General features: G+C 36.7%; 10 protein-coding genes and 1 pseudogene across 12 annotated transcripts in view; 5 read left to right on the top strand and 6 right to left on the bottom strand.

Annotated features, from left to right (window-relative positions):
• Nucleotides 1-10,775, top strand: part of LOC148957198 (ATPase family AAA domain-containing protein 3-A-like) — a 16,273-nt gene extending 5,498 nt beyond the window's left edge. The window contains exons 7-18 of the mRNA XM_089115663.1: nucleotides 421-513; nucleotides 1,087-1,156; nucleotides 2,427-2,494; nucleotides 2,986-3,073; nucleotides 3,479-3,535; nucleotides 3,935-4,060; nucleotides 4,432-4,556; nucleotides 4,754-4,805; nucleotides 5,512-5,582; nucleotides 6,522-6,695; nucleotides 7,233-7,341; nucleotides 10,431-10,775. Of these exons, the coding sequence (XP_088971789.1) occupies nucleotides 421-513; nucleotides 1,087-1,156; nucleotides 2,427-2,494; nucleotides 2,986-3,073; nucleotides 3,479-3,535; nucleotides 3,935-4,060; nucleotides 4,432-4,556; nucleotides 4,754-4,805; nucleotides 5,512-5,582; nucleotides 6,522-6,695; nucleotides 7,233-7,341; nucleotides 10,431-10,589 (1,192 nt within the window). The 3' untranslated portion in view covers nucleotides 10,590-10,775. The remainder of the gene's footprint in view (nucleotides 1-420; nucleotides 514-1,086; nucleotides 1,157-2,426; nucleotides 2,495-2,985; nucleotides 3,074-3,478; nucleotides 3,536-3,934; nucleotides 4,061-4,431; nucleotides 4,557-4,753; nucleotides 4,806-5,511; nucleotides 5,583-6,521; nucleotides 6,696-7,232; nucleotides 7,342-10,430) is intronic.
• A 3,387-nt stretch (nucleotides 10,776-14,162) lies between these two features.
• On the bottom strand, nucleotides 14,163-19,767 carry LOC135688016 (uncharacterized). Its single transcript, XM_065204691.2, has 3 exons — nucleotides 19,458-19,767; nucleotides 15,898-16,575; nucleotides 14,163-15,609 (listed from the first exon to the last, which is right to left on the bottom strand). The coding sequence occupies exons 1-3, from the start codon at nucleotides 19,660-19,662 to the stop codon at nucleotides 14,333-14,335; spliced, it is 2,160 nt and encodes a 719-aa protein (XP_065060763.1). The 5' UTR covers nucleotides 19,663-19,767; the 3' UTR covers nucleotides 14,163-14,332.
• Nucleotides 19,768-24,385: 4,618 nt separating this feature from the next.
• Nucleotides 24,386-30,989, top strand: LOC148957199 (carbohydrate sulfotransferase 11-like). The gene is made up of 3 exons (XM_089115664.1): nucleotides 24,386-24,746; nucleotides 25,672-25,733; nucleotides 26,057-30,989. Exons 1-3 carry the CDS (start codon nucleotides 24,611-24,613, stop codon nucleotides 26,963-26,965), a joined length of 1,107 nt encoding a protein of 368 aa, XP_088971790.1. The 5' UTR covers nucleotides 24,386-24,610; the 3' UTR covers nucleotides 26,966-30,989.
• A 9,782-nt stretch (nucleotides 30,990-40,771) lies between these two features.
• On the bottom strand, nucleotides 40,772-46,822 carry LOC148957200 (uncharacterized; annotated as a pseudogene).
• A 132-nt stretch (nucleotides 46,823-46,954) lies between these two features.
• Nucleotides 46,955-48,175, top strand: LOC148957201 (uncharacterized). Its single transcript, XM_089115777.1, has one exon. The coding sequence runs from the start codon at nucleotides 46,955-46,957 to the stop codon at nucleotides 48,173-48,175; it is 1,221 nt and encodes a 406-aa protein (XP_088971903.1).
• Nucleotides 48,176-55,609: 7,434 nt separating this feature from the next.
• Nucleotides 55,610-74,399, top strand: LOC135688376 (uncharacterized). Of its 3 annotated transcripts, none has more exons than XM_089115646.1 (4): nucleotides 55,610-55,741; nucleotides 72,336-72,715; nucleotides 73,128-73,322; nucleotides 73,706-74,399. In XM_089115646.1, exons 2-4 carry the CDS (start codon nucleotides 72,371-72,373, stop codon nucleotides 74,225-74,227), a joined length of 1,062 nt encoding a protein of 353 aa, XP_088971772.1. In that variant the 5' UTR covers nucleotides 55,610-55,741; nucleotides 72,336-72,370; the 3' UTR covers nucleotides 74,228-74,399. The 3 variants fall into 3 exon arrangements, with proteins under 3 accessions (XP_088971772.1, XP_088971770.1, XP_088971771.1); XM_089115644.1 differs by lacking the exon at nucleotides 55,610-55,741 and adding an exon at nucleotides 63,170-63,442; XM_089115645.1 differs by lacking the exon at nucleotides 55,610-55,741 and adding an exon at nucleotides 63,170-63,442 and having other exon boundaries at nucleotides 72,339-72,715.
• A 2,976-nt stretch (nucleotides 74,400-77,375) lies between these two features.
• LOC135688377 (dihydrofolate reductase-like) lies at nucleotides 77,376-83,645 on the bottom strand. The gene is made up of 6 exons (XM_065205207.2): nucleotides 83,491-83,645; nucleotides 83,178-83,227; nucleotides 80,903-81,008; nucleotides 79,916-80,036; nucleotides 79,067-79,179; nucleotides 77,376-77,954 (listed from the first exon to the last, which is right to left on the bottom strand). The coding sequence occupies exons 1-6, from the start codon at nucleotides 83,598-83,600 to the stop codon at nucleotides 77,870-77,872; spliced, it is 585 nt and encodes a 194-aa protein (XP_065061279.2). The 5' UTR covers nucleotides 83,601-83,645; the 3' UTR covers nucleotides 77,376-77,869.
• A 1,572-nt stretch (nucleotides 83,646-85,217) lies between these two features.
• LOC148957202 (uncharacterized) lies at nucleotides 85,218-96,761 on the bottom strand. Its single transcript, XM_089115643.1, has 9 exons — nucleotides 96,471-96,761; nucleotides 92,937-93,394; nucleotides 92,263-92,575; nucleotides 91,103-91,294; nucleotides 88,239-88,497; nucleotides 87,757-87,993; nucleotides 87,005-87,136; nucleotides 86,382-86,523; nucleotides 85,218-85,823 (listed from the first exon to the last, which is right to left on the bottom strand). Exons 1-9 carry the CDS (start codon nucleotides 96,612-96,614, stop codon nucleotides 85,682-85,684), a joined length of 2,019 nt encoding a protein of 672 aa, XP_088971769.1. The 5' UTR covers nucleotides 96,615-96,761; the 3' UTR covers nucleotides 85,218-85,681.
• A 3,418-nt stretch (nucleotides 96,762-100,179) lies between these two features.
• Nucleotides 100,180-107,035, bottom strand: LOC135688253 (uncharacterized). The gene is made up of 2 exons (XM_065205028.2): nucleotides 104,352-107,035; nucleotides 100,180-102,887 (listed from the first exon to the last, which is right to left on the bottom strand). Exons 1-2 carry the CDS (start codon nucleotides 104,634-104,636, stop codon nucleotides 102,195-102,197), a joined length of 978 nt encoding a protein of 325 aa, XP_065061100.2. The 5' UTR covers nucleotides 104,637-107,035; the 3' UTR covers nucleotides 100,180-102,194.
• A 1,222-nt stretch (nucleotides 107,036-108,257) lies between these two features.
• On the bottom strand, nucleotides 108,258-112,975 carry LOC135688249 (uncharacterized). The gene is made up of 2 exons (XM_065205024.2): nucleotides 111,205-112,975; nucleotides 108,258-109,940 (listed from the first exon to the last, which is right to left on the bottom strand). Exons 1-2 carry the CDS (start codon nucleotides 111,487-111,489, stop codon nucleotides 109,245-109,247), a joined length of 981 nt encoding a protein of 326 aa, XP_065061096.2. The 5' UTR covers nucleotides 111,490-112,975; the 3' UTR covers nucleotides 108,258-109,244.
• An 8,642-nt stretch (nucleotides 112,976-121,617) lies between these two features.
• Nucleotides 121,618-133,410, top strand: LOC135688183 (uncharacterized). Its single transcript, XM_065204913.2, has 8 exons — nucleotides 121,618-121,995; nucleotides 123,197-123,766; nucleotides 128,027-128,169; nucleotides 128,800-128,980; nucleotides 130,315-130,396; nucleotides 131,265-131,506; nucleotides 131,961-132,200; nucleotides 132,695-133,410. The coding sequence occupies exons 1-8, from the start codon at nucleotides 121,917-121,919 to the stop codon at nucleotides 133,243-133,245; spliced, it is 2,088 nt and encodes a 695-aa protein (XP_065060985.2). The 5' UTR covers nucleotides 121,618-121,916; the 3' UTR covers nucleotides 133,246-133,410.
• Nucleotides 133,411-138,251: the final 4,841 nt, after the last annotated feature.

Below are 138,251 nucleotides of genomic sequence, written 5' to 3' on the forward strand. Positions count from 1 at the left end.
GGATCAAAGGCTACGTATATCTCCTCGAATAACCTTGAGTAACTGAACAATATGAACTGAACCGTCCAGTCCATGCGTGATTTCCATTCAAGGAATCAAAACATGGTGTTTGTCACACGCACTGGGTCACATGAAATGCCGACAATGGTCGAACACTCAACGATAATTTCATGACATTTAGAGCGGAATTGCGTCAAAACGGGCAATAATAATTAACCGAAAACTTGAAATTAAGATTCCATGCATCGTTTTCTGCATTATATCAAAAAATAGTTTTGCGTGTCAGTTCACCTTTAAGCTTTTTACAAAACAGTAGATGTATGATATGAAGAGCTTTTTGAAGGTACATTTAAAAGCTGTGTTAGAACTGCATTTTCTTGTATGTTGGAGTTAAGTTGACTTTAAGTGTTTCCATTGCAGAGCTGCCATTGAACGTGAGAACAAAGATGTGCGATTGGAGCAGATTCGTTTGAAAGCCACAGAACAAAGAGAAACTGTTTTGCAATCAATCAAGTATGTAGCCTAAGCTTTAGTCATTTGGAAAAGAGAAGTGATTTTTGCAATAGATCTCATTATTTGCAACTGCCTATGTTTTGAGTTAAGATCTTGGAATGTGATTGTACTTTAAATTTTTTTATTTCTATTGCACAATAAAGATACCATCTTGGAATGGTATGTTAGTTTCTCATTTAAGCAATGTAGAACAGAAATAAAGACCAACTGATTCAGGCTGTCAATGTAGTATATTTTTCTATTTTAACAAGGAAATTATGATGGCTTTTCTCTGTTCAATGCATTGCTCAAAAACCAAATTATAAGCCTGTGTTTGGGTACTCATTAAAACAAGTTGAATACTGTATATAATTGATTTTTAACAACTAAATTTTATTATAAGCTTCACTGTTCAGGAATGGCTGTAAAATTTGAGCTGTTATCCTAATATGCTTTTAAACCAATATTTTACAACTTTTTTTGACATGTTATGAAAATAACTAGTAGCTTTTAAAAAGAGGCTGTTCCAAAAGGTCAACCAAAAACACATGAAAGTGTTGCAGCTAATCCTTTTTCTATCAATCCCATTTGCAGAACTGCTGGCAGTATATTGGGTGCAGGAGCATCAGCATTTCTCTCTGACTGGGACAAGATATCCACAACTGTATGAACTGCTTCTTTCTACACTTTGATAGCAAAAGTGTCACTCTTTCAAAGTGTTTTGCTTTTTATCAAATAATAAAATACCTACCACCATATATTGCTGTTGAGAATACAGCAAATCTCAGGCATTTTAAACAATAATCTCCCTCAAATTTGAATTATTCAATCGAAACATTCATTTTGATTTCATTTAATGTCTCTAAAAAGTTATTGCAACTTCCATTTTTGTCAAGTGTTTCCAGCAGAATAGAAAAACAATGAGAAGCAGAGGATTCAAAAAACTTAAACATGTGGCAAATATCAAAGTTTTATTGTGACAAAAAAGAATTTATACCAGCATGCATTGTTGACAAAGGGCAGTCAGAATCCTTCACCATCGCTTTTTGTGACCGGTCATTAATTCTTGCAGTGGAAAAGGTGGAAGACATTTTCAACTGCATGATTAAATTTTGACCCCCTTCTTTGATCTGAATTTATTACTGTAATAACTACATGTTAACAAAGAGTTTTTCTGCTCCCTACCCTTTCAGTTACAATTTATCATGAGCAAGAAAGGTACAAACTGTCATTCTGAACTTTATGAAGATTTGAAGCGACATGTAGGATGTAAAATGAATAGCGTTGACCGTAGGATTGATTTGGAGACATTACAGCATTTTTTTTAAAATGATGCAGGATAATAGAAAACCAGCCTATAGCCTTTTAAACATAACAAGTATAGAACGAGAGGACATAGAACGAGAGAAAGATAAGACAAGGAAAAGCAAGCAGCTGTACTTTCCAAGAGTATTTCCCCAACCTTACAGCTATTTTTATATTTTATACCTTTGATTTTTAAGGAACAGATTTGTTTAGGAAATGACAAGATGTCACTGAAAGAATTGTTTCATTTTCCTATCTCTGTGTTAGGAAATTTTTAACCTTCTTCCAGATTTCTTTTGCTCTTTTCTATACAAGAATTAATGACTGGCCCTCTATATAGAGTATATGTGCATCATTTTTATAAAACACTGGTAGAAAATGTAAATGGTACCAAAACAGTATAGTATGCACGGGCCCACATGCAAAGCTGAGATGGAGGCATTTCCATTTTGTCCAAAGATAAACACCTTCTCTTAATGTATCATTTGCTAAAAATAGGTTGGTTCAAAGTATATTCATCACTTATGAAAGTTTGTCTCCCTTTATTTTTGTACAATCCAACTTGCAAATAAGGAATGATTCAATTATATATTTTGTAAAATATAAAAATTGGGAATGTATTTTTGCAGGTTGCTGGACTTACTCTTTTGGCCATTGGTGTTTACACGGCCAAAAGTGGAACTGGAGTGGCATCAAGGTGAAGTTTGTTTTAATAACTTTTTTTAAAGATCTAGAAATATGTCTTCCCTAGAAAAAGGAAAATCAGCGAGTAAATGAAATCATATCCACAAGTTACTTGTGACTTGCATTTATGCAAAGATGCTATCATTACTTTATGAGGTAGCTATTAGCCAGGAGCAAAGGAAAAACAACGACCAGAATCCAGTATTGTGTAACCGCATTTTAAAATAGATTAAACTTATTATATACGAATATTTAACCCCGGCACACAGGGCTTCATCAGAGTAAATGTAGCAAACGAATGATGGATTCGGCTATTTCATGAGCATATTTGAATTTTGAATTTAATTTAAAACTCTGTTACACAACTTTGGATTCTCATAATTGTTTTTCTTTGTTCCTGACTGTCTTCTTATTATTAGATTGCAAGATTCACTGAATCCGCCGAACAACCTAACCTGCATTTCTTCCTTCTTACATATATTACTTCATTTTAATTTTTTACAGATTTATCGAGGCACGTTTAGGAAAGCCGTCTTTGGTTAGAGATACTTCAAGAATGACTCTCTTTACGGCAATGCGTCATCCAGTCAAGGTATAGAAACATGATTAACCTTTTTCATTGTATTCTTGCTCCTAGGGGCACAGCAGCATAATGGGAGTTTGAACAGGCAGAGGGTTGGATGTTGCTACAATCTCAAACAATCTAAAGCTGCAGAGTTACCAATATTTTAAAATTTAGCCCCCTTGCTGCCAATCTTGTCCTTTTGCATCCAGCAGTTTATTACTAAAGTTTTTGTGGATATATTTGAATTTTTTGTAGTTTATTAAGAGAAACCGGAAAAAATGAAGAGCTAAGAAAACTTATTTAGCATTTAACTGGTTTTTTTGGCTTCAACAGTATTTAAATGGTTTTAGCAATTTTTGCATGACTTTTTAAGAATGATCTCTTGTCAGTTATTTGACTAAGGTTGATGTTTGATTACTGTGTTTATTTCAGGCAGTTAAGAAAATGTTTGTGAAACCAGAAGATGCTCTCAAGGGAATCATCCTCAAGGTTAGGCCAGAAAAAGACTCTTTGACCAAAAATTTTATGACTTAAATAACTTTTCCTTGGCTTGATTAGTAAAATCAGGAAGATGTTTCCTTAAACAAGAGAAGGTGATCAATTCACAATTATAAAAAATTTCAACAAGCAAGTGTGATTAATTTCTTTAATTTCAAGCTTGACCAGGCTTGAGGATGCCTGAGATAACAACATTTTTGCTCTATTTTGAGTTAAGGCCTTTGTCTACAGACTAAGCATTCAAGCCATAACTAAATCACAACTTTCACAAATTGTGCATATAATATATTCATGAAAGTAGCAGACATCGCTAAACTAGAAATTTTATGCAACGAGGTTAATTTTTTAGTTAGATACTGTTGAAATTTAACCAGACATTTTCTTCTCCAGCCCACCTTGGAAGAGCGGCTTCATGAAATTGCCCTGGCAACTGCCAACACTAGGACAAATAAAGGACATTATAGAAACCTATTGTTTTATGGGCCTCCTGGCACCGGAAAAACGATGTTCGCAAAGGTCAGTGTCGAAAACGAGCCTTAGATCCCTGTTACAATAATATCTATTTACATATACACACGGGCCTTCAGTTTCCTGCAAGAGCCATGTCAAAATTCTTTAACATGATAGATTTTCTTTTGTTTACTTGTGATGATCAAGGATAGAGCTTACCCTGCGAGTCATCTTGGTTCCCATTAGCAAAGATTTATTATTCCTTGAAAACAGCCTAGGAAGTCCTTATGTCATTTTAAGGCTGCATTGGTGCTTATGCGGTTGGTCTTCTTCCCCTATTTTGCCAGTATGTTTCCTTTTGTAAAGACCATTTTAGGCCTTAAAGGCTGAATGATATTCATATGTCAGCCCCTCTGTAGAGACTTTTTCCATTGTAGAGCCTGGCTTATCATTCTGGCTTAGATTATGCAATTATGACGGGCGGAGATGTTGCACCCATGGGACGTGATGGTGTCACTGCTATGCACAAGGTATTTGACTGGGCCTCCACGAGCAGAAAAGGGTAGGTCGCCTAAGATTCTATTTGGCAAGATACGTTTTTAGCTGTAGCTATAAATGATCCTGCTGTTGTGCGTTGTCTGAAAATACTTTTGAAATGCAAGCCACCTTGAGTTGAACAATGCCCCTGAAAATCTTCTTCTCAGAACTTCAAACATGAATTACGTCATCTTGAATTTTGATAATTCATTTGATTGACAGGCTGCTGTTGTTTGTTGATGAAGCGGATGCTTTTCTTCGAAGACGTAGCACGGTATGTTTTTCATATCAGCTTGTATTATCCATAATGACATGATTCAATGTCGTTTTAGTGGTTTTTTATAGTTACTTAAGCCATGATTCAATATGATTGCGATGGTTCACATCCTAACAGGTATATACTGTGTGACTACGGGACGTTTTTACACATTTGTACCAAGTGGAAGGCTTTTTTGACTACCACATCAAGCTACAAAAACCCATTTTCATTACTGCTGGCATTTTCCCTGTATATATTCAATTAATGAGATTGTCTATTTCTGATTCTTACGTTATAGTGGAAGTTTAGAACATTAATGGAATTCAACATGCCTGAAAATAGTGTCAAAATAGATATAATTAAAGGGGTTTTTGAGGTAGAGTATTGCAAAAATATCGAGGGAATGCTTTATACGAACACAGTTTAATAGGAAGTCAGCATATCCAATGCTGTCCCCATCTTGGAAAATTCTAAGCTTTTTATAGCATTCCGGAACAAAATTTGGAATACATTCTGGCTGTGAATAAACGATGGCTTTTTTCATATGTTTGTATGTAAATATTACTCTCCCGAACTATTTCGAAAACAATAATATTATAGTGTCTTTCAATCCTCGTGTTATGGTACTAAATTGGTGTCATTTCCGGATCTGCATAGAAATACCCCCAGTAAGGGTCCAAACAATTTGCGTCGTAACTGAGATTCAACTTTTATTGTTTAGGAGCATATCAGTGAGGATCTAAGAAGCACTTTGAACGCATTTCTATATAGAACAGGCGAAGCTTCTCGAAAGTAAGTCTTGCTCAGAATGAGGTTTTTAAGGGCTTTAGATATGTTGCTTTGATGTTGATTGGATAAGGATGATAACGTAAATCTTGTTTTAGAGACCCTATTGGTTTTACAGTAAACAGAGCGTCGTGGCTATCAGACGAGTCCCAATCTTTTGGCAAAATACCTTTTTTCTATAGGTTCCCTCTTAGAAAGTTAGGTTAAGTGTCTCTCCATCCCTTGCTTTTCAGTCTCACGCCTCATAGAAACAAATTGTCATGTGTACGGTTTATCATAGATTTCAGACTTTTATTAATCAATTTCATTATGCAAAAATTCAGAACTTAGTTTAATATCAGAAGAGTGTCCAATGTTATGTTAAAATATAGCTGTCCTTTGTTCCTTTTTTGTAACAGAAAAACTAATAAAGTTTGCTCTAGCGGATCTTAAACTGTTTTGTTTTGTTGAAGTAGTTTCCTTTAAGTTTGCCCATTGTGCTTATAATCTAATCTTTTCTTGGTATTAATCTAATCTTGTTATTTCTTGTTATTAATGTGATCTTCTTATTTCTTATCAACTGCAACTTGTTATTCTGTTTATTCAAAAGGAATATTCTGTCATCTTAAAAAAACAGCAAAGTAAACAAATTTAATTTAAGAAAGGTGAAAAGCTCTGGAAACAACTGTATAAACTGCGTTTGCTACAAGTCATGGTCAAATGTTTTATGTATGTATTTCCCTGGCTTGTAAAGCAAAGAATTTTATTTCACGTTTGTCAACGTCTCAAAGCCTTTTTAATCTTTATTTTCCTTTTTTTTACTGATGTGATTGTATATTGGTTGCTTTTAAAGTATAGCTACGGTTCTATTTAAGAAAAATGTTAAAACTTTCACTATAATGGGAGTGAGACTGCTTTTATTTGGTTAATTCTAATGCTATTTCTTTATGCTATTACTTCTGAAAGGTTTATGTTGGTGTTAGCAAGTAACCAGCCTGACCAGTTTGATTGGGCCATCAATGATCGCTTAGACGAGATGGTAGAGTTCAAACTGCCTGATGCAGAGGAAAGGGAGAGACTCGTTAGAAGATACTTCGAACAATATATTTTAAATGCTGCAACCAGAGGATGGCGATCTACGTAAGTAGCACACAACTGCACCTTCAACTGCACCTTCAACTGCATATTCAACCGCAATTTGTGTAAGGACGGACTAAAGATCCAAGTGTCAGGAGTTTGAATGAGAAGACCTAACATTCACTGAGAGTCAGAGGAGTCGCAAGCTTTCTGTAATTCCAGGCATGGGAAGGAAGGCCTGAACACTGCTCGAGGGACACAGCTTAAAACTACCTACGAGGCTTGGAGGCAACAATTTCAAATCAAAAGCGCATTCCCTATTTTATTGTTTTAGTCAGATGAGCCATTTTCAGCCTTTTAGTCCTTAATCAAATGGTTGATAGGAGAAGCTGTCTTATATCCCGTGTTTCCGCCAATTACTGTCATCAACCTGTGATGTGTTTCTCTGTCACTATCCTCAACCCTTAATTAATATATTTTCATGCAAGATGGTGACTTAGTATTGAATATTAAACGTTGTTGTTGATTCATATATTTATATCGATATTTATAATTTGATTTGATGCTGACATTTTAAAAGGAAAGTGCTTGATTTCCCAGGAGAATAAAAGTGGCAGATTTTGACTTCAATGAAAAGTGTAAAGAAATAGCCTTGGACACTGAAGGTCTTTCTGGCAGAGAAATTGCAAAATTAGGAATTGCGTGGCAGGTAATTGAACTGACAATGTATTGAATTTGATTGAATTAATTTTTATGCATCAATGAACATGTATATCTCATCAACAATTGGATCATGCATCTGGTAATTGACAAATACCAAAGCTCCAAGTGCCAAAGTGCGTGACTACAGCGACGTCCCGAGAATTCAAAAAATTCCGTAATACTATGGTGTAAGGCTAAGGCTTAACTCGTGTGAGGCTTCTAATTCATCATCTAAAACCTTCAATGCCTGCCAAAAGTACTTGGAACACCCACCAATTTACGCTACATTTGATATCTTTCATTCCTTTCATGAAAAAAATTTGCTACTTCCGCCCCCTTCCCCCTCAAACAATGTTGATGATTTAGAGAAATATCATAAAAGAAGCGCAAAAGAAAGTGCTTCCTAAAATCCTAATCCGTTTGATAGTAAACCAACATTGTTCCGTGGGGGAGAGGGGGATGATTGGTTTTGACCTTGGAAATTGATGTTAGTGTTCCAAGACTTTTGGCAGGCATTGTCTGAAAATTTTCTTGAAAACAGCAATCTGCGATATCAAAACATTGTGCTACCCTAGGGTTTTCGATGGTGCTGATCTCACTACTACTAATAAAAATTCGAAATTTTCACTCTTTACCAAGTTAAAAGGGGGGGGGGGGGTTGGGACTCTGAACGATTGATATAGTAGATATCCGAGTATTGTTATTTGTTACAAAAAACATTCTACTGATTTTTTCCGTCAATATCATTTAAATCATTATTGAATACAAGTATTTTGTGCAGAATTCGATCATTGGTTTAAGAAAACTATCAATTTTCAAAGGAAAAACAGTACAGTTTAGTGCTTTTGAAAAAGTGTTTTTTTGCTGAAAAGTCCCCTTATTTATGGTTTAATTGTTGATGAAAAAGGAAAAAAATTCATGAAAATGTCTACAAACCATGCATGATATAAATAATTGCGAACAACATGCTGGTGAGAAACTGTTCAAATGGCTCAATTTTATCCACCATAACCCTCCCAAAACCATCTACGAATTTAATAAATTTGCTTAGACTATGCTCCTTCGCATTCACATGTGGCAACATGGTAGCGCTCATAGACACCCCATTCCCTATTATTTTCTATCTTCCCTTGTCCCAGTAATTGGAAAATGGTTTGTGCCAATTATAATTGTTCGTTTTCCATTGTTAAAGTATGCTAGGAATTGAAAGAACGCTCCTTTCCTAATGGGCACGTGATGTAGTATGAAATGCCTATTGCCAATGGTTACCAACGGTCTACAGCCACGGTCTACAAATTTAAAATGTTCATAAAAATCGTATTTTTCAAAGAAAGTAGACGAAACCTCGTCAGTAGGTGTGCATGGCTAGTATAAAAAATATTGTAGGTTTTCAGATCGATACAAGTTGTAAAACTGAAGAAATTCAGGAAAGTGTCAACGGTCTACACTTTCTGAGAATTGAATTTGAAGTACTCTAGATCTTATTCTCCTTTTGAGTGTAGACCGTGGGATTTTCGTCATATTTTGCCGTTTTCTTCATGGAATTCATACAAAGGTTAATTTTATCTTTGAGGAGTATTATTATACACCTTTTGGGTGAATTTGGGGGCAAACCTCCCCCTGACAAGTCAGAAAATTGCGAAGAAACAGCCACGGTCTACACAACGGTCTACAAGCGTTCATTTCTGAGGGTGAGAGTTGCCTTGCGGGGCCTTGTCCTTCACATCGACGCGCGCTACATTCGATGAAATAAGATATTTTGTTGTGGCAAATGTCACGCAAACAAATACAGCAATCAATTAACGATGAAATAATCTGCCTTGCGCTTTATGAAGATAAATTTAGCAGGTAGAGTCTAACTTAAAGGCCATTTTGGCAATGCAGTAACAGTAGGGAAGAGGGCTTTCTTTGTAGTGCTTCTGGGCCAAGCATTTAGGAGGGCAGGAAGGCGAGTGGATGTCAGTTTTATTTAAATTCCCTTACCAACCAACATGGAATAGTAGATCAATCAGTTGGGAACTCTGATGTGGGAAACACGGGGTTCCTTTCTACAATTTAGGTAAACACTCTGAAATTTGTCATTTGGGCACTGAATTGCACAACAAGGGCCTATATGAATGACAACTTGTAAATCCGTGATAAAAGGAGAGCAACTACCCGACATAATTCTCAAATACGACCTTATCTATAATTAGAAACATGAAACAGAGGAATCGATGTCACTTTTATAAAATTGCATCCTTTCCATTTTTAGATTATTTTCTAGCTGCCACTCATATTTGTCTCCTTCATCTATCCCATTATTTCTTAGACAGCCATCTGGCTACGAGCCTTTGAAAAGATTCAAAATACAATCTTGATCCTATTTATTGGAAATCGATTTTGATTTTAGCAATTTTCACCTTAATTGAAATATGGCATTTAGTTTTATGGGGGTAGCTTACCCCCACCCCCGAAAAATAACAATACCCCCATATCTCCTTATCGGTAACACGTACGATGTTGAAAATGGCAGAAATGGAATCAGCACCATCAAAAACCTATAGGAGGATATTGGTTTTGGTGGAATATCTAAAAAGCTTCAAAATGAAATTCAGACAATGCCTGCCAAAAGTACTTGGAACACCCACCAATTTACGCTACATTTGATATCTTTCATTCCTTTCATGAAAAAAATTTGCTACTTCCGCCCCCTTCCCCCTCAAACAATGTTGATGATTTAGAGAAATATCATAAAAGAAGCGCAAAAGAAAGTGCTTCCTAAAATCCTAATCCGTTTGATAGTAAACCAACATTGTTCCGTGGGGGAGAGGGGGATGATTGGTTTTGACCTTGGAAATTGATGTTAGTGTTCCAAGACTTTTGGCAGGCATTGTTGTTGTTTTTGAGTAGAGTCTTGAAAATTGAGGTTTTTAAAACTCAAAGTTGTTCACGTATCTAAATGTTGTTGTAAGGTCCCGGAGAATGGTGATGATCATGATCAAACCGCTGTCATTGCAGCTGTTATTGTTAAAACGTTTACTTCACGTCCTCTACTGAAAATTGAAACCCCGTGACTATTGGTGACAACGTTTTGATACTGTATTCTGTTTTCAGGCCAGTACATACGCTGCTGCTGATGGCACTCTAACTGAAGAAATTTTAGACGCACGTGTTAAAGAAATGATTAGCCAGCACAAACAGAAGGTGGACTGGTTGAGGGATGACAGTCAATCGAACAAATCCTATATGAATCCAGATTTGCATCTTTCGTAGAACATATGAATGAAAATAGCCATATTTATGTTTTCAATCGTTAATGAAAGTGTGTCCGGATGTTGTTAAAAAGTTACTATTTTTGCGCGGCTACCAAATAATTTTATTTTTTTTAATCGCGGTTGCAGTTTCAATTATAAAGCTTCTTTTTGATTTAGAATCAAATGGTCTAGACGAATACATTAAGGATGTTTCTCTTTGTGAGTGTCAGCCTGATAACGCTAGTGTGACAAAACGCAAGAAAAAATGATGCTTGGGGAATTGACAAATACTAAAGTGGCTTAAAACATCAGCCAATCAAAACTTGGCCAGTTAAAAAGCATGATAAAACTCACATAAAATATAAAATTTGTTAGATCTTCACACAGCACTTTGTAACTCCTTTGATGATATCAGTTGTTGTAATTAGAAGCTCAAAATGCTCATGTTTATATTTTTTTCCATTCAATTGGTCAACTAGAATTTTCCGCCATTTCCTTGCTCTTTGTCACGGTTCTTGCACTTTGAAATAAGCCCCTCCCCCCTCAAATAAGCCCCCTTCGAATAAGCTCCCACCCAAAAATTCATTTTTGCAAATATTTCCTCCGGGGGCTTATTCGAGAAATAATAACGGTATGCAGACAAAAAAGCATAGTGAACGACACCGCACTTGTTGATTTGTGGGGATATTTTAACATCTTCTCATCCACCTTTTTCTCGCTTTTCAAAGTCATATAAGTCTCGCTTTTCAATAAATATGGGCTCTGTACCTTTTGTTTCTTGTTTCGGTTCTTTAGTTTTTTCGTTAGGACCTTGCCGTTTGGATTTTTGACTCAGAACTATTGGCAATGGGTAAAGGTCTGGTTGAATTCTAGCCTGGGATTCAAGACAAAAAGCAACGCAAACTAAGAAAAACTTGGAATGTGTATATTATCCTTGATTTTTTTATTCTTGATGATGATAACATTTGCCCATGTGGCACTTTGCACGTCCTCTTACACCAAGAAAGTCGAGTGCCCCTTCCCCAGAGTAGAACCCAAAGTTAAATTACTACTAGGGGGCTAAAACGTACAACCAACAGTATGGGAGAGGGTTAGTAAAATGCGAATAAAGGGGAACAAGAGACAGGTCCAAAAATGATTATGCTCAAATGCTATGAGGTATAAATTCTGTTGTTTCCCCAAGGTTTGGCTCCCACTTTCTTACAATGCAAGTAGTTTTAAAACTTCAATAAAAGGGGTAAGAAGCCTTGGCCCCTACATTTTTAGCCTTGCCCCTCCCCCCACTTTAAAATGCCTGGCGCGGGCCCTGAGATCAGAGATATCCAGTTATTCGACAAGGAATCAGCTTGATATTGACATCGCAAGGCAAAATTTGGAATTCTTAAAGGGGAGTTTCTTTCATCTGGGGCCAAAACATGGTATGAGATTCCAAGAAACATCAGAATGAGCCCCATAATTTCCATGTTTAAAAGAAACTTGAAGGAATTCCTACAAAGTTAATAAATTCCCTAAACAAAACACGATCCCTAGGTCTGATAGGGAATTCGTGTGTAAAGATTTTTTAAATGAAATGGAAAAAAGGTTCAGGCTTAGGTCTTCAGTCTTTTCCAGTTGACGTGAGGCGAACCAAACATTGATGCTTGTGGTACTTACTAAAAAAAGGAGAATCAACTCTCAGGGGGGGTCAACTCTCAGCAGGACCAACTTTTTATTCTCAGCTCATTGTACTGTCATCAGTTCCACTCGAAGCCTACATAAATTGCATATTTATGAAAAACAAGCATTGTTGCCGAAAAACTCGATTTTTCAATTATAAACCTGAATAATTTCGGAGTACGATGTTTGGTATATCAATCCCCAGTAGGTATCAAGGTCTACCTTTAGGTAAGCATACTGGAAAAACCAGACCCTATGACCCTAGGACCCCTAGGACCATTAACTACGAAGAACCAAAAAGGACCCTTAACTACTACATGATTTAACTACTACAAATAGGCAGATATTATAGGAAGAACTAGGACGGGAAAGTCTGTATCACAGGAGGTGGTATTGAAGGCTAAGCAATTTTTAAACTTAGTTAAATCACAAACACCAGATTACGCTTTTCATGGAATCCCTCCTGAACGTCAACTCAATTACAGTCTTAGATATCCTAGTGACTATGAAGTAAAGGTTGCTAGAACCAATCGTTTTTCTAACACATACTTTAGTGACACCTTGCTTGAGTGGAATTTGCTGATGAAGAGATTAAAAATTCAGCATCCTTTTCTCAGTTAAGTCAGATTGCTCACCAAGTTGCGTTTAAAGTTTAGTGTACTGAATGAACACAACTTTGATAGTCTTACTCTATTTTGAAATTGCGGTAGTGACAAGGAAGACAACGAGCATTTTCTTCTGCACTGCCCATTGTTTGACTCAATGCGGCTAGATCTCTTTGATGAGCTCTCTGAAACTCCTGTTTCAAATGTCAATCTAGATGATAAATGTTTGTGTGACTTGCTTCTGTTCGGAGACTCTCAGGATAATGTCATTATTAATCGAATAATTCTTGAAGCAACAATTTTGTTTATCAAAAATACGAAAATATTTTCAGATTGAATTCAATCACAAAGCAGCAGCAGCAGCAGTTTCTTATTTTTTTTTCATTTTCCTTTTCTTCTGTAATATTTGTACCGGGAGTCTTGTAATGAACTACTTCCTTGCTCCACTAATAGCTTGATCTGTTTCCATATCAACGTGATGGTACTCCATCAATTATTAACAACAATAATGTGGATGGGGGGATGTGGTCCTTCTAAGACACCCGGTTAAGTTGTTGTTTATCTTTTTTGTCATTTAGATTATCTGTATATGTACTTCAATATTAATGTAAGTGCTGTCATAGTTGGAGCTCGACGACATCATGTCTTTGCGGTTACGACAGACACAGAATATTTATATGTAGTTAGTTTTGAGTTGTCTTTATTTGTGATACAGAAAAAATTTTCCCACTAGTTTGAATTCCTTAAAAAATGCTATGGAATTCGTCAAACAGGATTCAAAGCCAAACATCAAACCGATCTTTAATTTAAATTTCCTTGTTTGTGTCAGGGGCGTTGTGGCCTAAATTTCCCGGTGGGTCCCTTCCAAGTGAGTTTTATAAAACCCAGGACAAAAGCAACTGCTAAAACATTCTGAAATTTTCTGCTAGCTTCGCTCGTAGTGCACGTAAGTGCTATGTCGCGTTTGTGTTTGTATCAAGTGGGCACTACAGCATTGGATTTGTTCCACATTTTTTGCAGTTGAGTTAGAGAACTATGGTTAGAGATAAGGGGATACACCCCAACAAAAATAGCAAATGAAGCTTTGAAAATGATAAAAACTAGCATCTTTTTAATTTCTCGTATGTGCGTGGTTTCAAGGTACGTATGTACCATTTTTGGCGACCTGTGGCTTGTGATTGGAAATGTCATACAAAAGCGGGCCCCCTTATGATTATATTCTCCCGGCCCTTTGCCAGGAGCCACGACGCCCCTGGTTTGTGTAGCTAACGTTAGGGTTATAATGACAGCTATGAGTGAAGATTGATCTGAAAATTCACAAGAGGAAGATATTTAACTTATTACAATTCCTTCAAAATCCAGCCACATGGTCAAGAGAGTCTGAAAAATCAAAGGAGCAGTGATTCAATACAAAAATAACGAGTTTAGAACTATATTCTCCACAGTCAAGATTTAGCGATCGTGGATGAGAGTGTTGATTCTTTTATGACATGCATAGTTGCTAGTTGGTTTGGCTAATCGCCTCCGCATTGTCATTCGCTGGTGTAACTATGCATTCTCTGGCAACTGTTAATGCTTCGATAAAAGAATCGAGAGTGAAGACCTGTTGCCCTGCACCTGGTTGAGCTGCTGTGGCGCCAGATGCCATAAGATTCGCTATAGTTTGTGCAGCAGCATTGACTTGATTCCCGTGAACTGCTTGCGGTACAGTCACAGCTGAAGCATCAGTTCCTTCTTCACAAACTTGTGGTACTGTTGGCACAGGTTGGGCGACATTTACAACAATGCATGGGGCAGGAGTCCCTTTTGATTTCACAGTGCTTTGTGCCAAGCCTAAACTGAGCTTAACTGCCAAAACATGACAGCACACTTCTTTTGCCTGACATGTGCAATATTCGCGGGGATATAATTTAACAGCATGTATGTCATCACTAACACCTTTCACCAAAAAGGCCTGCAGCTGACTCACATGAACAACGTTTCCTGCGGCATGAATGCGCTCTGCCCGCACATTTTCATCAATCTTGTCTCCAATTCCACTAGGTTGGAACGGCAGGCGGTTGGCTTTCAGTCCAGAAACTATTGCTGCTGGGTTGTAAGTGTTTTCGTAAATGAAAACTTCATCAGAGGGGCGCAGTAAATAAAGCAGCTCTGACCGTAGGCGGTACGTTCCCAGATTACAATAGCCCTTTGTTATCTCATTTGCCAAATGAACACTGATGTGATACAGTGCAATCGCAATCGTGTCTACAGTTGGGTCCTTGATATCTTGTAAATCTCGCATAAGTATTTGAAGATCTTGATTGACAATGTCAGTTACACCAAGGTCTTTGCTGAACAGACTGTATCTCTGCAGAATCCATTGGCCTAGGCGCGTCTCGATAGCATCTTTCAACTTATTGTCATAATGCTGTCGAAACTCCGTGGTCCAGGACTCTGAGCATCGACTAAGTTTTTTTTCGTAGATATCTTTAGTTGGTGACTCCAGAAGAAGACGAAGATGGTCTGTGAACATGTTAATTTGAGAGACAGTTGCACCAGTCGAACGCAGCCAAAGGCGGGACTCAACAACAACATGCTCCCAGTCCGTGACGGCAAACAAGTTCTGAAAGACTGACTTAATGCATTCTGTGATAGTAGACTCGCGACCAGTAACAATAGGCCCTTTATATTTATTGAGAGATGGAACGCTGCTTGCCACTGTTCTGAGCAACTTTTCGTGAGCAAATGCACATTCAGAGTCGTAAATTACAGCAAAGCACGGGAAACCAGGTTTGCCTTCGAGGAACAAACAAAAACACGTCAAAAATATCATTCTTCGCATAGGAAATATACTGACTGAATTCAATTAATGACGGGCGGAGTGATAGCTATAAGATACACTTTTAGAGGAAAATGCAATGACATATTGCTAACAAAAACTTATATGAAATATATTGGTAAAGGAGACCATAGCTAATTAACAGCTCTTGGATATTAATGGCTCTTTTCGTTATTTCATTCATAATTTCTTACAATGCCCAGTTTTTTGTGATATTAAAAAGAAAACTTGGTATGAATACATACCGACAAAAGCAACATGTTCGAATAAAAATACAGCGATATTTAGTCTGCCAATTTTGAATGGTTCACAGTAAGAGAAGACAACAGGATCGACGGAAGGTAACTTCAGCAAATCCTCCAAAGCAGACGACAATTCGGGCAATCCAACGACACAGACAGTATCAGGAACGGTCTGAAGGAAATGAACGAATCCTGCAATATTCTCAACCATGTCAAGCATGTTACATAGTGACGATTTCTTCATTTTATTGCCTGCCTCTATCATCCGTTGCCTTCGCTTTAAATTCCGAATCTGGTTTTTGTTCCTCGGAGTCATGGCTGGGTTATTGCCTTCTTCAGATTTCACTTTCATCGATTCAATAATGTCACTAGGGCTTGCCAATGACTTGCGTGCGATTTCTTTGCGTACAGACGGTGCAACAGCAAAGAAAGGCTTGATCGTTTTCTTGGAGTTGCCATGAGGGAAATCTATCATGATTGACTCGTCTCCAATATAATGTACAAGAACAGGCTTAGGTGATCGTGTGTCTGCAATGAGCATATAAGCATGCCTCTGAAACTGAAAGGTTTTCCCTTCTGGAACTCGGGCCAAGAAATAGAGCTTTCGCACCAGTGGGCCTCTTCGAGGTATCTCTTTTGGGCCATTGTTTAACCATCGGTAGTGATCGCATTTCCAGTTATCTAAAACGATAGTTTTGAAAGATAAAATTGATTTATCTGCAAATATTGACTTAATAGAAATAACAATGATTCACTGTCTTCTGTTAACTCTAAGGAAATGCTATTTTACCAAGCACTTATAAACTTGTATGTTTTTATCATTTTAATCACAAATCGGGAATGGGGAACAAGGGGCAAGGGGTCCAAAAATATTCTTGATTGGCTCTAAAGAGAAATTTCAACGCTGAAGTAAATTGCTGCACTGAAAGTGTCTTTACGCATATTTTTCTACTTTATGGTATAGGGGATGCGATTTGGTCTCGAGCTTACTTGTCTCATCAGATCTTCTAAAATATACCGTATTATCATCATTTACTCTGCAGTGTTTTGGTTAATTAACAGGGGTTGCCAGATCAAAGCAAGCTTTCTTTAAGTCTGCACAGGTTGAAAGTGGCCTTGAAATAGGTGCTAAAATTATTGCAAAGAAAGAAAAAGAACATGAAACAGAGAAAACAATAAATGATGAATGAAACATCAATTCCACACGATGGTGAACTTCCAATCGTCGTAACAAAAAAGAAGCATTGCATCTCATGTAAAACGTCATCGTATGTATCAAAGTGTGCGGAAAAGATGCTACTTGGAATGAAATTTTGAAATCTAGAAAAAACTGGAGAACCCAACAGGCAAAGATGCTTTAACCGTGCTGATGGATGCAGACGTTTCTTGGCCAAAAGACGTAATTAGCATTCTGTAAATACATTTTCCATCCTTTTAAGTGGCTATTCCTATGGCAAGTGTAATTTGATGTAAAGGGAAAACAGGGACGGATTTACCAGTGGGTGTTGGGGGTGTGGGGATTGCAATACCCCCAATATATCTGTGTCCTTGGACAAATTATGCTTCAATCCAGTAAAAATCATTTTTGGAAGTCAATTGGAACAGACTGGTGCAAAAAAGCAAAAAGTTTAGTATACTAAAGATTTTTGTCTGACACTCTTCAGAGTTTAATGTCAGAACATAGATCACAAACTTTACGCTAGAAAAATTTATATAACCAGTTGTGGATTGAAATGGGCCAATCAAAAAAGTGAGCAAATGACTGTTGAGGTCGCCCAATCAGTTCTGCTTGCCTATTGAGAATGTTACCTATATAGAGTCTTAAAGGTAAAAACAAACTCCTTCTTTCAATATAAAAGTGGTTTTTTCATGTTTCGTAAATAGATCCCAAAACTGTCTTTATCAAGATTGAGTTTTATCAAGAATCCAAAATATGGCATATTTTTTAATTAACTTTAAAACCAACTACACTAGAGGCATAATTAGAGTAAACTAAAGCTGACAATGGTTACAAGCAACTTAGAACATGATAAGAAGAATAGTCGATGCCAATTATAGTCACTTTGCTTAAAGCCACACTACTGTTTACTTGCACATATAATTTTAACCTAAATATATGCAAAATTGTTCAATCAAGCTCCATTTATAGCAGTGGTGTAGGGCTACCAAAATACTAAGGGAGGGGGGGGGGGTACTTGCTCAAAATATTTCTAAAAACAAGCAAAAGCAGAAATTAGCTAATTTTTTGCATTAACATGGAGGACTAAGCCCCCCCCTCCAGCCCTCTAGCATTACAACCCTCGCTTATAGTCACACATCACTTTATATCACAGCTGGTCATGCATCATTTGATAAGACAATAATAAATAAGACTTGCAAACAGATAACAAGTTATGGACCTAGATATGAGCAAACTAATGTAATTACATCCCTACCCCTACCCAATAATTTCCTCTTCTTTTTTTCTACGAAATTGAACTTTTCCTTATAATATGTTCTTGACTGAGAAAACTGCATGAATATTTAATAGACTGAAGATGAATTGCAATTTAAGTTAAGATGGAAAATCATTTCTAGTCCAAATTATTCCAAGAACTATATACATACTGCTATGGTACAAATAAGCTCCTAGTCAGTGACACAGGGAGGGGGATGCAAAAGGGGGTAGATGCCTTCCCAATGGCAAAAGATATTATCACAAAAGGACATTTTTTAGCATTCAAAAGTTTGAACCCCCAAATATCCCAGTGGCTCAATTCGCCTTTGCCCTCAGTCTTTCCACTCTGGCTTCACTCCTGCTTCTAGTATCTTTTATAATAGACTTCTCCAAACTGCATCCTTCTCAAATAAACACCAAGGTTAAAACACAAAACAGGCCCAAATATTTCCAAACTGCATCCATGGAAAATAAAGCAGGCCCAAATATTTTGAAGGTGCTTGTTTGAATAATATATTGTTTGTTAGACAGACATTATAAGTCAGTTAATAGCACATGATCCCATTTGCCAATCAACTAATAAAATATCATATTTGCAGTGCTGTGGAAATGAAATTCAAATGGGGGGGGGGGAGTGCCCACTGCATTGGGGGAGTTCCCACTGCATTGCCTCTTGCCCCCCGGCACCCTCCTCCCCCACTTCCAAAGGCCCTGTTTTGATTCACTTTATCATGAGAAAGCTGCGCTAAACCACTACGCTGGGGGGGGGGGGGGGGGGGCTCTCAGAATAAAACATCAGGCCAGGTTTCTCTTAATGTAAGAAAGCGTGCCGTTTCCCACAATCTCCCCTCCCCCTGTGGCGCTGCCATTTGTTTCTCCAAAATTCAAATTTCTCTGTCACACATTTCTAAGAAGTCGGCAGATTCGAACAAAAAACTCAGACGTTTGTTGAAAATGTTTCCCCTTTTCTTAGAGAATGAATAACTGGAGAAGTATTGATGCATATACTAAAGTTATCGGTCAAGGTCAAAGCAAAACAAATTATGGTTTAGATAAAGGAAAACTTCTGCTCTTTCTTTTCTCGATTTCTCTTTCTATTAAAGACCTTAGAAATCAATTTGCTTACCTTGTTCTTCAATCAGCTGGGGCATAAACAAGTATACCTCGCCCCCTTTAGGCTTCATTGGGGGATATGCAATCGACCTGTACTGTTCGACATTCTCCAAAATAGATATAGCTGTTTCCAATTCCAGGGGCTTCTCTTGAAACATACAACAAGAACGGGTCAATGCCGCATAATCTCCGGAAGAAGCGATACCAACTTCATCCATTTCCACAGTATTTTGCTTTGAGACGAGTGCAGACTAAAATCTGGAACTTCAAAATAAAATGGCGGAACGTCGAGCTTGCCTTTTTGCGTATGGATTCTGAATGAAAACGAGGTTGCCCTGGATACGTCATAAAAGACATTCCTGTCTTGCCAAATTTTCTTGGGAAACAATAACTAGTTGTATACGTTTTTGTAGAAATGAATTTTGAAGAAAATCACGAGGCCTAAAATTCATTAAATCTTAAAATTGGCTTAAAATAATAGCCTGGCTCGAAGCCCTTGACAATTCGACCATTTATCCAGAAGCGAATAAGAGAAGCGTTAGAGGAGGCCTCTTCAAGTTGGTACGGTGTAAGCTTGTTTCGTTTCCAACAGTGCTTTCATGATGAAGAAAGGGCAGTAGTAAAGATTTTAAGAATAAGTTGAGCTCATATTCGTAATTTCTCATGAAATACTGAAATACTGAGATACTAAGATGCTCAGGAAATACTAAGATGTTTTTAGAATAATTTGTGTATAAAATATTAATAGCAAAACCGTTTAAAAGACATCAAAGGAAAATTTGTACGATTATATACACACTCATATACCCACACACAAACAAAAGACACATACCATCTTTTATAAAACAGGCCTGTATATGTCATCTTGATATCACAATAGCAACAGTTTATAAAATCTGTCCATTTAAAGAAAAATTTTCAAAAATATATGAACATTAATCTCTTTTTTGATAAATTTTGAAAGAGTGTTCTTATTCAGAATGAGCTTTTAGTAATGTTCTTTTGAATGAATCGTAATTTGGAGCTTTGGATTGAGTTTTGAGAGTATTCCAGACAACAGGGCTCTCGTAACCTCATGCACTGTCTGCCAAACTCTGTTGTGGGTCTAAAAACATTCTTGACATGCTGGCATCTCCGGTATTGTATTGTTTCTTATGTCCCTGGTTTTGACAGCTTTCATAGAAATTTCCAGGAAAGGTTTTACTATGTAGGCTTGCTACACGATGACTGCTACGCAAAGTCAACATAATTACGATATTTATTTCCAATTTATAGAACAAAGATATTTTCTGTTCCTATCTGAATGTAAAATTTTTTAGTCTTTTTTGATCATGTAATTGACTTCTTGATGTTAAGCGTAAGCCTGTTTTTAAGGAGCAAATTTCTGCTTTACTAAGTTCTATATTGAGCTTTTTTCGGGTCTTTCAGCAGGCTTCTCACTTTCGATCATGACTGTGTTATCTGCGTAAAGATTTATGGCATTTGTAGGATCATTTATATGTAGCAAAAACAGTAGGAGGCCCAAAGCAGATCCTTGAAGTACACCATAGAGTTCTCCTTCCAAGAAGTCTGATTTTACGTTACTCAACATAGCAAACTCTTTGTTTAAAATGTTTCAAGCCATCCGTATTTAGTCTCGTAAACGCGTAGCAGCTTAATTTATGCAGAAAAATGCTATGATCATCACAAAGATAGCATCTACATAATAGCCTTTACCACTTTTTTCATGAATCCAAGAGACATAAATTGTAGATATTGTGGTTGAGTGAGATTCTGATAAGTACACATTGAAGAGAATGCGTGAGATTCTGATAAGTACACCTTGCTCCAAAACCTTAAAGAATTTGGTTTATTGAAATGGGTTTGTAATTACCAAGGTCAATTTTTGATCGAAAAAATTCACTTGCATTTCCAGCATTCTGGAATCTCATCAGCTTTGAGTGAAAAGTTAATGGTATATGACAGGTATGGACTTAGTAATGCTGTCCCTACATCCCTGTGGATTTGCCATTTTCTTAGCCTCACATTTTGTTAATATTTGTAGCTACTGTTGCTTGAAATATGAAAGACTCGTTAATCATTTTTTCAATATTCTCTACTTTGTCATTCTTTTTGAATTTCTCAAAAAGTTTGGCCACAATCTCCTAGAAAAAGTCATTGAATGAATTAGCAATTTTCTTTGGATCTGTTTAATCTTTTTATTGATCATAACTTTTTTGCGTCAATAGTTTTCTTACTTTTTTTAAGAAATATTTCCTTGAGTTTCTTCCACATCTCTTTGTCATCCTTTGATTTTCAATGTTGGATTTGAAATGATCCTTCTTTTTTCTTCTCTGATATTGTTTTCTTGACTTTTGAGTAACTGTTAACATTTTTCAGTCTTCTTCCTCTTTAAATCTTACTGCATTAATACTTGTCCTATCTCTTTCTTTCATTAAAGTAATGAGTTCATCAGAGAACATATTGTGTACTGTCCCTCAATTCTAATCGTTCTTTTTGGTGAATGCTTCTTAGAATCTTTTAAGATGTTTCCTGTAAATATTTCAGTACACTTAATTACATGTCATGTATGGTATAGTTCATGTATGGGATAGTCTAGGGATGCTAAACTTTTCGTGAATTCCTTAGGGTTAAAGCATATTAAGATCTTGATTCAATTATCCTAGGGAGCAGGGAAGGACCAGAACACTGATCGATAGCTTCTCAGTCTCCAAAAAGCTACCTTTGGATGCTTTATAGCAACATAAAAAACATTATATGGGATTTATTTCCAAATTCTTTCTTGCCAGTTTTGATATGTCACTCTTCAAACTGATTGTGGATGGCAACTGTAGCTGTTCCATACTTTAAAAAAATAAGGAAGCATAAGATAAAGTCCTACCTTTTAACCACGAGTAAAATCTAAACGCAAGAAAGGAAGCCAAGTCTGCCTCTCGTGTCAAGTATTGCAAACTATGTGGATTTTGAAAATCTAGCGAGATAAGGTCTCCATTCTATCCGAAGTATCTTACATTTCCTTAATATGGATGTCTCCTGGCTCCGTAGCTAAATTGATATTAAATCTTTCTCGATTGAATAGCACAATTTTCCCATTGCAAGAATAACATGTTGCTGATGCTAGACCAATCATTAATATGAGAAAATAATGTGAGTAACTCGTCTTTATCGAGGCTAGATACAAATGCACATGGTTCTAACTCATTTCCAAACATGAAGGAATATTGAATTAGAAATTCTAAGGATAAACAGTAGAAGACTAAGTACAGTACCTTGAGGAGCGCTATCAATGTTCCTCCATGTTTCCATGATGAATTGAAAACGTTTATCATAGGTTTCTGTTTTTGCAACAAAAAAATCATGCGATTCTTAATCTGCATTTTGATTCTTCCGACTATAAAATTGAGGAAATTATTGGGTCCCCGAAAACGTCATAGGACCTTTTCGTTAAAACTGTACACATTTGGCTTGGTAATATAACGGAAAAAACTTTTCAAAAGTGACTTGGAAAATATTAGTACGCTATATCCACCACTTAAAAGGCTAAATTTCGATCTCACCCTTGTGATACAGCCTTATTAGTCTTGGGTTTTCTTTTTTTGTAAACTACATTGGGGCATTTCATTCAGATCGCATTAAAAATTTTGCTTATTTTATGCTGCATACGACAATGTTTTGAGTAAATGGTGGCATAGATGACCTAAGTTTTAATTTCTTTGAGACTTAGACCGTCCAAAAATCATCTAGATGGAAAGAATGTTAAAAATTTTTAAAACTTTATCATCATCAGGTACCATCTTCTATTATCAGGTACCATGACCCTCCAACTATCCCAAAATCTGAGTTTTGATTTGTTGTCATGGTCATAGATAAAACTAAAAGGGGCTAAAAGTAGAGATGGGCCCCCAGAATCACCTCTACAGTGTTTTTAAAGAGACACTATCCCTCTTTCCAGGAGTTCTTCCACCCGAAGCCGTTGACCCCTGGAGTCGTAGCTCATCCACCCTCCTTGCCTGTCTCCCGCCGAGTCAGCCGTTGGCCACCGCTCGTAGCTCTGAGCTAGGGAACCCTGCCAGGTAGTACCAATCGGGTCTATATGGTAAGAATGTTGAAATATTTTAAAACTTTATTGAGTTTTTTCTCGATTTTCGTGTGTGGATACATCAACTTCAATACGAAACCCGCGAACGATTTTGTCACATTGTTACTTTAGCATTAAGTTAGTGGAAATTTGCAACAAATTAAATCTACTCTAAATAAGACAAATGATCGTATAGCACTGCCAGGTAGGCCAATTGATTATGTCTACCAATAATTAAAGGGTCAGGCCAGTTGCAAAAGCAGCTTGGCCTTCATTGTATTCCAAGGTAATTAGCCTCACTTTCACATCATTCATGAATCACAAGCAAATGTAAAAGCAGGTCATGTGCACTGAAACCCACTGATCCACGGCCTCCTTCTGAACGGAGGTTTAATTGCTGATGAGAGTCCACGCCGGATTGCAAAAGCGTCAAACAAGCTGACTAACAAAAAGAGAATTCCCACGTATTCAGTTTTTCAATCGCAACATCTTTGCAAAAAATTTTCCCGAAATTTATACTTCAAGAAAACTTACTTTGTTATTATTTTCATTGAAAGAGTTGAACACAAATTAAAACGAAATAAATTTGTGAGCTGGAGCAGCAACTGATCTATAATAAATATCTGTGAAATTTTTGGGATTGTTAGAAAGATCACTTCATTTTGAAAGGATAACAAGCTTTTCTACTTTTAATTACAAGCTTACTTGGGATAATTCCACATGTGATGAACCCCCGTCGATACAAAAAATTTCAGAATCACGGGAATTAATAAATCCAAACAAGTCTATCAACTTAAACTTGAATCATATCTGGAATTAAAAGAAAACAGAGAATGACCTGCGATTGGCTGAAAAAGCAGAAAGAACAATCAAAGGTGACATTATGGACTATCAATTGTTTCAAGCCAGTGAGCAGTCAGCTAAGCGGATAAACCTCTGACCCAGTCCAATTAGGTGCACTTTAGCAATTAAGCCGAGGCTAATATGAGTTTGCTGCAGAAGACGCAAGAAACCTCTTAATAATGTAGGGTATGGTGTGGAACAGGATACAACGTATTTTAGGCCTTGTTATAAAGGCTTGATATGCAATGGAATGTCATGAAATGCAAATCAAGACAGTAACTATGCGTGCTCTGGCAATCAGGGTTGTTTCCTTGCTAGGCCTGATCTGTCTCATTTCATGGGAAGTATGGAAGGCTGGAGACATGTTCAGTACACTGAAAGGTTTGTTGTTTCTTATGTTGTTTCATGTGTTGTTTACGCTGTTTATTGCAAGAGTTTTTGCTGAAAGCAAATGGGGGGTGACAAGTGAAGTAAGCTCTCAACTTGGGTTGCATCCATTAATATTCTGTAAAACTATTGTATTATTTCTTTAGTCTCTGGGGAGATTTGATTAGCTTTCTACTTGGAAGCGCAAAAACTTGGCAATTTCTGTCAATAATTTCTTTTCTTTTGATGGTTACAAAATTGTGACTTGGGGAAGTGCAAAAATAGTGAAAAAATCGTGAAGAGGTTATTCTTGTGTGCAGGATTTCGAGTAGATTAGGGACCGCTTCAATATGCCTTTTTACAAGGATTTTCTGAAAGAATTATTAATCTTGCTACAAAGATTTTATGAAAGGATTAATATTGTAAGAATGATCAAGTTTTCACTGCATTGGAAATTGCATATAAAATTGAAAAAGCTTTCTAAATTTTGATGCCAAAGAAAGTCAAATTTCCAAGTAAATTATCGTTACAGAGCAAAGAGAAATAAAATTTCTAAACAAACTAATTAGCATTGTTTATTTAAAATTTGCTCTTTGTCATCGCAAGTATTTCAGACGTGGAACACACTTAAAGATTTATGGAAACTTTTTTATATAAATAAAGATCAATTTTCATGGGATGTATAGTAATGCTGATAATTAAGTCACATTTGCTAGTAATTTGCTAGTCAATGAAAAGTGACGCTTGGCAACTGAGCTATTCGTCTTTTTACTGAAGCAAAAATTTCCTTCGATATAAACTGATACCAAAATACTCATTTCGTTAGTTTTGTCTAGAGCCAGAAGCAACTTAAAATAAGTTAATGAAAGAAACGCTGTCTCTTCCTACAAATTATGCTAGAAATATTTAACGATAATGTTTCATTTTTTTACATGAGAAGATCAATTCGCTGGTGGAGATATTGAAAAGCAATTCATGAAGGTTTCTTTGGAACTGGTGGAGGTACATTTTCAAACTTTTGTCTATAATGCGTTAAAACATCCGTTTTTTTAAAGCATGATGAGGTGATGTCTGAAATTTTAATAACAGCTAGTAAAGATAGCTAGTAAAATAAAGTCTAAAAACGGCAGATTAAATCATTTCAAAGTTTCCAAACAAGCAAAGGAGCCGAACAAAGTTTCAGCTGCTATTTGCACCAACTGCCTGTCGAATATAAACGGTAACCGTGAAATGCAACAGCAAGATATTGTAGCCATGAATAATCTGTGTCAGCAGTGTTTTGAATCTTTAAGTTTTTTCTACATCATGTTTTTGCCTATGCCTAGAACGAGCTTCCAGCATTCTCTCAAGCTGCGGACATCGAAAATGCAATGATGCAGAGAGCAAGAAAACAGAACCTTGTCAAGCATTGCCACAAGCGGAACCGGACAGAAATATACCCTGCAGGACAGAATCAAATCACCGGATTAAACCGAGCAGCATTCCGGAATATACTAGTGAGCGACAAAAATCAGCTTCTCTACTGCATGGTCCCAAAAGTGGCTTGTTCAAACTGGCGGAGAGTTCTGCTGGTTCTCGAAGGCTACATTCAAGATCCACAGGCATTGGATTCTACTGACGTTCATAACAATACATTTGGACTACTAAGACCGTTATCTGACTATTCTTCGGATGAGATAATATTCCGTTTGTCTACTTACTACAAATTCATGTTTGTTCGCAATCCAATAGAAAGACTTACTTCAGCATTTCGTAGCAAATTTGTCGAGAGTCGGGTCGCCTTTTTCCGGGAGGTATTCGGTAAATACATTTTGGAACGGTACAGGCCTGATACGCCAACTGACCAGGCTACTAAGGGCGATGGGGTAACCTTTCGAGATTTTGTACAATACGTTGTCGATTCGCCTCCAGAGCACCCAGATTACGTGAACGCGCACTGGGAGCGGTACGACAGGCTGTGTCTGCCTTGTCTGATTTACTACGATTACATCGGAAAATTCGAAACGATGGACGACGACGCCGATTATCTTCTCCGACTAATCGATGCAAAGTCGAAGGTGTCTTTACCAAGACTCAAATCGAACTACCGAGTACCGACAAAGGCTTTAAGCAATTTCTACTTTCGCAGTTTGAGCAGCGATTTACAAGAAAAGCTAGTGAAAACATATAAACATGACTTTGAGATGTTTGGCTACAAAAAGCCAACAATTACTCATGACAAAAAAAGGAAGTGACGAACAAGGAATGAAGTGATGAACAATCGTTAAACTGTATTACTGCAGTGCCAAGGTTTGTCATTGCAATATGAGCTTGAGCAAAGGACATTGAAACATTTCTCGACGAGAAACACAAGATGGATCTCCAGCCGGTCATTTATCGGTCATCCAATCTGCAAAAAGTCAAGAAAGGAGAAAATCTTTTCCCGTCTGTCAAACCGAGTAAATTCTATAAATCTTTAAAGACCCTCGCAGAGGCAAGAAACTTCCAATAGGTTTTTTCGCGAGAAACAAAGTTTAGGACCATTCCATCAAAAAAGGTGCTTCAAATAAGGTTGTTATTTATCATTTCAAACTCAACATTATTTGCACGATATTCTTATCAATGACAGAATAACAAGTACTGTGCTTTTGATCTAAATGAACAAATGCAATGCAATTTTGGACCATATAGTCGTGTTATTTACACAGCTTTGTGTAAACCACTGCTCCTGACGTCACAAGGCCACACAGGCATGCACATTTCTTCCTGAAACCACCAGATAGGATCAAAGTTACCTTTATTTGCAATAAAAGCACCCTACCAGTAGTTGACCTCTCCTCTTCTGCCAAATCCTGCAACTCCAGTTTATGACTCAATCCAATGGAATAAGCCTGGTGATCATAAGTTTGTTTTTAATCTTTTGAACAGTATGTACATTATATTAACTACAATGTTTGCATTTAAACAATACAATTGAATTACGAGGAAAGGAAAATGTGAAGCAGCGAGCTCGTACTTTGGCGATTTGCACTATATATCAGTCCAGTTCAGTTCAGTCCAGTTTAGTTCATTTCATTTGCCTTCATATGAAGGAGATCTAAGATTTCAGAGTTTGAATAGTTGCTTTCCGATACTGGAAATGGCGAAAAACTTTCCATCAGTTTGAGCCAAATTGCTTGAAGGAACAGCCGCCGGGCTAGGCCAAAGACAGTATGCGGTTTACAATGTACTTGCTCGCCAGATCAACATTGCCTGCAATGTATCGTTGTATTCATTTTAAAGTTGCAGTGTTTGCTATCAGAGTTACTTTTCAGACCCTTCAAAACTTCGAGGAAGCAAGCAATTCACGGCAAACGTGCGCCGAACATGAACACGACACTGGTTTGTCAGGTTTTTTATTTAATGTTCTCGAAACTTCAGAAGCATCAGAATAGAGCTGTTAGGATCATCAAGAATAGCAGTTTTAATGATTCAGAATCTAGGCCGGAAACAGTCAATGACATGGTGAAACACGATAGCAGGACGATTGTATAAAAATCTTTAAACAATCCACATCCTCCCTCCCCCATAAAATTAGAGATATTTTTACAAGAAGTTCTCAAAGTGCAGTTTGGCAGCTACGTACTACAAACACTGATTTAAAGTTTCCAAAGCAGAACATATTCAATGCGCAGAATTTATTTAACTTTGCAATGTTTTTATATTAATAAATTTCATATTAATGAATTAATAAACTTTGCAATGAAAATAAGTTTATCTTACTGCACGCAGCAAAGCCACTTTTAAAAGTACAAATGAAAACGAACTGTCGCATGATTTCCAAGTCTGTGGCCCGATAATCTGGGTCTCATTGGTATTAAAAAGTACCTTAAAGGTACTTGGGCATAATAGCATGTTCTTCGGTAAAGGCTAGCCTGAATAAAATCTATTTTGTTTTCTTTAAAGGATCAAGTCTGTTCTCAATAATTTGTTTGCATAAGGCCGCTGATCCGGAACTGTCCGGAATCTTGGTTTGTTCAAAAGTTTTGCAAGGAAAATTGAGAAAAAACTAAGAAATGCTTATTGAGATGAGATTTCCTGCTGTTAAATAAAAGTAATTTACTGATATAAGCACATGTTGCATAACTATAGTCTTTAAATTACTTTTCTCATTGAAGAACGAAATATTTTTTCCTTAAGTTCTTTCCAATTCACTGTGTGGCCCATCAATCTCAGTATCATGAGTATCATCATTAAAAAGAGGCTGAGTCTCTTTGCTGATTCTGATTTCGCCCCTTTTTCATTTCTTGTTTTTTCACTGCTGCTTGTGAAGGCGTTTCAAAATTGGTTTAAGACAAAGATATTAAGATATGATCATCATGAAGGAGTAAGATTATGATGAAAATTAAAACCTTCCAAAAATAAGGTTGTGCCTGTGGGGGTCTCAAAATGAGAGGAAAAAATTACACTTTTACGATTTGATCTAAAAAGCCTCAACTGTTTAGCAGCAAATTAAATATTGCTTAGAAACATATGTAACACCTGTTATTAAATATTGCAAGAGATATGTAACACCAACATAATAGTTTAATTCTTTAAAAACTTTTTCCCAACATACGCTCTTGATTGCTGAAGAAAATTGAGAATTTTTCTCCTGATCAAACAGAGAGGCTTCTATGAGTAACACCAACCCCCACACTTTTTAGCGAGGGGGAATTCAATCTTGCACATGGCATACGAGAATTCTATAGATTTACCGACATAAAAATATAATTTCAACCAATGGTGTACGAGATTTTCATAGAGTGATTTGCCCCTAGTTTTTCAGCCTAAATTCACCCCCATACAAGATCAATTGTGCATAAAAATAGAACCAAATGAACTTTTAGTGATTAACGTTATATTTGATTTTAATTTTTTGCTAAGATTTTACGAGAATATCAAAGGGTCCTTTTGCAAGAGTAGATGGCGCGCTTTGCCATATTTTCATAAAGGTTTTGATCTTGTACAAACTGACATTGCCCTCCAATTGCTTTACCAAATCTCTTTGCCAAAAACTTTATGAAATATACAGCCTCTCAAATACCACATGTTTTATGCAAGAAACTGCAAGAGCTGAGATTTTGACGATCCACATAAGGATATACACAAAGAAGAAAACATAAAAGGTTTCAATTGCTTAAAAGACACTTTATTGCGACAGGACACCAGGAAAGTGGAAATTATGCAAAACCTATTTCATGACATTATGAAAACCACCAACAACTTTGGGGATAAAAAAAACAATGAAAAAAAGGCACGTTTCACCCACGGTTGAAGAGAATACTCAAAAAATGAAAAAAAATGCTGCCGTTATATTTTTGCGGCTCTGGTACCCAGGGTACTTCTAAAATTGGGTTTCTAGCATCTAAGAAATTTAAAGGCTTTTTAATATTCTCATGAATCTTTCAAATTCTTGACTGATATCACCATCTTCTTTCAGTCTCTGTTTCTTTCAACAGGGTCGCCAGAGCACATTTTTGAGTGGGGGAGGGGGAGGCTCTGGAAAAGTGGGGGAGGGCTCCTTACATTGTTTGCCATGATTATCTTTGAAGCCACAACCTTGATATCATACTTTAGGGAAAAAGTTGAAGGGGATGGGGGCTACAACTAAGAAGTTGCATTACTCGATTTAAAACAAAACGGACGATAAAAGCTGGAAATTTAACAATAAAAGCTTTGCTTAATGTTTTTCTCTCATTTTAAAACTGTTTCTTCAAAGCTATAAGTCGGGGCTAGAAGGGTTGTTTCCAGTGGCGGCTCGTGACTTTCACAGTTGGGAGGGCAGACCATCAATATTGCGATAATCGATAGAAAGGTCGAGTTTGCAAATTTTTCACTGTATTCATGGTTCGATGTTGATCGTCATGGAGCGCAGAAGAAAAAGCATATATAGATGTGGTTGTTGTTTAGCGATGATGTCATTTTATGGGCAAAATTTTTCTTGCCCCGAATTCCTCCAAATAAGCCAATCACAGGCCGCGCTTCGCAATGCTCGAGGTCGAAAATTAGCTTGTGCGCATGTCGGCTAGGGGCAAAAAAAACTTTGCCCGTAAAATGACATCATCGCTCAAGGCACTAGCGGGCCAGAAGCGAGGCTAAGGACGAGACGGGATAGCAAGGAGCTTTTTCTAGAAGAGATACAAACTTATATAATTAACCACAGTAAGACTATCTTTAAAATTAAATATGAATATCATAGATTTCCTTTGAATCTTTTTGAGGGGGCATTGCCCCAGATGCCCATTAGGAAGAGCCGCCACTGGTTGTTTCCAGGGCCGCTGAGAGTGGGGCGAGGAAGGTAAATTGTGACAGGTCCAGGGGTCCTCATAAAACAGTAATGAATTCTGTTTTAAAATGGAATTAATTAAAAGGAGCAAAATCATCTCTAAAAACAGTAAAATGTTTCTATCGATTGCAAAATAGCTAACGAATTCACGCTTACCGAAAGGGCATGGTCGAGAAAGTTCTCTGCTCGATTCGCCCGCAGGTAGCCTCATCTTTTTACTTTACCCCTGGGCCTCCAAAACCTTTCGGCAGCCCTGATTGTTTCGCATATATATTTTTTGAAGCAATTATTTGATTAAGATGTGCTCTTACACTTGCACTGTACTTATGCATTTGCAGTAGTGCAGTTATTTCACCAAAACATCACGACGATAGAAAGAGAATATTCCGTTTCTATTTACCAACACATTGCATTATGTCTATGAGTATAGGTAGCAATATGCTCGTCAGTGGTGAGGGACGTCGTGGGGCCGGGTGGGGCAATTCCCCTAGCACTGAGTAAAGCCCCGTAGAGCGATATACTAAGTTGGTGAATCTGATCGATATTTTAAAGCTTCAAAGCCAAGAGAAAATAAAAGAATCGAGAGGTAAGGAGGAAACATTCTTTTCCTGGGGGCGTCACTTAATGGGGTAGGCAGGCTGCCTTATTGTTTTGTGCGCCAAACTTTTATTGTTTTGCTGTCGTTTCTGAGACCAAACAACTGTCGTCAGAGAAAACAACGTCTTTCCAGTGGGGGTGCTTCCCATTGCCAAACAGCGTTTTCCCACAGTACCCTGGCTCCCCTATTTCGATAGCAAACAAATCGCTTGCGCTTTCTGGCATAGTTTCTGATACCGCAAGAACACGTTTTTCACTTGGAATGATTTTGTGGGGGAAGGTGGCTTTTACTTTATTTGAAAGATGGAGAATCTGATAGACAGGGAATTTTGCATAACATTCAAGCAAACTGGGTAACCGAAGTTTTTAAAACTTAAAGCATAAGAGTGAAGGCCACTGATCATTTTAAGCCCTGGGAACATTCTGGCGAATGACAGGAAGTTGCGTTTTCGGAAGGATGAAAAATGCACGGTCAGCAGAATTTCAACTTTTGAATTTTTCAAATCTGATGATACTATCGGAAAGAACATGCAAAACTGAGCAAAAGATTTAAAAAGAGCAATGTGATCTGACCTTTAAGCAAAAAGTTATGGCTGTGGAAACTTTTCGTTTTGTCAAACAACTTGCTTTCTCGAGTTTCCTGATAGTGCAGACGGATAGCAGTAGAATTGTGCATGTTATGATAATAGCATGAAGTTTGGTACAAGTACACAATCCGATATGCTGAATAAGATGAAGTTCATATCAAAATTCAAAAAAGCCCCCAAAAGCTATTTTTGGACTGGGGTACTTGTACCTAGTCCTCTTTCTGGTATAGCACTACAACCTTCTTAACATTGCAAGTTATAAAGCTAAAACTTTTTTCTGGCGTTATTTGACGTGCTGGATAAAATGGGATGCTAAAAAGATTTAAAAATTTCACAAAATCAATTTTTAAACTTTGGTTCTTGTACCCAGTCCTGCTACATGAAGTATCTTGGTTAAAAATCTGTCTCGTTGTGGATTGGTTAACGAGAACAATAGCTGGAACGATAGCCTAAACACAATTCCAGCGCTCCGCCATATTTTTTTACAATGCGATAATTTAAAGGGGTACTGGAAACAATAAAAAATACCTTTGTTCTTATAATCTAATCAACGTCGTGACAGATTGCCTTTAAGGCGCGCAAGTTCAAATATTTGTTTGAAACGCATGCGCCCTCCAAGAAAGCAATGAATTCTGAGAAGGAAAATAAATTGAATATAATTATGCATTGAGTTCGGAACATGACAAATTCGACGCTCGAAACCGTGCCGTGTTGGAGCAAAGATGGAGTCGTGCAGCTCGGCAAGCTCTGCCGATCCAAAATAGTCTGCCGCTCCTAAGTCAATCTGCCGTACCATATTGATTCAGACGTCGCGCCCTGCATGTACTTAATTCTAGAGTTTGGTTCGGCACATGAGAAGCGCGACGTTTGAACCAGGCCTGAGTTGCTTTGCCGAGTGACAAACATTTCTCTTTCCTCGAGCGTGAAATTTTTTTGGCCACTCACATCTTTGAAGTTTGTTTGCAGTGCCAGTTTTTTCTAGTATTTTACAAATTCTTATTACCATTTCACGGTTACAGCCAACAACTGCTGTAATTTTTCGATATGACAGTCCGATTCTTCGTATATTTATCACAGACACTCATTTTGTTTTAGGTATTTTTTTTTATTTAAAATGTATTGTTTACGAAAATTTTATTAGTTTAGTTCAAGTTATTCAAATGGCGTCAGCATGATTTTAAAGTTTCCCTCCGAAATTAAAACATGATTTAAGTAACTGGACGAGAGAAAATTGAAATTGAATGACAAGGTTTGTATGGCTTAGTCCTTAAGTAGATGCCATTTTGATAGATAGATAGATAGATAGATAGATAGATAGATAGATAGATAGATAGATAGATAGATAGATAGATAGATAGATAGATAGATAGATAGATAGATAGATAGATAGATAGATAGATAGATAGATAGATAGATAGATAGATAGATAGATAGATAGATAGATAGATAGATAGATAGATAGATAGATAGATAGATAGATAGATAGATAGATAGATAGATAGATAGATAGATAGATAGATAGATAGATAGATAGATAGATAGATAGATAGATAGATAGATAGATAGATAGATAGATAGATAGATAGATAGATAGATAGATAGATAGATAGATAGATAGATAGATAGATAGATAGATAGATAGATAGATAGATAGATAGATAGATAGATAGATAGATAGATAGATAGATAGATAGATAGATAGATAGATAGATAAATAGATAGATAGATAGATAGATAGATACAAATGGAACAACTTTATACTCAACTCAACTGAAAATATTTTTTAAACAATTTTAGGCTGATGGACTTTGGGCAAGCTATCGAGCCATGTATCCAATTACATATCTAACTAAATACAACGAAAATAATTACATTTGGAAATGCAGTGATTCTAAACTAAATTGTATAATTACGATAAAGGGGGAATATTATGTAGCAGGTTTCTTAATGAGGGGTTTTCTCAATAGCTAAATCAATCTAGTAGCAAGCACACCCTTTCAAATGTGTAAAAACAAAGCAGGTTTTTATAAAGTGTTATCAATTGATGTTTCCAGGAAAGACTTCCGTCGAAAAGAACACGGAGAAATTTGACAAATTTTTTTGATATGTAGATTAAACAATAGGGAGAGGTCAACACAATCAAAATTGACCAATCTCCAGCTTGTGACGTTTGCTACATGGGTATTCCCTCATATCGAGTTTTAACAAATCAGTGAAGACCTTGTAAAACTTCAGCACTACTGATTTTTTGTGGACCGTTGGTGGCAGGTCGGTCGGGTTCCATAAAAGATTTAGCTAAAATAATCGAGGAGAGAAACCCCCTGCTCTTAAAAGCATACTGTTTCATCTTACTATCTTATATTGGAAAATATTGAGATTGCCATTGATAAAAAGTTTGGCGCCAAAGGTGATTGGAGCAATCAAATTAATGAACTTAAATTGTTTAAGATCTTAAATTAGGAGACATAACTCCACTATTCAAAAGTGACAAAACTACAGAAAAACGAAACTATCGACCTATCACAGTTCTATCCGCATTATCAAAGGCAGTGGCGGCTCGTGACTTTCACAGTTGGGAGGGCAGACCATCAATATTACGATAATCGATAGAAAGGTCGAATTTGCAAATTTTTCACTGTATTCATGGTTCGATGTTGATCGTCATGGAGCGCAGAAGAAAAAGCATATATAGATGTGGTTGCTGTTTAGCGATGATGTCATTTTATGGGCAAAATTTTTCTTGCTCCGAATCCCTCCAAATAAGCCAATCACAGGCCACGTTTCGCAATGCTCGAGGTCAAAAATTAGCTTGTGCGCATGTCGGCTAGGGGCAAAAAAACTTTGCCCGTAAAATGACATCATCGCTCAAGGCACTAGCGGGCCAGAAGCGAGGCTAAGGATGAGACGGGATGGCAAGGAGCTTTTTCTAGAAGAGATACAAACTTATATAATTAACCACAGTAAGACTATCTTCAAAATTAAATATGAATATCATAGATTTCCTTTGAATCTTTTTGAGGGGGCATTGCCCCAGATGCCTATTAGCAAGAGCCGCCACTGATCAAAGGTGAACGGCTTCTATATGCTCAGATGGTTGACTTCGCGGATACGTTCTTTGTTCCCTACTTATGTGGTTTTCGGAAAGGTTTCAACACACAGCATGCGCTGTTGAGATTAATGGATATTTGTAGGAATTCCCTAGATAAAAAAGGGGTGGTTGGTGCTTTGCTAATGGATCTCTCAAAAGCGTTTGATTGCATAGACCATGAGCTATTAATTGCGAAATTAAATGCCTATGGTTTTTGTAAAGATGCTCAATTATTGATTTATAATTACCTGTCCGGTAGAAGACAAAGGGTAAAATTAAATGGCTCATTCAGCACTTGGCGAGAAACCTTTGCAGGTGTACCACAAGGATCAGTCCTTGGGCCTCTTCTATTTAATTTATATATTAATGATTTATTCTTAATGGTAACTGATACTGCAGTATGTAACTTTGCTGATGATACTACGATTTTCGCAGCTGACTGTCAATTAGATAAAGTTTTAGAACGGCTAGAAACTGATGCTCTTATTTTATCAAAATGGTTTCCGAAAAACTTTATGAAATTGAATGCAGGGAAATGTCATCTTCTTACTTTTGGAACAAATCAAGATGACATTAAGATCAAAATCAGTGAGGCCATTGTTGAAGAAAGCTCTGAAGAAAAACTACTAGGGGTGATAATAGATAAAAATCTTAAATTCAAAAGTCACTTCTCAAATTTATGTAAAAGAGCCAGCCAAAAACTGCATGCTCTTGCTAGAGTTTCGCCATTTATGGGATCTGATAAACTGCGTCTCCTAATGAACAGCTTCATAAAAGCTCAGTTTAGCTACTGCCCCCTAATTTGGATGTTCCATGACAGATCATTTGTTCATTATTGTAATTAAATTAGGGTTTTACTTCGTATTTATTTTTAACTTAATTTGTAACGTTTTATGCACGGCCCCCTGAAAAGCAATCTATCGATTGACGGGGTTACCGTGCTTAAAGAAATTAAAATGAAATGAAAGGAATGAAAGATGTCTGAATGCTAAAGTAAATAAAATCCACGAAAGAGCACTCAGAATTGTTTATAAAGACAGTCATGCTGACTACGAAGCATTGCTGACTTTGGATAATGCAGTATCAATTCACCAACACAATTTACAGTACTTGATGATAGAAATATACAAAACCAAACATAACCTAAACCCTAGTTTCATGAGTGAGATTTTTGAAACAAGAAATGTATATTATGATTTGCGAACTAAAAATAATCTTTGCATTCCAAAAGCCAGGACAACTTCTTATGGTATAGAAACTGTGAGATATTTAGGTCAAAAACAGTGGCAAACACTACCTCACCGTATAAGAGAGTCCCAATCATTGGCAACATTTAAAAAAGAATTAAGAGCACACCCTATAGAATGCGACTGTAGATTGTGTAAAATATTTATTGCTGGGTTAGGTTTTATTTAGAACATTATACCATAAACATTTTTAATATTGTAACGTTGCATAAAAATTTTAGCCATATACCATATCAGTCGTTGCATAAACCTTTTTAATATTGTATCATATATTTATTTAATACTAATTCTTTATAGATAGTTGGCCTTAATTAGCTTCTTTATAGCTATCAGACGTTCATTTAGTACGCCAACTTTAAACAAGTTATTTATTATTATTATTATCATTATTATTATTATTATTATTATTATTATTATTATTATTATTATCGCTAATTGTTATTATTATTATTATCAATTATTGCTAAACTGTTTTACAAGATGGTGCCAATGGGCAAATATGATCATCCGCGTAGACAAGTGCATCACCTTTGAAATTAAAAAGTTTGCAACTAAATCTGCACAGTTTCAGCCTAAACTCTTCATTAACAACGATCCTGTCCCTTTTGTGAAACATGGCGAATCTTTCAAATACCTGGGTCGTTTCTTCAATTATGATATGAAGAACCAGGAACACAAGGATCACTTGACCTCTTCTCTCCGTGAGATGCTCAAAGTTATCGATTCCTTGAAAATTCACCCGCGGAACAAAATTCTACTGTTTAATCAATACATCCTTTCAAAGCTCTCTTGGGATCTCACAGTTGCTAATCTCTCCAAAACGTGGGTTTGCGAAAACTTAGATCAGCTTGTCACAAAATTCGTTCGACAGTGGCTCGAGCTTCCAATATCTTCGACATTGAGTGGCATAGTTCTTTCTCGTAAACACTTTGGTCTTGAGCTTCTGCTTCCTTCCGTAAAGTTTCAACAGTGCCAGACTGTTCTTCGAAACTCACTCAAATCTTCGCCCAACGAAAACATCAAATCCCTATGGATGAACACCAATTATGGACCTAATATACAGTTCGACGCATACAAGAACACTAAGGCGGTACTGAAATGTGTAAGGGATGAACACACTGAAAAACTCAAAACTCAGTTAACATCTCAAGGCTTCATCATTTCATTCCTGCTTGAGCATTCATATACAAAGTTAACCTCACTCTGGTCTGCAGCTCAAAGTAAACTTCCAAAAAACATCTTCAACTTTACGATAAGATATCTCAACAACACACTAGCCACAAGGAACAACCTCTGCTTATCGAAAATTAGCTCTTCTCCAGATTGCTCATTCTGCCTTCAGCCTGAATCACTTCTTCATGTCGTAGCTGGATGTAACAAATACCTTGAGCAAGGGCGTTTTACTTGGAGGCACGACTCTGCCCTGCACTTCATTGCATCATCATTTCAATGTATCCGAGATGTATTCATTTATGCTGACATTCCCGCTTATTTATCACCATGTATCATAACTGGCGATTCGTTCCGTCCCGACATGCTAATTAAAACTGCTTCTAACTGTCTGTATGTCATCGAATTAACTGTTGGGTTCGAGACTAACCTGGACAATAACGCTTCGCGTAAAGCTGAGAAGTACCGTTCCCTTCTAAAGGAACTACGCCCTAAGTTCAAAAAAGTAAACTTTGTTAATCTATCTATCAGCTGTCTCGGTATCTTTGGTAACTCCTGTGATTCTTTCATCGATATGTGTGATGAACTAAAACTTGACTACCAACACCGTAAATTTATAATTAAAAAACTGTCAGCAATAATTATACGCACATCCTATTATATATTCTGTATGCGCAATAAGACTTGGACAAACCCTGAACTGCTCTCCTTCTAAAGATTCTTTGCACTCATATGATTTATTTAAATGTTATAACTTTTGTAAAATTAGTAAACTTGTCACCAGGCTAGCCGATGGTAACTACCTGTAAAGTGAGGTTACTGTTGTAAGTAGAAGAATATAAAATAAAAAATGTTTTCATTATTATTATTTGATTGAAAACTGCAACAAAGACCTGTCTACAAAATACCAGGACCACTCAATTAAAAGCTTGAAAAAACAATTAAAGGCTTTTAAATATTCTAAAGCCCCCATTCTTGAAATTAAATACGTATCTGGACTTATTCGAAAGAAGCTCAAGACAAACATTCTACAAACAAATACTTCTGACACAATTGATCATGATAAATACATCGCTAAAAATTTCTGGAGTTACGTCAAACGCTTTTTTCAAAGTAAGTCATCACTTCTGCCATCATTTTCTGCTACACGGTGCACCGAGTACTTTAGTGATACTTTTTCTGCCCTTTATCCAAATAAACGATTCACTATTCCTTCTTGGATACCTTCTTTCGATGAACCATCCTATCCATTTGACACACAACCTCCATCATATCAAGTGATAACTTCTATTATACGTCGCATGAAATCCTCCACTTCTCCCTGTCCCCTTGATAAGATATCCATAATTTGTTTCAAACGTTGCCCTTACCTACGATCTTTCCTCACCAAAATTATTCATAGCATTTGGGTATCTGGCAGTGTTCCATCCGAATGGAAAAAAGCATCAACGATATTGTTCCACAAAAAAGACAATACAGATGATCCTTCTAACTTCAGACCAATAACCTTAGAATCTGTTCCCTTGAAAATCTTCACCTCCTGCCTACGTAACTCTGTTTTCAACTTTCTGAAACAAAATGGTTTCATTGAAAGCTAAATTCAAAAAGGCTTCACTCCCAAGATATCAGGTACTTTAGAACACACGGCACTTATGGGTCATATGATAAATAAAGCTCGCACAAAACAGCGCTCTTTGGTTGTTACCCTGCTTGATCTAAAAAATGCTTTCGGCGAGGTCCACCATAATTTGATTCCCACTATTCTTTCGTACCATCATATACCATCTCATATTCAGGCTCTGGTCTCCAGCTTATATTCGGGCTTCAAGACCTCTATCCTCACAGATACATTCCAAACCCCTGCCATTCCCGTTTGTCGTGGTGTTCTTCAAGGTGACTGCCTCAGCCCTCTTATCTTTAATCTATGCTTCAATACGTATATTCAATACATAAAAGCAGAAAAATATAAACAGCTTGGCTTCTCTCCCCACGACGAAAACGATCGCATGTTCCAGCCAGTGCATTGGTTCCAATTTGCTGACGATGCTGCGGTTGTTACTAGTGGTGAAAAGGAGAACCAGCTCCTGTTAAACTGCTTTACAAGATGGTGTCAGTGGGCAAACTTTGTAATAAGGGTTGATAAATGTGTCACCTTTGGCATTAAGAAATACTCAACAAAATCTCTTCAGTTCCAGCCAAAGCTTTTCGTTAACAACCAAAGCGTGCCTGTTGTTCAAAATGGAGAATCTTTCAAATACCTTGGCCGCTTCTTTGACTTCGAAATGACCAATGGCAGTCATAAAGAAAAACTGCTATCAATGTTTCCCAGCCTTCTGAAAGAAATTGATGACTTGCCTCTGCATCCCAAAAATAAACTTCTATTGTACCACAGATATGTATTGTCCAAAGTTTCTTGACACTTCACTGTTGCAGACCTATCGAAGACCTGGGTCATTGAGAACCTCGATAATCTTGTCTCTAAATACATTCGCCAGTGGCTTGATCTTCCCATTAGTGCTACTTTAACTAGTATAGTTCTTTCTAAAAATCAATTTGGTCTCGATCTTCAGCTACCTTCTGTCAAATTCACTCAATGCCAAACTGTTTCACGCAATGCCCTCCAAACTTCTCCTAACACAAACATTCAAGCTTTATGGAAAAACACCAGTAGTGGGATGAATCTGCAATACGACATTTACCGTAACACCAAAGATGTACTGAAAGCAGTAAAATCAGACAGTAGAGAGCGCTTGGCACACCAATTACTATCCCAGGGTGCTATTATTTCATTTCTGTTGGACCACTCTCTTAAAAAGCTCAATGGTCTTTGGTCTGTTGTGCAGAGCAACCTACCCACGAACATCTTCAACTTCACCATCAAGTACCTGAACAATACTCTCCCTACGCGCAAAAATCTAAGCCTTTGGAACCTAAGCCAATCATCTGATTGCGAATTCTGCCTTTCTTCCCGAAACTTTACTCCATGTCGTTGCAGGCTGCAAAGTTTATCTCGAACAAGGTCGTTATATCTGGCGTCATAATTCTGCTCTAAATTTTCTTGCCACCTCTTTGAAAGCAATAGAGGGATCCTCTCTTTTTGCCGATATACCTGGCTTCTCCTCACCATCCATCATAACTGGAGACAATCTGCGCCCAGATCTACTTCTGCGTACAAAGGAAAACATTCTTTATGTTTTGGAACTAACGATAGGATTTGAAAGTAACCTTAGCTGCAATGCAGAAAGGAAACGTTTAAAATATGCTCGCCTTGTCTCAGATCTAAGACCAAGGTTCAAATCTGTCATATTTGTAAATCTCTCCATCAGCTCTCTTGGCATCTTTGGCGACTCATGCAGCTCATTCCTTGAAATGTGTGACTCTCTTTCCATCGATGATCAACACAAACGATATCTCATTTCTAAGCTTTCTACGATATCCATTCGTACCACCTATTACATTTTTTGCTGTAGGAACAAAACATGGACTAACCCAGAGCTACTCCCCTTTTGACGTTTTTTTTTTCTTTTCTCTTTACTACGATTGTAATAGTCTTATTTTGTAAAAACAGGCTAGCCAGTTACAAATTACCTTGTAATAGTGAGATTTGTAATTGTAGTTTTAACTGGAATTCAAAATGAAAAGTTTCCATTATTATTATTATGCTGATGTACACAGTTCTGATGTTATAACTGGCTTGTTCTTGATGTTTCTTGAAATCGGATCAATACCCATGATCTTAGATCTCGAGAACTTTTCTCAACACTCTTGCAGTTCCTAAAAGTACAGATTTTTGTATTAGTTTTATCTGCGTCTTGACTCCAATTTCCTTGATGTAGTTGCTCAAATTTCGTGTTACTGTTCCAAGGGCTCTCCAATCCAGGCAAGACAATAGGAATAACTTTTGCTTTCACTTTCCATAATCTTTCCACTTCTCTCTTTAATTCGTCATACTTTTCTATTTTCTCTATCTCTTTTTCAGCTATTCTCACATCTCCCGGGACTGCAACATCAATGATGTAACACTTCCTTTCTTTCTTATTGACAACCACTATGTCAGGTCTCCTTGCATGGATTTCATTGTCTGTTTGAATATTGACATCCCAGAGAATCTTTACATTTGTTGTTTCTACCACTCCATCTGGTTGATGTTCGTACCATTTATTTCCACAATCTATGTCATACAGGCGACAGACATCCCAATGGAGGGCTTTCGCTACACAGTCATGTCTACGTTTATACTCTCTCTGTGCCAGTTTTGGGCATTCACTGACAATGTGGCTTATTGTTTCCTCTTTCTGATTACACATTCTACATTTCGAGTCCCTCTGCGTCTTATCGATGTTTGCTTTAATTGCATTTGTTCGCAATGACTGGGTCTGCGCCGCCATTATCAGTCCTTCAGTCTCCTTTTTCAATTCCCCGTCCCGGAGCCATCCCCATGACTCTGGGTCATTTATTTCTTTTGTCTGCCTGAAAAACTGTCCATGTAACGCCTTTTCTTCTAGCTCTGATCGCCTCTCTTCTCTTCTTCGCTTCTTGAAATCTTTCTCTGACACTCTTTCTCCTGCCTCGCATCTCACTGATGACAATATCCTCTCTTTGCTATCCTGAACATAGTTTTCAAGCCCCAAAATTGCGAGCTGAACACAATCCTCAATTTCTACAAGTCCTCGTCCTCCTTCTTTACGGGGTAGGTAGAGTCTTGCTACACTATCTCTTGGATGCAGTGATCTGTACATATTCATCATTTTACGAGTACCCCGATCTATTTCTTTCAGCTCATCCTTTCTCCAGTCAACGAAATGTGCCGTGTATCTCATCATTGAAACAGCCCAAGTGTTTATGGCAGTTATCATATTGCCTCCATTAAGCTTAGATTTCAGTATCTTTTTCACTCTTCTCTTATATTCTTTCTTTAGACTTTCTTTCATCTTTTCACCTAATACTTGATCAGCTTCCATAACTCCAAGGTATTTATAACCATTTTCCTCGTGTATAGACCTAATGGTTTCCTTATTTGGTAAGTCAATGCCATTAGACTCGACTACTTTCCCTCGCTTCATAACCAACACTGCACATTTTTCTACTCCAAATTCCATACCTATATCATTACTAACAACTTTGACAGACTGTATCAATGCATCTAGTCCACTTTCATTCTTCGCATAAAGTTTGATGTCATCATGAACATTAAATGATTTATCTGCTCTCCATTTGAACTGAACTTATAGGACGCTTTCATTTTACGCAGTACTAACGTTAGTGGTATCATAGCAATCACAAACATTAATGGTGATAAACTGTCTCCTTGGAAAATTCCTCTGGCAAATTTTACCTCACCAATCGCCTTCCCACAAGATGTCAACATGGTGCTCCATTCCTTCATACTGTTGGTCAGCAAATTTTTTACATTCTCTGCAGCTCCAAACATGTTCAAACATTCCTTCAACCATGAATGTGGGATTAGATCATAAGCTTTTCTATAATCCAGCCAGCCCATTGCAATATTCTTCTTTCTTTGCTTCACTTCCTTCATGATTTTCTTGTCAATATACAATTGGTCTAAGCACCCCCTACATCCTTTCCTCGATCCCTTTTGTTCTTCTGGTAATACATTCTTAGCCTCCATAAAAGAATAAATCTCACCTGCCAATATTCCTGTCAACAATTTCCAGCACATAGCGAGACACGTTATTGGACGATAATTACTAGGCACCCTTCCTTTTTGTGGATCTTTGACTATCAAAACTGTTCTTCCTTTAGTCATCCATTTTGGTACATTTCCTTTCCTCAAGCACTCGTTGAGCTGCAATGTAATTCTCCCATGCAGATTAGTAAATCTTTTCAACCAGAAGCCCTGAACTAAGTCAGGTCCTGGTGATTTCCAATTTGGCATTTTATTAACAACCTTTTCTACCTTTTCCCTGGTAATCACAACATCATTTTGCCTGTCAATTTTAATTTCCTCCTTCAAGTCCTGCAGCCATTCTGCGTTTTCATTGTGCCGTGTTGGTTTGCTCCATATATCCTTCCAAAATTCCATAGTTTCTTCCTTTTCAGGTCGTACTTCATTTCTCTCTCCGCCATTCAATTCATCATAGAACCGACTTTGGTTTTCCCGAAACAGTCGATTCTGTCTAAATTGATCTATTCTAGCTTGATATCTTGTAATTTTTCCTGATTTAGCTGTAATCCTTTGTTTTAGTTCTTCACTTACTGTTATGAGACCCTTTTCTTTTAACCAATACTTTCTCTGTAACTGTTCCTGAAATCTTGTCTTAATTGTCTTCCCTTTTCTTAACTCTTCAACTCGGCTTAAATCTTTCCTCAAGTATTTTACTTGCTTCTGCAACCTTCTTTTCCACATAGGTTCTCCTTGCCTCTTCTTTCTAGTGATCTTTACACCTAATCTCTCAGTTGTAACAACTGATGCTGCATATAACAAATCATTGGTCGCGGTGATATTTTCGCTTCTTATTTTACCCAGCAAGCTATTCATCTTTTCAACTTCTATTTTGACAGAACTTTTATTTAGACCTCTCAGAGCAGGTAGCTTTGTCCTTTCAGGTTGGTGTAGTACTTCAAAAAGCCTCTCAGCAATCGCTACTTCCTCGTCTGAAAATTCCTCATCGTCAAAATTTCTAGCATCACTTTCAGCTGCTCCTGTCTCATTATTCTGCTGTACATTATCATCATATTCTATTTGTATTTCTTCGCGTCTGTTGTTAGCATCGCTTTCCACACTTTCACCCTGGCTTTCATCGTCACCTCTGTTGCCTTCAATTGTTTTCTGTCTCTTGATCTCCTCCATCTCTAACTCTGTTATCCAACCCTTCAGTCTTATTTGCCTAACTTGGTCTAGCAGTCTTTGCTCTGATACCTGAGCAAGATTTCTACTTCTCCAAATATTTACCATACGTTTCCGGTAACCCCTCTTATTTGGCTCGCTCGCGACATAGCACTCCATCACTGTTCTGTTATCTTCTCTTGTCCACTGATTTCTAGTTCTACTCCTCACAGTTGATTCCGCAGTAGCATGATATCGACCGAGGCTGGCCTGCGTAGCACCACCACCCCTGCCGGACGCGACAGCTTCACCTGTGGATCCACTCCCGTTGACGTCGTTCTCTATGTTATTTTCAGAATTAATCATCATTTTCTTTTGAAGATGAGGTTGTGGTTTTGCATCACCAACAAAGCAGTATTTTTATCGTGACACCATCACTAGGTGGGTCGCCGACCAGGGCTGAAGAGTCCCCCCTACCCATGAGACAGACTAGCCCCCGCCGGACGCCAACCCGGTATTTCACGGCCTCGGGGAGAGCTAACAGGTAGTATACCTTGCTCAAGGGTGACCTGGAGGTAGTAGTGGCAAAGGGTAACCTCATTCTCCCACGTCAAAACTCCACTACCGGATGTAGTTTTTTGTCATACCCAGGACAAATTATTATTATTATTATTATTATTATTATCATTATTATTATTATTATTATTATTATTATTATTATTATTATTATTATTATTATTATATTATTATTATTATTATTATTATTATTTTCTCAACTGCAATGCTGCCAGAAAGTCAGGGAAATATGCCACCCTCGTATCTGACTTAAAACGTCAGTTTAAGTCAGTCTCGTTTGTCAATCTTTCCATCAGTTCACTTGGTATTTTTGGCGACTCCTGCAGCTCATTCATCGACATGTGTGACTCTTTGTCCATTGATCATCAACAGAAACGCTACCTCATCTCCAAACTTACAAGCATCTCCATTCGCACCACATACTATATATTCTGCTGTAGAAACAAAACTTGGACTAATCCAGAGCTACACCCCTTTTAACAATTTTTTTTTTCTCATTACTACGATGTAATAGTTTTTATTTTGTAAACACAGGCTAGCCAGTTACAAATTACCTTGTAATAGTGAGATTTGTAATTGTAGTTTTAACAGGAATTCAAAATGAAAAGTTTCCATTATTATTATTATTATTATTATTATTATTATTATTATTATTATTATTATTATCTGAAAGTCATTGAAATCTTCACCAAACGATAACATTCGCTCTTTATGGAAAAATACCAGCAGTAGCACAAATATACAATATGATATATATAGGAACACGAAAGAAGCATTAAAGGCTGTCCAGCAAGAACATAAAGATCGTCTGCAAAACATTCTAACTTCCCAAGGATCTTTATTGTCACATCTTTTTAACCAGGATCTTCCACAAATAAACAAACTTTGGTCCAAGGTGCAAAGTAGCATGCCTCAGAATATTTTCAATTTCACCATAAGGTACCTGAACAATACCCTTGCTACACAGAAAAACTTGAAAAAGTGGAACTTGAGCCAGACTTCTGATTGTTCTTTCTGTTTTCTGCCAGAAACCCTCCTTCACGTTGTTGCTGGCTGCAAAACATACTTGGAACAAGGCCGATACACCTGGCGTCATAACTCTATCTTAATTTTTCTAGCTACGTCTCTTAAAGCTGTTAATGAATCTACCATCTACGCTGATATACCTGGCTATCTTTCACCATCAATCATAACTGGAGAAAACCTTCGCCCAGATCTTCTCTTGAAGACTAACAACAATTACCTATACATCTTAGAGCTTACTGTTGGTTTTGAATCCAATCTTGACACAAATGCAACAAGAAAACACAGCAAGTATGCTCCTCTCCTATCTGACTTACAGCGAAAGTTCAAATGTGTCTCTTTTGTGAATCTTTCTATGAGCTCTCTTGGCATCTTTGGCAATTCCTGCATCTCTTTCTTCAAAATGTGTGACTCTCTCTCCATCGATCAACAACAAAAACGGTATCTCATCTCTAAACTTTCCAACATTGCCATTCGTACTACGTACTACATATTTTGTTGCAAAAATAAACCATGGACAAATCCGGAATTACATCCGTTTTAATTTTGGTTGTTTTATTTTTCCCAGTTTTTCCTTTTACCTTACGATTGTTATAGTTTTTTCTTGTAAAACCAGGCTAGCCAATTGCAAATTACCTTGTAATAGTGAGATTTGTAATTGTAGTTTAAGTTGAATTGAAAATGAAATGTTTCCATTATTATTATTATTATTATTATTATTATTATTATTATTATTTCTACGCTGATATACCTGGCTATCTTTCACCATCAATCATAACTGGAGAAAACCTTCGCCCAGATCTTCTCTTGAAGACTAACAACAATTACCTATACAAGGTTTACAGAGGAGCAGTTGGAACTCATGGAAAAGTCCTTGGTGAAGGCAGTTCGAAATATGTACGATTTGTATGAAACAACAACACAGCTCATCAAATTCTTACCACGCGAGCACGGAGGGATTGGAGTTAAGCGTGTGTCAGATGTGTATAGGTCAACAAGGGTTGCATTTCTCATTAAGATGTTGAATCATCCCCAATTACAGTTCAAGAACATTGCACGTCAATCCCTTAATTTGGATATGGAAAAACGGAAAGTTGCTTCAACAGATAATGATATGAACTTCCTTGGGTTTGAGATTAGTGAAGACGGCTACCTGAATAGTCGTACCAAATTTGGGTGTCAATCAGATTGGCCAGATCTTCTGAGATATGCTAGAAAGCTAGATGTTTCCATTGAGTTCAGGCAAGGAAAGGCTGGAGTAATTATTAATGGTGAATTTTTTGATGAAGGTGCTCCACTTCAGAAGTTGCTATTCAAACAGACAGTTAATCGAGATTTGCAAAAAGCAAAGCAATTGTCAGTTCAAGGCCCCTTTCTCTGCATGACTGATGTTCAGTTGAAATCCTCCCATTCAATTTTTTACAACTGGAAAGTAAGTGATTTACTGGTGAAGTTTGCAATAAAAGCACGGTTGAGTCTACTTCCAACAAACTTCACAAAGCATGTATGGAATCGTGATAATGACCCTTCTTGCCCCTTTTGCCATCAGCACACGGAAAGTGTCGCACATCTGATGAATGGATGTAGAGAGTTTCACAACTTTTATAGTCGACGTCACAATCGAATTGCTGACAAAATATTTGAGGTGATCTCAGGAAGTATAAGTGGTTTCCAGTTTCATGCAAACAAACTTGCAGAATCAATAATAACGGAATATGGTGATGAATTACAGCGTATTACGCATCGTAAACCTGACATCATTATCATTGACAATCAGTCACGTAAATGCATTATCTTAGAGGTGACTGTCTGCTACGATCTGTATTTTGAGCAAGCACTGAACACCAAAGAGAAACGGTATCAGCCGCTGTGCAGTCTGCTGCAGTCGTTAGGTTGGGAGGTGGATTTGAAAGTGCTTTGCTTTGGCTCACTTGGTTGCATCAAAAAGGATGTTTGGACTGTTATGAGATCATTGTCAGTAGATAAGTTGATTGTAAAGAGCACATTACAGTGGTGCTCGGTATCAAATTTGATAATGGCCAACTATATATGGAGACACAGGGTTAAGAAGTTATTCATGTGAATCTATTTTCTCTCGGCCCTTGCGTATGATCAGATACAATAAGTTCTATATTACATTTTCACATTGAATGACTTCTAAATCTTGTGTCTCACAGTTTATATGAAGTGATTATGTATGTGGTGGATAACACAAGCCTAGTAGACATACCTTTTATGTTAACTGAGCTTTTAGCTCGGACACTAGGGCAAATACGAATATTATTATTATTATTATTATTATTATTATTATTATTATTATTATTATTATTATTATTATTATTATTATTATTATTTCTACGCTGATATACCTGGCTATCTTTCACCATCAATCATAACTGGAGAAAACCTTCGCCCAGATCTTCTCTTGAAGACTAACAACAATTACCTATACATCTTAGAGCTTACTGTTGGTTTTGAATCCAATCTTGACACAAATGCAACAAGAAAACACAGCAAGTATGCTCCTCTCCTATCTGACTTACAGCGAAAGTTCAAATGTGTCTCTTTTGTGAATCTTTCTATGAGCTCTCTTGGCATCTTTGGCAATTCCTGCATCTCTTTCTTCAAAATGTGTGACTCTCTCTCCATCGATCAACAACAAAAACGGTATCTCATCTCTAAACTTTCCAACATTGCCATCCGTACTACGTACTACATATTTTGTTGCAAGAATAAACCATGGACAAATCCGGAATTACATCCGTTTTAATTTTGGTTGTTTTATTTTTCTCAGTTTTTCATTTTACTATACGATTGTTATAGTTTTTTCTTGTAAAACCAGGCTAGCCAATTGCAAATTACCTTGTAATAGTGAGATTTGTAATTGTAGTTTAAGTTGAATTGAAAATGAAATGTTTCCATTATTATTATTATTATTATTATTATGGCCGCCACACATGGCGCTGCAGAAAAAGATTGCCCCAGAGTGCTGGACCAAACAACACGATTAATATCACACCAGAGTCTGACAAAAATGCCCTCCAGACGTCGGGTATAGTTAAATGTGTCTGTGGGAAAGAATGTTCGGGTGCTAAAGGACTGAAAATGCACCAAAGACGATGCAGAGTAATTGAAGGCCTAGAGGATCAACCGTTGGATTTTGAAAATTCAAATATTGGCGCCAACCAATCACTGATCAGCCATACGGAAGTGACAACGGATACACTTTGTGATTATGAAATCAAACCTGGTGTACGTCTGCCTAAGACTGATGATCAATGGAATACTGCTAACAATTATTTTAAATCTATCTTTATTAACACTAAAATTGAGAAAGTCTCTCTTGATTCCACGATTAAATTCATGAACGATTCAATTTACAATTATTTTAAACATTCATACGGAACCGTCAACGGAACTCGTGATAATGATCTACTTAACAAATATAAGGACTGCTCCAAACAATCACTCAAGAAAGAATTAAAACGTCTGAAATTGTCAAGTGCTCCACCTACTGAAATTAAATTTGTATCCCGCCTTCTTCGATCAAAACTCAGCCAGGATCGTAACATATGCAGCTCTGCAACAACATCCCAAGATTACGATAAGCTCATCTCGAAGAACCTCTGGAGTTTCGTAAAAAATGTTATCGAAAAACAATCTGCCGTTCTGCCATCATTCTCTGTTAACCGTTGTACACAATTTTTCGTTAAAATGTTTTCAGCAGTCTTCCCAGACCGGCAATTTGTCATACCTCCATGGATTCCTTCTCTTTCTCAACCTTCAGTTCCATTTGATACACAACCCCCGTCTTATGAAAAAGTGACAAAAGTTATTCGCAAAATGAAGTCAGCAGGATCTCCATGCCCTTTGGACAAGATTTCTATTATTTGTTTCAAGAGATGCCCTTACCTCCGGTCATTTCTGACTGAAATAATACGTGTTGTGTGGACCGCGGGCCACGTTCCTAGCGAATGGAAAAAAGCTTGTACAGTTTTAGTCTATAAAAAAGGCAGCATTGATGATCCGGCAAACTTTCGACCTATTACCCTCGAGTCTGTACCGCTAAAAATATTTACCTCTTGCCTGCGTGATGCTCTGTTTTCCTTTCTCAAACAAAATAATTTCATTGAACACGAGATCCAGAAAGGGTTCACTCCTAACATCTCTGGAGTGCTGGAACATACTTCACTGATGGCCCATATTATCAATAAAGCACGCATAAAGCAACGCTCTGTGGTTGTCACTCTTTTGGATTTAAAGAACGCATTTGGAGAGGTCCATCATAACTTAATCATTAAAGCTATGGACTATCATCACATCCCTGCTCACTTTCAAGATCTCGTGTCTAATCTTTATACTGATTTCCACACTTCAATTATAACAGATAATTTCAGGTCTCCGGCCATTCCAGTCAAAAGAGGAGTACTGCAAGGGGACTGCCTCAGCCCTCTCATTTTCAATTTATGTTTCAACACCTTTATTCAGCTGGTAAAACAAGACAAATATAAACAACTTGGATTTTCTCCTCATGACGGCAATGATCGCTTGTTTAACCCGGTTCACTGGTTTCAATTCGCTGATGATGCTGCAGTTGTCACAAGTGATGAACGCGAAAATCAATTATTGCTAAACTGTTTTACAAGATGGTGCCAATGGGCAAATATGATCATCCGCGTAGACAAGTGCATCACCTTTGGAATTAAAAAGTTTGCAACTAAATCTGCACAGTTTCAGCCTAAACTCTTCATTAACAACGATCCTGTCCCTTTTGTGAAACATGGCGAATCTTTCAAATACCTGGGTCGTTTCTTCAATTATGATATGAAGAACCAGGAACACAAGGATCACTTGACCTCTTCTCTCCGTGAGATGCTCAAAGTTATCGATTCCTTGAAAATTCACCCGCGGAACAAAATTCTACTGTTTAATCAATACATCCTTTCAAAGCTCTCTTGGGATCTCACAGTTGCTAATCTCTCCAAAACGTGGGTTTGCGAAAACTTAGATCAGCTTGTCACAAAATTCGTTCGACAGTGGCTCGAGCTTCCAATATCTTCGACATTGAGTGGCATAGTTCTTTCTCGTAAACACTTTGGTCTTGAGCTTCTGCTTCCTTCCGTAAAGTTTCAACAGTGCCAGACTGTTCTTCGAAACTCACTCAAATCTTCGCCCAACGAAAACATCAAATCCCTATGGATGAACACCAATTATGGACCTAATATACAGTTCGACGCATACAAGAACACTAAGGCGGTACTGAAATGTGTAAGGGATGAACACACTGAAAAACTCAAAACTCAGTTAACATCTCAAGGCTTCATCATTTCATTCCTGCTTGAGCATTCATATACAAAGTTAACCTCACTCTGGTCTGCAGCTCAAAGTAAACTTCCAAAAAACATCTTCAACTTTACGATAAGATATCTCAACAACACACTAGCCACAAGGAACAACCTCTGCTTATGGAAAATTAGCTCTTCTCCAGATTGCTCATTTTGCCTTCAGCCTGAATCACTTCTTCATGTCGTAGCTGGATGTAACAAATACCTTGAGCAAGGGCGTTTTACTTGGAGGCACGACTCTGCCCTGCACTTCATTGCATCATCATTTCAATGTATCCGAGATGTATTCATTTATGCTGACATTCCCGCTTATTTATCACCATGTATCATAACTGGCGATTCGCTCCGTCCCGACATGCTAATTAAAACTGCTTCTAACTGTCTGTATGTCATCGAATTAACTGTTGGGTTCGAGACTAACCTGGACAATAACGCTTCGCGTAAAGCTGAGAAGTACCGTTCCCTTCTAAAGGAACTACGCCCTAAGTTCAAAAAAGTAAACTTTGTTAATCTATCTATCAGCTGTCTCGGTATCTTTGGTAACTCCTGTGATTCTTTCATCGATATGTGTGATGAACTAAAACTTGACTACCAACACCGTAATTTTATAATTAAAAAACTGTCAGCAATAATTATACGCACATCCTATTATATATTCTGTATGCGCAATAAGACTTGGACAAACCCTGAACTGCTCTCCTTCTAAAGATTCTTTGCACTCATATGATTTATTTAAATGTTATAACTTTTGTAAAATTAGTAAACTTGTCACCAGGCTAGCCGATAGTAACTACCTGTAAAGTGAGGTTACTGTTGTAAGTAGAAGAATATAAAATAAAAAATGTTTTCATTATTATTATTATTATTATTATTATTATTATTATTATTATTATTATTATTATTATTATTATTATTATTATTATTATTATTATTATTATTATTATTATATGGTCAATTACTCAGTCATCTGCCTGCTCTTTCTGTTTCCAATCAGAATCATTACAGCACATAGTCTCTAGCTGCAAGAATTATCTTGAACATGGTAGGTATACCTGGAGACATGATTCTGTACTTCTATATTTGGCTAAAATCCTTTCAACACCTAGAAACAGCTCACTTTACGCCGACCTGCCTTCATTTCTATCACCTTCTTTAATCACAGGCGACTCCTATCGACCAGATCTTGTCTTCGTAACTGAAGATCGAATCCTTTACATGCTAGAGCTTACTGTTACTGATCCTGATAATCCTGAACTTCTTCAATTCTAACGATCTCTGCTACTGACGACTTCTAAAACAAACAATGTCGAACACACTTTTTCCTTCTTTTTTTTGTTAATTTCTTTTGTTTGTGCTTGTAATAGTCTTTTTCTTTGTAAACCCAGGCTAGCCAATTGCAAATTACCTTTGTAATAGTGAAATTTGTAATTGTAGTTTTAATTGAATTGAAAATGAAAAGTTTCCATTATTATTATTATTTTATTGTCAAAATTGTTTCTGTTGCTTTTTGTTGTGTCCACTATACTGCTGGCTAATGCCTAGGCAGACTATTTTTGTTGTTCTATTTTCTTTCATAAAAAGTTTTAACAATCTCGCAGTTTTGGCTGAGTACCATTTTTGGCATTGTTCGATTACTAATTCTTGCTTCAACAAAAGTTGACTTGAAGTTCTTTTTGCTTTTGTAATGTTGGAACGAGCGTACCAGCTTTATTCTTGGAACTTTGCTTATGTTAATGTGATGTGCCACCTTAATTTTTGAGATCTTTTAGGTATCCTCTACAGACTTGAAGCCCCTTCCACCACATTTCTGTGGCAAATAGAGCATTGCTATTGCCACTGGACCCCCCAAAAATTTGGAACAAGATGATTTTTTTAGAAATTACCATCATTTTCCTTGAAAGAAAGAAATCCCTAGTAGCTGGGTTAGAACCAAACTACGTTTTTCTGTGTTATTGCAAAACACCTAAGTCATGGTGTCAAGTGTAAGTTGACTTTTACTGATGGCCGTTAATTTTGTAAGCAGAGTTAGTTTTTATCATTTTTACAAGATTAAAGTTGTTGCTGTTTTTTACCGTTTTCTACTTGAAAACAGATTATGAAATAAAAAGAGAGCAAACTGATATTTTATTTAACCTATTTACTAACATATTTACGTATATTTCTATTATTTGTCTATAATTTGCTTTTATTTAGTAAATCATTTTCTGTATCATTACAATGTATTCATTTTTTATGTGTAAACATGGCCTACTTAAAGCACTCAAAATAAAGCATTTCTGTTCAGGAAGTAAATTTCTACCAATCAATACAACAGCGTCCCATATTTCCCTACCCTGGGTACCAGACTCACTATATTAGTGAGTCTGGTACCCAGGGTAAGATTTCCCCAACGTATGTCACTAAAGTTTAAGCAAGACTCTTCCCCTCCACAATTTCACCCAGTAAACAATAATCTGTGTTCTTCTGAGAAACGTCGAATTTTCTATCCTGGGTGATCTAGAATTTTGTTAATTTTAGTCTGGGGATGCTTTTTTAGCCTTTCTAGAAGGTATAATTTCAAAAATTTCTTGGGGTTGTCTCTGAAAAATGTTATCTATCCAATCATACACACAAAAGTCAATGTACTAAGGAATATCTGTAAATACCATCTATAGTGCAGAAGTCTTGAGAAATCCAAAATATTGATTTTTGTTTTTAAAGTCATTTGACCCATCAACTGTTTCCATACACACATACCATAATTCGCTTGTGGTGCCATGACTCACTCCATGCTTAATATTCATTCTCTCTGCTGACCCCCCCCCCCCCCCAATTCACATGACAGATTTACGGCCCTGTTGTTAATAGTTTAAGGCAACGAAAAAGTTCGTACGATTCTTCGCGTTGCTTGTTGTTATCAGCTAATATAAAAACATCAAACATCTAGGCAGTTAGAGCGCCGTGCTAACTTCGCACAATTTAATTTTTCAATCCTTGGAAAAGATCAGTTGCAGCCTTGAAGGGAATATTTTCCCATTTACAAGCATACAAGCATTGTCATCATGAGCAATTCACATTGCCTTAATTGAAATATCTAAGCATTGCAAAGTGCCGATTTTGAGATATCATCGTAGTTTCAGTTCTTAATGAGTTGTGTTTGCATCCCGGGGTTTGCATTTGCCTTGGAACGCTGTGCTATCTTAGCACAATTTGTTTTGCACTGTGTATGACAAAAATGTTATGGCTAGTGGATGTAATTTTGGAACTATTTATCTCTCACCTTGTAAATTTCTTTAACATTGTTCACAGAGTATTATTTTATTTCTGTTTACTGGCACTGACAGTTTCATCTTCGCCTCCCAGATTTTACTGGGCACAAGGACCGAGATATAGGGGGCCGGGGGGCCCTGGCCCCCCAAATATTTTAGAACCATAAGTAATCAGTACCATAATTAAGTACCATAAAAAGTTGGCAGAATTATCATATGCACATTTCAAACGGAATTAATTCCCATGAATACTGCAAAAGTTCCAATTATCGAGGTCCCACTTACCGGTTGCAGCGTCGTCTGGATACCTATATTTTTATAATAAACCACTTATAAACTCCAATACTAAGAACAGATCATTTTTGATAATTTTTGTCGTAGATCTTTTAGTCTAAGAAATCTAATGGTATATCTTTATTTAAGATCTGATATTTCTTAGAAACTCTCAGTACAGTTGGTTTACAGATAAGGAATCCAGTTGTTGCTGCCTTAGTTCGTCACATTTAAAATATTGATCTTAAAATGTGTGATCATTTAACTTCTTTAGAATAAACATTTTTTCAGTAATAAAATTATTCTCGCAACCAAAATTAATTTGGTTTAGCACTGCTGGTGACAGCTATTTTTATATATATTCAGCAGGGATCCCCCCAGGACCGTCAAATTTGCCGAAAAAAATCATTTATTTGCCGACAGGTTTGAAAATTTGCCGAACAGGCATCCCTTGATCGCAAACACTCTACGCTTTTGAAATTTGATCTTTTCAAGGGTGTCCACACCCCTCACGCCCCCTTTCATGCCGGTCCTGCTGGTCCCCCCAAACAAAAAGTTGTATCTCGGTCCTTGACGTGTCAGATATTGAAGAAGCTGCAAATATGCACATAAGCCCGCGATACTATGACCAGCGGCAGACACTTTTCCTATCTGTTCCAAGTAAGCAGGTTTTGTTTGACTTCAAATTTGGCGGGTGGCACGATATTTCTGTCTTGCCCTTCACACTAAAGACTACTCAAATGGAGTAGACCTGGTGGAGACAGACATGAAGAATCCGGAGAGGTATCATGTTTTGCACCTATTGTTACATTCAATCCAGTATAACTAGAAAAAAGATTGTTAGGTTATTTATTGATGTTTTGTGAAGTTTCTTCAAATTCTATCCACATCTGAAAAAGTTATTCGAGTACAACTGGATGTTTTTACCTGTTTATAAGGCTTCAGTATGGGGGTCAATTTCGGAACTTTACCCCAGAAAGTCACAGATTCAAAAGACCTCCAGAAACATGTGTAGTAGGTTATTTAATGATGTTTTGTGAAGTTTCCTCAAATTCTATCCACATCTGAAAAAGTTATTCGAGTACAACTGGATGTTTTTACCTGTTTATAAGGCTTCAGTATGGGGGTCAATTTCGGAACTTTACCCCAGAAAGTCAGAGATTCAAAAGACCTCCAGAAACATGTGTAGTAGGTTATTTAATGATGTTTTGTGAAGTTTCTTCAAATTCTATCCACATCTGAAAAGTTATTCGAGTACAAATACGATAAGATGTTTGTTTGAAACCATACAAATAACAAGCTCAGCTTGTCAGAAAACTAAGAAAAAATGGTGTAATACCAACCGCAGCCCTGCTGTACCGGGCGCTGTCCCACAGTCTTGTGCCGAACGAAACCTGGGAGCCAGTATGCTATTGAAGTACTGTACCCGCATTAAAGGGGCGTGTTTCAGCATAGGCATTCTATACTGTTTATTCTCTTTCATACAGAGTGTTATATATGTACACAAACATATCAATATATCTATACATATATATACACATCTGTATGATATATTTTGTGATTATGAGTCCTTGCTAGCTCCTCAGCTAATCCACCAGGCAGAGCATTTCGGGGCTTATGATCAGTATGCTCTTTTACACCTGGGTGCCCCCTCACCCCTGCGTCCAGGGATGATGCCAGCAAAGGTGTGTTAATATGTTGTAGCAGTGTATATAAAATATGTATATTGTAGCCATAGAGGCATGTATCATCCTTTGAATGTAGAAGTATGTTGCATATATAGACAAATGGTTATAAAATTGGGATATCTTGTTTATGCAGATAAATCGCGAATAGAAAAAGCATTGGAGTCTGGTGTGACATAATAGTAATGTTGATGGTGTGGTATCGAGGCATCTTACAATGTCATATGATGCTCAAAATTTAGTATGAGTTAACCAATCTCCAAGGTTGTTGTGCCTTTGTAAGGCGAGAATGGGGGTTTTTGACCATATGTTTTGTAATTCTTTATCCTTTGTTATAATATTCCAGTGTTTTTTGAGAATTTCACGGATGTGAATGGTGCGGTTGTCATAGGGTATAATGAAGGGTAAAACAGAGCCTTTCGGTGTGGAGAAACTGCCGTCATTTATTTGTTTAGATTCAAGTAGCTGCGATTGCGATAGTCTAATGACCTTATTGAACTGTTCATTTATATCATTGATCTGATATCCCCTTATGATGAGGTTGTTTTTTAATTCTTGTAATTTTGAATATAGCTCTTCGTCACTTGTGATAACCCTTCTGTAACGTAAGGCCTGGCTGTAAATGATTCCAGTTTTACAACTCCATGGGTGGAAGGAATCACCGTGTAAGAGATTGCAAGTGTCTGTTGGTTTTTGGTAGAGTGAGGTGGTAATTCCCCCCTCTTTGTGTAAGTTTATTGTTGTATCCAAGAAGTGTATATTTGAATTGGAATAATTTGCTTCAAACTTTATTGTTTTGTGGACGGTGTTGGTGTATTGTATAAAATTTTGTAGGTCCTCAAGGGTGTGTGGCCAAATGAAAATTATATCGTCGATGAATCTTTTCCAAAACATTGGAGTACGCCCCATTGGGGCATTTTGTAAAATATGTTGTTCTATAGTTGTCATAAATATGTTGGCATAGTTGGGAGCGAAGGGGCTCCCCATTGCAGTGCCCTGAATTTGTTGATAAAATCTACCATTAAAGGCCCCCTTTTCAATTTATCTGCGTGGCCTACCTTACCTGCCCCCCTGTCTAAGTCTACAAGTTGTCACTGTTCTTAATGCTTCAAATCGATGAGAGCTATCCTATTATCAATGTTTTTGATGAAAAATTGCTATATTTTGGACAAGAATCGAAAATAATGAGCCCACGCAGAAAAATTGGAAATGTGAAGTTTCAATTTATCTGCGTGGCCTACCTTACCTGCCCCCCTGTCTAAGTCTACAAGTTGTCACTGTTCTTAATGCTTCAAATCGATGAGAGCTTTCCTATTATCAATGTTTTTGATAAAAAGTTGCTATATTTTCGACAAGAATCGAAAATAATGAGCCCACGCAGAAGAATTCGAAATGTGAAGTTTCAATTTATCTGCGTGGCCTACCTTATCTGCCCCCTGTCTAAGTCTACAAGTTGTCACTGTTCTTGATGCTTCAAATCGATGAGAACTATCGTATTATCAACGTTTTTGGTAAAAAATTGCTACATTTTGGACAAGAATCGAAAATAATGAGCCCACGCAGAAAAATTGGAAATGTGAAGTTTCAATTTATCTGCGTGGCCTACCTTACCTGCCCCTCTGTCTAAGTCTACAAGTTGTCACTGTTCTTAATGCTTCAAATCGATGAGAGCTATCCTATTATCAATGTTTTTGATAAAAAGTTGCTACATTTTCGACAAGAATCGAAAATAATGAGCCCACGCAGAAAAATTGGAAATGTGAAGTTTCAATTTATCTGCGTGGCCTACCTTACCTGCCCCCCTGTCTAAGTCTACAAGTTGTCACTGTTCTTGATGCTTCAAATCGATGAGAACTATTATATTATCAACGTTTTTGATGAAAAATTGCTATATTTTGGACAAGAATCGAAAATAATGAGCCCACGCAGAAAAATTGGAAATCTGAAGTTTCAATTTTTCTGCGTGGCCTATCTTATCTGTAGTGATTGGGGCTCTTTAATTTCAGTAGGCAGCTTTTGCCATATTTATTGGTCAATAAATCTAATGGTCTCAGTACCATGTGTTGTTGCACTTCTCTGTACCTCTCTGTACCAGTGCTGTTCTTCCACTGGGAAAAATAACGTTGCTGTTTGCTCGAAATTCATATTTTATATGCCGGATTCAGGTTATTGACAGTTTTATGTATCCCAGCCAAGAATAGCTGTAAATCTATCTGGTGAAGAGACACTGATTCTGTTTTATTAAATAAGGACTCTTTCTGTTATAGTAAGTAATTGATCAAAATTGTAAGTGCTATCTTTGCATATGATTCGAAGAGCACATTCATGAATCTTGTTTACCGTAAAAGCTCTATTAAGCCCCCTCTCTATTTAGCCCCCCTTTCTAATAAACCAATCTTTTAGGCAGAAATTTGAAATAAGCCCCCACTCTCTGTTAAGCCCCCCCCCCAATTTTTATACAAGAAAGACTACAGAGTAAAGTGCAATGATTTAGTGATAGCTTATGATGTATTTCGTCGTAATATTGCCAATTTTTTAATTTCATGTGTTTGAGAGTGATATTGATTCTTTTAAAGCAATACCAGATGATGATGTTTTGCAGCAAGATATTGCTGATTTGATTATTTATTCAGACGAAGATGAGGAAAGACTCAAAATTTCATTGAATTCCACGATTTAACGATTAGATTTCTGCCACTGTTCTGTTATACATTTTCGTTTTTAGACATAAACCAGAAAGCTACAGAAAAATAAAAATCATTATTGTATCCTTGATCTTGTTTTTTTATATTAGCCCCCCTCCCTCTCCAATAAGCCCCACTCTCTATTAAGCCCCCCTCTAGGACCCCGAAAATTAAATAAGCCCCCGGGGGCTTAATAGAGCTTTTACGGTATTTCATTATTTGAATTACTACCATAGAACATCTACAGAAGTAATCAATAACTAAAATTAGACATTATGAGGGAGTTCATTGCTAGAACTAGTTGAGGTGCAACCATTAATGTTGATATGCGATTTACAGCAAGAAGTTTTTGACTGGCCTTTTTGCAGAGGTTTGCAGGGATTGGAAGCTTAACATTTTGTCGAAGGTTATTCTAAGAAGTGTCTCTTTGGTACTCTCTTTTATCAGATTTATACAGAGACCCCTTTATCTTTTTTCCGAATATTAGAAGATGTCATTTTTCTTCGTTCATTTTCATGTAACTATCCTCAAACCATTGTGATAACAAGCAAGCGTTTCTTTCGAGTGATTCTAATATTACGTGCAGATCGGATCCACAAAGAAAGATAGTAGTATCATCCACATAATTACATAGAAAGTAGAAAGTAGGACAAAGAACTACAAAGTATATGGTTGCAAATCCCTATTCTAAGCGTAGAAAGGTGTAAAGGTTTTCGAGATTGGGATTGGTTAACTCACATTGTATTCTTTGTTGTACCTTTTAGTGCAAACCGTCTCCATTCCACACCCTTACTATACATCATGGGCACATGCTCTGCACTTTGTTTCCCCATTTTTGCTGCTATATGCATAACCAAAAATTACACTTGAAATGCTTAGGTGCCTTACGAACTGAGAAAAGAGAGCAGGGAATGACTTTTTGAAGCCATGTTCTAAAATTTCTCCATGCAATCTGCTTTTAGAAAGATCAAAACAACCAACTCGCAACCAGGGCCACCAAGTAGGGAAACAGGGGAAATCGCCTTTGAGGGTTTCGGGGGCCTCAAAAAGTAAAACATTTCATTTCCAAAATGCAGTAAATCAAATACTAATTACAAAAGAAGCGATAAAAAAAGGTACGCCAAAAAAGAACAACGTTTTAAACGATGGCAAGAAAATGACTGCAATAAATGTTCGGAAATGTATTTTAAGACAATCGAAAGCGCGTGGTAGCAAAAATTTAGCAAAAATCTTTCCCTCTATCCCCAGGGCTTCTAGCTCCTTTCGGCGGCACAGCTCACAACAATTCCAAAACATATCTATGAAATTATTGCTCTATATCAGGGCTTGTAAAAACAATCTTTTCAATATCTTTGGCATTTTATAGAAACTTTGCTAGGATGCCCCTTAATGCAGGCGTCCACCACTCTAGTGATGGTTTCTTCGTCCTTGTATGCACAAAAAGATATGAAACAATACACTTTTATAAGAATACCTAATTTTTTGATGAGCTTCAATATTCTTTAATTTTTTTATTATGAGCCTAAGATTATTCTTAAATTAATTTTAAGCGAAATAAGGTATAACCGGATTGCATTATAGTTTTAAGGACTTCAAGACCAGATACGTCTTTACAAGACATAAATACGTCTATTTCAAGACAGCGTGAAACACAGACTTGTTTTGCTTTCCAAAAGACTCAAAAAAACAAAAAATTAATTTTTGGTGAAGTTTGAGCCTTGTGCTCTTCTTAGATTATTCTTAAATTTCAGAGATTTTTAGCCTCAATGTTCTTATAGACTTTATTCTTATAACAAAAAGTGTATACACCATATCTGTACTGAGACCTGTTCCTGCTCTTTTTCATTACTATAATGACAAACATGATCCAAGCTGTATCACTGCGTAAGACTGTGTGGTGGTGCCAAGTGCAATAAGGCTGCGTTTGACATTACGCTGATGTAAAGTGGCCCACTAAGACTAAAAACAGTTTTAATCATTGCACAAAACCGTCTCAATGCTGCTACCCTGGGTGCCAAAGCCACAAAATTTGAGCGCTTAACTAGAGACCCATTTTAAGGAACGTCCTCCGCTTATACACTCGTATCTTCTAATTTCCGCGCTCGAACTTATGTTGCTCTGGTACCAGTGTACAATACTGCACAAAGTGGTAATTACTACACCTTAATATTACCATTTTTTAATGATAGTTGGAAGGTAATTTTTTTGAGCAACTTCTACCTAGTAGTATTTTTTTAATTTTATTATGTAAATCTTTAAATTGGCCCTTCCCTCTTTTGGTAGTTTGTTAATTATAGTAAGAGCAAATTGAAGAGAAGGGCTTAAACAAGGGTGGGAAAAAAAGAATCATCTGAAAATTGAAATAAATTAGCCCATTATCAAAGGCTCTTTTAGTTTTTCAATTCACTATGAGAATTGAACATTTCTAAAAAATCGATGTTTACATCAATGTCAAAAGCATTTTGGAATTTCTTTTTATTTATTTACCTTCATTTCTCCAAATATGTTCAATTTATCATGGATAAGAATCCGCATAATACGATTAGGGGCTTACTCAATGGCAGGGGCCATCGCGACCACGCCTTTAAGCTTAGCTTGCATTTATTTATTTATTTTAAACCTTTAACATTTTCAGGCGTAATTTTGTTTCTTTTAACAAATCCTGATTTAAATTGAAATTTATTACTTAATAAGACACCAGTCTTTAGTTTAGCTTAGGATACATTTCAGAATTTTTCTTACAGTAATTTTCTTGCAATTTTTTAAAAAAATTACCTTTGCATTTGTTATGTTTGTTGATTCCTTTCTTAAAAAAGAATTACATTATGAAACATTACAAACAGGGACGTCGGAGAATGGGGCGTGAGGGTCAACCGCCCCTGTTGCCTTTTGATAGGAGGGGCAAGAGGGGCCAGCGTGCCCATTTGATTAAAGTACCCTTGAAACCGCCCCATTGTAAAAATCAGAGAGATTCCGTTGAAATTCTGATTGCAGTGCTCAATTCATGACGACATTTCTCAAAACTTGTAAAATAAATCCTTATGCCAAAGTTAGCCAAATTTTAAGATACGAACAGAAGATTGAAATAAAATGTCAGTTAGTAGTTAGTAGGAGGAATGAGTAGAAGCTGAAAATTATTTTCAAAGGCCCTTTACTCAAGCTTGTCCCCTTGCTCTTAAGTCGTTCCACTTCCAGTGTCCATGATAACAGACCTTGAGAACCTGTGACAAAACTGCTCCTGCTCCCTCTGCAGCCATTTTAGAAGTCGGAATCAAATTTGAGGACCTTAGAGATGCCTTTTATAAATTTCTTGAAATAAAATTATAATTTAGAAAAAGTGTATATCAGCATTTTTCTCCGTGAGGTCTTATACTTAATTACTCTCCCTAAGAAATCAAATCAAATCATAGTATTTACAACGCACAAAGAGATGTTATTTTCCAAAATATTGATTTCCAAAATTATTTTATCTCGTTAGTTTATTTTACTAATTTGTGGCCGAATGTATGTGCTATCAATCTTGGACTAAAATGTTGTATCTTTCTTTTCTTTCTCGATTAAAAACCTTTGGGGGATTGAAAAAAAATTTAATCCAGGGCGAGAGCTTTTTTGAAGAGAACCTCTGTTGTAAGATTTTATGACATTATGCAAGGTACAGGCGCCAAAATAGCTTTCGCATGGGCTGCATGCAGAGCGGCCTCTGTTATGCAAATTAGATGATCCAGACGCAAAAAAAGATTTGGAGTGGGCCCACGCAGATTTGGTTGCCACGCAGATTTTAGTATCACACCGGTGTTCGAACCTTCGTGTTAGGTGTAAGATATTCGAAAAGTGTTTCATCAATACGGTAGTTGTGGAGGAGATGTGTTAAAAAAGTTGTAATCTCGGCGGATGTTTCGATTGTATGATCTACTGGATGTTCTTTGTAAAAGTTTGCATCATCAAGTTGTTTTGTGGCCTCGCGTAAATACATGTCTTTAGGCCATAGTACAATTTTGCCTCCTTTGTCGGCTTTTTTTATTGAAATATTGTCTATTTGTTTTAGGCTTAGAGTGCTGTGTCGATTTTGATCTGTTTCTCTGAAAATATTCCAGGAAATTGAAAAATATTTGCAGGTGAGCATGGCCTAATAATATACCTATATGTTTTGTTTTGAGTTTTTATTTTATATTGGGTTTTTTCTTTAGAAAAAGAGTTTTTGCTTCGAATGTTCGTGAAGTTTCTCGAATGTCTATTTTTGGGCCTAAGTGTGGTCACTGTCAAAACCAATATGCTTTCTGAAAAAGGAGAGACTTTCCTCCGCAAGGTTGATTCCAAAAGTTTCCCAATTTGAGAAGCTTTCTTCCTGCGCAACTTTCTTCCCGTAAAGTGATATGACCCCAGGGAACATTCGATCATGTATGGAAGGTCATTATTAGCTAGAAATGTATCAATGGTGACTCTAGACAACTAACTTAAAACATTAGCTCCTTGATCTCTACATACAGTTTCAAATTATTCCTCTAGGACGTAGAACAGATTTATCTTTGTGCGAAATTTGAAATAGAATTTCTGTACAGTGTATGTTGGTCATAGTGGGGCCCTTTGGCCTGCGCGCAGACTTCATTTTGATGCTTAGTTGTGAAGCCAGCATGTATGCTAGGGGCCTTGGCTGTGACTGCAGTTTCCGGTTTATGAAAATTATCTTCTCCACTCCAACTTTTGCAGAAAGGGCCCGTAATTTTCTTTACTTTGCATGTCTAAGGGCCCGGTGGGGATCGCCACTTTGCCACCCGGGTCAGATCGCGCCTGGCCTTTAGCACGAGAGAGTTTGAACGATCATCAATTATTCTCGTTAGGTTTTCATAAATTTCAACTGTGACTGGTGCTGTCATCAACAACCGATAATATCTATTTGAAAATGGCAAAATCCTCTGTCTTTCTTCTGAAAATTTGCCAGTTTTCAAGAGGTTGATGACAAAACTTCCATTTTCACACCGAACCCCCCCCCCCCCCCCCCGTAGCGACGGCCCTGCAATGGCGTTGGTTAATTGGCTGTCTGACTTGTAAATGAAGAAAAATATGTTTCTATGTTAGAAGACAACTTTTTTGCCAGTGTAGAGCTGATGTCTGGAATTGCTCATAAGCAATTTATCTTCTAGTAGTAAACATTAAGGCAGTCTTTATTTCTTTTGAATATTAGCAGTCATTCTCTTCATTGTTTTCATTTTTCATTTCATTTCATTTTTCATTCATTATCAATCAATCCTAAATACAATTCATACACAAAACTCTACAACTAAGATACATTACAACACTAAGAACTAAAAACTGACAATACTAAAAACAAATGAAAAACTACTTTACATGATTGAATTTAAGATTATTCATTGTGGTGGGCTTCTTCTAAGTCTTTCAAGTCTGAAAGTAAACCTTGATTGAACACCTTTGAAAATCTTATAAAAACTTATGTGTAAATTCACAGTTACAGTCATTTTCTATGCCAATCTAATATCTAAAATGTTGGTGTAGCAATTTTTGTTAAAACCAGTCTAATTCCTCGGCCAGATCTTGGCAAAGATAGTGTACTGATTTTAAGTCAGTTTGGTATGACGTTTTGGGTTGCATGGACTGTCATCCAAGCTCATCTATTGATACTTTTTGAGTATATACAGGAAACTTTTTCCAATTCAGCTGTTTTCAGTAGACAGGTTTTTATCCTTGGATGCTTCAACATTGACCTCACTAGTTCTAATAGACACACTCCAACCAGTGGCGGACTGGCTCAGAATTTTTAACTGGCCACAAATAACTGGAGGGACCCAGGTGGGTGTGTTCTGAAATTAGCATTTCATCATAATCAATCAATTTCTAAGCAACATAACATATATGTAGCACTAATAGCGAAGTTGAGCTGTTGACTACAAATGGGCGCTGAGTAAACTAATTGAAATTTAACATTCTCAAAAAAAAAGTTCAAAGTTATAAGAAAACTAACCTCAGATGCATAAAGGATAGTAAGTTTAAATTACAGAATACCTGAGGTGTGAGGAAGCCTCATCTTTACTGAAACTTAAACTAAAGATGGCAGACCTAAAAATAGCAAACTAGAAAGAAAGGTACACTGATTTGCTTGCTTTGTAGAAGTTTTGGCTCACATGCGGAATACATTGAACGTCTATTGGACTGTACAAATTTCTATCAAAAATTCAAAATGGAAAAACTTGCTTAGCAACAAATAAAGCCAAAGCAAATCATTTCTATATTCGAAAATTTGACATCTTAATCATGATATTATAGCTAAATCATAGCAAAAAGGCTCCCTTGAATTTTTGTGTAATCATCCACTAAATTGGTTTGCTGTCTGTATTTTAGACTTAATACGTGCTTACAAATTATATTTTTCACAAAACTTTTAGGTTTATCATCTCGAAGACCATTTCAATCAAATGCTACCAAAAGTTGCATTTCTTTAATTTGCATCCCAAGAAACCAGTCCCCTTTTTGCATCAACTTTGCCTTCCTTTCTGAAAACCACTTGTGACTCAAAGTTTATTCGTCCATTATGTGCAATTTGGCTAATTCTTGCCATTTTATTGACATCTTTTTTATATCAATTTTTTCATTCCATGAGGCAATACCTTACCCGTTTGTGTTTTATAACAAGCAATTTTTTGGTAAACGAATCTTTAAGACTATGCAGCAACCCACGTTGAAGAATCATTTGCATCGCATTATCTTTTAATGCTATGGCTTGAGTAAAAGAAAAAGTTAATGCCAAGTTTGTTACTGAATCACTCCTTACTTTTTTGCTAACTGGCAAAAATTTAAGTGAACTCCACAATTAATGCCGGGTAGATTAACTGAACCTGGGCCTATGAAAAATAAAAAATTTCAGAAAATTCCATCATATTGAAAATTCCAAATCTCTATTATCCTCTCATAACCTAAAAAAGTCATTGTTTTTTAGCTTCGACCCTATTTATTTTATAACCACATGCTATGACGTTTTATTCAACCTCAATTCTGATGTAATCAATTATATTTATTATTCGTGATGAGACATCTAAAGGCCCCACATTCCTAAAATGAGGCCCTTTTACTGCAAAGATGGGGCCCTTTTTGCCAGATTTTAAAAAGGGCCCACCAGCCCATTGGCCAGTGGCTGGTGGGCCAGTGGGCCAGTCCACCACTGACTCCAACTACAAATTATGTTAATTTCCTTTTCTCTAAGCAATTTTTTCCACATATCATTCATCAAAAGAGGTATCCAAAAATTCCTAAACTTCGATTAGAACAATTTTTCTAACATTACTGATAATCAGGGGTGGCTTGGTGTGTAAATAGGTAGGTAGTCAATTTTTTTAGCCACACCCTTTCTCAAAAGAGAAACGCCCAAATTTTGCCTATGACATCACCACACTAACCACTCTTGACACCTGGCCCCAAAGTCTCTATGAGGTTGGTACCTATGGAATTGAATATAAAGCGACCTGTATGGTTTTGCCTCCTTGAGATTTTGGTAATATGTTGCTTCTCTATGTTAAAAATCTATGACAGAATTTTGTCATGACAAGATTCTGAAAAGTTCTTGACAAAGTTTATCTGCCAAAAATTTATCTGACAAAATTTGTTGTTGTTAATGCAATTGAAGGTCAGATGGCAACCTGTTTTCACTTGATTGTGATGCGTCAAGTGCAGCATTCTTCAAACTATCCTCTGCTACATGATCATAAGCATTCATTAATTGACTTTGCATCTTTAAAAGCATTTTCAGTTAGCCCTTTCATGTCCATTTAACCAGTGGCAGGTAGGGCAGCTTCAAGTATCCTTCAGTATTCTGGTCAAAACAGTGAAGTTTTTTTCATGACAGTTTATGTTGTAATAGTTGGCCCCAGGTGCATAGATTGCAGCTCCTTTTCACATTGATTTTGATTTTGATTTTGATTTTGATTTTGATTTGATTTGATTTGATTTGATTTGATTTGATTTGATTTGGTTTGATTTGATTTGATTGATTTGATTTGATTTGATTTGATTCAAATTCTACTACATTTCTAAAAAGCTAGTTAGTTACATAAACTATAAACAAATCAACTAAAGAACGCAGCAACAACAATAACATTTAAAAGACAAAATGAAGCAGAATTCCGACGTTGCTAAAACGAGGAACAAGCGGAACAACCTAGTAACAGGCGGAACAACCCAGTAACAACCCAGTAACAAGCGGAACAACCCAGGAACAAGCAGAACAACCCAGTAACAAGCGGAAATGTGAATTAATTGTTTAGTAAATACCACATGGGGGCGTTTATAATCCAACTCTCTGAAGTTCGTGTGGGCTAGAACTATCAAGAGGCCGTCAATCATGTCTTCATCAGTTTCGGAGGCTTTGTGATTTTGCCAACGGACAGAGAGAATCTATCGACCCCGGATCGGGACGAAAAATAAATAGTAAAGCATGCCTAAAGGGGTATGGGGAATGCTCCCCCAGAAATTTTTTGAAAATGGTGGCTGCTCTGGTGGCTATTTTGGTTGCTAAAATAGCTATGCTGGGTAAACTGCTCTGGCGGCAGTGGCTAAGATAGAGGGAATCAGAGGGGGGCAACAAAACCCTGTAGAGCTAGACCGAGGGGCAATTCACTCTTGAAAATTGCGTACAAGATTTTACCAAAACAAAAGGATTTCTAGGGATTTTCAGGTAAAGCAATAGGATTTTTATAAAAGGTGTACAAGATTTTCTTGGAGTGATTTGCCCGTCGAGCTAGACTCCTATTTTGTCGGAAAACCTCTGGTCTTCTGGAAATTTTCTATGTTTATCTACTTGCCATGTTTTATAGGAAAGAATTTAAAGTTAAATGAAAATAAGAATATCTGAATATGTCAAAATATTTATTTATTTCAGTTCTGATGTCGTTATATTTTGTGTACTTAGATATGATTGTATTTAGAGTGTATTATGGCTCTTCAACTAATTTTATTTAGATAAATGAATTTTTTTATGATGATGATGGAAACGCCAAACATCGGTTGCGTGTTTGTCACCCTACCATCAAAATTTCACGATATTGCGCCATTAAATCGCCTGGGGAGAAAAATGACATTGATGTGCCTACAAGAAAAATCATGCCCTGTCGTGGGATAAAAGTCGGAAAATCCAGGAACCAGGACACTGATGGTTTGCCTATAATCATTTTTACTGAGGCGGAAAGTTAACCTCTTCTTTAATCCAAATTATAAGTTGTAAGAGGCTGCCCATTGTATTCCTTCCCATGCAGTACATTGTTATAAAGGAAACATACTACAGTAAGACAATTATTGGTGGGGCTTCAGAAACCCCCCCCCCAGCCCCCCGGCTCCGACGGGCCTGAAAAATGTGATTGCAACAGGGCTACATGTACAGATTTGCAACAGTGTGTCTGTTGTGATCGAATGTATACGCATGCTTTACTATTTATTTTTCGTCCCGATCCGGGGTCGATAGATTCTCTCTGTCCGTTGGCAAAATCACAAAGCCTCCGAAACAGACGAAGACATGATTGACGGCCTCTTGATAGTTCTAGCCCACACGAACTTCAGAGAGTTGGATTATAAACGCCCCCATGTGGTATTTACTAAACAATAATTCACATTTCCGCTTGTTTCTGGGTTGTTCTGCTTGTTCCTTGGTTGTTCCGCTTGTTACTGGATTGTTACTGGGTTGTTCCGCTTGTTCCTCGTTTTAGCAACGTCGAGCAGAATTCTTAAGGAGGAGCCTTCAAAGTAGGTTAACTAACAAGATGAAGGCCCCCCTTTTGTTTCAGCGATCTATATGTTCATCTATAATTATGTCTCGTTGAATTAAATTAAATTACTTTATGGACTAAACAAGAAATTTTGCAAAGCTCACTGACTTTCAAATAGATTCCACATTAGATTGTAATTGCCTTGTATCTAGTCTTTATGGCTTGTATGGCCTCCTCTCTCCTAGACTCCAAAATGGCAAGGTAATTGCTGCCTGACTTGACTATATATATTTGCCTGAGATGTTTTGTTGTGCGGATCTCAAATGACCGATTGTGCGGATCTCAAAATTTTGGTACTAGATTATTAGAAGCCCATCACACAAATGCCAATGGAACTCCAACCTAGTTAATGATATTCATTCAGTTTTGTTTTATTTATTTGAATTTTCTCACTGAACCTTAAATATTAATTTCTGAAAGTAAATATGAATATGGTCACATGACTTAATTCCTAAAATTAAGTAAAATATACTTGTCAAGGCCAGCAGTAAAATGTTTTTGCCCCCTTCATTTTCTTCATAAGAAATCAATGGAAAGCTTTGGCATCAAGGGGCATCACAGAGCACAAAATGAAGGCTCTATCTCATGATATTGACCTAACAAATGTTCAAAGTATTTAAAGTGTCGTGTTTTTTAATTATTTTGTGAGAAATGTAAAAGCTCTAAAATCCAAGAAAAATAATGTAATCAGTGATTACCTTGAGTACAGCCCCCCCCCCCAATGATGCCACTGCTGATAATGATATGCTAATATTCTGACTCAAATATCAGATCATTTTCCTCAATTTATTATTGTTAAACAAGGGGGTATACCTTATAAGAATTTATCGTTTTACCCACATGATTTCTCTAAGCTCAACAAAAGATTTCCCTTAGGGCATTTCAAGCTTTGTTACCACACATAACCAATGTTATTTTCTCTAAAGGGAATCTTCTGGCATCCGGCAATCTTTCCTACCTGCTAGCCAATGGTTCATTAAATTTCCCTAGCCCAGGCTAATCAGATTGATAAAAATAGCTGTTTATTTTATATTTGATGAATATTTCTGTCAACACATTAAAAAAGCTGCAGTCCTTATGGTGCTTATGTTTTTAAATTTGTCCTTTTTTGCAATTTAAATGCCATGAGGACATTCAAATTCATGGAAAGCATTGTCCTCTCTTGAAGGCAAGCTACAAGCTATGGGCTGCCTCATAAGATGCACTTAAAGGTGTCTATTCTAGGTAAAAAGCATTCTAAACATTCTAAAACTTTGATTTTAAAGATACTATACTGATAAGAAGAATTTGTTTCTTTTTACGAGTAACGTATCTTGTATTTCCTAATAAGAGATATTCTCTTTAAATAATGAGAGCCTATTAGCATTTAACAAGACCGTTAACATCGACATTGTTAACAAGACCAAAGAACATTTGGATGAGATGTCAAGTTAATTAGAGCATAGAACTTTTTGTCCTAAGATGCACCAACTATAGACAGGGAACTATTGTTGCAAAACAATGATTGGCACGTTATTTATTATTTTATCTTCTATGGTCTACAGAATTTTTTTCGGAAACAAATCATTATAAAAAACTATATTTAGGAACTACTACTATTTTTCTTGTATTGAGTGATTAACTGAAATTTACAGCTTCTATGGCGTCATAAAATGGTAAATTAACAGAAAGTCAAGCCCTATTTCTTTGTCATAAAATTTTGACACATTTTTAAAATGTATTGTAAATAGAATCTTCATACCAATGTAGTAATGAACCCTTTCGGATGGACAAGAAACATGCACAATTGCTTTAATTATCTATTTGCTATAACACTATTTACTGTCTTAAATAGCTTTAATTATCAAAGTTCTAACATTACGCAGCATTGTTATCACTTTTTAAAAGCTAGAAAGAGAAATGGTGTTGTATGTGAATTTCAGTCGTAATGCTGTAGATAACTGGAGGTCCTTGCTTAATGACATCACGGTTCTCAATCTCATCTCTAGTCAAAAAACCAAAACTTTTCATTCACTTTCCGCATCTGGTTGTCCAACTCCTTACTTCACTATCTCTATGATATTGTAGCTTATTTTATACATGAATGCCACATTTTTTCGTTTCTTTTCTTTTCCTTTTTGTTCCAGGCTCCTCCAGCTAGTCAATTTCAAGTGGGCTAGACCCATATCTTACAACTGGGCTTTGACTCACCATAACTCTACTTGGTGGTTGTCCTCTGAATCCAAACTGGTCGCATTAGTATCTATCACTATCACTTCATTTATCAACAACAGTCCATATTTTATTTGGACATGCTTTTCCATTGAATTCAACAAATAAAAAATGACTCTTATGATGGGCTTGAAGAATGGTTTCGATAGCAAAGTCAGAAGTATTTCCCTCTTTTCTTTCAATACATGCCAACTTGATGGAGTTCCTTTAACACTGTTATCTCTCTATTGGACAATTTTTGCGCGGGTTTCTTCTGAATGATAGCCTTATAAATATATGAATGATACCTTTTAAAAACGACAAAGGCTAGCGTAGAAGTTCTAGCTAGGTCCTTTTCATTTTCCTTGCCTCTTCTACTGAAGATCTTTGGTTTAGTGCCGCTTTTCTTCTGCAAGTTAATCCTTTCCCTTTCATAAAACATCTGATTGGGCTTACTGTACACTTTTTTATAAGAATGTGTAATTTTTTGCTGAGCCTCAATATTCTTAATTTTTTTCATTTTGAGCCTAAGATTTTTCTTAAAATATTCTTAAACGACACAAGATGAAACTGAGTCGCATTATACTGTTAAAGACTCCAAGGCCGGAAAAGTTCATTTCAAAACATGTAACGTGAAACTTCCATTTGTTTTGCTTTTGAAAAATAACTCAAATCAGCAAAAAAATTAAATTTTTGATGGAGCTAGAGCCTTGCATTATTCATAAATTATTCTTAAATTTCAGCGATTTTGAGCCTTAATATTCTTATATAAAAGTGCATCGTCGCACATAGCTTAATCTTCTAATAAATGGTTTTTGAAATCTCCAAATCTGAAACTTTAAGTTATGATGATAATCTTCCATCATTAGTATCCATAAATTCAGAACCTTGGCAAGCAAGGCAATTTCGCTTGAGTATTATTCCAATTTTCTAACCATCGAAATCAACAGATTTTCGTTTTTCTTCATTGGCAACAAGAAAGGAAAAGCCCGTTGCTTTGCATTTTCCTTTGTCGATTTGAAAATTCGTTTGTCATCATGTTCATTTTTTTCAGAAGCATCATCAGTGACTACCAATAATTGTGCAATAATGGCCAGTCTGACATCTTCACACCTCCAACAAGCTCAAAAATACATTGCCGCCGGCGGAGCAGGAAAAAATCCTATTTCTTTGGTGATGGAATTGGGTCAACTGTTGAATATATCGCCAGTTTTCAATAGCTATGAGCCACCAGACCTCTCTTCCATTCACAAACATGTATTTGTTTGTGAGGTGAGGTTTGCAAATTTAAAAGTAAAATGCCAAGGATTAAATAAAAAGCAAGTGAAAACAGATGTCGCTCGGAAGCTGATAGAACGGATTACAATGGAGGCTGATAGGGAAACTGCTCCTGTTGAGCGACAGACACCAGTAAGGACAGGTGCAGGTGCACAGGTTTGTAAAGATAGTATACAGTCTAACTGCCCATATGAAGATAAAATAACTCAGTTAAAATTTATCCAAGATTATAAAATTCTTTAAAATGCTCACGATTAGTCTCGCCAAAACGTAGATTAGTTCGCTAGCCCGCTAAGAACACCCAGAGCCATCACGAGTAATGAAGAGAAATGATGGAAATTCAATGCTGTTTTATTTCTTATTTTCCTTTCTTCCTTGCCTTTCTCAATAATTGAACACGTGATTGAATGAATAATGATACTTTGTGCAATTTTAGGCTATATTTTTGCTTGATTTTCAGAGGGATGTGTTTGTGCTATTTATGCTTTTCGTCTCTCTAGTTCAGCTTTACCAAACTTATGTAAATGCTCGTATTCTCTTCACATATGTAAATGTTGAATTTTTCCAGAGACGTGGAATTTTATGGGAGAGAGAGGTGAATTCACATCCAGTCGAGACTTCACTGCCTGAAACTGCAAAACCTATTGCCAACTGGGTTGGGAGATTACAGGAATACCTTGTTAAAGATGAAAGAGGACTACCAGACTATAAATTTGAAGAGAGCAATGATAAAATTCGAAACTTGTACAGTGCTACTGTGAAGGTAGGTTTTTATTTGCTCAACAGTCAGCTGTAACCTGACTGAGGACATCAAGGATATTCTTTATGCTGGGTCAAACTTTTGCGGGGGGATTTTTAGCCTCAAGTTAGGAGTATGGAGCATAGGCTAGGGGATCTTTAGCATAGCATCTCTTTTCCAAGGTCTTCCCTTCCCTCCATGCGAGATATAGAATTTTTTCATCGATTTTCTCTGTGAATTTCGAAAATTCGAATAGGTGCCCACCCTATAACAAGGGGGCGCTTATTCGACAGGGGCGCTTATAAAATTATTTTCTTAAACGAGAGGCGCTTATTTGAGAGGGGCACTTATTCGAACGATTACGGTATGTGTTTAGCGTCACTGTTGTGATTCACGTTTTCCGACAGATCCCGGGCGTACGTGGGGCTTACCAAGCCACTGCCTACAACAAAGCAGATGCAAAACAACTTGCAGCCAAGAAGATGTTTAACGCCATTAGCAAATCAGGTTCAGAAGGCACCCAGGCTGCGCAAGCATCCCAAGACCGCCTCAGTGTGCGGACATTGCGCAGCTACCTGAAAAACCATACGGAGGAGAAGCCGGCTAATGCTGACAGTGGACAAGATGACTCCTTTGAGACATTCGTTGATGCGTTCAGCAAAATTGACTTCGAAGAGGGGAATCCAGAAAAGACGATTCAAACCTCAATTGAAGTTCTCAAAAGACTTTCAACACTTGAGAAATTCGATATCGAGTATCATGATGTTCCAACCACCAGAAATTCATATTTGTGTCTATTGGAAGCAAAAATTGGCCAAAGTCTTGTTTGTCACGGAATTGGGGAAAACCGGCCCCAGGCGATGGAGAAGGCCGCGGAAAGTATGCTGGAATTAGTGCGCTTCTTCAAACACTTTAAGAAAGAGAGATGAATGGAGTTGAGATGTTGGTGAAAGATTGTGTGTTTGTCTTGCGGTGTAGAGGCTGAAAAAGAATATGACAGGACAGACTTTTTATTTTGAAAATTGTAAGCAGATTGTTGGTAAGAATCGATTGCTCTTCCATATTGAACGGCAGTTAAAAACTTATTGAGGCTGGCTTCAATATTTCATTTCTTTTTTTCATTTCTAAATATTTATACAGGTTTACAGATGTCAGTAATAAAAAAGTAACTGTTTTACAAATCGACCTGTGCAAAAACAGAAAAGCCTAAATTAAAGAGAATTACAATGTAAAATAAGTTAAATTTAAAAGAGCATAACATAACTAAATATAAAAATAAAATGTACCTCTCATATGGATTTTTTGAAGGTAACAAGGGACGGTGCCAATTTAGTTTCCTTATTCAGCTCATTCCATAATTTTGCTCCTCGATAAGAAAATGCTTTTTGGCCTTGGCATGTTCTTAAAAGAGGTATCTGCAAGTTTGTTTCAGTAGAGCGAAGATTGCGAGCACTGCTCTCTGAGCATTTACTGAAAAGTTCCCCTAAATATTGAGGAGCAAGCGAGTTCAATGCCTTATAGGTCAGCGTTGCTGTTTTTTTATGAGATCTCTGATTGAGGGCCAGCCAAGATTTTGGAGCAGAGGGGCAGCAGGAGCATCATAAGGACTATTTGTATTTTTTCCTAACAGCTCTTTTCTGAATTTTTTGGATTTGGATTTGGTTTCACTACAACAACCCCAAACTGAGAAACATAAGAACCAAGATAAAAATCTTCCTTTCTTTCCAAGAAAAGTTCAGCATTTTTTGTTTCAATCTTTCAAACCTTCATGGAGCTTCACTTTAAATAATACCTTTGACGTTTGCATCGTGCATTAAAAGATTGGCTGCGTAGACGTGATGGCGTTGCAAAAAAGACGTCGATGGGTTATTGTTAATATTTTTCTCCCAAAATTATTTCAAATTTGCAGAAAAACACGAAAAGGAACTTCAATTTCTAACCGTTTCTCCGCATGCAAGATTAAAGAACGTTTGGGCTCTTTTGGCCTGACGCTGATGATGTGTGTAGAGTTGAGCATTGTATCCCTAGACACGTTTGTAAGCCTATGATGTATCAGTGCTTTGATGTGGGAGATGTAGTGATGTCTCCATACCTCGAAGTCCTGTGTCGTTGCATTGTTTTGGCAAGTGGCATGGTGTCGACTTGATGTACCAATCAAATTCGCATTGGTGGTACCGATCATGAATAGCTTTTTGACAGTCAGGGTCCAAATGGCTTGTTGAATTAGCAAGGCTAGCTATTTATTTTTGGCTGGATACGAAAACTGTTTATGAAACTTATGTACCAAGCTACCGCTACCGTGGGCTGGTTGTCCTGATTGATGAAAAAATCAAATGCGAATGTTTCGACTGGGAGAGTTTAACAGAACTGTAGTGGCCAGATGATGTTGTATGTTGTATTCAATTTTACAAAAACACAACCACCAAGTTGACATCGTTTGGAGCATGGTATGCTTTGGCACCCTTTAAAATTACGAAAAAACTACAGCGAAATTCTAACCACTATACAAAAGTTTCAGTTTCTCGTGCCCCTTATAGTATCTTATTAATGTGCTGTTATTAGAGACTTTTCAATCATACATTAATAATCCAAAGTTATATACACTGTCACTTGTATGGGAAATTTAAACAATTGCACACTTTGGTATGGTCTTTATTAACATAGATTCATTTACTATGCATTTAATGTTTTAAAAGTAGATTAAAATCTTATTAAAGAAAGATGATACAGAAATTTGAATAACTTAAGTTTATATTAAATTTCAGCGTTGATTCCAAAATTTATTCAATTTTGGTTATTGGGAAATTTTTTATCACCATACAAATTTATTCAATGCATCTTTATATTCCTGTATGAATATAGAGAAGCAAAGAACTACCCTTGCCCATGGTTTGCTGTTTTGGGAATCATCACATGGAGGAAGACGTGTGGCGGACCTGCGAAGGCCTAGATTGATCAATTGGGGGAACCATATCCAAAGGAAAGAGCCGAAAGGATGATGGATGATCGAGAAGGGTGGAGAAGATTCATCATCCTTAGCAAGGTTAACCCCGACAAGCTTTCTATATTTTTGATGATTTGAGGGGGATGCTTTGTCGAGGGGGTGTATTTGAGAGAGTGGGGGCTTTTTACAGCAACTACGGCAGGGCCGGGCAACCTGCAGCCAGCCCTCGGGCCACGGCCAGCCCTTCAGGAGATTTCCAGTAGCCCTAGTTCTTTCAGTAGTTAATATGCAAAATATGTCTTACAAAAAGATAACTGGCTAACTATATTTTCAGTGTACATGACGTATTTCGTAACTCTAGCATTGAAACATCGAAGTTCATTCCCAAGGAAGAATCAAGACCCCCAGAAAAATATATTGTAAAAGCAGCTATTCTCGCAGCTGAAGTTCTTCAAGAATAGAGTTCAAACATACACAGTGCCAGACGGTTTTTAGCAGTTTTAAACATGATTTTTGCAAGCATACTGGCAAAATTCAATAACAGTCTTAAAACTAACACTCAAACTTTTTGAATAGAATTGTTTAGGATTCCATTTCTTATAAACCGCTAAACCGCTACCCAAGAAGGGTTTGCTTTTTAAACTAAATTTAGTAGAAATGCAAGCCAGAATAAGTCAAGTTGTCATTACAGCACACATGGGGAAACTTAATTTAGATCTTTTAAAAATCAAACAAGAATATTACTGGGATTGATATGATTTTCCTAGAAACAAGATTTTCTCCTTTATTTCCTAAAAACTGGTTTGTTGTTGGCAATTTGTTGGTCTGTTGTTAGCAAAAATAACATAAGACCACTTTTATATACTTACTTGGAACACCTATCAGGTTGGTATTTTATATCATTTTTTCAATCTACCTTAAGACTATTATTCTGCTACCCATTCCCTTAAAACCATATTGACAGTTTAGGCAAATATAAAAAACGCTACATGACAAACCAACATCGTGCTAAGGAGGAGAGGAAGTCATTTATCCTTGACAACTAATGGCAGTGTTGCAAGACTTTTGACAGTAATTGCAGTTGATCGGTAGTTATTCACGAAAATAGTATGAAAGCAGAAATAACGATTACATAATAACGTTATTTTGCATCTGATGATGACGTATAAAATTTCAAAAAGGAATTATTTTTATAAACTGTGTTATCTGCTTTAAGTCATTTGCATACTCACAATTACCTGACAAAAAACTTTTCGGACATCGAAATTAACCGAAAAAAAGTTCTAAAATGTTTCCACTTATTGTGTTCCAACCCCGTCAAAGCTGCATTCATATATTAAAAATTGACGCCGTTACCAATGCAGCTGAAGATGGTTCTTATTCTTGTGCTGTTAAAGAAATGTGAAATTCTTAGTTTCATCTTAAGGAAATAATATAAATTTAATAGTAGCAAGTCAACATATCCAGGCTTGCTGATATAGGGCCAACCAAATTGGCACAAAATGTTTGATTTTAGCTCAAATTTCTCCTGTATCAACCCTTCTTATTTTTACTATTCCTTTCTTCTTTTTAACTATGGAAGATTCTTCACAACCAATTCCACATTCTATGTCCAGTTGAAAAATTATCAGGGCTTTAAATCACGCTGATAAACACAGAACTGATAGCTGATGTCATTCTCCTCTTGTAACTCTTCAGGAACATCAGGAATGCTGAAAAATAATGAAGAGCTTACAAAAATATGACATTAAATGCTTAAATTTAACCAGAAAAGTTTTGGAGGCGTAAACAACAAATTAATATAGTCAACATTATTATCATTTGCCTGGTCTGTGATATATTAAAAGAAAAAGAAAATGCCCTCAGTCATAATGACTGATTTTCGGGGGCCGTATCAAAAAAATTACAAAATAAAAATCTAATTGAACTTTTAAGAAGGCGCGAGATTATTAATAAATTTATATATAATGTCTTTTAACTTGCCAAGGTGACACACTTGACAAAAAATAGCCGCCGTTGCGCAGACTTTCTCCTATTTGATTGCGGTGTGATCTGAATGCTATGGTTTGCTTTGCCAAGAAAATTATGATGTCAATCAGTCAATGAGCAACTTTTCTTTTCTCCAAGGAATCTTGTTGTCTCTTTGATATACCCTCTATCTTTTCTGAGCCCATATGGATTTGGCTATTATCGTGTGAGGACTCTTGACATAACACGTTTTTGACCGTAACAACACAACAAATATCGGCGAAAAGACTTTTGGTATCTTCCTTTCCAAAACGCATGGAAAAGTGGCAGAAAACCTTCCAATGAATAAGGGAGCAATTTCCTTTGGACCATTTCCCGGCTTTTTGTGCGATTGTGAAAAGGGTTTTTTTGATCCCCGCCATTTTAGGAGGGGGTCATATTTGAAGGTCTCGGTGCATACAGCAGATCAGTTAGTTGGAAACTAATTCTGAGTAGTCTTCTTTTAAAAAAACCAAATTACTTTCAATACTTCTAATAAAAGATCCAGTACTGCTTAATACAATCTCACTCTGATAAACTATCCACACGAGTTTCACTTGTTGTAAAATATGTAAAGCCTGATTCCTGTCCAATATTCTTTCATCTTTTTTGATTTGATGGCACTCCCAAAATCTTATTCATTCCTTTGTAGCTGTACTGTATTTACGAATGATCGCATTTGTGTAGAAGAATATCGCTACCTGAAGAACAAATACCTCGCTTTGGAGCGCTATTAACCTCTCTCGCAGTCCCTTTCGAGCGCATGCCTGCCTGCACAGTCGCATGCTGTCGCACCACCTTCAATAGATTTACCCACCTTACTTTCTTGTATACTTCTTCATCAAACTGAGGGAAAAATATATCACATCCATAATCCCCTTGAACATGAGTAAGGTAAATGCGATCACATTGTGGGGACTTGATAGCTTCCTATGTGGAAAAGCGAAGAAGGTATGAAAGTTAAGGGGCACGGCAAGGTTACTCAATGAGAAAAATTAACAAAAGAACATGGTAGAAGGGGGGGGGGGTATTATTAAAAATTGTTTATATATATATTTGAAATTGTTCACATTGCAGTGAAAAAACTACGCAATGTAAGACCCATCGCAAGCCGTTATTTTGATGTTACTTGACAAGTTGGGTATATGCAGTCCTTTTATATGGACACATTACCTTTAACATTTGTCACGTCATCGTCGGCCCTCACACGTTTGTTTTTTTTTTTCAATATTTTATGCACTAAATGCAACATTTCAATTGGAATTTAAGAAGAATTGATAAATGTGCTGCAGTAAGATTTTCCAAGAAAATTAACCCTTGATATTTCAGCATATGGGTCAAACACCAAAGTTTCTCCCAAATCGTTTTCACTATGGCTTGACACGCCATTTTGTTCATAAAAACCGAACAATTGAATTGGAACAATCTATACAATACTCAGTTGTTAGAGGTAACACAAAATTTGCACATCATTTTTCTAATATGTTGACGTTTCTGTTTGTAAAGCTTTCTCCAAACATAAGATTTCTAAAAACTTATGTGACTTAAAGGGGAAGGGAGTACAATTTGCAAAAAATTGACAAGAAAATAAGAGAGAGGAAGGGGACACAAAACTGGTATAGCCCGAAGAATGTAGACAGTTATAATTTTTTCAAAGTCTTTATACCTCATAGACGCTTGATCCACCAACAACAAAAACCTCCTCAACATCTATTCTGTTTGAAATTTGCTGCAAGGCACTATCAAGGGTCTTTTCCACTATTACACCATCAGGTACATCTTTTGAGCTTCAAATATAAACAAAAAAGTGCTGAACTTCATAAAAATTGAACCATTTTATAGTGATTCTTAATTTTCAAAAGTCTGTTATTTATGGGATGTTTTTCTGTTTCATACTTGCTGCTGGTAACTAATCAACAAGGACCATGGTGCAAAAAACAACACTTATGGCTGACATCTGTATCCTTAAAAACTAGAGTTTTGAAGTTAAAAAATTATCATGCAAGATTCAGGCAGTACCATTTCAATTGTGAAACTAGCTAATCATTCTAGGTTGGTCCACATTTTTAATGCTCTTTTGGCTAACAAAAAATTAAGAAATATCATTCATGTATATTGTAATTATTGGCTTCTGTTAGCTTTCAGGAAGGAAATGCCTTATTACAGACCATACTAAATATATTGTATCAACATTCAATAAGTTCAAAACAATAAATAAAAATGTCAGATCCGCAAAAGGAAGTGAAATATTTTTCAGTAGTCTGGCAAAATTCACTTGACCTTTGTGTAAGTGGTCTAGGTCTAAATGGTCCAAATTCAATGCACTTGAATAAAGAAACAAGTGCAAATTTTCAAAACTGCAAGCAGACATTAAAATGGGATTGTAAAATATTTTCCTCTGTCAGCTCAACTTTTAAAATAAACTTATAAAAAACTTAGTATTACTTGAATCACTGAGAACTTATAACCTTGCTTCATGATATGGCTGACATTCAATTAAATCAACATGTTACTTGTCAGATTATAAAAACATAGTTTATAGACGTATCATGTGTCAGTGCTTTGTGTGCCATTTTAAACAGAGGTGGTAAGGCAATGAGTCTATATTTTACTAAAAATTATACATTTCAGTTAAATTTGCTATTTAACATACCACAGTGTTTTGCTTAAAACTACATTTAATCTGTTTGGCAATGGCCTGTATTTCTTTGGTATGGATTCCCATGTCTTCCTTCCAAGGATAACAGCATTCTTCTTTCCTAGTAAAACGCAAAAGTGGAGTAAATAAAGAACAAATGCAACACGAACACTGCATAGGCAGATACTGGGATGAACAAAAAGATACTGGATAGAAAGATACTTGGGGGTGCATCAAACACAAAAGTGCAATCATTCCTCATAAGTATGCCGGTCTGCACAGTATTGTAGTTCGAAATGATAAATTCTATGTATCTTATGTGTTCATTCTAGCCACATTCACTTTATTCAAACATTTTTATTCAGTTGCTCCAACTTTTCTGTCAAAAATATGTCAGAGGCCAGATGTGCGACCCATTTTCTTATGGCATAATTTGTATTAAGGTTTTATGAAGATTAGTTTATCGTCATTATTTTCTTCATTCTTTATCAAATTAGGTTATCTAGCATTAAAGATTAGAGACAGTGCCTACTCGTTTATCACTATAAAAGACTTTTTGAGATTTGTGGGAACAACAACGGAACTAGCAGAATTAGCAGCATTTAGGAATGAACAGGCAAGGAACACCATGGCAACTGATGAAGTAAATAGAGAGAAGACAATTCTCCAGGATATCAGGGACACAGTCAGTAGTTTTTTCACTCTTGACTTTTGGAAACCAAATAAAATTGTGTCTTTTTAACGAGAATAATTAAACTTCCATAATAAAATATTTTACAAAAAGGCCCCATTTTGTTGCAAAAAGAGGGCTCTGACAGGACATGATCATTCCAGCATGATTTCTTTTAGATATCTTACATTTTATACTTATCTTTGAAGTTAACACTAGGTACTACTAGGCTGATTGACCCATGGTTCTTTGGTTCTTTCATTAGATTCAGGCTCATTCCCTGGTTATTCCACTAGTTCTCTCTTCATTCTGTGGTCCTTCTGCTAGTTCCGGGGTCATTCCTTGGTCATTCCACTAGTTTTATGCACAATCCGCTAGTTCCTTGTTTCAGCAACGTTTGTTTTTAATTGAAGGTAATATGTCCTACTAAAGCAAGCAACTCTGTGTTGGTTTTCAGAAACATGTGATGTTCATGTCATTGCCCCAGCCATTACGGTCGTTTTGTTTCATCTACACTGCTGCAAGGCTAGCTTTTCATGTAAACTGTTCTGCATTGCAAGAATACTTACTAATTGCAAGCCATTATTTTGATGTCACTTGACAAGTTGGGAAGGAATCCTTGTTGATGGAAGTGAAATAGTAGTTTTACAAAGGGGAAGTCTTACTGGAAATCTAAGCAAAGGTTACAAGCTGATTGAGTTGTGGCATCTTATTGGTGTGTCAGCCACAAAGCAATGTGCATTGCTTTATTCTTTATAATATTTTTGTGCCTCATTGTTTAAGGGATAATGTGTGGTAAAATTTTAAGTACCTTTGAACACTTTTCATTTCACAATTTGGAAATACACTAATATGAAAATTAAATGTTCAGGAAAATAATTGATGCATTTTAAGTAGGCTTTAAAAATATTGTGTTCATTATGTACCTATAAAATTTACAGATAACAACATCATTTCCATAAAGCAGCAGGGGTGCCTACCCTGGAGGGGCTGCAGGGGCAGCTGCCCCTCCTGCCCTCTTCCAGGAGGGGCAGAGGGGGCAAGCAGTGCCTTGAAATAGTAACTCCTAACAAAAGATTATAGAATCTCGTAGATAATTGATGACTACTTTAGCCACTCTGATTATGTTTTACTGTCGGTCTTTGATAATGGAAAATTCTTCTTCAGAAGACAATAATAAACTTTAAAAACCAACTGTGTCTTATAAAATTCCACTGACTTCTTTGCCACTGATTTTCATAAAACTAAAGACTGTATAATGACAAGGCAATATAATAGCCACTTGCATGGAGAAATTTGTCAACATTATACCTACGTTAAGAGTCTTTTATTGCCAAAATCCTAGCTATATGGTTGGAACAAATCCATGCCAATATTTCATTTTGCACTACCACATCCCCCTCCCCCTCACAAATAATTGATGTTTAGTGGAAAAAGCTCTACTGCTTGCCCTCAGTACCAGCATTGCCCCTCCTGCCTTAATGTTGTGCAGGCGCCCCTGTATAGCAGTATATGTGATTACGAAAGCTAAATGAAAATGGTGCCAGTCAATTTAGCTTTCATTATCAGACTAACAAAGAAACCTAAAGACTGGTCAGTTCAAAGCTCAAAGTAACGTGCCTGCATCCTTGACTGAAGAAGTGATTCTTGTGAAGTAAGCCATTTCATTCCTGGGTTGAAGAAGGCAATTCTTAAGAAAAACATACGTTAACTCACAAATCACTTGTTTGTCAGTAAATAAATGAGTACGTAATGAGCTTCTTTCGAAGTAGCTGACTAAGTTTGCTTACATTCAAAAGGCGCTAAAAAAGGCCTTAAGGGCAGGGGGACAGAGGAAGAAGGGTCAAGGACATTGTTAGCAATCTTGCTCAATTGTGTTAGAAATCTTATAAATAACTGCTTTCTAAAAATACATGAATGACTACTATTTTACTTCAGCCTCCAAGGTAAGGAGTTATTTTTGCCAATCCCTCTCTTAGCATCCATGGCCGCAATACATTTTGTGAATTTTAGGTTTCCGTTGGTTGCCATCTTGGTCATCATTACCGCCAAAATAGACCACCTCGTATTGAATTTTTGAAATCCCAAGTGGTGATGGTTGTTGAGTTGAGTTGTTCTTCCGTTGCGGGGGTAGAGGCTAAAATTTACATACCGTAAAATCATCGAATCGCCCCCCTTGAAAAAGGCCTCTCAAATAAGTCCCACCCTAGAACTACAAATTTTCAGTAAGGCCTCATCGAATAAACCTTCACTGCTACCGTAAATTTTCGAATTGGACCCCCCTATTTGATGATTTTTGCCATCTGTGGTTGCCTTTAGCGTTTTATTGAATTGCCACAAAAAATCATATTTTTGATAGTAATTAATTTAATGATCATAAAGAAATTCCTACTAAAATAAACGAGGTATTTGAATAATGTCTTCTTAATGTCTATAATAATTGTATAAGCCCCCTCGTATAAGCCCCCCTCGAATAAGCCCCCCTCGAATAAGCCCCAATCCAAAAATGTCAAGAATAAACAAGCTCCCAGGGGGCTTATTCGAGGATTTACGGTACACAGATTTGTAATACTTGAAGGCATTATACCAAATGTCTTCAAAGTCGCAGGCACTAGAAAAGTCGCAGGCACTAGAAATATTATCAAGCTTTGACTTCACACACCTTTGGCAAAAAGTTAAAAATCTTTGGTTTTAAGTACAGCTACAAACAGTGGCTTACACTTGGGGAGGGGGGAGGCGAATACAGAGCCAGGAATGTGCCAAACTAGCGATTTCTATCGCCAGCGACATTTCTCATTTGGAAAATGCAAACAGAAGCGAGCAAAAATATTGGAAGCCTTGATTATACTTCGAAGAAGAAGAGGAAGAAGAAATAGGTCTTGGATTGGGCGAAGAATAGAATATCGCTGCAAACTTCATCCTTGCAAATTTCTCTTGCGCAACTGGCATGCTTTGCGGTAGCTGTTTTTTCGCGCAAAGAAATGGACTGCATTTGGTATTTTCATTGATCAGTCAAGAAGCATCTGGGTGGAATCATTTCATGCTTACTGATTGGCAAATGTTGATTGACACATGGCTTAAAACACTTTAGGTTTTGCCGATTGCCTCTAACGGGGTCTATTGTAGGTTGCAGCTACACGGTCTCAACCCTGTTTCTACATGCGACCTACGGACTCAACAACGGATTTTCTGCGCATTGCCGCTTCATCATGAAGTACGTCTTTTGGTGCCAATGGCAGCGGTTTACGGTTTTCAGGATGCGGATGCGTTTTCAAAAAAAGCAAGAAATCATTAAATGTTGAATGAGATTTGGACCAGCGAGCGCAACAGCTTGTTCTGTGAAAAAGAGTGAGAACCATACGAACTTGTAATAAAGATACTTCTAGCAATGATTCCTTTTTCTAAGAAACAATTAGTTGGCTTTTGTGTCACATCATTTTTCAATCGCGATTGCGTCTTTTCACCTTATTTCATTGCAGAGTACGGAGTTTGGCTGATTTTTTACATGTTTTTTCAGCTTTTGGACCCTTTTATAATAGGCCCCCTCTAACAAAATTTTGACCGCAGGAAGGTTATGGACATTTCTGGACTCTGCAATAGCAGTATCAGTAAACAGCAATTGCAAGAAAAAGAGAATGAAAACATATAAAAAGTCAAATGTCCAAAACAGCAAATATTTCAGCTCCCATCCTACAAATTGCCATTATAAATAACTCAACTACATGGTATTCTTACTTCATTAAAAAGGTGTAAAATCCGCTGCCGATGTTTATAAAAAATAAGAGAGGTGTTGCAGGAAAGAATAAAAACATAAAGGGATTCTAAAAAGGTCTGAAGGAGAAGCAAGGGGTTCTAAAAAGGTCTGAAGGAGAAGCAAGTTTTAAACTTAAACCTAATGCATTCTTGGTGTTATCTTAAAGTGACCAGCTGTTGAAGAAGGTTTTCGATCTACTTTATCACTGCCAGCGACTTTAAAATTCAACCCATATAGGGTGAAGAAAGCAACTTTCTAAAACATGGAAAAACACAAGAACAACACTCTAGCTCAAATGTGTTGACAAAGTTTCTACAAAATGTTTCATTCATCGAGATTATTCTCCGCTGCTTCAGACTCCAAACTCAACTTACAACAAAGTTGGGAACTTCTCGCTCATTTTTGCCAAGAGCTCCGCATCTTTGCTTTTCATCTCATTGTACAAATCTGCAACACGCTTTGCATTTCCAAAGTCTTTTTTCTTAATCTCCTCCATTTTAGACACGATGTACCTAAAAAAAGATAAAGACAATATGAGAGTACTTCTGTAGTATGTGCCAAAGAACAAAAGGAAGTTCAATTCTGTTAAATCGTACCCCGGACAAAACGGACTTTCTCTAAAACAGATTGATATAAATTACTATTGGATTTCCTTATTCAAGCGTAAAGTCGTGCCCTGGAAAAGTCAGATATTCTCTAAGTCGGATCATTATTTTTCTTAACCCCCTTAATGGGATTAAACTGCAATTTAAAAACCTAAGGGAATTTATATTTGAACCTCTACAGTGGAATGATAATGGAAATTAGAAATTAGTGACTTTAATGAAAACGCATTAAAATGCAATCTCTGTATTCTAAATCTAGTGGCAATTCTTCGTCCTAGCGTTTTATTCTTTGTAAAACAATGCCCACCAAGCATTAACAAGTGAGTTCACGTTTTTAACAACGTCGAAATACATCTTCAAAAGACCGCTAAATGAAGATGCCATCTGCCAATAAATTTCATAGCATTATCAATGCAAAGTAGCATCATGGCATCACTCTCAATATGCTAGACATATAATTCTCACTGGACATCAGGCTGGTTTTCTTCCTCTTCTTCATTTGGCTCGTCAGTTTGCGCATCAGCCGGGGGCCTCTGCCTTTGCACTAACTCTGATACATCTTCAGGTGCTTCCCCTTCTTCCTCTGGCTCCTCTTCTTCTTCCTCGCCTAAAAAAGAGGAAAATGGTCTTAACCCAAATAGATAATGTTCGTTTACCTGTCAAGCTGCATTTGTATCATATATTAGCTAAATGACGCTGTACAAATGGAACTTGTTGCCAGTAGCTCCTCGGTTCTCTGGCTGAATCGAGCATTCAATGTCTTAACAGCCATCGTAGAAGAACACAATTCTCCATATCTTTTTCACTCTGCATCCTTTCTACTCTGTATCTTACAGAGTAGATCTGTAACTGTTACTTTATTGAGTCAAATGCCTTCCACTTTCGTGTCATAAAACCATCAGGTAAGATTAATCAATTTGTTTGGCTCACACCTTTGCAAAGAAACTTCCATAACACAAGATTTTAAGAAAGTTACAGCATATTTGCATAGCATAAACTAGGCAAAGCAGATTTATAAAGGGGCAAAAAAGAAAATTTAGGAATTGGTTTTACTGCAATTGAACATTGATGAGACATTGTAAACAAACCTTCTGTCTCCTCATTCTCACCCTCTTCACCCTCGCTATCAATGTCAACCTTATCTGTATATTCAACACCATCTTCACCACCTTCATTCTCAACTGGCTGCTTTGTATCTGCATTTTCAGTCTTATATTTAGCTGAAAGAAGCACAAATGAAAATCACATAAATCACATCTTCTTTCTTAACTTCGATAACTAACCACATTTTTCGGCAGTGTATGTAGCATATTAACACATAAAATAAAAAGGTGTAAGAGACGCCAAGGTAACAAATATGTACTCGTGAGAAGTAATGAAACCGTGATATTTTGAACCATACCGAGGGATATGGAAAGTCTTCCACCGACACAAAGTTTTGGAGCAGTGAACCAATCCTAGCAAATTCTCTTAAAAGGTATCGTACTTTTAAGACATGTGATATAATTCTTATGGTACCGTTTTTCATATGTCACGTAAGTGTCAAGATTCGTGGCGGAATTCTTAGGATGCGTAGCAGAATTTTTATGTATATGTTACTGAATCCTTTTGATACGTAGCATCTTTATTACTATACGTGACGTGATTCTTAGAAAATGCAACACAATTGTATGCTATGTATCAACATACTCAAGATACCTATCTGAATTCCTACGATATGTAACATAGTCCTTGCAATATGTAAATAATATCTTATGATTCACATTTAAATCTAACGGTAAGCTTTTACATCTCTTTTTATAAAAATCACGATAAATGAATTAAAATTACACAAACTTACGTGTTTTCCTTTGATCCCTCACTTTCTTCATCTGTTGCATATATTGTAATTCGTCTCCTGAGCGTGATAATGTTTCCAGCGTCGCAATGGCACCCGAATGCGATTGGAAATGCCTTAGTTCCTCTTCAAGATTCTTGTAGCGTCCATAGTACTCATTTTCTTGCAATTTTGTGACAAACGTCAGCCGAGCTCCAGTGAAATTCAGACTTGGAGGTCGAGCAGAATGTGGTATTTGGCCTGCGATTGTAACAAAACTTTCTCATGTTTTTTCATGATTGACTGGCAACACTGACATAATTCATGATGAAAGAGAAATTAATTAGTTCATGAAAGATCAGCGTTTCTCAGATACAAAGCCAAAGTGTTTTTCATATTTGCCCAGAGACTGGCGTATTTGGTAAGATGAATATAGCTTAAATATATCAACAGACCTAGCACTAAACACAAGAAATTTTTTATAACGGTTTAAAAAATTCAATTACCTTGGAAAATAACAGATCTTCCATATCTTGGCCTAACCTCTGCAACAATTTCTGTATCATCACTATTCCTTTCAAAAAACGCTGTTTCTCCATAATAATTCTGCGTCCAGTTTGGATTCAGGTATACGAGGAATGTCCATTCCTTCTCCTTGTCATGCCCGGTGTCCAGATGTATCCTAGTATGGTCTGCATTGCGTACCAGATTTGTTGACACATCATATGGGAACCATTCTGAAGAACCAGATGCATACTTTGCGACCTGTCACAAATAAAGCTCGATCAAACGAAATCTAATCACGTTAATATAGAACAGAGTAAACCTCTTTGGTACTCCTTGGGCTTTTGTTTTTGGCACAAATCGCACGGATGTGGAGCTTGTGTTCATTTTAGTAATGCTCGAGTAAGCATTACATTGCGTCCTAGGCCAAAGCAACAAACCTACAAGTAAGTTATAGCCTCGAGGATATGAACTTCATGTTGGAAAAGTTTATTCCTCACATTTTGCAAGGCAACCTGAAATTGGATGTTGGAAAGTAAAGTGTTTTGCAAACCTGCCTACCCAACCCATTTCTAGGTATTTCCGGGTTTTTATTGGCGTGATAATTTTCTATTTCCTTTCTTCGTGCATTAGTTAATGACCGAATGGCGTGCGAATTTTACACAAGCAAGGTTTTGCTAGTCGGCAGAAAAAGGCCAATGCTTTTTCTTCTCAAACCCTCAAAAACGGTTTGAGTTTAGTTTAAGGCCACCTTTGCGATTTGCGCTTACCCTTATTTGCTCATGCTTTTGTACTTTTACATGGAACAAAAATTAAGCAAGAACATTTCACACTCAGGGGTTTCCATGCTTTATAATTCTACAAGAATGTCCCTAACATGATGGGGCCAACCAAGAAGAGGCTCTAAGGAATTCCATATGAAGCTCGAGGCAATGAAACTCTTGTTTCTGTATAATAACTGACAGATGAAGTTTCCAAAAGCAATCTTCTCTACTTAGGCATTGACCTTTCATGCCATACGTAGCTGAATCTAATAAATATGTTTATGCCTTGCTCACAAAAATTTTTAACAAAATTAATACTATGTCCATATACTGTTTCCATGCCCTTTTTGATGCTTTGCATGCAGTGGCGGACACTTGGAGGGGACGAGGGGGCGGGGCGACCGCCAATACTTTAGAGGACAATGGTCTTTTGTTCTAAAACTATGGGAAATGTGACGTCATCTTATTAAAATAAAAGGCTTGCTCCCCCTCCAATATTTGATCAAGTGTCCGCCCCTGTTTGCATGTACGCTGTGTACACGAAGCCCCTTTTATCGAAATATTATTGGCTTTTTTTGAAGGCGTTTCTTATCAATAGCATCATTGACTTTCCCATTATTTCCTTTTTAAAGCAAAGCGTTATTTTATAGACAAAGTATTATGATATTTAGCCATAAAAAACAAGCGAAACACGATTCAGAACCCTTAACATTTGCATTGTGCTAATGGGATAAATGTTGCTTAAGAAATCAGTTGCATTCATTTTCTTTTTTTTTATTAAACAATATTTATACACCAAACCTCTTAGGCAACCTCTAATCTGATAAAGTTTTCAATTTTAATTCTTAAGAAAATGACTAACAAATAACTGAAATAATAGTTGATCTTCCACGAGGTTGTGTTCTAATTTGTTGGTTCATTCCCCGCTCAACGGCCTTCTTTCGCCTATTGTTTAAATCAGTGGTGGGCAACGTTTTTGGAGAGTGGGCCGGAACCTTCAAAAATTTTCATTAGTGGGCCAAAGGTACAAGAAAAATAAAAAGGACAGTTGTAATAAAATGATAATAATAACAATGAGAGTTTTCATTTAAATTCAACAACACTACAATTACAAACCTCTCCATTGCATAGATAGTTTGCAGCAGGCTTACCTTGGTTTAGAAGATAAGACTAAACAAAACTATCATAAGTGCAAAAAAGAAAACTGAAAAACAGCAAATATGAAAAAGTATGTGGGTGTGGAGAAATCGTCCTGGGAAGGCAATACAGAACTACTGACCAATCAATGTTTAGCATCGGCTTTTTAACTCAGGCCATTTCCTTTGATAAATGAAAACACAAATTTATTCAGTATGGGCTCCAATGCACTATCAACAGAAACATGGCAAAAACGTGATTCCTGGTTAAATATTATGAGTGCTACCACCAATATTGGTTCTTGCTGCATTTGTCAACATTTACCTAGTCCCTCAAAGATTCTGCTGCACTGTCTTTAAGCAGGATGAATTTGTGACAACGTATAGTGAAAAAATCTTTCCATGATCCTAGGTTTGATGAAGAAAATCTCATTTTGATTCTATATATCTCATTCAATATTTGTCACCCTTTGGAAAATCCTCCTAGCCAACCAAAAAATATAGTATGGTTTGATCATCTTTTGGGCCACAAAAATCATCCTTCTCAGCCGGATTCTGGCCAGCCAGCCATAGGTTGCCAGCCCCTGGTTTAAATGAAGCAGAAGGAGATGTCTCTCTTTTACTAATAGGGATAATGTTCCAAGTTTTTATGGCTGAGTAGCTTGTTCTGGCATACTCAAGTCTAACCTTGCATAGATGAATGTTATTTTCATTTTTGGTGCGGTAGTTGTAAATTTGTAATAAAGTGTTTCAAGGCAGGAACAATGGATAATTTTTAACGTCATAACTAGGTTATCATAGTGTATAACATCAATTTGAAATTTTTTTAGAAAGCCAATTACAAATTCACTCATCCTTATACCTTGCATTTTCTTACAAATTTGTAGAGTTCAGGATGATAGAAACAATTTGCAAAATGTAAATACTTTTGCCAAATTCACCCTTTACAAAAAACAAACACCTTACCGCATGAATGATCTTCCAGTATGGGCTTTTCAAGTACAATGGCATATCGAGGCCAGCTATCCACTGCACATTGTCACTCTCCTCATCAATGCTGTCATCGTAAAAGTATGTTCCATACTTCAACACATGAGCCCGCATATGGTCAAGCAAGTCTTTTGGAAACAGATTATCAAAAACAAATATTTTCTCGCCCTATGACAAAATTCAAATTTATGGCAACTTTAAGGAATTGAAAATGAAGCATGATTCATAAAAAGATGATGAAAAACCTTGTTAAATACCCTCTTGAAATTACTAAGCTCATATGTTATATACTGCTAACACACTATGTTTGATTGGGAGAAATTCTCTTGCTAAAGAAACGCAATGACAGATACTGAAAGACACTGTATTTCTACATTTGTGTACCAGTGTACCTCAAAAGAAACTAAGCATGAAAGGATTAGCTATCAAAATGGTGTGAGTGCAAACTTTCGATCAAGATAAAGGTCAATATCATTTTAATTCTAGACTTACCAGTTTCAAATTATATATTATTTGAATTTGAATCACATAACTGAAAAATGGATCATGGAATACCTCCAAATGTGGAAAACTGAGGTTTCGCCTCTGTTCATATTTTTACCAATCAACCAATCAAAATTAATAGTGATTAATTAGCAAACTTCAAATTTTTCATTAACCGAATCTCACCAAATTATAAACCTTTTTTACTTCTATGGGTGCCGCAAAGTGTTCTTTTGGGTCAAGTATGAGCTGTTGAGAGGCTTCAGAGACCCTGGGGCAAAACTGAAAGACAAGGCCCCTGCAAGCAAAGTTCTGCTAAAATTCATTAATATTTTTGCAATTTTTTAAAATGTTTTACTATTTTTAGTGATAATTTGCTTACTATTAGTTAGTTCTATATTGAAAAGAAATTCATTCCTTTTTTAGGCCTCCTAGATCTTGAGGCCCTGGGTAATTTCCTCCTCCCCCCTCTCCTTGATAGCCCTGGTCACAGTAAACAAATAAAAGATTCTAAAATAGATTTTTTATAACATCACATGGCCACTTTGCCTTAGCTTGTTTGAAGAGATTTATTGATTGTTTATTTTCTTTATTGTATATAGATCAGAAACTGTTTACAAGAGGATTCATTTTCACCATAAAATAATAAATACCTTTAAAGTTGAATAATTTGCAAATAGATGCTTTGAAACATCTGGAACCAATGGTTTATCGTCTGTTTCCTCATAATCAGGAAGATACCATGTCTTCTTTGCCTCTAAACGATCATTCCAAAAAGCTGTCCATTTTTCATGTTCATTGAGCATCTTTTGTTTTGACTTTGAATATGTGATGTGGAGCAAAATCTGTCCTTGTTTGAAGGAGACACTTGGGGGCCTTGTCAAGCGCAGAATCGAGCTGTCCCATATTACAACACGACCTGGCCTGGGAGTAACACCATGCATTATTTCCCGATCATCGTCAAAGCTGAAAAAAGAACCAGAAAAATCAATGTTTTGGGATTCAATGTTTAAACATTTTCAAATCGGTAGTACAACATCAATCAAAAGAAGCAAAATACTAAAAAAGCTAAATCAGAATTGACATTTTGTTGTTGTTCATCTTTGTCAATGTATGAAATTGGCAATCATCTAACATCCACTAGCAGGGCCAACTAGTCTTGGCCACAGACTACTCAAACACAGCTTCCCAAAGACTGTTTGTCAAAACATCATAACTCCGCCATCTACTAGTCTGCTGAAATAGTCAATAATCATAGTCTTGATGGTTTGCAAAGTTTTATACATTGCAAAACCAGTAAGTTATTAAAACATTAAATTTAGCTTACAAGTACAACTCTCCATAGTAATTCTTCCTCCATTTGGAGTTTAGATAAAACAGCACTGAGAATTCCCCAGTCTCTGCAGAATCCGCAACAACTTTTGTATGATCACCTCTTCGTACAACTTTTCCAGTCACTTTACATGGGTACCATTCTTCTTTTACACCATTTAAATCATTGATTGCTTTGACCAAGGTCTTTGAAACAAGCATTTTCTCAAACTCTGCTGGATCTCTGTAGTTTACCCATGGAACATTATCATTGGTTCGCTGGACATTTACATGGTCTGGGTCATAGTTATTGAATAACCAAGAATCTTGACCTAGTGAAGTTAAGTATGACCTCAACATTAATATAATACTTCCTTTGAAAAGTTTATCATAAACTGCCATTGGCTTTTTGTCTTTTGAATGGTACAGAAAGGTTCTTTTCTCGGTTGTGTTTATTTGTTCAGCTATTTTGTCCTGCACAAGAAAAGAAGCGAAATCAGAGAACTAATTAAATTTCACATGAATAACATGAACATCTCTAGAGCAGAGAGTTAAACCAGTTAACAAAGAAAGCAAATAATGTTTCAGGTGAACATATTGTGATGCACTTTATATAATTAAGTTAGCAGTAGTTCAGCTTCGTTACCTTTTGGCTATACAATTCATTAAAAAGACAACATCTACAACAACAAAAAATTAGAAAAATAAAGGCAATATTAGAAAATTGTTAATAGATTATTCCCACCTGTCACGTGACTAACTTATTGCCACCATGATGGATCACAACCTATTGTTGGATACACATAGCAACAGGTTATTTATGCCATATGGATTTTGAAACAGACTATTAACTACATCGATTTCAAAACATTGTATATCTAGAATCGTTTGCATATGTACCTAACCAACTTGTTGGCTTTGCCTTCTTGTATTGGGAACAAATTTAAAAAAAATTAAGTACTGTCTTCTAACAGCCTTTCAGATTTGGCACTTTGATGCCTAGGAAGAGTAGCTAGGCTTCAGTTAGATCAATCACAATGGTTAAAATCTGTCCAATAACTGAATGCATACTGAATGTGACAACAGATTTAGAAGAGACAAGAAGTCTTTTTTGTCTCTGGATAAAAACTCAAAAGTTGATTCGCAAAAAAAGTCAGGGCCCCTAAAGGCTATTTTTCAACTTGGGTAGGGACTGGATTGAGGGTGTTCCAGTTCTTGTGAACCTATTTACCGCTGACATTTTTTGCAGTTGGCAACATCTGCTTATACACAAAAAACATTCAAAAATCAATCATTTTTTAAACAAAATAGTCCAAAACAAATACAAACTTCCTACATATAACAATAAATTTAAAGAAAGAGGGGGATTCACAACCTTTTTTACTAGAAATCAGAAGACACCTTTTATTTTGCTGTATTTTTTGCATTTGTTACTGCTAAGCATCTGAAGGAAGCTTTTGGGACACTAAGTTACTGTGCTTTTCGAGCAGAGTCCTGGTCCTTCCCCTCAATCTGACCACACCTTTTAATCCCTATTCATAGACTTGCTCACTCTACTCTGCTTCTAATAAATCTTTCTGTGTCAACTCTTGCGGTACTATAATATCACTATGGCATAATAATGTGGAGATTGGCTAACTCACTCTAAATTCAGAGTCATACATTCTAGTGCAACGGGTCTTAATGAACGACTCGGACGACCATCCACTTCGCAAAACATATTATATCAAACTCAAATGTTGTGTTATCCATGCACAATATAACCAAAAAGTATATTTTTTCATAAAAAGAATTATTACAACTGCATATCTATACCATGTTAATAAGAATGTATAAACTTGCATTGGAATATTCAACTGCTTATGCTACGCAGCGCTACGATATATTGATTAATTTTGGCTGGCATCATCCCCTAGGCGCTGGAGAGATGGGGCACCCAGGTATAAAGGCGCATACTGATTACAAGCCCCAAAACGCACTACCTGGTGAATGGCTGATGGGCTAGCAAAGAATCCATTTTCAAAACACAATATGTGTATATAAATGCACACCAAAAATCCTCTATGGCATGAGATTGTGTGAAATGCCCAGTGGAATTAGACTGATGCCTTATTCTTTGATAAACTGTGCCTGTCTCTCATGTATGGAATTTTTACACACATTTCAAAGTACCGTTGTTCTAAAAGCCATTTTAATCTTTTAGCCAAGCCTAAAAATAGCATTTGGGGGCATTTTGGTATGTTCTGTATCCTGTCTTTTTTTAGCTTGTCAAACTGTATATCTTTACCAAGATTGATACTTCTCAATTTTTACCATCGTTACCATCAATCTTTACCATCACAATTTGAAAGATTCACCAATATTTTGGTTCTTACAGCCCCTAATGTCCGCGTCTATTCAAGTCATCCTTAGTCTTGAAAGCCTTCTACACTTTTTCATAAAGAAAATGCAGGCATTCTTATCAAAAAATAGGTAGTTGGCAATATCAATATATGTCACTGAAAAATAGTTCTCTATGTTTGCATTCCACTTTTTCTTAAGCATTGCATATTGGTCTATACCATCAACTAAAGTTTTTCCCCCTCGTATCTGAGTCTCTCCTGAGGTTCCAGGGAAGTAACAACATCTTTCAAGCTTGTCATTTCACTGTGGCCTAAACATAGTTTGCAATTAGCAGTACTGTTTGCATGCAGAGGAGAGGTACTTAAAAAAGGGGAGCTAGATACATATGCAAACGATTCAAGAAATGTTTTCGAAATTGACATAGATAGCCGTCTGTTTCAAAACCTGTATGGTATAAATAACCCATTGCTGTGTGTATCCAAGAAATGGTTGTGATCCATCATGGCAGCAATAGATTTTTCATGTGACAGGTGGAAATAATCTATACTTAACATGGCGAGAAATCATTAAAATACACAAAAACTACAATAAAATAGATAGAATGCATGTAGAGGGAATAACTCAGAGGGGGGGGGGGAGGGGGGTTGTGATTTCTGTTCTCTTCTGGTTGAGATCCAAAGCCCCAACAAAAAAACCTTTCATTGATACAGTTTATGTGCCTAGAATTGGCATGGCTATGTAAACTGGAGGCAATGAGGGACTTGCCGAGTATGGGTGATGGAGGTTGCATCACAAACATTTACTTTTTAGCTTCTCATTTTCTTAAAAAAATTGTAAAAATTGGGGTTTCCATCAGTTTCTATACAACTGAAGCGAGTGGAACAAAAATCTTATCATCATCCTAAGCCTTCCCTCTGAAATCCATCTGACTCAGATCTGTTCAGGTTCACTCTTAGTTCACAAAAGTATAAACAATGTAAAATGAAGTTTTTAATATAAACATTACAAGAAAGAAGCTCAATTCAACAAACAAATACAAAGTAGAGGAGCAAGCTAGTATTGTACAAAGGGAATTATTCTAACTAACTAAAAAGCCTCAAACATAATTTATTTGTCCATGAGCCCAAACTTCAGATCTCGTCAAGGCAGATAAAAAATTGTGCACATACATACACAATTGAATAAAATAATTCGCATAAAAACTTACTTTCACAGCAATTTCATCAACCTTTTGACCAAATGTAGTTTGCTGCTGTTGGCCTATACCGACATCGAACTCACTTTGAGTCGAAACTAAACATGCAGCATAGCACAATGTGCAGAGCATTAGTAACGTTTTCCTCTCTAACATGATAGCTATCAAAATCTAACTGACTTGACGTTTGAAATAACTTAGTGTTCTATTGCAAATGTCCCTCACATTAGAATGAAAGAGGAATTTCTTCCGGTCTCTGTTATCAAGGAACAAGCAATGTCCTATATCGGTAATCTTTCGTTCGAAAGGTTCCAAGTAAAGCCCAATACGAGGTTACACAACCAGAAAGCAGAGGATACAGTTCGTAAAATTCCGTCGCAATGAAATTCGTATCGGAGGGGGGGGGGGGGAGGGGGGCTGCCGCTGCCCTTTGTATTCCTTCTCACTTATTACACTGTTATAAAGGAAATATATTACAGTTTGACAATTATTAGGAGGGGAGGGGGGGGGGGCTCTCACAGTTCCGACGGGACTGCTTGACTGTTGTGATGACGATAAGATTGTGTGCATTAAGTACGGTCCATGTTAGGTTTTGTCTGTGGGCCAAACCAAATATTGAAAAAGCGTTGAGAAAAGTGGGGGGTCTAAAAAGTGGGGGGGGGCTAAAACCGTATGAAAAGAGGCTTTTCTGGTAGTTTGATACTTAATATTTGGCATTTTTTGCTAAAGCCCCCCAGCCCTCCTGCTCCGCGGTGCCTGATATGGGTCGGGTATGTGCACCCATAGTTCCAATTTCCAATTTTAATGGTACAAACAGGAAGGACGGTTTGTGCTATCATGCAAACTGACGGCAACTTATGTACTGTCCGGTATCTAAAATCTAAAAAAAATCAAATAATCTAAAAAGGCGCAATTACTTAACAGCCACTGCAAAAAAGTAGAATCTAAATTATTATATCTAAAGCTACAGATCTTACTGCACCAAAAGTCCTTGTTGGATATAATCGGTAAACAAACTAATTTTAAAACATATCCTAGCAGCATAACTTTTTCTAGCATTACAACTGGCAGCATCATAAGGTCACTTAATCCTAATAAGGCACATGGCTGGGATGAAATATCTGTCAGAATGATAAAATTAAGTGATGCTGCATTAGTCATCCCACTTAAAATAATATTCAAGAATTGCTTGAGGCGTGGTTTATTTCCTGAAATTTGGAAGTATGCAAACGTAGTGCCAGTTCATAAGAAACATGAAAAAATGTCAAGGGGAACTACCGTCCAATTTCTCTATTACCAATCTTTGGCAAAATATTAGAAAAGCTTATGTACAACTCTTTATACAAGCATCTTGTTACAAATGAATTACTTAACCCAAATCAGTCTGGTTTTCGTCCCGGGGACTCTACTGTCAATCAATTAATTTCCATCACGCATACGATCTTCAATGCGTTTGACTGTAATCCTCCTCTTGATGTTCGCTCTGTGTATCTTGGTATTTCCAAAGCATTTGACAGAGTGTGGCATGATGGCTTGATTTATAAACTAAAACGATGTGGCTTCCTCAAGGATCGAAAACAGCGAACTGTTCTGAATGGGCAGAGTTCAAGTTGGGGAGATATTTCAGCAGGAGTACCTCAGGGCTCTATCTCAGGACCCTTGTTTTTCCTTGTGTATATAAACGATCTAACTACAAACTTAAAGTGTAATGCTAAGCTTTTTGCTGATGATACTTCATTATTTACCGTAGTAGAGGACTCAAATGCAGCTGCCAACGACATGAACCATGACTTAGAATTGATAAGTCAGTGGGCCTATAACTGGAAGATGTCATTTAACCAGATCCACACAAACAAGCTGTGGAATTGGTATTCTCTAAAAAAATTGAAATTCAACATACAGTGATTCGTTTTAATAACATACCAGTAACGAAAGTTGAAGAACACAAACATTTAGGAGTTGTCCTAGACTCAAAGCTTACTTTTTCCGCTCATATTAAATCAGCTATCGCTAAAACAAGAAAAGGCATTGGCCTGCTGAGATATCTCTCCAAGTATCTACCCAGACATGCTCTTAACGAATTATTCAAGCTCTATGTGCGACCCCATCTCGATTACGGGGATGTTATCTACCATATTCCGGCTAGAGTGTGTGAATTTAGCGGAAATACAATATTACCAAATTTTATGGAAAAGTTAGAGTCCGTTCAGTATTCTGCAGCCCTAGCCGTTACAGCGGCATGGAGGGGAACTTCACGGGGAAATTTGTACGCTGAGCTAGGTTGGGAGTCATCAAGTTCCCGAAGATGGAGTAGACGCCTTACATTGTTTTATAAAATAATAAATAACATGTCCCCTGCATATACAACAGATCCTATCCCGCAACTTCAACAGTCGCAATATGCTCTTCGCGAACAGGATGTAGTTGGGCGAATTAGAGCAAGGACAGAGAGATTTCAATCTAGTTTCTATCCCAGTTGTCTGTCTGATTGGAATGATCTATGTCCAGAGATCAGATTCGCACCAACCATCGCGATTTTTTAAGAAAAAGCTATTGTCCATTATCCACCCCCCCTGCTAAGTCTGTCTTTGGGATCCATGAACCATCGGACTATCCTGTCTTACTCAACTTAGGGTTGGACTAAGCAAGTTGAATTTTCACAAGTTCAAGTACAATTCAGGGGCGGATCCAGGATTTTTGGTGACTATAGCTCAAATCTTTTGGGATCGGGACCACGCCCTTCTTGCTTGTGGGACACGCCCACTATATGGGCAAATGATATAACCATGTGTGTTTATAGTTGCTTCGTATTAATAAATATTCCTTCGAACATCCTTTTTCTATTTCCAGGGACGCCAGAGAAGGGGGTGTGGGGGTACAACCACCCCTGTTGCCCTTTGACAGAAGGTGCAAGGGTTGTTTTTAATAAAGTTGCCTTGAAACTGGCCAATTGTAATAATCAGAGAGATTCATATAAAATTCTGAACTTCTCAAAACATGTAAAATAGTTCTATATGCCGAAAGTTAGCAGAAGATCGAAATGAAATTGCAGTTACGTATGAATCAAAAGCCTTTCTACTCAAGCCTGCCCCCCCCCCCCCCCCCTTTCGCCGCTTGGTCGTTCCGCCGCCCCTGTCTATTCCCTAGTAGGTCCTTGCCTTTGAAGCTACATTACAGGGGACCCAGGATGTGAAAACGAGCTATAGTCCACTGTTGCTTTACAGGGGACAGAGAGTGGAGAAGTAACGTGGATACTCATATTCTATTGGTTAAAAGGCCATTTTCAAACCTGACTATAGCTTCACTATAGCTCGCGCCAAAAATTATAGTACGGGTTTCATTGTCTTCGATGCCTTTTCCAGAGCAAATCCCCAGACCGACTATAGCTCGGAATATCCACTGTAGCTCAATTCTGGTTGGTTACTGTCAACAAAGAACGAAACTTCTGATTCGTCTAAGTTTTAATATCAGACCATTCTGCGCTCAGTGTTTTATATCTTATCTGGAGAGGCATTGTGATGACACATTGCCAGCATTGCATGTTTGTTAATCGCATTTGATAACTTATACCGCTGCTTTCAAATGTTGATAGTAAACACTTGTGGGCATAAACACATTTTTAGGGACTGCAAGGAAACTTTGTATTTCGAAAATCAAACACTGAGAATTTGACTATAGCTCGAGCTACAGTTGCTATAGTCTGGATCCGCTCCTGCAATTTTAGAGTTACCATCCATCCAATGTGCCCTACGAACGACGGTATTGAGAACACGGAACACTTTTTGTTGCTTTGCCTTTCCTTTGAGATTCAACGCCGAAATCTTCTCGCACGAGTTTTTGCATTACTGCGACCACTTGGATATGTTAATATTCCAAACGAGCTCTTAACACATCTTTTATTATATGGTGACAAAGACTTCCCAAATGATCTTAACAAAAATATTCTTGAATTGACTCTAAGATTCATCCATGAAACTGGTCGACTTCATTAGGATCGCATCATAGTTTGTTATACCTAAAATGTAAAAAAAATACGTTATCGTAAAGCATCTTGTTTGTAAAGTTCCGTCTAGTAGATGTAAATTTAATTTAATTATTATATTCTTCTGTGTATTTTTATGTAATGGGTGGATCGGGGGAGAGGTGCTGCATGCTTGGGAAGTCGTGGTGGGGCCACACACTCGATAATAATCCCTCAAGTGAGGCCTGGGACACAATTTTTATAGCATTGTTTAAATTCGCATCCAATTATGGGTGTCGGTTGGTGGCTCTCAGGTGCGGCTTTGCGGGCGGGTGGTGCCTCTTCCTGATTCACCTGGTAGTTTTTACTCTTTATATGTTTATTTGCCACGGGGTTGTCATGGTCTATTGCTCCCTGTGGTATCAACATCCTTGTAGTGTTTGTCAAGTAATTAGTAGGTAGCGTAATAGGTAATTTGTCTTGTAAATTTTTAGTGGAATATAAAAAAAACATTTTTCCTGTAAAACTGGTAATTGTAAAGTCAGATATTTTTAAAGGCAGTTTTTCGCAATTTTACAAAACAAATAAAGGTCAAAGATTTGGCTTACGCTCTTTATTCTCCAATGTCTTCACTCAGACTCTCAATCGAATACTATTACACTCTCTCTCGTTAGATGATCACCAATGAACAGCTCATCTCCTAGATGCTGATAGAAGCAGAGATTTAACAGAACTGGAGTGAAGCCTTCAGCTTGCGTTATACACAACAATTTGCTTGATTTGAAGTTTGCTTATGGATTACTGTTATTTTGGCTCAGTTAATAAAGTTATGAACTGAGACCAAATTACAGAGGTTTGATGGGGCCAGAGCTTGTGCTCATCTGGTCATATCTCAGCCAATTCTTAATGCCTTTAACTGATTTTGCAGATTTAGAGGTATTTCATGATGCTCTTTCAAGTTATGGGAAAAAATTTCAAAATTTATAAAATATATTTTTGTGACGTCATCACTTAACAACTCTATTGCCATATCGAATTCAATGTTTTAGCAATAAGAACAATAGAACAGAAACAATAGGTAGCCAAATAACTACTGGCTATTGTACAAATCTCTTGCAAATATGGTATCATTTCCGAGTTCCAGATGCTGTTTTGACAGGGTTCCACCCGTGTTTCAAACAAAAATACCATTGTTTCAATTCATTCTCTTCCGAGGCACAAAACGTTCATTTCCGAGTTCTAGAATTGACTGCTGTCGTCCTCCATAGCGTCTGGAAAATCGTTTCAAGATCACGACAGAGAAGATGGAACGAAAAGGGCGAACAAATTACATCAAACTGGCAATTTTAAGGTTTTGAAGAGACTGCGATAAAAATCAGAATTTTGAGGTTTCAATTTTTTAGTTTAAATATTACTTGTTTCAGGCAACACTATTTTTATCTACATGTTGGAAAACTGACTGAGTTCTGTGCACCAAGGAACTCACTCTGGATCCACCTCTGAGTATAGTAGTTCATAAATAGCTAGATGCTCATACAATTATATTTCTGAAAAGATCCGAAAAAAGAAGAAGTTGGTGAATCATTACAGAGAAAGTGTAACCCAGTCACACAGCAACACTTTAAATGTCACAAAAAGTCAAGAGCTTTTCCTTCAAGAAGGAATCACCACTTTGCCTGAAGGCAGTAACGCAAGGCTGGAATAAATTCTACAAAGCAAATATTCTTCGTTGCAATGATCTCGAGGTTTTTTGTGATCGAGGTTTTTGTGATTTCTTAACGTATGCCTAGAGTTGTACCAATGACAGAAATTGTTGTGTTTGCCCACCCTGCACTTTCGCCATAGAATCCACAACCTCCGAAGTGCATTTCAGTGAACAGAAAAAAGTTTGATGGTATTTTTGTTTGTGTCTCTTGAAGTGTCTTTATCCAGCGAGCCCCAAAACTTGCTACCTTGCTTCTCAGTGATACTTGCCTACGTTTGGAAAAGAATGCAAAGTAATTATTGGGATTTTTGTCACAATTCTGAAAGTACAACGGAATGCCATTTGAGATGAATCCTTGATTATCGTTATTTCTGGCAAAAGATGCTGGTAAGGTACCAACAAAAATGTAGGCACTCATTGCATCGTTAGTTGGTTTGGTGTAGTTAACATAATTGCTATACTGGACGGAGAGTCCCCCTGTATCATTGTATTGCTGAATCACTGTATAAGGTTGTGAGCCATTCAACTTCAAAATGCGCAGAAGAACATCTTGGTTGTCAGTCAGTAGGAAGTCGATATCTGATTGGTTGATTCTTGACACACTGTCATTTGAAAGAAATGTGTATCCACCACCATTTGTATCCATGTCGCAGTACACCTGGTGGATTCCGCTTGGCAACTGGATGTCGTAGAGTCCACTTGTGCGGCCAATTTGTTTCAGCGATTTGCAGGATGACATCTCAGTTTTAATTGGCTGCTTGGTCTGCAAAAACAATGAATTCAGATTTGAAAAAGCAAAATCATTATGACAATATGTGAAAATACTAAATACATTTAAAATATTGCTGCTTTTCGGTTCAAACCTACAATGTATACTTGAATGATGGACGTGGTCAGAAACTCTCCTGGAAAAGCTTTTTTCCTTACAAAAATGGTTGAGTTGACTATGGAATTTAAAATAAAGCCTTAAATCTTATAAGAAAGGTGCTAAGTGAATAAAAAACAGCAGAAACGTTCTTAAATTCCATCATTCTTTGATGCAAGGATTCACTGTAACAAATAATTGTCCGTGTTCCGAAATCGGAAGCGGAATTCCAACTTCTTCATTTTATTTGACCTTTCCAGCATACAAAAGGAGGTTCAAAAATCACAGCGTAGCATAATATAACCCGCATAAATGTGCGTTTATGATTAATAAAGTTAATAAATAGAAGTAAAAGATATTGAAACGAAAAAAATAAGGAAGTGTTTATCGATGTCAATTCTTTGTTCTAACTATAATATCAAATCATCGAGTTTCTAAGGAGAAAAAATCTTCATTACAAGCCATAAGAGCATGATTATAACTTGGTTTTTGATGTTGTGATGTGATGTTGTGATGTTTACTAAAACCTTTTCTATCTTTTAGATTTTTGAATTTTTACACGGGCAATCTTGTTCATAGGTTTCTTCTTATTCTTCGAAATCTATGGCCTAGTTATTTCTATGCATCATAAATTTTTATTCGCACTAAAGCAACCAAGCTAATTTCAGCTGAAGAATAAATACCAACCACCTACTTGCGAAAAGATCTACTTTTTGCGTTATGACATTCAAAACTCTTCAGATTAAACCTATGTCGGGTAAAGGATGTTTACTCTCTGAAGAGTTTCGAACCAAAAGTATTTCATTATGCTATGCTTCCACTATTTCGTGGCATCTCTAAGCTTTTTCTTCCAGTGAAGATACTGGGTAGGATCTGCCCCTGATCAAAATACAAAGTATTTTATTTACTTGTATCCAATCCAGATCAAAACACTAAATGAAGTAATTAAAAACTGCATCTATTATCGTTAGCGAGTACGGCCTCTTAACACTAAATCCTTGATAAAACAAGATCTTCTTTGATTCCTTTTTTCGTTTTACTTCGCAACAGACTTTGATTGGTGGATCAAGTTCGAAAATGTTTCTCTCACAGAGAACATGCAAGTTTTGCTCATGAAGATCAAAGGCTAAAATCTAGAACTTCAAGCACTTTATAAACCTGCTAACCTGAAATCTAACTATTTGAAGCAGAGATTTTTTCAAAAAGACAACGAAAAGCAATATCAAATTCAGTTTTAACAATATTTCTGTCTTTTAGCTTGTTGGCTTATTCACCATTGGCTTACAACCAAATACAAAGTGACTACGACTTTAAACTTCTTTCAGTGATAATGGTATGATTTTAAAAGGCAATTTTACTTACTTTTTTAATTGCAACCTTCTCCCAAACGACGACTTCTTCTTCTTTCAAGTTTTCGATCTCCGTTTTATCCTTTGCCATCTTATATTCCTTTGTAGTTCTGTATCTTATCACATGAGCGCAAGTTTCATCCATGCTGCATATATGGAAAATTGTAGAACATCCAGCCTCAAGAAGAATGTCGCTTTCCTCTCCGATGATCACTGTGTACCTCGATGCAAACATTTCGATTGCAAGGCAGAAGTTTGCCAATGCCTGCAGTAAAAACATCGAATAAATAAGTTGCATCTCGTTTTTCCTTTTTAAATTTCTTCTGCTATACAGTAATCACTTGCATAGGAAAAGATTAACTTTCCGCCTTGTTTTTGTGCCTCTGCGAGACAGGGCTGCATGAACACATTAAAAGAAACATGAGGATCGTTCCGAGAGTTCACGACTAGCTGTTCTTGCTTGCTGTTTACATTTGGCGAGGTCAAACTTAGAATACACCAGCAAACTGTGATAAATATATATTGTTTCATTTTTTGACACCATCTTAACACCTGATCATCAAACAGCACATTTCATCAAAACTCAATGTCCGTTTCAATTGATAAGTAGAAAGTAATCCTTCAGTATTTTTTTCTTTGATATAGCACCTGGAAGAAATCGTGAAAACTGAATTGGCAACTCCGTTCTCCCTTCCAATTTCTTTTGTATTCATTCTATCCAAATTCGGCTCAAAAATAACGCGAGAGTAGGAATAGCATGTTTGATTGGTTCCTTTGTTTTAACCAATCAGCAAACGCCAATCTTTCACCTAGTTGAAGAGTCCGAGAGAGAAGACGAGAACTCTTTCTGTCTACCCAAGTTGGAATCCTTTGTTTTAAAATAGGTGACCTTGCTTGTCCGATGATCTTCAATTGTAGTCACTAAATCTTTTAGCGCACTTTTGATTTTTAAGTAAATGTTGACTCATAGCCGAATCACAGTATATCAAGGCATTCTGTTTTTACAAAAACGTTATGCACAGAACGTACAACGTTTCAAAAACGTCATCTCAGTCACCGCAATAATAATATATGGTAATTTAAAGATCAGCCATTTTGGCTAAAAGTTGGAAGCTCCTTCAACTAACAGGTACTTCAACTGTGACTTTCAGTATAATTACTTTTCAATATAGTTTCTTGTATGTTTCATATTATAAATAGTCAAAGTTTAAAAAAACGCAGCAAAATTTTTCTTATGTGGATCTAGCAAAAATAGTCTTCAGCAAAGTCTATTATTTTTCTAATATAGACTTCAACAAAGTAAAATCTAAACTTCAACATTAGTCTTTACCTTCACTGTGAGAAACTCTATCGATTAAATGTTCACAAGTCTTTTCACATTTCGCCGAACATTTTAAAGAACTGGTCTTGCCTAAAGGTATTGAAGAAATTTTCTTTCGAGGAAATTTAGCAAAACCATCCTCCCCACCCCCCACCCCTTGTAACAACCCTGAGCGGCAAAGGAAAAACTGTGGAGAAATACCAATATTATGAATTTTTGACAGGAGTCACAAAAATAGAAAAGTGAAAATTTTAACCTTGTTGGAATTTGTAATGTTCTGAGTGGGGAATAAAGATTTGCCGGGGAAACAAATTTTCTTGCCAAGTCTTTATTTTACCTTGGCGAGAAAGCGTTGCATCTGGATCGCTACTGGGAGGATGTGTGATATAGATTGCATGTATATTTTTAGACTAGAAGATGGAAGGATAATAGCGTAAATTTTTTGCGTTTGCCACTTTTGACTCAAACTCCAGTAAACGGAGCAACTTGACTAGACATTAGCTCACTAAAGTAGCCCAATCAATGCTCATATCTTATCACAAACACCCTATTTGGGCACAGCATTCAAGGCAAATAGAGCCATATTTGTATCGGATTTAGGAGACTTTGACGCCCTTACATCGTGGTACTGAGACAAGCTATCTCCATCTGCCTCACTCAAAGCTGCTTTTTCAGCTTCCCAAAAACAGCCAGTTTTCTTAAGAAATTGAGAAATCTCAGTCAGTGACGCAAAATGCGGTGAAAAGACTTGAAAAGACTTTCAGGTGACGCCTTTCTGCAGTCATATCTCAGCCTATCTCAATCTGAAATCTTCCTTTTCCTGCCATTCATGTACAGCCATGCTTCCTTTCTTTTTGTTTCTATTTCATTCAATCTGACTTGATATTTCCGTTCCAATAATCCATCTTCCTTGTCCCAGTGTCTTTGCTTAGTTTTAAATGGCGACTGACTTCTTTCCACATCTGCAGAGAAGTTGTTCTTTAGGTTTCATCAGACCTCACTGATTTTGATAGGACTTCATGGCATGCTTAAAAAAAATTTGCAATTTAGTCGACGTCAGCATTTTGTTGATGACATCATAATTTCTTTCATTCGTTGTTTCGATCTGTAGATCGTGCAAAGAGAAAATTTGATGCGCATTCCACGCTTTGAGTTGAAAAATTGCATATTTATCTTGCTGAAATTGCGTAATTTTACATCATTAACGTTTTTCTTCTTTCAATCCCTTCCTTTCCCGTTAATATTTATCAATACATAAAGGATAAACTTCTAAGTTTGAAGATGGCACGAAATGGTGAAAGCAAAGCATATTGAAGCAGTTTTTATCCGACCCTTTTCGGGGCATAAACACCGGATAATGACCGAAAGTAAGCAGAAAATTATTATCCAGGTGTGGATCAAAACGAAGAAAGGTGCTCCAGTATGCTATGCCTCCTCTATTTCGTGCCATCTTCAAATTTTGCGGTACCAAAAACATACTTAAAGTATAAAAGAACAAAAAGTGGTAACACCGAGAATGAAACAATGGCATGCATAAAAGACAAGCACAGTTTGCCAGAAAACTAAGAAAATATGATGTTATACAAACCTCAGCCTGGTTTCACTGGGCGCTGTCACAATTGGCTGATTAGAAGATCAAGAATTCTGCTTGTTGTTAGAGTAATGTGCCAAAACACAGGGACGGGTGTTTGTGTAGGTATACTTTACTGTTTTATCTAATAAAATTTGTAATTCTTTCTAATTATGATATAATTTTTAACTATATTTATATTTTAGTTTTGTTTTTAGCTCTGATATCTTCTTTTTCTCTTCAGTAAATGATAATATGCGTTCCATTGACCACAGTGTCAAAATATTAACAACTTTATTTGATATATTAAATCTTTTATTTTGAAATATTTTATTGCTTTGACAGAGTTAAGCAACTTAAAAAGTAAAAGGGACATGATTTCTAAAACACCATCATGATTTATGACGCTATTTTTTCCTTTTTTGAGTGGTCATTGACGGTCACACCATAACCTCACCGAGTTCGACTCCAGGCCCAAGGCCAGAGAGGGGCTAGAGCTGCTAAGCGCCTCAAAGGTCGAGAAATAGCCCCCTAACTAGAATCTAGCCCCATGCATAAGTTTGTTCAAATGGTGTTAACCGCTGTTCTCTTAGCGTTCATTGTGGCCTCCTACGTCTCCCTTCAAAAAGCGAAATATTTTCAATAAACAATATAGAACCTTGTATGATGTTTTCATAGAACATTGGAATGTTTTTGTGGCCGGCTGCTCACCTCACCAGTCATCATTATGCCCTTGAAAAGCACTATGCTTTGCTGAAATGCACTGAAAATTCCCGCGCTTCACTCCAAAAATTGTGACTGTATATGAGAGATAAAATGTAATTCTATATTTTCATATCCTTGATAAAATGAGATATTGCTGTAATTTCTGCAAAATAATGTAGTTGAAAATATAGAAGGCAGCATTCATTTCCAGTATTATAATATTATAATCACATCTTAGATAATAATCCCTCATAACTTTATAGAATCGATAGATCTTTCATCTGTTGTTGTTGTGGTTCTTCTGTTGAAGTTCATTCTTTACTGCAAAACTTTGTTTCATTTATTGTTCTTTTCCATTTTATTTTTCTTTCATTCAGAAGTAAAACGGTTGATTAGGCACCGCCCTAAAAAGTTTTTTCTAAGACTTTGCAAGACCCTTCCTTTTCAACGTATATATTAGAATTGATAAAACCATGGAACCTAGTAATAAAAGAAAACTTGAAAATATTTGCCTTGATTTTCTCCCTTCAAAATCAAATTAAAATGCAATTTCTGGCCATCCCTAGAATAACGTATTGCTAATATTTTTCTTGTTGCCAACCATGGTGGAGCCCTTTATTAAAAAAATATACAATCATCACAATTTGACCAATCCTAAAAACAGCACAATAGGGACAAACAAATTTTTTGAATTTAACTTTAAAAAACAGCCCAAAGTTACAAGATATTGTATAAACTGTTTTTTGGGTTAATTTACTATGCTTCAGTTTGTGGCTTTTAGCCTCCCCTTGCCAGAAAGTTGCTCCCGGTCTCTTGCCTGTGCGACACGATGTATGTTGCAGATTGAGCCAAACCCTTCAGCGTCCACCCAGCACCATGTCCTTCCAATTCATCATTGGCCTTCCTTTCTTTTCTATCATTAACCTTTTCAAAACTTATGTCGTAAAAATAAGAACACTGAATAAATTTCATGAATATATAATTTTACAATAAAATAATAGGCCTGCTTAACTAATCTCTTATTTAGCCTGGATCATTTTGAGTTCTGAATTTCTTTCAGTGCAGCTTTTTAACGCAAGCTACAAACACAACTGTATATCTTGAATAGTATAGTAGTTCATAGATAGCTAGATGCTCAAACAATTCTATTTCTGATTTGATCTCGAAAGAGAAAAGATGTTAAATAATTACAGAGGATATATTACACAATCACATTGCACAGCAACACCTCAATTTCTGAAAAATGACAAAGAATTCTCCTGAAACCCAGTAACACAAGGCAAAGTTCTTGAAAACTTTTGTGTGCCTTTTTAACGTAGGCCTAGAGCAGTACCTATGGCAGGAGCGCTTGTGTCTGCCCACATGACACTTTCACTGTACAATCCACAACCTCCGTAGTGCATTTCAGTGAACAGAAAAAAGTTTGGTGGAATTTTCGCTAGTGAGTGTTGACGTGCTGTCTCTCTCCAACGAACCCCTAAACTTCCTACCCTGCTTCTCAGTGATACTTGCCTACGTTTGGAAAAGAATGCAAAGTAATTGTTGGGATTTTTGTCACAATTCTGAAAGTACAACGGAATGCCATTTGAGATGAATCCTTGATTATCGTTATTTCTGGCAAAAGATGCTGGTAAGGTACCAACAAAAATGTAGGCACTCATTGCATCGTTAGTTGGTTTGGTGTAATTAACATAATTGCTATACTGGACGGAGAGTCCCCCTGTATCTTTGTATTGCTGTATCACTGTATAAGGTTGTGAGCCATCCGGCTTTAAAATGCGCAGAAGCACATCGTGGTTGTTAGTCAACAGAAAGTCAACATCTGATTGACTGATTCTTGACACACTGTTATTTGAAAGAAATGTGTATCCACCACCATTTGTATCCATGTCGCAGTACACCTGATGGATTCCGCTTGGCAACTGGATGTCGTAGAGTCCACTTGTTCGGCCAATTTGTTTCAGCGATTTGCAGGATGACATCTCAGTTTTAATTGTGTTCCTGGCCTGCAACAACAAAGAATATATGTTGTATTAAAGGGGTAAGACTATAATTCATTTTGAAAAGAAGATAGAGGCGACGTAGATGCTGCATTACTGTTCCAAATTCTATCTACACCTATCCTCGTCTATCTACATAAACATGAAAAAGCCACTATTGTGTAGACAGAAGGGGTTCGTTTTCACCTAGAAACTCCATTGGAACGTTCTCAATAGAGCCGTACTGATTTGGGAAGGGCTTTGAAAAAATCAAACATTTAGTAAACTAAAGCTTTTCCTCTGACACTCTTCAGAGTTTAAAATGTCAGAACATAGATCGAAAACTCTACGCTAAGAAATATATATACCCCGTTGTGGATCGAAATAGGCCAATCAGATACACTTAGAAGCTTTTATCGACGTCAATTCTTTTTACTAAATAGGGCATCAAATTTTTGAGTTTCCTAGGGAAATAAATCTTGACATCATGCTAAGAGTACAGTACATATCTGTAAGCCGAACAAACTGAGCAGTCAAAAACATTTGTTATATCTTTATAGAAGAGTAATGCTTAACTTTTAAAATTTCGAATCATTGAACGGATAACTCTGTTTATATATTTCTTGCTTTATAATTTAATTCGTTTGTCTACGGATTAGGGAAACTATCTTTCAAGACTATCTGTCATTTCTAGTCGTGCTAGAGCAACCTAGATAATTTTAGCTGAAGAGTCGTCACCAATCGCTAATGCAGAAAGGTCTACTTTTTGGTTGTGCCCTAATGCTCTCATAACATCTTTTTGAGGCGTAATCCATTTGTCTTTGGTCATCTAGTTAAGAAGCTGGGTAGAACCAAAACGCAAAAATATTTATTTACTTGCATCCAAGCTTGATCACAACGCTAAATGAAGGAGTTAAAGGCTAATCCTTGATAAATCAATATTGTCTTTGATCTATGTCTCGTTCTACTTGTGGTCGCAACAAACTTTGATTGGTGGATCAAGTTCCAAAAATATTTTTTCCTTGAGAACATGCAAGTTTTGCTCATGAAGAGATCAAAAGCTAAAATCTAGAACATCAAGCACTGCATAAACCTACTAACCTGAAATGGACTATTTGAAGAAGATATCCTTTCATAAAGAGAACGACTAGAAACATTAAATTCAGTTGAATCAATATTTTGTTGTCAATATTTCATATCTTCATCAGGCCATTGTCTTACAAGCAAATTGACTACGATTTTAGCCTTATTTCGACGATAATGATATGATCTCAAAAGAATGTTAACTTACTTGCTGAACTGCAACCTTCTCCCAAACGACAATTTCTTTTTCTTTTATGTTCTTCAATTCCGTTTTACCCTTTATCATTTCATATTCCCTCGTGCTTGCGTATCTTACCACATGAGTACATGTTGCATCCATGCTGCATCTATGGAAAATTCTAGAACATCCAGCTTCAAGCAAATTGTGACTTTCTTGTCCGATGATCACGTCATACTTCGATGCAAACATTTCGATTGCAAAGCAGAAGTTTGCCAATGCCTGCAGTAAAAACATCAAATTGATTAGAGGCATCTCGATTTTACTTTTCAAAAGACTTCTGCTCTACATTAATCACTTGCATATGAAACGACTACCTTGCTACGTGAGACGGGGGCTACATGAGCATATTGAAAGGAACATGAATAATTTTTCATAAAGCATTTAGGCTTATTGTTTGCATAAAATCAAACAGATTTCCAATGACAGGAAAATAAAGAATGTGATGAACGATGCAGCTAGGTTGTTACAAATATGTATGTATGTATAATTCGCCACACTAAAAGTATTTACAAGTTATAAAAGTTAAAAGAGTATAATACAATAATTTACATTAAAAACAAAAAGATAAACACCCCTAATTTAAGTGACAGGATGCCATTAAAAGGTCTAGCTGACCTTATTTCCATAATGGTCTCCTTAAAGGTGCTGATTTATAAGGGAAAAGAAAAGACGGGAAAAGAGATGAGACAGGAATTTTTTACTGGCGTTAGTTAGAAACCGGTCCTTGGTAGTTGACATATATGCCATCTTCTTTTTTACTATGTTTTGAAAAAATTATCTTTGATCTTATGTTTGAAGGTGTTGATATTAGATGTTGATTTTAATGCTGATGGAAATTTTTTCCATATTTTGGGCCCTAGGTAGTACAAACATACATACATACATACATCTTATATGCATACATACATTGTTTATTTGTTTAAGCAGGTTTAAAATTTGGGCGGCAAACAATGCCGATGTAGACCTGCCATCTAAAACGGAAAATATCTACGAAATTAAAGTAAACCTAATACAATCTTTAACTAATCAAATCTTTTAGATTAAAACCACCTAAAATGTAAATTTTTTGAATTGCCTACAATAAAGAATATTAAAGTATATATAAAGTATATCCGAAATAATGTCCCAAGTTAATGCAGCTCTATGTTTGAATGTCCCTTCTTCCAATTTCAGTTCTCGGTCGGTTTAGTTTAATTTTCGATGAGTTTCTAAATGAATACTTAACGGTTTCTTTTAATACCATAGATTGGGACGCTTGTCCAGTTTTGCTTTTCCGACATGGTAGGTTTAGTTCAAATCTTGATTTTCGTGTAGTCCGGTCCTGAGCGGATGAAATACCTCGACACTGGACGCTGGGGGCGTTCCTTTGAAAAAATCATGACGTTGAAACAAACGCATTGGTCTATCCTGTTCTTTGTTGGGAGCGAATTTATAGCCTTGAATTCCGTAACCCCAATATATGCTGTGTTTTTTAAGATTGAGATAAAAACGAATGCATTTGTTTCGTGCTGCCTGGATTTTATTGGACAGCCTTTTATTCAGCCCGGGATACCAGGACGAGCTGGCATAATCAAAATGAGGTTGAAAAAAGCAATTAAAAGCAACCTCCCAAGGGGCTTACCCTGCTTCCTGTACAGAAACTCTAGCTTGCTACTTATTTGCCGCCACCCTAGTTGCCATTGATGCCCCAGAAAGAGTTTCATTCAGAACACATATTAAATATGTGACCGTTGAGTGTTGCTTGATTTTTATATTTCCCCTAATGACGTCCAACTTGTTAAGAATCTTGCGACTTATAAGAATGGATTTCGTTTTGTCTTCTCCAAAATGAATGATGAGTTTGATTTCTATAAACCAATCACAGAGTGAATTGATTTTTATTCAAGTTGCTCTCAATTTGCTCAATGTTTTTGTCTCTAGAAGCTAAACAAGAATAATCTGCATATAGAAGCAGGTCACAAACGACTGCTCGTGCCATGTCATTTACTTAAAGAAGGAAGATGAGAGGACCAAGAATAGGCCCTTCAGGGACCTCGCATGGCAGATCGACATGCTTTAAGTACTCCTTTTCAGCGTTGACTGTAAATGATCGATCCTGAAGGTAAGGTTAAAACCACAAGATGGCAGCCAAGGTATACCAGTTTATCCAGGAAAATACTATGGTCAGTTGTGTCAAATGCTTTTTGAAGGTCAATCAAGATCATGCCTGTAAACATCCCCGTTTCGAACCCTTGGAGGATCTTGTCATTCGGGTAAGATAGGCAGGTATCAGTTGAGTGATGAGCACGAAATGCCAGACTGGTATTTATATAGTATGTTCTTGTCTACGATGAAGTTTTGTATTTGACAATGAATGATTTTTTTCAATAATTTTTTAGAGTTGCGGAAGTAAAAAATTCGACGATAGTTTGCGGGGTTCAAGTATAAAAATTACCGTGAATGCAAAGTTCACGTCTGGCTATTTCTGCTGGCTTTTTACATTTAGAGAGGTCAAATCTTGAACACACCATCCAACTATGATATATATATATTGTCTTATTTTTTGACACCATCGTAACACTTGATTATCCAAAACAACACATTAGAGAAAAATTCAACGTCGGCTTTCGATGATAATAAGAAATTAATCTTTCTCTTCAGTTTTATTTTCTTTAATTTAGCATCAGGAGAAAATCGTTCAAACCAATAGCAACTTTGTTCTTCTTTACTGTGTTTAATAGTGCTATTTTATCATATTGGAGGTTTAGGCTGATATTTTAAGTATTGAGAACTTGTGAGGTTTGTAGTGAATTGTCATAGGTAAATTTTGGAGCATCTTTTGACAAACAGTTGACGATATGTGTATGGCTTTAATTAGGCAAGATTCAAGTCACTCGGAAAGAAAAATTGATTTCTTTATCTTTGTAATTGTATTTGTAAGGAAAACTGCCGTTAAATTTGCATTTATAAGATGATTTACCCTTATTTAATACAAATATTTGTTAAACAAATTTGCGTCGAAAATAAATGAATAAAAACACCTGTCATGAACTGATTTAAATCATCATTTCCTGCTGTTTATCTTTTAATAGTATTAGTTAGGTCTGCACAATCTCACCACTCTGTATTGAGGCCCTAAAAGGGGGGTTGACATCATTTCATAACGAAATCTTGCCATTATTTCATATTTCAAAATTAACAAATAAAATATTTCAAAATTATCAAAAGGCCCATCCTCCTCCCAATTAAGGAATCGGATTTATTAATTCTTTGATACCAACTAAACTGAAGTACATGCTTGCTACTCACTCTATCTATGAATAGCTTGGTTGGGTTCTCGAAACACTCGAAAGACACTCTTTCTACTTTGGCTTAAAACACTTATATATACGATAAAAACCCGCATGTAAGAACCAATTTTTTCAGAGTTTGGCCAAAACAGGTTCTTGTATCATGGGGTACTTACTGACAGTTTAGGCTTAATAGTTCTTAGTTGGGTTCTTAATTCTACAGAGTATATACTTATTTTGCTTATCATAAAATAACATTAAATCTGGTCTGTTCTTCATTCTGAATAACTATTAGTGTACCAATGTTGCCAAAAGCCCATCAATAATTGATCAGTGATACAGTTCTGTATATGAAATAGTGGCAATAATTGTCTTATAACAACAGTTCAAATTTAACATTGTGCATTTCAAGTTTTTTCAACTTATTATTTTCGAGTTTTAAGTTAATTCAATTTGATATATGACATTCTAAGAATGGCCAGAAAATGCATATGAAATATTTATAGCATCGATAAGAAAGAACTTTTTTTGAAATCAATGACTCATTGGTTGGATTTTGAATTGACAGACTTTCTATTGTGTTAACAAAACAGAAATTTTCTTTCCATAGTTTGTGTATATTTTCATGCATATAAAGTTTGCAATGCTTTTAAATCTGTCAGTTTTTCTCTTTTTCTTTTCTGGTTTAATCGTCAATAGCTGACCTGTGGTGAAGTAACAATTCGAGGAGGGAGGGGGCAAATGTTTGTGGGCCATTAATTTTGTGCTTAAAGGTGCACACTGTACGTTACGCCACTGAATCTTTCTTAGATTATGTTTCTGGCTTCTCTAGAGTATTTATTTTCATGATTTATTTTGCCGCCAATCATGGGAATGGCCTTAAAACTTTAACTATCTTAGAATTTTGGCCCCTCTAATTTCAAATACGTCTCGCTGGTCATGAAGGCCATTACTACTCCATGTTTAGGGAAAGGAATATTGTTTTTCTCGTCATTTCTCAGAGTTTTGAGTTCGAAAAATATCTAAACAACTCAATACTCGTTGTTTTGTGTGGCTTCTGCGATCAAATTAATAACCCTCACATATAATTTAATAAAACACTCTGTTATTTCACTATTTTGATATTTCATTCAGGGAATCAATATTATTTCATATTTCAAAGCTAAAAACCTAAATATCTATGTTTTTTCTCCAAAAATCGCAAGTATTTCATATTTCAAATACCCCTAATAGGGCCTCTGTATTGTGCTACTCTCATCCTAGTGATATATGCGATGTTCTGCAGATCATCTATTCGTCCCTTTTTAGGACTTCCGCATCCTCTTTCCATAGAAATCAGCATCCATTCAGTCCACTTTCCTGTTTCCATGCTTACAACATGGCTTGCCTATTTGACACTTATATTTTCCTGAGTTTACTACAACGTCAACAGCTTTGGTGTTTTATCTTAAACTTTTATTTGTCCACTTGTTCATGCATCTCTGTGCCACTGCGAATTTATGCTTACTGCACGCTTGAAGGTAAAGTACTCAATATCATCCCTTTTTCTCACTTGTGTTTGCTGCAGTTTAGATTTTTGATACTTTCACAACATCTTTCTAGCCTTTGATCACCTGCAAATGCTTTTCATTGTCCATGCCAGAAAGCCGAACTTCATGATGCCAGCAAAAGTAATCTGTGTTTTGAATCATATCTTGATTAGGAGAAAGCATATTTACGTTGCCTTTACTTATAAAGAAGTATGATTTTTAGACGTGTACCAAAAGACTCAGGACCTAGCCCCTTCTACTTCACAGTCAGTTTTGGCTTTAGCAACCGTTTTCAAACATTCGTTCACGCAACTGAAATACAGATTAGAGGTAATCTCCATCAAACTGGGAATGGTACATCTTAAATTAAATCTAAAAACCAAGAAAATGAACCTTTATTCAAAGATTAAATTTAAGAAATGCATACTGATAAAGATGTATGTCTTTTCGAGAAAAGACTTCAGGGCTGCTCTGTGGCCACACTCCTCCTTTCAAGCAATTTTTCAGTTCTGTTGGCCGTCTAAAATTGATTTGACCGAAAAGAATACTTTTGCCGATGTGTGGGTGCAAGTGGACAACATCGAAAGACCCCGAAGCAAAAAAGAATATTAGAGCTAACTGGAAATAAAATCAAGTAAATCAAGTTAAGTAACTCTAACATACAAAACAATTTATGATTACATTTTTACTCCACATAACTAGCCAAAATTTAGCTGCTTTAGAATATTTGTTTGGCTAGAGGAATTTTGCTTCGAGTTTGGCCGCGAAAAATTCAGATATCTCGCAACCACAGTGTCGCAACCCTTTCTTGTTGTGTCCCATAACATGCATCAGTTTTAGTCTCATGATATGGTTACTAAACAAACCAGGAGCGAAAATTTACCGAATGTTTCACTTGAAATGATAGCATCGCAATATCTACCTCCTTTTCATTCCATGATAAAATCCAATAACCTTTGCAATAGTCTCGAATAAATTGACGGTGAAAGCAAGAAAGCTGTTATTTTGGTTCCTTGTGATTTGACCCAGAGTTTGCTACGAGCTGCCCACACACGAATACGGCCAGGCACGTAAATAATAGGGGGGCGTGGGGGGCGTAACGCCCCCCCAAAGTTTGGAAAATCCAGTTACAGTTGGAAAACGTAACGGTTGACTTGGAATTTTTTTCTTAAGACCAAACTTGTGAATTTTATATTTTAAGAAGTTTTTTTATTTTAAATATAAAAATTCTAAACATTAAAATTCACAGGCTGAAGCTGACCCATCCAATCGTTTTCTATTGTGAATCCCGTCTCCACTGGATCCAAATTGCACACTTGCCCCGTTTTCTTTTTCTTTCTTTCTGACGGGAGTTGAATCAAATTACGAACAGGCAAGGTGAACTTACGGATAAGAAACTTGAAACTTACAGTTTGGAATAATAATACCCGCATTGATCAGAAAATATTAGAGTGGGAATTTTTTTAGAAACTACGAGTAGTTAATTCAATAAAAGATTAAGAATCTTTCAGTACTAAAAATTCTCAACGCTTCTTATAAAAAACGAGTTTATGCTAAACTCCCCTGTTATTTGTTAATGTCCTTGAGTCCTTATCATAAATTCCTATGACAAAACTGCTGTGGAGCAAGAACACATTGCAAAAACTGCAGTAGAAGTATTTGATCAAAGAAGAGTATTTCATCTTTCGAATCAGGCATATGCACAAGTTTGTTCTCAAATCATCATTTCAATTGTAAAGAATGAAAAGGCATTTGGCCCTCTGAAAAGTTTAAAGGCCCAAATTCTTGGTGCTTCTATATCGTGAAAAAATGTATTTTAGATAAAATTGATCAATTGATCTGAAAGAATACTACTAATCATTAAGTATATCTAATACTGGTTTTGCTTAAATGTTGCTTTACTTCTTACAGTATGTTTAATGTTTGTTTCATGTTAATCAAAATTTAGAGATTTAGGCTTTTATGCTTTAGGCTAATTATTGAGTAAAGATTTGGTAATTATAAAGAAAATAGAACTATGGTGTTTGGGCTATTTACAAATATCAATTTGGTAGGTACAACAGATCTACTGGTCGAATAAAAAATTTATCACTTAAAGTTGGAATTTTCATACTTCCACGCCCCCCCAAAATTAGCAACTTGTTTTCGTCCCTGAATACGGCACATAAGAATGTTAGTTATGATTCTTTCATCTTATCTCAGCTGATTTGAAAATATTATGGGTAACTTTGAGCGCAGCAACTCTCTTGGCAAGGTTCTACAAAGCAGCGCAAAATCGTTACTAAAACAAAGTTGAAGAGCTTGGACAGTCTAGATTTCATCTCAGCCACGCAGCTACTGCAACACTGGCAGAGGAATGGTCAGCCATTTTAATTAGAAATTGTAATATGTCTACTTACAAGATCTTTTGATATAAAAATTTGGACTTGAATTGCTGGACTTTTACTTTCTTATTATAACAGTAAGGTTCAAAAACTGACTCTTTGCTGTGATTTACTAACTCTTTTGTTTCAGTGTTGCTTCTTTCCAAACTTGATGACCGGAAAAAGATTTAAAAGGGTTTACTGTTATTTTGATTAAAATAAAATTTTGCTTGTTGCAATGACATCTTTTAGAAAATTTAATCTTGTTTTTTATTTCCCATTTTTTCCTAAATTAACAGTCAAATTTAGGGGCCCAGTAAGATTTTTTTCATACCAATCTGGCAATAAATAGACTTATGGAAATAAATGGTAAAATCAAGTACGCACAGCAACTGTGAGGTGGGCGACATTTTCGTCGCCATGGTCATAGGTCACATTATATGTTGCTTGATAAAGATTATTCTTTTCATTTGTATCATCAAGTCTTTTCAAAGGGGCAACATGAATTTTTTTCGAAAAGATATGAAAACCCCAGCAACGACTCTGCTAGGCATTGAAAATACGGTAGGGGAGTTTCTACTCTGGGTGCGATGACCCAGTGAAAAAGTGGATCGAGCCTCCCTTTCACCGACCCTGTCTTTGAGGCTCTGGTACCCAGGGTCAGTGTCCAGGGTAGAAAATTCCGCATGTTCCGAATAAATTTTCGACTGGGATCACAAAAGTTCAAAAATTGGAAATTTTAACATTGATGGCATTTGTAAATGTTCTGTGGGAAATTTTTTTACGTATTCCCAATAAATGACGAAAAATCTCGGGAGTAACAAAAAATATGTCAAAAAATATTAACCAGAGAGGAATTTTTTTTAAGTCAAAGCTGGCGGGGAACCAAATTCTCTTACCGGTTCAAAATTTATCTTGGCGAGGAAACGTTTCAACGGGGTCGTTACTGGGAGGATGTGTGATATAGTTTGCATTGTATATTTCTAGATAAGATGGAAGGATGATAGGGCGAATTTTCTTGCGCTGCCACTGTCGATTCAAACTCAAATAAACGGAGCAATTTGGCTAGACAGTTGCTCACTAAAACAGTCCCATCGTTGCTGATATCTAATCACACACACCCTATAGGGCACAGCACTCAGGGCAAATAGAGACATATTTGTATTAGGTTTAGGGGATTTTTACGCCCTTACATCGTGGTACTGAGACAAGCTGTCTCCATCTGCCTCACTTAAAGCTGCTCTTTCAGCATGACAGGAATGGCTGTTTTTTCACTTACTTCAGTTTCACTTTTACTCATTTTGTTCCGTCAATGCTCAGTCACCTTTTACTTCCATATCTACAAACCATTTCATTTCATTTTTCATTTTAATTTCTTCAAGCACGGTAACCCCATCAATCGATAGATTGCTTTTCAGGGGGCCGTGCATAAAACGTTACAAATTAAGTTAAAAATTAATACGAAGTAAAACCCTAATTTAATTACAATAATGAACAAATGAATAAATAATTAGATAAACTATTTTTTTTAAAGCTTCTTTAAATGCTTTCAATGAGGATGCCTGCTTGACTTCACAACCCAAGAGGTTCCAAACTCCAGCACCACGATATGAGAAAGCTCGCTGACCATTACTTGTTCTCATTAGTGGGACTTGAAGATCAGTTGCGGTGTTTCTCAAATTTTTTCTACTGCATGTCGAATTTTTAATGAACATTTCTGACAGGTAATCAGGAGCAAGGTCATTTATCGATTTGTAAACCATGCAAGCTGTCTCGGTTTTTATCATATCTGCTACAGTAGGCCAATTCAAACTTTTAATCAAAGCACTAGCAGATGAATCATAACTGCTGTTGGTCACAAAACTTGACCTTATCAGCCACTTCAACTTCAGAGCCACCAATAGAAAATAATGGTGGTTCAACTGATTTTGTCGAAATCTTCTTAAGGTTAGGCCGAGATCCAAAGACCATCGCCTGTGTCTTCAGGACATTCAACGAGAACTTACTGCCTTGGAGCCATTCCCTTAAAGAATCAAGTTCTTTGTTAAGCTTCACGTTCAGATCGCTGACGTTCCTTGCAGAAAAGGAGATACTGGTATCATCAGCATACATAGTCACCTGGCAGTTGTCCAGACAAAACGGAAGGTCATTGATAAAGAGTATGAAAAGAAGAGGCCCAAGACAAGATCCTTGTGGAACACGACAGTGTATTTCTTCTATTCGTGACGAAACACCATTGACCTTGCATAACTGCCGTCTGTCTTGGAGATATGATGTAAACCATGCATGCTCGATACCAGAAATCCCATATTACTGCATCTTTTTTAGCAGGATATCATGATCAACAGTATCAAACGCTTTCTTTAGGTCTATGAACACCAATGCAGTGTATTTCCCAGTATCCATGTTCTTATACCAATCGTTAGTGCAGGACAGGAGACTTGTTACAAAAGAGTACAGGCGTCTAAAACCGGATTGTTTAGAAAACAAGTGTTTGTTTGTATCCAAGTACTTAAAGAGTTGGTTGAAGATCATTTTTTCAAAAATTCTCGAAAGAACAGGGAGAACAGATATAGGTCTGATGCGGTGCAAGAATTAATGCTTTGCAACCTTGGCAAGCATTATGCAAGCAAGCAAGCAGTGTTGGTTGCAATGATGCGGTGCAACTTTTGCAAGAATTAATGCTTTTTACTTTCAAAGTACTGTAGTATTCCCGTAAATTGACAAAAAATGTGAATATTTTCTCTCAGGAAACAGTAACCCACGATATTTGTAAAATTTAGCTAAGATTTCCTTAGGATATCTACATGAAGGGGGCATGGGCGGGGCAGGGGGCCATGCCCCCCACCTTTTTGCAAAACAATGCAGCTTTTTTCAAAAACCCTTTGTTACGCGTGTTAAATTTTCCTTTGCCCCCCACCCCATCCCCACTTTTCAACCTGTGTCGAAGCCCATGGTCCCGTGTAAACGGAAGGCCTAACCGTGCTCATTTTAGCACGGTTCCAAATGGAACCGGTCAATTTCAGCATTTCCAGAAAAAGGGGGCACTTTCAGCATTTCCAGAAAAAGAGAAGGCTCTGGACCCCCTTGGCCCTCTTGACCCCTGGAACCCCTGGACCCTCTGATCCCTGAAACAGTCTGCCATCCTGGTCTGACTTTTATACTTCTAACGGAAAAAAATTCGCGGGAAAAGAAGTGGTTTGGAAACAAACATCTGCCTCTCTCGACGATGAGATAGATGCTGAAACTGTGGGGTTTTAGCAGCTGTCTTTTCTACAAACAATTAAAATCTAGCCAATGAATTTCTTTTTTTTTATCAACAAATCATGCTCGTCGAAGGATAACTGCAATTTGGGCCTTCCTGTTTACGATACCAATTTATGCACCCATTCATCATCATGTTTCGTTGAATTCTGTTTGCAATTTCTGTGAAATGAGCAAAGAACGATGTGAGAAAAAGTTTGAATTATCCAAGGAGGTGCCATAATCGAACTGAGGACTAGGCCTCAGTTCTAAAGATGAAAGTTAGGCAAATGGACAATACAACAATGATTCTGACTGCCAGCTTGCTATCAGTTGGATCAATATTTGTCGCAGGTATGTTTTTGGTTACGTTTAGGTACATTTGTAATCTAATCCCATTCTTAACCGGAAAAAACTGATCATGTCGTCGTAGAGATGGTATCTTTTTAAATATGTGAGATAATTGTGCATAGACTGAAAGCCGTTGAGACAAGTGCTGGCATTATCAAAAGAACTCTACAAAAATAGATAATTTGATCCCTGTATTGTCGGTACTATCAATTTTTTTTGGCTGTTTACATCACGACAATGTTGATCCAATAAAAGACCAACTTCTACTGTTATTCTCCTTGGATTATCCCTAAAAATTTTAACCAAAGTATCAGTTTCCACATTTGTATTTTTGAAATATTTGCATTGTTTTCCCCAGGAAAATTTCCTGGGACAGTGGTTACTTCCAGATTCATCATTTTCTTAACAATTTTTTTCTCCTAGCTTTATTCTGTATGTTTTTTAACACTTCTAGAATCAAGATTTTTCGAAATGTCCTCATTAAGAAAGCTTTTGCTGTTTGCAGGTTTGTACATTCCAATTGCATGTGCAAACCATCCTGCAAAGACAATTCAACGCCCCACCCCAAAAATCATTAATCATGATCATTGAAAAATTAAAAAGTCTCAGTTGAGCATAAATTAACACAGATTTAAGGATGTTCTAAACAATGTGTTCACAGTTTTAAGCTTAGCATGCATAAATGATATTTTGTGGATAAAATATATTCCAAGCAGTGTAAGGCTTGTTATATTGTCAAAATTACAGATGTCAATAATGTTTGCATCTATTGGGATTTTTTTGGTCTTATATAAGGATGGTAAATATATGAGATAAATTTCCAATTCTATGTATAACTAAAGAACACAATAAATGTTTTAAATGAGCAAATCTACCTTAAAAAGAAGTAAATATCTTTCACAACCCTTCCCCTTTTTAGTAACGATCCCCAGTCTATGCATGTCTCAGAACATATCACTACCTCTTCTTGTAATTATGACCCTGAATCAATGGATTTTGCCTGTCTTCACCTCCTCAAGTATTCAAACCCCTATCTGCAACTTTGAATTGCCCCAAATGAAATTGAAACGAAAGATAAAAGTCAAACGGAAAATATAGCAAGCTTCTGTGCATTTGAATAATTTTTTAAAAATTTTAATTCTGCACATGTCATTATTAAGTCTTAATTGAACAAATCTTTGACTTTATTTAATTTTCCAAACAGCTCAAACAGCAGAAAGGAATGATGCAGCTAATCCTGGTAGCTCTTTGAAGGTTCTGCCATTCAACATTGGGGGAAGAGACTTTTACCATAATTATATAAGGAAGGAGCTGCCGGTCCTGTTCACTGGAGGAAACTTCAAATCAAATGAAGCTTCTTTGGATCTATTAGAGTTGCAGAAACAGCTAAGTGGAGAAAAATTCTCTGGTTTTGTTTATATGAACTCTGGAACAAGCCGAAGAAACACATCTTTTACACTAAAAGACTGGGTTGAGGAATCAAGTTCAAAACAAATGACAGCTGATCTTGACATTAGCAAGTCAAAGTTGCTAGAAGATATTTATTTGCCTGTAATGCTACATTGCAAAGAATATAGAATTGAATACAACAAACTTAGGTTATCAATAACAAGTGAAGATTTTGATAGCCAGCCAAAGCAATATTCAGATGAAATGTTATATATTTCACTTGGACCTAGAACCAAGGCTAGATTGTTTGATAGCAGACACACATCTCAGCTAAAAGAAGAAGGATTTCCCAAGTTAGAATATCAAGATGTCATACTGGAGAGAGGTTTGTTTTGACTAATTTGTATTTTTATTTCTTCTATTTTTGATGTTTTGCAGCTTAAAATCAGTCAACAATCAGATTTACTAAAGACCAATTTTTTCAAGGGAATTTAACTGAAAGTGTTATTAATGCCCTAATCATGTCATTTATCCCCAACTTTGTTCGCATAAATCATGCTGCCACTCATTGCTTGCTGGTGCAGCAAAAGATGTATTTTATATTCAAAGTGGTATTCAGACCCATTATTGATCAACTGCTGACCAGCTTTCAAAACTTGACCACTATCTGAGGATTTGCCACATCCTAAGACACCGTTGTTTTCAAATTGTGTTGCAAAATGCTGTTCTTCATTATTCAGATCTAGGTTTATAACGGAGTAGCTTGCTGAGTTATATTTGCTATGTTTCCTCATAAATCCAGAAAAAGACCTTATTTAACAGCAAGATCTTGTCTGTAAAATGCTTTTCATACCAGTAGCCATGCTTCCTTTGCGTGAATTGATCAAGATAAATATGTATTTTGAAGGCAGGAATCATGCTTTACACTCTCTTATCATGTTTCACCATTGTCTATACTTCATGACATTATCAACTGAAATTTAATAAATAGACATATAGGACAGAAACATAAATCAGAAAGGTTAAAATTTTTTAGAATGTGTTTTTTAAAATTTGTCATTGTAATACAATTTTGAAGGTCTTGTTTTCAAATTTTATATTGTTTTAAATTGCACACACAACAACATTCACATGTAAAAGCTTGATCATGCATAAAGTCAAATATTTAGTAGGTTAAATATATTACATGGGCCCTGGAATTCACGGTTAAATTAAGAAGGTTGCTTTATAACTCAAACAAGGTATTTCCGTTTGGCTAAGGAAATGTAACGTTTTTAATGTCTTAACTTCCATTTATGATCATTTTTACCTCCTTCTGACGAATTAACCAAAAATTTAAGCTCATGTTTTGCTATTCTGCAAAATGTTAAATTATTTGATTTTCAAGAATTTGCTGGTAATTTAGAAAATTGCTTTTCTGTGTTTGCATGACAAATCTAAACAAGAGCTGTATCCCTTTACACCACAATGCTATATAAGATATTACACAAGCCAACAATGTTTTTCAACACCTTTTGAGGTGAAATGCTTTGCAGTCTATACTAGAAACCTTGATAATTACGTTCCACTTGAGGAGACATGTTGAGTTCATCTCTTGTTGTGATTTGAAATTTTCAAAATCACAAGGGCTTGCATGGTCACCAGAGTTGAATTTCAGGATGTGTTGAACTCAACACGGTTTTAATTTCTCATGTAAACGAGGACAAAATTTCACAGGGAAATGTCATGCAATAATCTGCACGAAGCAGCATTTGCAGCTGTAGAAAGAATTCTGTACAAGTAGATACTAGAGAATTTGTTTGTCTGGAAGAAAGATCAACAGAAGAGGTCCTTGGAGCGGAAATAAAGGCAGTCCCAGAGAGTATTGCAATATCTCTTTCCAAATCAGGTCTTAAACTACATCACCGGAAGAATAAATTGGCCGTTCATGCCGATCTAACCCATGATGCCACTACACAAATCGCAACATCTAACCCTTATAAAATCACAAAAACCTTAATACAACTCAAAGGACACAAATGACTAAGAAACGTAGAATTCAGGGCAGGGAATGGACAGGAAAAGCTCCCTTCCCCCACCCAAAGACCCAAGCTCAAGGCCTACCTCAGGTACTTATGTTATAAGGCAGTAAGAGATAATTATGAAACCTTACCCCGCAAAATGCTGCAAAATGAAACCCCTAAATTGCCGTTAACAATTAAGGATTGAGACATCCTCCTTGCAGTTTACAAACAGGAAGAAGGAGGGGCTGGGGAAGATATCAGGGTGGCTTTTTTCAGACCCGAAGCACTTAAATCGGTTGTGACAAAACGTGATCTACGCCATTGGCGTACCTTTTGGCGTAGGGTTGGCCTACTTGTTGACGTAGAGGTTGGCCTACCAGTTGGCGTAGTAATGATCAATTTGGCGTAGGCTTGTTGCACCTCCGCGTTTAAACTGGAAATCCCAAAAATAGAAAAATCGCTTTACATATGCGTGCAAACTTGTTGGAAAACGGATCAAGAGTATTTTTGCAACTAATTTTGCCAGTTTGCCTTCAAAATAATTTTAATGACGATACAAGATACATACATCATTACCATTCAGAATAAAATGCTGTGACCGAACTGACTGATAGTTTCTCTTGCCAAGATATTATCTGTGTTGGTTTAGGAAATATTTCTACTTTTTACTTTTTCTTTACTTAATTACTATACTGTAAGTCATCGAATTATGCCCCTGGGTGTTTGCTAATTCGAGACATTTTTGGATGAGGGTTTATTCAAGAGGGTCATTGCACATGCGCCTTATCATTTGAAGCCCTGACAGGAAGTTTAAGAATTGTGGGGTCGCAGATGCTATGCGAATACTGCTTTTAATGCGCATGTGCTATGACCCCGCAACACTGAACAAAGGACTTATAGTTTCGTCTCCTGAACAAGTGGAGGGTTTAAATGAGGGCAGGGGATAATAAAAATGTTCTGAACGTCATCATATAAATAGCTCTTTTTAAAAACATTTTGGCTTTTTTCAAGCTCACTTTGAGCCCCTTCCCTCTCCCCCCATTTCCACGGTCCCTGGAAGGGAAACACTCTGCAAGTCAATATTGACAAAAAACGCTCATGCCAAAAGACAACCTAAAAGCACAAACTCAACTATACCCAATGGCATCAAACGCAGCATAAAGGCTTTATGCAAGAATGAAAGCATGAACCTCAAAACCTAAACATTAATAATACAAATCAGCTAAAGTAGGAGCCTTCAATGAAATTAAATACTACGACACCCCTCGTGAAATTGACTCTGATAACATTCAATTTGATCACCATTTATTTCAGTCTAGTATGAACCTTACACACGTAACCTTATTAAAAACCCGGTTGATTAGCAGGGATCCACTTTGTGTTTACCAACCTAAGTCCTACTTACACTTTGATTTAAAGGCTGTCGTCGTTTTAATTCACTTTCAAAGCAAGACTGCAAATTTCTTTGTTTAATAGATGTTATCCATTTATCATCCGCACATTTTCAATTGGAGTTTCACTTCTTCTATTGGAGTTTAAATTTGTATTTTCTCTCAAATTATAAGTTAAGTTATTTACCCTCAAGCGTATCTGGGAATAGAGCAATAGCGTAAAAAGATAGAATGTATTTTGTTTAGGCGATTTGTTTGACAGGCTGTGATCGTTCCTGAAGATCTGATTCATAGCCGTCAATTTCACACAGAACTTTGTTGTAGGTATATACTATTCGAAATGGAATTTTTTAACCGCATTTCGGTATGGGTTTTTACCGAATTTTTCCGCATTTAGAGCAATAAGCAACTTTTTTAAGGTGTCATAATTTAGTGTTGCAAAGTTTTAGGCTGTGTTCACCTTGTTCGGAACCCCTGTAGCGTTGTGGTATACTATAGTAAACCTAAGTCAACAAGATGTGGAATAGGAAAAAATGGTATACCCCAGCTTCATCCTATCTTTTTATCTTCCCTCCTTCCTCTTCTTCTTCTTCTCTTTCTTTTCCTTTCTTCCATCTCCTCTTTGGTCTTTCTTCTTTTTTGTTGTTCCTCCTCTTCATCCTATTCCTCTTGCCCTTCTTTGCATCTTCTTTTTCTCCCAATGCTTTTCTCCTCCTTCTTCCTCTCCTTCTTCTTCTTCTTCTTCTTCTCTTTCTTTTCCTTTCTTCCATCTCCTCTTTGATCTTTCTTCTTTTTTGTTGTTCCACCTCTTCATCCTATTCCTCTTGCCCTCCTTTGCATCTTCTTTTTCTCCCTATGCTCTTCTCCTTCTTCTTCCTCTAGTTATTTTATATATCCGTTTCCTATTGTTCTTCATCGTAAAATTTGTCTTCTTGTGAACTTGCTCCTCCTTTTTCTCGCCTTATTGTTTTTCCTGTTCCCCTTTTTTCTACCACTTCCCTTTCTTCTTCTCTTGCTTCCTCTTCTTCTTCTCAAATTATTTCCTCTGCCTGCTATTCTTCTTTCCCCTGCCTCAATTTCTTCTCATCTAACTTTTTCCTTTATGAAATTCACTCTCGAACTTCTTCTCTTTTCTTCTTCTTCGTCCTCTTCTCTTTTTCCTGTCCTTCTTCCTTCTCTTCTTTTCGACTTCATCACCTTTCCTTCTTATTTACAAGTTCATTGACTAGCTTATTCTGACTAACTTTTCAGGCAACATATTGTACGTGCCAAAATATTGGTGGAGTCAAGTTCAGGCAACCACAAACCACAGCTTCGGAGTGAAAATCTTTTTCAACATGGCTTTCAATAAGAGAAAGAACGAAAAGCATGAAATTAGTAAAAACGTTATCGAGGTGAGGTGATGCTTTTGTGAACTTTTCTAGGACACACAAGTTTGAAGTTTGACTTTTCAAAGCATTTGTCATATCAAATCGGTTAGCAAATGACATTTTTGGTAGTTATTCGATGAATTTGATGATAACAGATAGTTCTAGAATATGATAACATTTAAACAAGGCTCTGGTACCGCAAATTTTGAAAAATAGAACGGAAGAGCGGTAACATATTCTATCATACAGTAGTTTTCACCCGATACTCGTTAGAGTATAAACGTCGGATATTGTTCAAAGGTAGGCAGAAAATTTGAATCCAGATGCGGATGGACTGTAATGGAAGACGAAGAATAACGCTCTTACGCGCTACTTTTAAATGGTTAGAATTGACCATTCTTGTGATGCGCTGTATCAACTTGAATTGCAAAGCCTATCGCATTTTTGAAATACCACATGATTATATTAATTAAGTAGTATTACAGTCTATCATATTGTTGAGAACCATATTGTTGAGTACATTGTCATTATTGCCAATCTTTGTAGAAGTTGGTGTATGAGTGCAGAGTTCTGTTAATGCTTGTTTGCTAAATAATATGGGTAAAGAGTATACTTAGTCCAGAGATTGATTGAATATTACTGAACATTCAATAGGCAATTCAGCTGCATAAGATGGAACTAAAGGAACAACCAGGAGACAAAATTTGCTCGTCTCTTAACCAAGCTTTAAGACAAGTGTTAAAAATCAACGAATCAGACCCGAAGACATTGCAGCTGCGCATTCCCAGGAGGCCCCAGAGACCTGATGACGTCACACTCGCCAGTGGTTACAAAAGTAAGGTTTTATATTTTGCAAACAATCTTTTGGTGGTAGAAAACTTAAAAATGGCTTTGAAAAACTATAATTATACGAAAAACTAAAACTATAATGGCGACATGTTTCGGATTATTGGCAAAGCCCGATTATCGTTCCATCTAGCAATTTTGAAATCTATCTACATAAACACGAGAAAACCGCTTTTGTGTAGAAAGAAGGGGTTCGTTTTCATCTCGAGACTCCATTGGTAACATTTTCGATAGCAAGCGGCACTGATTGGGCAATCTCAACAGTCACGTGCTCGCGTTTTTTGATTGGCCCATTTCGATCCACAATTGGGTATTATTTTTCTTAGAGTTTTCGTTCTATGTTCTGACGTTTTATACTCTGATAAGTGTTAGACGAAAAGCTTAGGTATGACTCAAAATGTTTGCTTTTTTCAAAGCCTTTTTTAAATTTTGCTTTTATGCATTGATTTTTCAAGAATTCATTTCTAATACTTTCAAAGGGGTTTGCCCATAAGCAGGTCTCAAAAGACCCTCTGTTAAAAACAAAAAATTACAATCTAAAAGCCCTTAATTAAAAACGTGTTAATCAGTTCAAAATGTAAAATCCTTTTTAAGTTTTTCTTATGATAAGTCAAACGTCACAATCAAAAGAAAGGAATCTCTGTTTCTAATAAGTTCTCAATATTATGTATAGTGGATGCATGCATTGTCTAGACTAAGAGACTACTCCATAGTTTTGCCCAACTATATGAAAAACATATCTGGCCATTATTTCACATAACTCGTGACGATAGCTCAATCAATCGAATTGTCTTGCTGATTGATTTTAAATTTAAAGTTAATTCCATTGGGTCAAGAATAACTATTGGAAGTGAACGAACTTAGTCCCTATCTTGCTGGTCGTAGCTCATCCTTATGAAGTACAAGGACATCTCTAATTTTTTGTGTTCAGACTTAAGTTTAACAGGTAACTGGAGGAGTAAAGACGATGCCTGTTTTGAGAGGCTTAACGGAAGCTTTGACACAGTTTACTCTGAGTGTATTTTCCAAAGTTTTTTATTTTTGGTTGAAAATATGCATTTTACATGATCAACTGTTGCATTTCATTTCCCGTGACGTAAGAGGACTGATAACTTTAGCTATAAGAATGGCAGCTTCTCTCTTTGAGTCGAAAACAGCAGCTCTTAGTCCAAGCATCAATAATTAACAATAATCCTCCACTTACGTTTACGTACTTTGTCGAAAACCCACTCACTGCTCTGAAATTTAAGTGCCAAAAGTAAGTTTTATCAGTGTTTCTTCTTCATCAGAAAGATAACTAGGCTGTTTATTCTTTTATTACAGTGCCAGTGTTGGGGCTTGGTACCGCCCTTTTGAATGAAAAAACAACAGAAATAGTGAAGCAATCATTAGACTTGGGCTACAGGTAAGCATGCAAATGTAGAGATGACCTGTCTCTACATTTGCAAAAAGGAACCTTCTGGTTCTCAACACACGCCTCCCAATTAACTCATTTTAGTATTGCTAGAAATTTATGTCATTTATTGCTTGAATTTCTCGTGTGTTCTCCAAGCTGCGTAAGCTGTTTATGATATCGGTTAAATTACTGATGTGAGCAGAATTCAGGAAACATGTGAGCCGGTGGAATATTATTCAACGATGTAGTAGTTTTGAGGAAGGCCAATGCACACCTTGACAAGAGTATATAAAGTGAGACGCTTTAACTTTCATTTTCCTGACAAAGCGAAAAGACCAAGACATAGATGATTTTACTAAAATCCTAGTACTAAAAAAAGCATTTATTCAAAAGATACAAGGAAAATTTCAAGGAAGGTCAATAGGACAAAATTTTATAGGAAGGAAAGTTGTGGCGTTTTCTGAACTCTGGCCAGGGCCATCGAGAGGCAGCTCGGGCCCATGGGTGATTCACAAAACTGAACCCCCTTAAGAAAATTTCCTGTGGCCACGCCCTTTAGGGTTTTTTACAAGAATGTGCAAAAACATTTTACATGAATCAAGGACATGTGGACATTTCTCTGCGATAAATTTACAAGCGTTGATTCCATATAAGTAGCTGAAATAATAGCTTTTTTACATTGTAAATAGATCTTGTTACTTTATTACGGGCCCTATCGGGGCACCAAACCCGGACCTTTTGCCCCTCCTAACCCACCCTCTCGACGCCCCTGGCTCTGGCTATTGGTATTTACCTATTTTAAGCGGAATGGTGTTGCAGTGTTGTTCGCTTTTCGCTACTGGTTCCCCCATTTTATTCTGCATTTGGTTCTTCTCAGATTGTTTGATACTGCCCAAGGATATCCAGGTTCAGAAGCTGGCATAGCTCAAGCCATTTCAGAAAGCTCTGTGCCTCGCTCTGAGTTATTCATCGTCACTAAACTACACCCTCGTTACCTTGGCTACGAAAGTACACTGAAAGCTATTGACATGTCGCTGCGAAGGCTGAACATAGACTACGTCGATTTGTTCCTTATACATAGCAAAGAATGTGATGATTTTTTGCTGAAATGCTCAGATGGTGAGTTCATTGATCTCAGATCATCTGTATGGTGCAGCTCATCTTGCCCGAACAAGATGGCTGTAACGCGAGACAGCTGTAGCATATGGTGGCATACGATCCACTTTAGCTGCTACTGTGCATGGTTGTGGGGTTGTAAGGGGGTAAGGCTGCTAGAGCTTTTTAAAAGCACCACAAGATTCAAGGAAGATGATAATTGCAGAAATTGAAATTTCAATGTAAAGACGTTTCACGACACAATTAAAAAGAAACGATCTGAAAAGAGTTTGCCCCATCGCAATTTTTGTTGCTGCTTTTCTTTCTAAGACTGATACTTCTTGTCACTGTTATTTCAGTTCTTATTACCTATTTCTTATAGATGCGATATGCAATAGATATGGCAATTGCCCTTTACCTCACATTAAGTTGGGGATGTTATCGTACCCACTTTCTCAAAAACATTGCACTTTTTTAGGAGAGCCTATCGGGACTTGGCAAGAGTCATGGGTGGCTATGGAGGATGCGCAGAGGCAGGGCAAAATACGCAGCCTCGGAGTCAGCAATTTCAATGTACCAGATTTAAAGGCTTTGCGAAAAATTGCTAAGCTTCCCGTTTCTGTTGTCCAAAACTGGTTTGATCCAATTCATCAGGACACAGTGGTGAGGAAATTTTGCAAGCAACAAAATATACGCTATATGGGATATTCAACACTTGGTAAGCTTGTTATAATTACTGCATCAGTTCTTTTCAATGACATTCTAAACACGTTAACTGCTTGCACCTCAAGTGACAACCTACGGTAAACTCTTTAGATAACGATCCTTTCGGGCTCCTTGGCTTTTCGGACTTAACATCACAAGTGTGTATCATATTTGATCTTGATGTTTATATTATACCCTGGTTTATTCTTAAAATGGTTAATTTAGAAGCTCTTTATCTCTTTTTATCAGATTGGTATTTCATTTGCGTCTTAAGATTCCTCAGCTCTGGCGCAAACCTTACTTGGTAGATATTCTACACGTGATAATCCCTGTGCCTCGGACTTTGTTTAGTTCTCTATGATTCTATTCGACTGTTTTTATGCTTTGAACTGTCGCAAAATATCTTACCAAATTGCAAATAATTCCCAAAACAATAAATTTCTTGAGATCGAGTAAGCTTCACAAAGTCTGTTTTTTGTTTTCATAACTCCAATGCTTTTGCTGCAGGCGGAATGTGGACTGCCATGGGACTAGAGGAAAACCCGATTTTGACGTCGTCTTTGCTGACTGATTTATCAACGCATTATGATTACTTCGTGTCCAGCCTCGTTCTCAGATGGGCCATCCACCAGAACGTGACAGTAATCCCAAGAACAACAAATCGTAACCATTTGGCACAGAACTTGAGAGCATTGGATATGAGTCTGTCTGAGCTGGATATCGCAGAAATAAATTCAATGGCCACCATCCTAGATGACATATTAAAAGATCTAGAAAACGAGGAAATGGAAATGGAACAGGAAGGAAACAGGTCTTCCAGCGATACACAAGGAGATGAGAATGAAAGTTTTCCGGAAAATAGTAAAATGAAAATGGCAGCAGAAGACGTGGAACAAAACTTTAATCCAAAAGGACGTTCTGGGAAAAGTGCGCCAGATGATATCCCTCAAGAACAGAGTTCTCGAGACGAGAGCAATCAACCCTCAGTTGAGGCCGATGGCATGACAAATTCACAGTCAAAATCTGACGAGACTAAACACAAGATTGAATTGAAGTAAATAATATCTATTATTAGCCTGTATTTATTTAAAGATGGTTGTATGTATCGTTGCTTATTTAAAACTCGCTATTTGAGGAAACAGCTTTCTGATATTTGTTCTCTTCTTAGCGTAAGGGAGCTGGGCGAGTCAAATTATTAAAAGCAATCTTCTTAATTTTCAAAAGTCTCCATTCATGAAAGTTCTGTTTCTTCGGCAATTTGGTCATATAGACATAATAAAGGTCCATATAGACAGGAAATGACAAGTTTGGTATCAAGAGGTATCGCAATCTTACGTGCTTACTATAGTTTAAACCGTCATGGAAGAAACTGCATATTAAAAGCTTTCAGGCTGATTTTAGCGATTTTAAGCACTTTCAATATAAGAACGATTATTTGAATGTTTAGGAGCAATTACAGCCGATTAGAGAAAATATCTGGTTTTTACTGTATTGCGTCCGTTTTGTCTTAAAGGAGGCATCCAGCTTCAGATTAATGAATAGTTTATAAAATTCTAGGCTGTCGATTAATGTTGTTGGTACCCTACTTAATTTATTCAATCTTTCAAATCTCTATTCCTGACCACTGATCTATGAAAAAGACCTTTTCACAGATCAGTGTTCCCGACGCCCTATACTCCCACTCATGGGTCAGAGCAAGGCCGATATCGGCGTAGAAAAATTGTAGAACTATGAAGAAGGGCTTGTGACTCTGTCTAGGGCAAACAATTTAGTTACTGGCTATCATCTATGGTTTAGTATTTTAATGGAAATCTTAATTTACTTTTTTAAATAATGAAAATATCGAAACAATTCCTTTGACAAAGAATGCAAGCATCATCGCCATTTTACAATCAACATTTGGAATAAGTTTTCCACATCTCAAATGCTAAGTTCAGAAATATCATATCCAAGATTATGGATCAATTTAACATGAAAAACGCACAAAGAAGTTAGAATAATACATATGCTACGAGAACTGAGGTTGTTGTAAATGTCATTTTAAGGTTATTAATTTCTTCTGATTTTTGAAGACAAGCTTATCAAGACGTTTTAAATCTCAAGTCCAAAAATCTGCATTGAATTTATTTGAATCCATTTAAGTCTAAGTGTCCCAGAAAGCATTTAAAAACAGAAATGGACCTAAAAAAGAAGATTATTGGTCTCACAACCTTGTTTGCTTAACTGTCCACTCAATTGTGTGATATGCACGAGAAATGCTGGTGTAATTTGTTTTCAAAAGCTTTATTAAAAACTCGTCCCTACAATTTCTGATTGGAAACTGCTTTGTAGCATGTGTATTTAACTAACCTACTCACATTGCCATACTGTTCCTATATTTCATTCACAAGCTAGCAGATAATTTTATAGTTTAAAATTCCCCGATTATCAGAAATTTCTATAAAATCTTTCTAAAAAGCCTGTAAACTTCTGTCTGGGGAAATTGCTCTTTTGTAAAAAATTAAAAGACTCTCTTCTTCAAAACCAGACAAACCTTCAAAGGAAATATTCAATTACGCTTATTTTTCAGCATATTCTCCTTTCAATTTTTCGTCACTGTAATCGTGATTTATCTTTTTTCAACCATTATTCTACGCTCTTTTCTATATCCATAAACAACCTGTAGCTTTCTTGTATTCTCTCTTTTGCCCCCTTTGGTTTTTGACTTCATTGCATTTTTCATTAAAAAAAGTAGTATGCGCTTTTTCAACTTTAAAATAGATTGAAATTGTACGAGGAAAATGCAAATTCAAAAAAACAATGTTTCGAACGTAGCACGTCATCTTCGTTTTTTTAAATGGTTGGATTTTCTGCCAAAGTGCAATGGCTGAAGAATTTAGTAATCAGAAAATAATTAAGGTATTTGAGGATTGTATATTGAGTCGGTATTTAATTGCGATGATAATCAACAATCATTGACAATCAGTGAAAGCAAAAAGGGACTGGAAACCTGTAATATGACGTCATATTAATGGTTCGCGCCAAATCGATGCTGCTCTCATCATTTCGAGAACAAAGATTTTCTTCACGGCTGCGTGCAAGCGTAAATCAAGTAGCTTTAAAACAATTTGAAACTGATCAGAAATGATAGACAAAAAAGCGAAATTCAGACTTCGAGTGAGCGATAAGTCTCCAGAGGAACAGGTGGAAAAACTGTCTGCTCTGCCAGCTTGCCCAGCGCAAATCTCGATGGTTGGAGTTGGGTTGCATGGTAAGAAAAACAATAGCAAGACAATGAAAGTCTCTTCGCCTTGCTCATTTTTACCTGCTGAAGTTGGGCGAAAGAATTTGGTGCAGAGCCCGCTGACAGCTGCAAGGAACGAGTACCTTAAAAAAGTCAGACAGGATAGAGAGGCCGCAGAAAGATCGTCACCAGATTCTGATAAAGGAAGATTACCAGATATTGACACAAAGTCAAGTAAATTCCGTAGGCCAAATTCAGGGTCTCCTCAAGGAAATTTCAAGATGAATTTCGATCCTGTTGCTATGTGTGGACCGAGAGGGAAACAGACTGAAAATATTGATGGGCCAGAGCGAATAACATTGCCAGCTATTCAAGCAAGTCCATTGATAGATCAAAGAAAAAAATCTGCAGCATCAAATCGATACAGTGGGATGAACTGGGAATCCATCGATATTAAATGTCCTAATTCTGCCGAAGGAAGGTCCAGAAAGCTTCCTGAAATTCGTCGAGCACCAAGCAGTAGAATTTCCGAGAATGATAGCTTTGAAAATTTACCAGTTCTCCCAGAGTTGACCAGTGTAAAGCAATCATCTGCGAACTCAAATGTTTTTTTCAAACCGGCTGGAAATTTTGGGAAAAATTCCGAGAAACAGTTACCTGATTTGAAACGAATGGAAAAGAACGGAATGAGGCAAGTTTTTCTCCCTACTCTAAGCCAAAACTGCGAGTTGGTTACAGGAGGGAAAATCCAGGAGGGTAATTGTCAAAAGAGCAAATCTGCTAATTCACAAAGCAGACGAAACAAAAGAATAAGGAGCGGAAAGGACCACGAGACTGAAAGAAAAAGAGGCGCTGTTGTTACAAGTCCAACAGACCTGATGCGATTTGAAGATGAACTTGTTGGCACTGCTTGTCAAAAGACAAAGAGAGACAAAAAGCAAAGACAGAAGTCGGGACTTCCCGGCTTGAAAAATCTTTCTAGCAATTAAGCTAGTTAAGATTTTAATAATTTTATAATTTAATAATACAAATAGGGAGGGGTTATTATTAGGGAGGGAAACAAATTGTTTGAAATTAAATCAAGGCGTTCTAAGGTTTTTTGAAAATATAGTTTAAATTTTACCTTTAAGATTCATAGTTGGCTTCATAGCTAAGTTTATTTGATGCAAAATTTTAAGAAATGATTTTGAAGGGAGTCAGTGGATTTTGGGGACGAAATGATGAATCAAATTCAAAGGAAATCTGGATTATGGTAAGTGTTTTAGTTTCTTTTTAGAATTATTTGCCTTATATTTTATGTTTATTTATTGACTTGTTTTTTTAATTTTTGATAGCCATCAACATCAGATCCACATTATAATTTATATCTCTCTTTTATTAATTTTGCTAGGTCAAACTAAGACCTTGCCTAAGGAACCACAAGGCTGCCAATTTAAGCCATACAACAACTTCCAACACGTTTTTATTTTTTAGAAGCATGAACAAATAAGAACATCGATGAACGTCGTGTAAAATTTCTTGAAGCAACAGATCTATGGCCATGTTGCACAAATGCTATGTTGCCTTGATTGTATCAGATCTTCCAATACTCCATCTCTTGTCCTTGAATTGCTTATGAAATTTGAAATTCGCTAGGACTATCGCCTACGGGACGAAGGACCAGCAAAGTTTCCAGTTTTATTGGAAACCTTCATCTACTGCCTTGATTTTTTCTGTTTTCTCCCTTAACACTTTCTTGGATCTTGGTTTCCCAATGAAAAATGGAAGTTTGCTAGGACTATCGCCTACGGGACGAAGGACCAGCAAAGTTTTCAGTTTTATTGGAAACCTTCATCTACTGCCTTGATTTTTTCTGTTTTCTCCCTTAACACTTTCTTGGATTTTGGTTTCCCAATGAAAAATGGAAGTTTGCTAGGACTATCGCCTACGGGACGAAGGACCAGCAAAGTTTTCAGTTTTATTGGAAATCTTTATCTACTCTCTCAACTTTTTCTGTTCTCTGCATGAAAGGTTCTTGGTTGTTAAGTTTTACGGTGAATATTGGAATATGCTAGGACTATCGCCTACGGGACGAAGGACAAGCAACTTTTGATATTTCACCAAAATCTTACGCTAAAGTTCATTAAAGTACACGAGTTGTTTATTCGATCGTTTCATTATTGCTGGCTCATACCTATATGCTTCATAATGACTTAAAAGAAACCATTTTCAATTTTTCATCTAGCAAAAATTAATAAAGGAGAGAACCATGTACAAATATTACTTGGTTATTTAATTGTTTAATTAGTTTTCGACTTTTAGTTTCCTTTTCAATTATGCTTTTTGATGTTTGCATATAGTTTTTTCGATTACCAGACCTCAGATTCTTCCAATGAAGACGATCCATTGTTTTTTGTCATAAACCTAAAAAATTGTTGAAACCAGAATGTTTTTGAATTTTGTTTTGAGTAATTTAGCAATGAAGCCAACTTTCGAAAGATTGGAAATATATTTTAAAATGGAGAATTATAATCTGGAATTAAATATTCACCAAACGGGCAACGCGTTTATTATTCTGTTCTCGTCTCTTATTGCACCAGACCTGACTATGTAATCTTTGTAGTATTACTCTACGCTGTGTGAATGAATTGGAAGTTGATAATGAAATTGATTCGAAAATAGGAAAACAATAATTATTAAAAGGTTTTATAGGTTAATCTTTTCCATTATCCTCTTCAGCTTAGTTTTAACCCTGACTAAATTTCATATGATTTAAAACATGAAATTTAACATATTGTATAGTATTAAAATGAGATGTGAAAACAAGGGGAAGAGTTGGGCTAAAATTATGAAACTGATTAG

This window comes from Rhopilema esculentum, unplaced genomic scaffold (genome assembly GCF_057945365.1).
Source record: "Rhopilema esculentum isolate cy_ngs unplaced genomic scaffold, ASM5794536v1 HiC_scaffold_36, whole genome shotgun sequence".
NCBI classification, from domain to species: domain Eukaryota; kingdom Metazoa; phylum Cnidaria; class Scyphozoa; order Rhizostomeae; family Rhizostomatidae; genus Rhopilema; species Rhopilema esculentum.

Bases quoted from the DNA above. Each gene is read 5' to 3' on its own strand.
- LOC135688016 (XM_065204691.2), bottom strand. From the start codon at position 19,662: ATGGATGAAGTTGGTATCGCTTCTTCCGGAGATTATGCGGCATTGACC. The intron at 16,576-19,457 runs GTAAGCAAATTG...CTATCGTTTTAG, and splicing joins CCAGCTGATTGAAGAACAAG to ATAACTGGAAATGCGATCAC. The intron at 15,610-15,897 runs GTATGTATTCAT...TGTTCCTCGAAG, and splicing joins CGAACATGTTGCTTTTGTCG to GCAAACCTGGTTTCCCGTGC.
- LOC148957199 (XM_089115664.1), top strand. From the start codon at position 24,611: ATGGAATGTCATGAAATGCAAATCAAGACAGTAACTATGCGTGCTCTG. The intron at 24,747-25,671 runs GTTTGTTGTTTC...TTACATGAGAAG, and splicing joins CATGTTCAGTACACTGAAAG to ATCAATTCGCTGGTGGAGAT. The intron at 25,734-26,056 runs GTACATTTTCAA...GCCTATGCCTAG, and splicing joins TTTCTTTGGAACTGGTGGAG to AACGAGCTTCCAGCATTCTC.
- LOC148957201 (XM_089115777.1), top strand. From the start codon at position 46,955: ATGGAAAAGTCCTTGGTGAAGGCAGTTCGAAATATGTACGATTTGTAT.
- LOC135688376 (XM_089115646.1), top strand. From the start codon at position 72,371: ATGGCCAGTCTGACATCTTCACACCTCCAACAAGCTCAAAAATACATT. The intron at 72,716-73,127 runs GTTTGTAAAGAT...GAATTTTTCCAG, and splicing joins GGACAGGTGCAGGTGCACAG to AGACGTGGAATTTTATGGGA. The intron at 73,323-73,705 runs GTAGGTTTTTAT...GTTTTCCGACAG, and splicing joins TGTACAGTGCTACTGTGAAG to ATCCCGGGCGTACGTGGGGC.
- LOC135688377 (XM_065205207.2), bottom strand. From the start codon at position 83,600: ATGATGACCAAGATGGCAACCAACGGAAACCTAAAATTCACAAAATGT. The intron at 83,228-83,490 runs GTAAAATAGTAG...TCTTCAACCCAG, and splicing joins TCCTTACCTTGGAGGCTGAA to GAATGAAATGGCTTACTTCA. The intron at 79,180-79,915 runs GTATAAAGACTT...TTTTCCACATAG, and splicing joins GTGGATCAAGCGTCTATGAG to GAAGCTATCAAGTCCCCACA.
- LOC148957202 (XM_089115643.1), bottom strand. From the start codon at position 96,614: ATGTTAGAGAGGAAAACGTTACTAATGCTCTGCACATTGTGCTATGCT. The intron at 86,524-87,004 runs GTTTGTTTACAA...CCTCTTTTTTAG, and splicing joins TGAGAATGAGGAGACAGAAG to GCGAGGAAGAAGAAGAGGAG. The intron at 85,824-86,381 runs GTGAGAATTATA...ATCTTTTTTTAG, and splicing joins GAAAACCAGCCTGATGTCCA to GTACATCGTGTCTAAAATGG.
- LOC135688253 (XM_065205028.2), bottom strand. From the start codon at position 104,636: ATGCAACTTATTTATTCGATGTTTTTACTGCAGGCATTGGCAAACTTC. The intron at 102,888-104,351 runs GTAAGTAAAATT...TTGTTTTTGCAG, and splicing joins AGAAGGTTGCAATTAAAAAA to ACCAAGCAGCCAATTAAAAC.
- LOC135688249 (XM_065205024.2), bottom strand. From the start codon at position 111,489: ATGCCTCTAATCAATTTGATGTTTTTACTGCAGGCATTGGCAAACTTC. The intron at 109,941-111,204 runs GTAAGTTAACAT...TTGTTGTTGCAG, and splicing joins AGAAGGTTGCAGTTCAGCAA to GCCAGGAACACAATTAAAAC.
- LOC135688183 (XM_065204913.2), top strand. From the start codon at position 121,917: ATGAAAGTTAGGCAAATGGACAATACAACAATGATTCTGACTGCCAGC. The intron at 121,996-123,196 runs GTATGTTTTTGG...TTTTCCAAACAG, and splicing joins TGGATCAATATTTGTCGCAG to CTCAAACAGCAGAAAGGAAT. The intron at 130,397-131,264 runs GTAAGCATGCAA...GGTTCTTCTCAG, and splicing joins TCATTAGACTTGGGCTACAG to ATTGTTTGATACTGCCCAAG.